At 41.5% G+C, this 126398-nt stretch overlaps 4 protein-coding genes and 1 long non-coding RNA gene across 15 annotated transcripts; 2 read left to right on the top strand and 3 right to left on the bottom strand.

Moving 5' to 3' along the window:
• Positions 1-6420: 6420 nt before the first annotated feature.
• On the bottom strand, positions 6421-13908 carry PDP1 (pyruvate dehydrogenase phosphatase catalytic subunit 1). Of its 4 annotated transcripts, none has more exons than XM_080582863.1 (2): positions 13776-13908; positions 6421-10443 (listed from the first exon to the last, which is right to left on the bottom strand). In XM_080582863.1, exon 2 carries the CDS (start codon positions 10397-10399, stop codon positions 8792-8794), a length of 1608 nt encoding a protein of 535 aa, XP_080438989.1. In that variant the 5' UTR covers positions 10400-10443; positions 13776-13908; the 3' UTR covers positions 6421-8791. The 4 variants fall into 4 exon arrangements, with proteins under 4 accessions (XP_080438989.1, XP_080438990.1, XP_080438988.1 ...); XM_080582864.1 differs by having other exon boundaries at positions 13767-13881; XM_080582862.1 differs by lacking the exon at positions 13776-13908 and adding an exon at positions 13390-13424.
• Positions 13909-20102: 6194 nt separating this feature from the next.
• Positions 20103-36973, top strand: LOC308190998. 7 transcript variants are annotated; one of them, XR_013947625.1, is made up of 8 exons: positions 20103-24501; positions 24613-24984; positions 26563-26704; positions 28060-28349; positions 28706-28864; positions 29113-29341; positions 29729-34876; positions 34974-36973. It is a non-coding gene; the product is annotated as an uncharacterized lncRNA (long non-coding RNA). The 7 variants fall into 7 exon arrangements; XR_013947626.1 differs by having other exon boundaries at positions 29113-29351; XR_013947627.1 differs by having other exon boundaries at positions 29113-34876; positions 34974-35150; positions 36050-36973.
• Positions 36974-37117: 144 nt separating this feature from the next.
• On the bottom strand, positions 37118-69170 carry TMEM67 (transmembrane protein 67). Its single transcript, XM_080582855.1, has 28 exons — positions 67994-69170; positions 65803-65891; positions 64243-64336; positions 62681-62780; positions 62067-62136; positions 61902-61976; positions 60867-60929; positions 59322-59476; positions 59093-59201; positions 56585-56671; positions 55132-55197; positions 54194-54350; positions 53700-53823; positions 52365-52470; positions 51423-51479; positions 51231-51329; positions 50631-50729; positions 50181-50267; positions 49688-49787; positions 49445-49584; positions 46887-47027; positions 46324-46404; positions 45108-45224; positions 43807-43923; positions 43617-43721; positions 43168-43270; positions 40778-40920; positions 37118-40348 (listed from the first exon to the last, which is right to left on the bottom strand). Exons 1-28 carry the CDS (start codon positions 68172-68174, stop codon positions 40268-40270), a joined length of 2946 nt encoding a protein of 981 aa, XP_080438981.1. The 5' UTR covers positions 68175-69170; the 3' UTR covers positions 37118-40267.
• Positions 69171-70759: 1589 nt separating this feature from the next.
• Positions 70760-77058, top strand: RBM12B (RNA binding motif protein 12B). 2 transcript variants are annotated; one of them, XM_080582859.1, is made up of 3 exons: positions 70760-70873; positions 73555-73600; positions 74319-77058. In XM_080582859.1, exon 3 carries the CDS (start codon positions 74347-74349, stop codon positions 76447-76449), a length of 2103 nt encoding a protein of 700 aa, XP_080438985.1. In that variant the 5' UTR covers positions 70760-70873; positions 73555-73600; positions 74319-74346; the 3' UTR covers positions 76450-77058. The 2 variants fall into 2 exon arrangements, with proteins under 2 accessions (XP_080438985.1, XP_080438986.1); XM_080582860.1 differs by having other exon boundaries at positions 70767-73600.
• A 3393-nt stretch (positions 77059-80451) lies between these two features.
• Positions 80452-103982, bottom strand: CIBAR1 (CBY1 interacting BAR domain containing 1). The gene is made up of 8 exons (XM_080582866.1): positions 103475-103982; positions 102307-102541; positions 100573-100641; positions 92937-93038; positions 88183-88287; positions 87198-87311; positions 85820-85939; positions 80452-81562 (listed from the first exon to the last, which is right to left on the bottom strand). Exons 1-8 carry the CDS (start codon positions 103504-103506, stop codon positions 81476-81478), a joined length of 864 nt encoding a protein of 287 aa, XP_080438992.1. The 5' UTR covers positions 103507-103982; the 3' UTR covers positions 80452-81475.
• Between the last annotated feature and the right edge of the window lie 22416 nt (positions 103983-126398).

Here is a 126398-nt window from a genome sequence, read left to right as displayed (position 1 = left end):
ACCTCGGTTTTTGCATTTTAATGACTGTAAAAAAACAGCTATACGCTGACATTTAACGATACTGCAAGCCAAGCATAGCTTTTAACAGTCTACAAGCACAGCCTGAAGGCACAAAAATCTGAAATACACTGCAATCATTCAGATTAGAAGACTTTGGAGGCTGATGGAAAAACAAAATGAAGTGTTAATAACCTTCACCAGGCAGTGACACGAAGAGAAATATGACGGATTATTGACTGTGCACTATCCTTGACAATGCAATAAAGAAGCTAAATGAACTCTCATGTGCCGGCTCCTTTCTGTATGTGCTTTTCTACTTTTCTTCCATCTTTTCTACAGGTGCTCCTCAGCTGTGATTTCTTTTCTCTGTTTAGTCTCTGCTCCTTTTTTTCCTTTCTTCCCTGGAGCTTTCTTTCTTCCTTCTGCACTGAAGGGTCATAGCAATATAAAAACCAAAAAGGTACTGTTCCTTAATTTGCACAGGCCTTGGTTTTAAAGTTTCCTACACTCATAAATTCGTCTCGCTGACTTGTCTGTTTTCAGCTCTGGATACAAAAGAGGTAAAGCAAGCCTCATTAGAAATTAAAACAGCAGCACCTGTGTTTTGTTCAGTTTTCTTTTGGTTGGAAGCAGCAGCTTTTTAGTCTTTGCCTTAGCCATTCAGCTATTTCTGCTCGTACATTCATTCTGCTGCCTTTTTTTTTTTTTTTGGGCAGGACCATGCCACTGCTGTAACTGATAAAATCTCGTCTGACATTGTTGTAGTTTATTGTGGTACCTTTCTGGATATGTTTTTGGATATGTTTTATAACACATTTTCTTTTGTGTGTAGAATTTCAACTTCAAAGACATATTACAGTGTTATTTTCCTCCTTAGGTTTGCCTGATTTACTTTTTTTTTTTAAGGATTCGCTCTCACTATATTTGCGTACTATTGAAAAACCACACATTCTGCTTCTTTTCTGAAGCAGTCTAACTACTTACTGCCATTTCATTCATTGCCTTAGAGACCATGATGTGCTTTTTCTGTCTCTTCATTAGCTAGACAGATCTTTTTTTAATTTTATTTTTTAAACATAACTTAGGCACCGAGTCAGAGCTTTCAAGCACCCTTTGTGTTAGTACACTGGGAGGCTTGATCTCATATCAGAGTTTCACGATTCCCTGGCTTCGGAACTGAGCTTTTAATCTCGCAGCTGTGACGTGCTTCAAAGGCTCCTGCAAGAAGCTGCATCAGGAAATAGGGCGCACAGCACTCAGATTTCTATTCCAACACAGGTTAGCAAGTTCAGAAGACAAAGCTGTCTGAATCATCATTGAATAATTCAGTAATGACATTCCACCTGTTCGAACCCTTGTCGTAGCTCAGGCAATTTTCCTTCGTAAAATATTGTTTGCTAAGGTGGCTTTAAAAATGCAAGTAATATCAGCTTGAATGCTTGCCAGCTACCTACCTGGAGGGGAGGGAGGGAGGTGTTTGCTATTTTGGGGACCTAGCCTTGTATTGTTTTCTTTCCTCCTTGTACTTTATGGTCTGTTGGATTTTCACAATAACTTCTTATCTACTCTTGTCAAAGTACCAGGAGCAGTCAGTAGCCTTCCTCAGAAATGAGCAGCTATGGCTTCTTTTCACCTGGCTGGAAAAGATTCGGATGAAATGGCATGAAGTTACATAAACGTGGTCCAAACACCATGAAAGAAATACTGCCAGCTAGCTCATCAGAAACATAATGTATTTCATACTTAGCTGCCTTTCTGACACTGAGCTAGACAGCTCCTCAGACACTTTCATGTTAGTGTTTGCTGCAGTTTCACCAGCAAGTCTGCCCTCCGCTGCTACATTACACTTCTGTGCAGCTCCCTGCTAGAAGACTCCCTTCTGTACCATTAACTACAAGTGAAGGACAGTTGTTAGGGATTACGACAATGAAACCGTACATTGCTCACTTAAAACTGTTTACCGGGGAAAATAAAGGGAGTTCAGTGTAATAGCATGGAAGGAAAAACCTACAGCTCAAGACTGCCATGTTCTACACCCTACCTGTGTAGGTCAACGTAAGAATATTAAGACAGTGGGCATGACAGGCACTTCCATTTACCTAACGGACCAAAGGGCAAAACTAGAATAGGGCTACTTACAGGTACGTTAGGTACAACGCTGAATTCAAAAACCAAGATGTGTTAGCTGTTGTGCAGGATGGGCAGATGCAGGATCCGCAGACTGACTGTATCCTTGAAGATCCTTGAAGACTCTGGAAAGGAAGGCTGAGACTCACCTCCAGCGAGCACCCAATGGAGCTGCCCACATGTGAACAAGATGACCCGGCTGCTGGCGCAGTCAGTGGAGTTGAATGGGGGTGTTTTGGAGTGGGCTGAACAGCTTCCACATTAAACCCCCATGGCCTGTATTCAGTACAGCTCCACCATCTGCAGTAGGAGCTTAAGACACTCAGCATATTCGTACATACACGTGGGTACCCAGATTTAGGGGTCTTAAACTAAAGCTGGTATGGATATGTCCACAAAACTTGCACAATCCTTAAGTGGCCCAGGTGTTAGCCACCAGTGTGGCAAGGCAACACCAGGGATGGGCAACAGGGAGCACCTGCAGAATTAAGGGTTGTAGGCTTGCAGCAGTTCTGTCAGGCAAAAGTCATCGGGAGCTGACTCATTTCATGAACTCAGAGCTTTTGGAGAGAGCTGGGCTTAACGCGTGGTTGTGTCAGCTCCTGGGGTGTTTTCCTGTTAACGTCACCATTTCCCTGTTTTTCATTGGGTTTTTCCTGTTCTGAAAGCTAGCTGAAAGACACGTGACACCGCACACGGACAGACCTAACTGGATGAACTTTGCAATTACGTGAGGCACCAACAAATGCTACCCTTAAGCACAGATACAGGATATTAAAAATGGACTGTTTGATCATGATGCCACATAAATAGTTTGGCAAGTTGTATTAAACAGAACTTACTGGTTAAGAAATTTATAAAAGAAGTCAAGGACAAATTTCCTGGTCAAAAAGAAAGACCCACCATGACATCAAACAGCCGTTCACAACACCATCTGCAATCTGTAAAGCCAGTTCGCTCTGATTCAGACAGGAACAGATACACACCCAGCTGGTTTTCAATCTTTTTTTCCCCTGCCCAGAGTGAGATGAAAGGATAAAGGCAGAACCATCTCAAAGTAATCAGAAGTCTAGAGCCATCCTCCACATTGCTGCTGAATGGGCCTGATTTATTTTTTTGGAGTCACTTTTTAGTCAACTCCTTTTATTAATTCCCATCCCCAAACCCTAATTTCCTGTTAATTGCCACAGGGAAGTAGTTTGCCATTATCAGTTCAGTGCCTGAACTTCCTTATGGTGCATTTTATGTAATCCTGGAAAGTTTCACAAGGGATTAGGTGAGTCACTTGCAATAAATGCAGTTTTTCCAGAAGACTTGCACGCTGACATTAGCACAGGAGACAGGGTTTTAACACCACGGCCTTGCAGCACAGAGAACAGATGAGCATTTATTCGTCTCAGATTGCTTTTGTATTCACAATGCAGTGCTGCTGCCAGCTCAAGTTCCATTTGTGATCCAATTATGAAGGTCAGAAAGTTATCCCTGCCCATTACCCTGCCATCTATTGTTAAAATAAAATACACACAGGGGCAGAAGCAAGACAGAAGACATAACCAGCAGAATAAGCCACGAGGACAGGTTTATCTATTGTATCACAAATATGACCCTGGATTTATCATCACATTAACGTGGGGGGCAATTTATTACTACTGAAATCTGCCAAGTGACTGAGTTCAGTTCTTCTGATTCTTCCTTCGTTCAAGCAGCACACTGAGCACAACCGATGTGGGCTGTTTCAGCATTCACAGGGATGGCGAGGCAAATCAAAGGATCAGAATCCAAATTAGATTGTCTGTTTAGAGGACACTGTACTTACAAAAGTGTCTATTTCTTCTCCCCTCCACCAGGCACATACTTTACATGATACAGACAACTTGGGAACTAGCTTGAAACTTGGCTTTCATAAGACAGCAATTAAAATCAGTCATCAGTGTTTAATACCAGCTCGCTGGGATAGGAGAAAAAAGTGAACTTGTATGTTTCCTTCACTGCACGGGTATTTGATAACATTTGTGTTTAATTTCTGAACGACTAACAGGGTATGTTATGAGATTCATCTAAAAGAAATAACCCCCTAATCAAGATCTGGTAAATTGAGTTAATACAGCTGAGAAATACTCTGATAATGAGTTTGCATTTAGTTAATAACACTCCTTTTTTGTTTGCAGAAAAATTAAATATGCTGTAGCTGTTGAACAAATAATTTAATCCAGAAGGCATCAGCAAGCCTTTTTCCTACACAAAGAACACCTAAGGGTAGAGAGTTATATCATTGGAAGATGTGAACAACTTTCTGCATTCACTGCTGAGTAAACTGAGTAAAAGGCAAAAAGCTGAAAGTGGAAACATTTGGCAAAGGCAGGCTTTCAAATTAAAATAGAGAAGAAAGGACAAAACAGCTAAACCACCATTTTAAGGCATGAATGCATTCATTCTGAAGCCTGCTTCGTTTAAAGCTTCTTTGTATTACCACAGGAACTGATACACAGCAATGAAGTATCTCATCAGCTTCTATACTTAAGCCTCTGAACATAACAGAAAAAGGCGTCTACCAAAGCACTACTGTCACACTTGAAGCACCTCTCAGGAAGATGCAGATCTCTGGAAACAGTCACTTTGGACTCATTTCAATAAGTTAAACTTAACTTCTTTGTTCCATATAGCAAGATAACTACATCAACCTGCAACGTGCCAGCTGGCAGGCTGCAAGAAAGCTCCTTCTCATCCTACCCACAGGATCTGCTTCATTCTCAGCTTTTCCCAGATTAAAGACAGGACATTTTGACATTTGATATTCCATCTCTGCAGATTGTTTCTATTTACATGTTACTGAACAGCAACGAGGAGCTTCCTACATAGGAAGAAAAACATTAACTACAAGAACTATCCCCCTGGCACGCCCAAATGCCTTGTGCAGGTACTGTCCTTGGACTGCCGTGCAGCAGCACTGCTGACTCTTCAGCAGTCACGCTGACAAAGATCGCTGGTACAAATCAGGTGGCATGGAGTTACTGGAAGTCGTGAAACCAGACACTGTCTGCATCAGGGAGCCTGGGACATTGCAGATGGACGGGACTGAAAACCTGTATTATCCATCTCTGCCAGGTAATCTCATTACAGATATGCCTTCCCCCCAGAGCAGCCTAACCCTTTTGTAGCACACTTGCTGGAAACAGTTACCAGGCATCCTTTTGCTCCAGAACTGTTCAAAGTACAGGAACCAAAGTCTAAGAGTCCAGCTATAAACAGCAAGTCATGATGAGACTATGCTCTTACAGCATGCATCACATTTTAGGAGCACTACGTGCAGAACTCTGCCCTATGGTAAGGAAATGAAAAAAAAGAGTTCTGAACTCATCAAGTTTTGCATACAAAGGGCAAATTGAGAATGGGGAAGCTCTCACAGTAACAGCTGTAACACGTTATATTTGCTTCTGGCAGAATTTTATAACATACCATTTTTTAGACATGAGGGAACAGAGTTAGATCCTTAAAATGAAAGCAGACCACGGGAAGATTTCCCACTCCCCCCTTACCTTGGATTTTTACTGTAAAATGGTTCTGGTCACATATTCATCTAGAACCATTTAAAGATATTGACTTAACGGTGAACTTGAAGGCTTGTGTTGACTGTCAAAATTCAGCCATCCTTCTGGGTTAAGCCATATACTTGCAGCTGTGCAACTTGTATTTGTATAAAAAGCATTTGCTGCATCCTCCTTCCATATAACATACCAATACTCCCTGCAGTGCAACAGGCTTGGTGAACAACCCAACAGAGCACGTCCTCTGCCTGTGGTGTAAGAGCTGCTCCTTTTTAGTTCACCATCAAGTCATTGCCATTTTGACCTGCATGTATTATAGATCATTTGCTGATGAAACGTTGCTCTGTATAGGGTACGGTCCACAACTTACGTTGTTGCCTCGAGTTTCTGTGCACTGCTGAAACCTGCTGTCTGCAGCAACCCCACGTCCCTTCCCGAGGGAATAGCGAGGGGAAAGAGAATGCTCAGGAGGTACCAACAGAGGATTTAAGCTCTAACTTTTAAGCTCGACTGCCAGCAGGCGGCAGCACCAGCACACCTGACATAGGGTACAAGCCCCTGTGGCATTTGGAAGCTTTGAAGCCCAGTTCCCAGCCTGCTTCCATTTATGCTTTGCATTGTTGAGCCATCTGGTCTGTTCATAACTGTGACTGCACAACAGAACACACTCTTGAAATGAAGAGAGCTCCGTGAGCTCCACCCCTGGCAGAGCCACTACTGCATTCTATATCAAGCCAATACACGTGGATTTCTGCATAATTGATCATTTTATTGGAATCTATTAAAAGACATTTGTTCAGATCACCTGTTCAGCAGGCAGTTACGCTGTTTCTGTTCACTGCATACATACTGAGCAAGTCTCCAAGCAATACATAAATACTATTGTCTGACCCCATACATATGCATCTTTACTACAAAAAGCAGCTTTTCCTCAAAAGTTGTGTACATGGGACCAATATCCATTTCTTCTAGCCATGACTTGTACCAAATCCGTATCAAGAATCATAGGTTAAATACATCAATACAAGTAATAGAGCTTTAACAGTAAAAAAAAGTAAGAAAGTTAAATACTGTAACAGCTTAGATACATACTGCATTTGAATGATAGAAGAACATGGAGTCTACTGACCTAGCTAAAGACAGGCACCAAAACACAACATACAGAAGCAATGTCAACAGCCAGTACTTGTCTAAGCATTTTAGAGTTCCCCTTTTCCCTTCAAATAAAGAAGGGCTGTTCACATCTTGGATGCAAACTGAAGATATCATTAACCTTACAGCAAAGTTGATCCTGGTATTTTCGGGCTGGGTAAAGAAAGGCATATTAAAGCTGCAGGCCACTAAGTACACACAGCACTCGTGAGTTTGAGGAGTCAGTGTTTACTATAGCACAGGTTCGTTGTTCAAGCTAAGTGTACCCTATGTAACTGTAGGCTTAGCTGGAAATATTTGCATTCAGTGGAAAGTGCCACATTACTCAACTAACCAAACTAAGCTGGGCTTTTTTTTTTTTAAAGTGTTTGTGTTTTCTTTTTCAATTGGCAATGAAGGCTTAAGGAAGTTATTTTAACTGGAACACCTCTGTGAAATCAAATATGCTGACCTATGATTGATCTAGAGTTTCTCCAGAATTCATGAGTCAAGTTACAAGTGTTCTCTCAGTCACCAAGGACTGGTATTTTAGCCAGCATCTCAATTTTTAAATTAAGGGCAGCTGAAGAGGAATCTGTACAATGTAACATATCTAAAACAGACGCAATGACGACCTTTAAGTTAGTTGTCAGTCCCTACTTTGTACAGTTACAAGCCCAACAACTTGAGGCACATGAGTTTAGTCCAGGACAATACTTTTTAGGTTCAAATTCAACCACTACAAGCCAAACAGACCCGTTTAAGAGACTGCCATGTGGTAACATTCTGGACTGTAAGAACATGCATACACCAGCTGTCCAGAGAACCAGAGCTGCTAATAAAGCTGCGAGAAAAAAGCCACTAAACATACACATGCATGCCAGTTAGTTTCCCCAACTAAAACCCTATGTACAAGCCATACTTCATTTTTTGTAATTTGTAGTTTTTAAATCTGACATTCTTACAAATATGTGTTCAAGTGCAAGACATCCATTATGTGACCACTTGAAACAGCCAAAGTAAAAACAAGTGCAAATTACAAAGCCACAATGAGGTTAGTAATGATTTCCTGATCTTTTCAGGTGAAGGTTTTATCTTACCAGATAAGTAACACCAGACAGGGTGGAGCACATGAAGGACATGACCTTTAGGAAAGCCAACACAGTCTTGACTAGCAACAGACTCTTTTTAAGGAGTCTGAAAGTTCCTTCATCCTGAAGTCCTCCACAAAGTTACTTGATATCTTAACTGCATGTTTTAATGTATTATTGCCCTACAAGTTGTGCAGAAACCCACAAGCCAAGAAGCTATTGATGCACAGACATTTAGAAGTCACTGCGTATAAAGATATGATTAAACCAGAACAGAATCTCAAGTATTGATTATGGCTTAGACCTGCATTGAAAGTCAACACTTAGACAAATATCCTTAAGCAAATGACATTGTCTATATGAGAGTGAGATAACTTTTTTACATTGAAGACCTACTCGGTTAAAGTCATCCTCCTACTTAGAGGAAAAGGTTGTCGATATATTCACAAATAACCACACCTACTCAGCAAGAATTAGCCCTGTAAGAATTCAACGACATTCCTTGTTACTCATCTTTTAAGACAGTGATATTTACAGATGTTAACAGGCTTTGCTTCTTGAACAGCCAGATGTTTGGTAGTTAATTCTTAATCCTCCCTTCCCTCCCTCATGCAACTCTGCCAAATTCAAGACATTGTTCTAGCAGCATTCATGAAATCAATAGTGCAAAGTTATTACAAAAACCTCTTTTCCCCAAACTGTGACTTCCTCTTCAAGTTATGTTAGGTCAATAGCACTCCCCCTCTATCTAGAGCTCCGTGGGAAGGCAGGAACAATCGATTATGTTGAATCTAGCAAGCAACGAGTTTGCTCACTTATTGAGTTTGTCTGTTTTTCCATCTGCTGCTCGTACTGGCCATTGTTACAGCTTTGGTAACCAGGTCACTAGATGAAAATTCACAGTTCCTCATTTTGACATGCACCTATAACATGCGAGTTGAACTGCACCACAATAATCGTAATGTCATCTCTATACATTCGAGCCAGCTCTTCTGGAAGACTAAGCATCTTGGACAGCCGCTCATGATCCACAGTGCCAAACTCGTTATTGCCCACTGCGTGACGGATCAGGTGAGTCGCTGCGTTTTGATCTTCAAATACTGAAGAGATCCTCGCTCTTCTTTCTGTTAAGAGACCGTGCATCTGTCCCAGAGTCACCTTATAACCACCAACAGCTATGGGCTGCTGATGGTGAACCCCAGTGAGGTACTCCCCTACGATTCTAGCCACATCTTGCCTGTGCATAGTCTCCCACAGCCCATCTGTAGCCAAAACCAGGAACTTATCCTGCGGCCTTAATTTGTGATGGATGACCTCTGGCTCAGCTGTGAGGTAAGGGGGAGTGTGATAATTTGGAGGAATAAACTTGGTGTATTCATTGTCGTTCAGCTGATCCGGGCCCGACTCAACCACTCTCTTCTGTAGTTCAATACTCCACTTAAACTTCACATCACCAAAAGCTCTGAAAGGCATCAGCAGGCCCAGGAGACGGTCTTGTTTCACAAGACTCTTCTCTTCAGACTTCGGATGCTCCGTTTTCACCCGTTCCACTTCGCGTTCGTTTTGTGCGTTGTGGTCGTAGGAGAGATTAACTGCAGACCAAGAGCCATCTTCTTCCTGAACCCCGAGCATTGCCCTGCTGTCACCTGTGTTTGCCACATGCAAGTCAACACCATCCACGTGGGCCACACAGGCAGTTGCACCAGAAAACGCTACACGCAGGACTAGGTAGTTGAGAAAAGAATTTGGATCTCCTACTTGAGCTTCCAGAGAAATATCATTATCGAGCCTCTTAAAAGCATTAATTAAAGCTTCTTTCACATCAGTAGTCTCTCCGCTATTGAGATCGATCAGCTCCTGCCAGTAAGTCCTCAGACTATTGAAGTAAAGCTTGGAAGCTTCTTTGCTGAAGTAATCATTGGGATGCTTGTGCCACTGCAAAATAGGCAACAGAGCTCTACCGCTTTCCACAGCATTTTCTATTTCAAGTAAAGTCTCATGAGGTAACAAAGAGACAGCAATGTAGTAGAACAGTCTCTCACTAACAGCTTGAGCACAAGCACAGCCTGCGTGGCCATCAAACACACCCAAAAGCATCCCTCGTGTCTGTAAGCAAGTGGCAGCACTTCTCCGGTCTTCGATTGGAGCATTAGCAGGCAACTGGTTGCTATCAAAGCCAAGGACAGAACTCACATTCTTGCCATCAAACTCTGGGACTTTAAAACTGTATTCATTTGCCTTCAGGATGCTGTTGACCTGTGGAGGAGTGAGGTAAAATCTCTGTGGTGTAGAAGCATAATCCCTCGCATGAATAAAATGATTAAAGTTCTCCTTTGGCCTATAAAGTGCTGCAAATCTCTTCTGAGGCGCATATCTGAAGTGACCGTGAGCGAAATGAGAGGAAAAGCAACACAGATGTTTATGGTGGCAGTAACAAACAGTACTGCATATTCTGCTAATCTCACAGTTACGAATCAATGGGAACAGATGAGTTGGCGCTGGCATGGCATCAGACAGCAATGGCAGCCTGGAGCTTCGGACTGGAATTGCTGAAACACAAGAAAACAACTGTGCTTAGGGGGACAGCTAACAGATTTTTCCCCAGAAGTCTGTGTTAAGACTTTTACAGCCCCTAAACAAAGTTGCTTAAAATATGAAATAAACAGAAGAGGAAGAAGTGCTTGTTTACACAGCACTGGGCTACAACAAAATAAGCTGCATCATACCTAGAAGCTCAGCATAGATGCGGTAGCTCTTACAGCCACTCAAATAGCAGTAAGGAAGTGACAGCGATCCAGACAGACAATGCAGCTCCATGTAAAACTTCAGGCAACAATTAGCACACAGCAATGCAACAGAGCAGCGCCATGCTCCACGAGGCTTCTACGGAGGTTTGGTTTCCTGCTGCTCCTGAGATCCCAACTTGACAGAGCCGGATGTGGCACAGGAAGATGCGGTCTTTGTGAGACCGAATAGATAACACGTAACACTAAAGAAACACTAACATAACACTAAAGAAACAGCATCCAGATGACAGACAACCAGCACTAAGATGAAGATGCTTTGGATGATAAAAAGCAAGCAGCAGACAGCAGACCTATTTTAGGCAAAGAGAAGCCAATAGCAAGTTTTGTTCCTTCTCCCCCCTTTCACATGCAAAACTGCCACACTTGCATAACATCATGGTGTGTGTATATATACACAAAGCAGCCACAGGAGTCTAGGTGATAAATTTCTAGTTTGTCAGATAAAAAATATAAGTGGTAGAAAACGTACATCTGCTACTAACAGCTGATCTACCTCAGCTTTAGGATTATAAATTGCTAAAAAAATCTAGTCAGTTGAAAGACTACATACAACCTGTGTTTTCTTCCATCACTAGAACAGAGCCACGCACACTAACCCAAAGCTAGATCAGTGCTACAGTAAAGTAACTACATTTAGTGCCCAAGAAAAACACTAATACTTTGCCATACATAAGTTTCCCTAATAATTTTTAATTCCTCTAGAGAAAACTTATTGTAACATCACATTCCTTGTCCCCATTTCCATACCCAATCACAACATTAGCACAAGCACTTCTTAAACCTCTTATTCATTATGCTTCATTCTCAGGTAGCATTTTACAGCGTGAAACTAGAAAAAAATCCAGTGGGAAAAGAGCAGAATTGCATTCTTTTATGCAAAGTGTACACAGTTAATGGCAATTCGCTTTTCTCCTTCCATCTTCTATGATTCAGTTTCTTTATGATTAAGTTTCAGCATAACTGCTTCTTCTAAAAAAAAATTAGAGTTCTTATACAAGGCTTCTGCAGCCCTAAGTGTTGTTAGGCACTAGTCTCTCACCTATTCTCTGCTTCCCATCGATCAGAATTCTGTGGCAGTCTATCAGCTGAGAAGTATCTAGAATAAACACATGAACACACCCCATTCTCTGTGTTGGAAGAGAAGGAAGCAAGCAGTGCTCTTCTCTCCAAGCCTGCCTCTTCTCCTTAGGATCGGACCCTGCTGCTTTCAGCATTTTACATATTTTGTGACTGAGAAAAGTAAAATTCACGTTTTACCATTCCACTGGCTTTCTCACATTGTATCTTCATTCCCTGAGGAAGTGCTTGTCAATCTGAACTTGCAGTAACAAAAATTTCTTGTCCACTGACCTCTCCCAGGTCTCCTACTGACAGCTACAATGCCTGAACAGGCCAATTTTCTGTGGTTCAGCTACCAGGGAGAGCTTCGGTCACAGTCCTGTGGACCCCGGCCAGCTGCCCATATACTCAGCAGCAGTGCACTGGCTTGAACTTCCAGGCTTAAGCTAAATTTATGCTAGCCTTTGGCTTCCCAGAAAGTGTCTTTCTCCAGCCCAGACTTCATATGCACACAGTATGACAGAACTGAACTGCAACTCCAAATATAGATTTTGAAGTCTATTAGTGCCTTCTAATTATACAAGAGCTATTTTGGTAACAGTCATGTATATTTCTTCACATGACATTTAAAAGCAACAACTTTGATTACAGAATGGGATCCTCAGCATTCTACAGACATGTCAGGTCTACAGCAGCACCTCGGATCTCACACTGGTCTCCTGCTAGACTCCTGCTGAGGCAAGCTCCCCTGGCTGCTACATACTTGAGCTCAGTGCTGACCCATACACGGTCTACAGCTGTTCCGACAGCTTTGCTGTTGACCCATGATGAAGCAAAATTATAAGTGTACTGCTGGCCCTGCAGTGCCACTAGAAGTTATTTTGCTTCTTTTCTATCCTTGTTTTTTTAGCAAATATTTAGTGAAACCTATGAGGATGCATGAAGAAAATAGCCTCCAATTTTCCACTGCCTGTATCTCTCACAATGAATCCATGCCAGCTTTTACAAATCTGCTTTGTGTGCCTGATTTTAGACCCAGCTGATCAAGTCAGAGAAATTCCAAGTCTTCCAACATCAACTGAAGCCATTCCAAGTCTCTCCCATTTACCCCTGCAACATGGATGCCCAAAACAACAGCACACTGCAGCTAGCCCTGAAGTACTTAAAGACCTCAAGTAGATGAAGATGATTGGACAAAAGCAAAAGATATGAAGTAGAAATTTTACTATCCAACCAAGATTTGTCAAGTGATTGGTATCAAGACAGTGTTTAAAGCCTCTTCAGACCCAGAACTGGGTACAAATACTACTTCCCAGGCCACAACCACAGCAAATAATGAGCCAGATGGTCAGTTTATGGGTTTTGTAGTACTATACTGATAAAACAGAAGCATATTACTCCCTTCCTCTAACAAGGGCTTACTACAACTGTCCTACGAAGGCCACTTCATGCTGCTCTGCCAGGCTCCTCCAAAACACCTCCTTAACCACGCTGTCAGACACTTGACCTGAAGGCTGCTGGAGAGGAGGGGAGAAGGAACGAGGCAGGCTCGGCGCGGCCAGGAGCCTGCTGCCGGCCGGGCTGAGCCCCGGGGACCCCCAAACCCCCCCACCGGTGCGAGATACGTACCGATCCGCCTGGGCCCGGGGCACACACACATTCTCCTGTCACAACAAGAAGCCGCCAACATCCACAAAGCAGAAGCCCGGGGGGGGGGGGGGGGGGGGTGGAGGGAAGGAAGGGGGAGAAAAGAGGGCGAAGAAGCAAAGGCGGAGAGGTTGTTAGAGAAGACGGAGCGCCCCGGGGGGACGCCGGGAGGGAGGCACAGCACACACGCAGCCGCTCCGCGGACACACCGAGCCGCCGCCGCCCGCTCCCCCGGGGCGGGGCAGGGCAGGGCCCAGGTCGCCCCGCCGGCCACCGCTACCCCCCCCCCCAGGTTAACACGGCCGCCCCCCTCGCCTCCCCCCGGCCCTTCCTTCCTTCCCCTCCACGCCGCCGCAGACCTGGCTCACCTGGCTCCTTCCCGGACGGCCGCAGCCGGGAAAGCCGCCGCAGGCACCGCCCCGCGCACACCCACACGCGCCGCCGCCGCCGCCTCACTGCCGAGGCCGCCCCGCCTTGCGCCGCTTTATATAGGCTGCGCGGCCCGCGGCGCGCCCGCCCATTGGCTGCCGCGGAGGGCAAGGGGGAGCACGTGACGCGGAGGCTCGGCGGCCGCTGAGGCGCGCGGGTGGAGGGAGAGGGGGAGGGGACGTTGCGCGCGCGCCGCGCGCAGGGGCGCGAAGGCGGGAAGGCGGCGGCGCCACCCCCACTGCCCCCCCCAGAGGGAGGGGGAGGCTGCGGGGCAGGGGGGGGGCGATGGCTGAGGCGATTCCTGAGGCGGTGATCGTGGGGGCTGCCCCTGCCCCGGCCCCCGGCTCTTCCCGGAGCTTCTTCTTCTTCTCACCATGTGTGGTGGAGGCTCTGTGCCCGGCCTCCTGCTGGCCTGCGGTGCCCCGCCGAGGAGCTGCAGGGAAAGGAGTGGTGGCTTCCTCCTGGGTCAGGAGGCAGAGCCCTGTCATTGCTAACCGTTAATAAAGCTGAAAGCAGGGGTGTTGTTAAAAGCTTCCGCGTGGCGTGCTGATTTTTGAGTCCGAAGCGACTTTAAAAGAGGGAAATGTGCTCTTCTGTCCCTACCTTGAAATGCTCCTGAGGTGCCTTCGCGGCCACAAAGCCTGTTCATGCTGCAGGAGGCCGCCAAAGCCCATGGTGCAACATTGGGGGTTTCTGCTTCACATTTGTGCCCCGGTGTTTCAGTGACACCAGCCCCATTTCTGGGAATATCAGTTTTTTGGCAGCTGCTGCCAGCGAGGAACGGCCTGAGGGCAGCAGCTGTGGGGCAGGAACAGCCCTTGCCCAAAGGAGCAGCGCCCATCGTGCTGACCACGGAAACAGGCAGCAAGAGTGGCGGCCTTCCCACCCTTCCTCCTCCCCCTCTGTTAGATACAATCCTGTCCCCGTTCCACATCTCCAGAGCAACAGTCAGGTTTTTTTGAGATGCTTTGAGCCAGCCTGGATTCTCTGCATACATTTTTCGAAAGCAAGAACAGCATAAATTCAGCAATGTTTAGGTTTCCTTGAGCATCTCTGTTTATAGGTGCGTGTGCCCTCATGCCTCTAATTCTAGGGTGGCCAGGATGCCTGCTCTGCTGTGCTGTGTGGCGTTGGCAGCAGATGTGCAGCTACCTGTGAAGTGTTGCAATAAGCATTCCTTTAACAGCTGTAATGAAACCATAATTTTGACTATATTTTCATTTTTATCCAGCTTTGGTAGGTTGTTTACAGATGTATACAGAAATGAGGAGAGGAAACAGGAAAATCTCTGTGTGTATTGCCCAAAAGACTCAAGATATCTAATTAGGATATAAAAAAGTTCTGCCTGGTGACCCTGTATATGAAAACCAGCTGGGAAGGTATGATGCCATCCTTGAATATACAAGTCTTCCACAGTAGTAGCTGAAAGCACAAAATATTAAAATGACAGTTTATTGGTGTTCTGGGTAACTTTTGTGACATTTATTTATCTAAAAAAGTACACCATCATCCTCTCTTTGAAGCCCATTTTAAAATAAAAAGCAAGTTAATGGTATCTGACAGACACCATTGCACATAAAATACTTCATTAAATGGCATGGGAGATGAATAATTTACATTCTTTTTCAACGGTAGCACATGGATAGAAATAGATTGGCAGGGTGTGCTGTAACAACAACCATTTACATCATTTTCTACTTGCAGCAAGAGTGAGTGTAAAGCGCTCGAGATTAGAAAGTTCCTAAAGACTACGTAAGAAGGCACAATTGAGGCATCCTCTTTCTCCATCAGAAGATAAAAGCCTGTGGGAAGGCAGACCTGTGCCCGGGTCTATTTAAGTGATCGTTGTATGAGCAGATGCACAGAAATGGGTTGGGATGAAGTCACCACTGATCACCTCCTATTCCCAACTGGAAGTACGGGTTTTGTAGGGTGAATTTGTGTTCGACTTCTGAAGAAAATGTCACTGCCTGTAGTTATCTATGGAGAAAAAAAATCCACAAAATAATTAGCATTTAGCAATTTTGGTCTTCAGAACATCTTGTGACCATTAATTCCATTCCCCGTAATATGCTGTGAAACTGCAAGGTTAAGAGTTATGTCACCCTGTTTATCTTATTCATCCCTTTTTCTTCCTGATTTAAGGCCAGAAGAACTTCTTTTAGAGCTGGTTTTGGAGGCCATGGCTCCTCGTCTGATCGTATCCCGTTGATCCCACGTATCTCCTTGACCAAAAGATAGAATTTGTATTTTAACATAGTGAGAAGAGGAGAAAATTCGGCCTTCGCATGTAAATCCTGCAAATGAAAGCTGAAATGCTAAAACTTGGCTGACATTTTGGTCCTCAACTGATACGAGTGAGCTGGCGTGCCAGAAGCTGCGCGTTGCAGTCTGACTGGAAAGTTAGGTTTGCTTTCTCCTCACCTTGGTGCTGCCAAGACCTTTCTGTGCACTTTGAGTCGACCGGCCGCTTTGCTGATTTTAAAGAAAACGTGTGAATAAAAACACGCGGCTGCGCGTTTTGGCATTCGCATCGGGTACTCGTGGAAAAGCAACTGCTCGCAGCTACTTCAGAATACGTGGAGTCTCCCTGTTTCTCTGGATGCGGGGTTTATCGGCGGAGTGGGACGGCACACATCCGTTCCTGTCTGCTGTATCTGCTGCCAGCAGTGGTAATTCTGCGCTGCAGCCGATAGGCAGCCATGCATTATCACTGCAGCTGAACTGCTGCAGTAGTTACCCTCAAGCTTTCTCCGTAAGCTTTCCAGAGAGACTGCATTACAGATCATTGCAATAGGGTTTTGTTTTAAATCCAGTGTTTGTAATAGCCTTCTAGTTTAAACAAGTTTTTGTGCCTCATGTATAAATATTGTATCGGTTCAGTTGTACTGAAAGCCGGTTCAGGACTACAGGGTAATACCTCGATTGATTTTATAGCCCTTGACTGCTTAACGTTTTAACAATGTCTTTGCACACAGTGTTTCCGAAATGCCGTTGCGCTGCTGTGCCTAGTGAAAAGAGCAGTCGCCTATAAAACCTGTCTCAAAATTGTATGCACAGATCAAACACTTCCACCTGGCATGCTGGCCAGGAGCATTAAAAAAAAAATAAAAAATAGAAGAGTCATACAAGTTTGGAAAGCCAAAAGAAAAGGGGAAAACAAGGCAGAGAAACATGGCATGTACTGAATAAATAGGAAGGATAGGACAAGACTAAACTAATCTTGTCACCTTTCCTGAAAGCACCACAGAAGCAATGACAGCAATGTAAGCCTGTTCCAATCATTTATTTTTAGCAGAAATCAGAAGCATTACGTGGCAAAAATAAACGTGTCATTAGAGCTCGAAGCAGACAGCATACCTGCAGACAGCGATGGCCTGTGATCTTCATTCAGACTGCTTCAGAGAAAGGTTTTGGCTGCACATTTATGTATTCTGCTGCCCTCTCAGGGAGCGTTTGCTGCGTATGGTGCATTTGTCCTCCTTCCACGCAGCTGGGTGCGGCAAATGTTTCTGAAGTTTTACGGTACGCCCTACAAAAGGTGACTTTTTAAAAATGTCTCTTAAGTGAACCAGCAGCACTGAGCCACCTAGTACAGGAGGTTCGGCTCGGGTGATTCCTTTCTGCCTGCTGCCTGTTCCAAAATAGGCGAGGGGAGGCCGGTGGGGAATCCCAGAGGCAGCTGCTGTCAGGGCCAATTTTGCCATCGCTGTGGGACCCAAGGATGGTTCCACTTATTTCGTCTCCCTGGAGGCTCTTTGTATCTTAACGCCCCGTTCCTTTCCAAAACGAAGCAGTTGGGATCCAGCGTCCCAGAGCCAGGATAATCTAGGACAGGACCTCTGGAGGTCCCACAGCCCAGCTCCCTGCTCGGAGCACGGCCACCTGCACAGCTCAGTGAGGCTGTCCAGGGCCTCGGCCAGGCCGGTTCTGAACACCTCTGAGGACTGAGACTCTCCAGCCTGCCTGAGCCCCAGTTCCCATGCTTCACCACTTGTTTTGTGAAGATTTTTTTTTCCCCTTAAACAGGCTTTTTCTTGCTCAGCTTGTGTCTGTTGCCTGTTGCCCTTCAGGACTTCCTTGCACCATCCTATCATATTCCTCAGATCTCATCAGCAGATAATTAAATACATTTTCTTGCACTTTATAGGAGCTGTGCTCTATCCTACACACTTCATCTGGGTAGATCTTTCAGGATTTGGTATCCAATTTGAGGAATTGTGGTGGTTTTACCTTGCTAGGCAGCCGAACTCCACCACAACCGCTCTCTGCTGCAGGGGAAGTTAACTCCATCCCAGCCAGACCCAGTACAGGAATAAAGCATTCTGCTAACTTGCTGAAGTAAAGGAGATACTGCACCGAAATGTCAGTGGAAAAGACTTTTTGGCAAGCTTCAGGAAAGACACTTATGACATTATCAGTGCCTGTTCTATGTGGAAACAATTTCAGGCTATCAGGAGGTTGGCTTCAACAATCCTGGCTCTGAAGGGGCTGATCCATTCTCCAGCTGTTGCTCTTGGTGTGCATTTCTTAAATTTGTTACAGGCATTTAAAAAGGTAACTGCATTTGCAGTTGTGGTGGCTGATGTGTAAAAGATTCAGAAGGCTCCAGGGGAAGTAGTGGAGATGCAAGTTGGGAGGGGAGAGGAATCTGCCTGAATTTTTCCAGACGGAAACAGATGAAATATCCTTTACCTAACACTGCTGGGACAATGATATCACGGTTTCATTTTACCATACGTGATACTCCTGAAATTAAAGATTTTTCAGAGATCGGTAACCGAACGTGGTCTTGCTTCTCTGTGTGAGATCGCCGTAGTAAGGAGACGGAAAGCCGGCAGCCAGTCTGTGCAAACAGCTGTCTGGCTGAGATCTCGCCAGGCAAATATGAATGCTAAAGAGCAGCAATTTCCCCAGCAATGAGGAGAAGCAATCAGTTCCAGGGGGTGCTATCTTCCTGGCACGAGGGCGTACTTTGGAGAGGAAAGTAGTGATGGAAATGAAAGGAAACTGGAAATTTAGATTTAGAACCAGGAACGGCCTCTGAGCTAATCTCTTATTGCCCAGGGTGAGATCAGGTCCCGTTTCCACTTGTAACAAGGAGGACTACCGGCCAAAAGTGACCTCCTGTTCACTCCTATTTACTTTCCTGCAGTTTATTCTTGCCTAAGCACTGGAAAAATAAGACCCAGCTCTGTCCTTTGGGGTTCAAAATTTGTATGTGATGCAAAAATATAAGTGTTTGTTATTTTTTCGTTAGAAGAAAGATGAGTTAGGGTACTATTTTCCTGGGTTAATAAATAGAATTACTATCTCAAGTGAACCCACCTACATAAATATTTACTCTTTGCTTTATACTGTATGTTTAGGTTATATTTTTAAACAACAAACCAAAAACGTATTTGTTTTGTCCTCCTACCTTCAGCCTGGCTTGTCTGCCTGTCCTCAGACAGTGGGCTTCGCAAAACAAGGAAAATACTTTCCTGTTGGCCGTTGTAAGGATTAGCTTCGGTCTAGACACAGACAAATAACCGAGAATGTGGTCTAACTAATATAAACGTTTTAAAATATCTGAAATCTTAAGGCCAGATCCAGTGAATTATTTCGTTCTTCCAGGTTGAGTGCCCTAAGCAGAAGGTCACGGGGCCCCGGCCGCTGTCTCTGAGCCAAGACGCGGTGGATTCCTGCGTGTCGGACACCAGTCGTCGGTGCAGGGGTAGGGATTACCCTCACCTCAGCTGACCGGACACTTAGGGTGCTCTCCTGGAAAAGCAGGTGGTGCGGACGCAAGGTGAAAATTAGACCAGTGTTTTCCAGTTACAGGGAATAAGCTTCACACAGTGAGATAGGAACCAGAGGAAGGAACAACAGCATGTCTTAGGAGATAAGTCAAGCTCTGTTATGGTGTTGAGGAACTGGAGGAGCTGACACTGAGGAACTGACACCTCCCTCTGAGAGATCCTGTGGATCTCAACAGTACAAAGCTATGCTCCTGAGCCAGGCTTTTCGCTGTAAGATAAATCTTGACTGTGACCATTTCCACCAGGCCTGCTTTAAGACTGCCTTTCTTGCCCTCGGGAGTTTTTAGGTCATTTAGGAATCCCAGCTCTGGTTTTGCCATAGGTTGGCACCTGGGTGCCTTCCTCGGGCTGGATTCCAGCCCAGTGCTGGATTTAGCTTGCAAGTCCAAATAATCTGCATATTCAGCTGCACGGATCAATGACACCCCGATGGCAGGAGTCAGGGAGGTGGTGCAAAATCAGATTTCCCCACAGGTGGACTCTGCCTTTGAGGACCCTTCAGAAAGATCCAGGAGCGACATAAAGGCATTCAGTAAGCGAAAGTTGACCGCTACCCGGCATGTTTTCAAGAACTCACAGCGTGCGTTTCTTGCAGATGATTTTGGGCCTGCAAGTTAGCAATCCAGGCACCTTACTCTTTCCCCGGGGTCATTTTACTCAATGTGTTTCAGATGTCCTGGAGCACGTCCAGATTGCAAGCTATGTGTTTTAAAGCAGGATTTTGAGAGGAGGGATTATTTCTCTCTCCTACTAGCTCCGATACAAAACGCTGGGGCTAAACACCAGCGACATCAGGGGATTTCTTTAAAACTTCTTTGAGCTGTGGCTGCATCTCTGAAGCCCACAGCTTTGTATGACTGCAGAGGTTTGTTCGATTTGGCTGCATGTTATATAATCAGCCTTTTATTTTCCTTTTGCTTGTGCTCATGCTATGTAGGCTGCCTTCTTAAATTTCAGCACCCCTAAGGCAGCCTGAGTCATGTGTACGAGGCTCTTTTTTGCGCGGTTGTGTAAGTTAGTGAGTTGCAAAGGTCATGGGAATGAGTTATTTAAAAACTGAAACATGCTGGGCTCTATCCAGCTTAGAATAGATGAGCTCAGAAAGGCATTTACGTTTTAAATTACAGCATTGGTTATCAGGCACTGATTGACTTCAAGTCGGTATTTCTATTTCCTTATCAAGCTGCAGTGTCACAGTGCTCCCGTTTCTTTTAAATGCATTGCTGATGTGATCATGCATCCACACGTGAGACAACGAATTAAGTATTTACTCTCAGTCTTCAGAAAACAAACTCATTCACAGACGTTGCCATCATAGGCACCGCCTTAATGCTCATTCATTTTCAGCGCCCACAAGAATTAACCTCCCGTACTGTTGGAAAACAGTCGAAGTGCCCACTCGAGTGCTTCGCTCTGCCCAGTGGACGCCCCGCTTACGGTGACAAATGGTCGCTGTGCTCCTGTGTGATCTGCTTTAGTCACAGCGCTGCTGGTCAGGTAAGAGGAGGAGAACATCAGCGGTGGAGGTCCTTAGGGCAGGTCCTCGTGTTTCTGTTCCCGCTGTGGTCTGGCAGCCTGAAGCCATCTGGCTGCGCCCACGTACAAAGGACGGCTCTCTCTTGCTTCCTCCTTCACGTCCCCTCCCCTGGCTCTCCAAATCACCACCCCTGCAAGAGTGCTAATCCCGTGGCTGGCCATGCTTTAAAGTGGAAGTGCTCTGAAGCACCCAAAGAACATTTTCCAGCTCCGATCATTTCACACAGAGCAGTCCAGGGGGCAGCTCCACAGACTGCTCGGCGGGCAGAATGGGGCGGGTGGCAGCCTCCAGCAGGAGGGAAGAGCATGCAGCAGGGCCAGGGAGCAGCAGCTAATACAGAGTCGTGCCCCGGGAGTGCTGGCTGGTTTGGGTTTTTCTTTTTTTTTTTTCTTTCCATTAGGCTATGCAACTATCCCAATGTCATTTTGGCCATTTGCAAAATCCCACATGTGCAACCGTAATTCCATTTTCACGTAGCAAAATGCAATCAACATGTGATCACATCAACTCTTACTGAAAATAGCAAAAGAAATTTATGGGGTGAGGTAAGATACATTGTGTTGGTTCAGCTTGAGGAAGCAGCTAAATGACTCCTTGATTATTTAAAAAAAACAAAAAAACAAAAACAAAACAGAACAGTACAATCCAGCACCCAAAATATTGCACCTGTATCACAATGTAAGGCAACAGCACACCCCATGAGTCTGTAGAGTCACAAATGTGCATGTAAGGAAAAAAAATAGTAAAAATAAATAAATAAATAATAAATAATAAATAATAAATGAAGGGTAGAAATGCAAAGGGCGCAGTGAAGTGAGTTCAGGGGCATGACACTGAAAACGACAGAAAAAGAGAACACTAGGGCAAAGGGCTTCCTGGAAAAGGCTTCACAGGTAGGCTCTTGCTGTTTGCCCGCGTGTTTTTTGCTTTGTTCAGAAAAAACAGGAACTTTGTACGTGTCTTGTTAAATCAAGGAATTGTATAAAGAGTAGTGCTCGAGTCTGCTGTGGCGTAACCAGTACCAGGGTCGTGACTCGGTGTGACTGCTGGGATCAAACAGGAAAAAAAAACAACAGGTTTTCCTAGATTCAAGCGTTACTATTCTGTATTTGCGTGTATCAGCGGGTAGAATATATGACTGAAAGGTTTCTATCTTTCTTATATATTAATAATGGAGGCATGTCTTTCCCAGAGCCGTAAAGAAAAGCCTTGGGTTAACCTGGCAAGCACTGCGTGAAGCTGCCATCGCCTGGAAACTGGCAGCCAGCTCGCCTTCCTCCGGAGCAGAGCTATAAAACCAAGCAAGAGCTCTGCGAAAAGAAGGCCCGTTCGCTTCCCTGGCGCCGCTGTTACCCTCTTGAACAATCTCGGGTCGAGCAGCCCGAAGACGGCATGTTCTGCGGGCAGCTGGCTCCTGGCAGGCACCCAGCGCAGCTGCGAGCGCGACACCCGGTGCCAAACATGAGTCCGTGATTTCTGCTGCTCTCCGGTTGTCAGCTTTCTGAGGACGCCGTTCGGTCGCTTCCCCGGGGAGGACTAAGGGTGCCCGGCAGTCCTGATGATGCTCGCCTCGCGCACACGTTGCCGTGCGGGAGGTTGGCGCAGGGCACCCTTAGGAAAAGGAGCGCAGCGTGACAGCAGTGACACGGATGCAATGATACTGCTGCCAGACAGCCCTCGGAGACCCCGCAGCCTTTGTCAAACGAGGAGGTGTTTTCTCCCGACTTACTTTTCTCAGCCGTGAAATGAGACAGCAAATGCCCCTCAGGAGAAATGAGGAGTGCGTTGGTTTTCGTTAACTTTTAATTTGAAGCCCACGTAGCAGAATGAAGGCGCTGCAGCAGCCTGGAAGGGGGATCTGAATGCCCTGTTGAATCAGAGAGAATTTCGTCTCTCTCCCTGGAAAGTACCCTTGAAAAAGGTGCTTTGTTCAGAGACACAGCGCTGGCAAAGAGGCTTCTCCGCCTCGAGCAGCGGCGGCAGCTCTAGAGAGTCATTTGGGGCCGCAGCCACATTCCCAGGGCTGTAGGAAAGGTCAGCGCCTTGTGTCCTTCACCTATGCGGGGCTTTGAGTAGCGAATCTGCGCCGCCGGCAGCTCTGAAGCGCTTCCAGCTTGTGATATATTCGGGCCCCATGCGCACGCACGGTGCGCTCCCCGTGCCCAGCCTGTGCTCAGAGGCACGGGACCTGCTGCCCGGCTCCGACACTCGCTGCGGCAGGGCTCGCACCCAGGCATTCCAGCCGTGGTAGGAAAGAGAAGTTTACAAATGCTGCCAGGTCTTCCTCTAAAAAAAAAATAATAAGGCTGGGTTTAAATACCTAAGGATGAGCTACGGGCACAGACCTACCTCCTGGTCTCAAAGCCCTGCGTGCTGGTAGCCAGCAGTGCCAGCCCGTTTTGAGCAGGGATTTTGTACATAAAACAAGGAAAACTCAATTAAGGGAAAAAGGACTACAGCACGACTGAATCCGCGCTGCAGAGTCATTCCTTAAAGCCGCGTTTACAGCACTCACAGTGCCAGACCCTCAGGTTTTCAGGGTCTTGGCGTGCCTGCAACAATCACAGCGGTGCCAGGCACCTTGCTACCTCATCTTTTGCGTCCCTGCTATGGCTCTGCTCTCAAGCTGTGGAGGAGGAGGTTCGGTGATAGGAGTCCTGCCAGAAATCTGCCCGTCCCTGTGACCTAGAAATTCCTTCTTTCTCACTTCCAAGCACCACTAACCAATTTTGTGGGGCTACCTCTGGTTAAGAGACTGTCACTGCACATTGCTGTAGTGGATGTCAAAGCATCTGGGGCATTCTTCCTCTTCTTTTGACCACCGTTAAATGGCAAGTGAAAGCACATTCACTAGCTGCCTCAAACCAGACAGCTACATCAAATATATAAAGAGGAAGGGTTTGGTTTTGGTTTTGGAAACTTGCTAGTTTTCTTCCTTTTGCTTTATCCCGCCAGCTACAGCCACTTTCTGCACCAGTTGCCTGCAGCTGCACAAAGCCTCTCTCCCCGGAGAGCCCACCCTAATGCAAAGACTTCCTGAACAGAGGTTCACATAAATAGTTTCTGATCCCAATTTTCCCCCTCCTCCCTCCTCAGAGAGGGGGCTCCCATCACCTGCTGGATTCGGGATCCTTTCCAAAATGGTTCTTGCTGGGAGCTGCCCCCGCAGCCGAGGAGCAGGGCAGGCTGGGCTGCAGCTGGGTCCCTCACTTCTGCCATGGGCACTCCGCTTTAAAAACACAATTTTGGCACAAATGGGAAGGAAAAAAGCCACGGTATGAAGCAGAACAAAGCGATGGGGCTGCACCGAGTGCCAGGGAGCAGCCGGCGAGAGAAGTGCCCTCCTGGCAGCCCAGAGCATCAGAGAGGCTGGATGCGGGGAGGAAACGTCAGGGTATCGATCCATGACTTCTCTCTTGTTTTGTTTTCTGTTAATAGCACACTGCTCCCGTACCCGAGCTCACGCACGGGGAGCCGCCGGGGACCGTGACACCGCAGCGGCTGAGGCTGCTGACGCCAGCGAAAGTGGGAGGGAAAAACGTGAGCGAGAGGGGAACTTGGCTCAGGGCCACCCCTCGACTTTGTACGATCGAGGAAATCTAAAATCCTCACTGCTGGTGACGGTGCCAGCTTTTAACGCCAGCTGCACCAGCACGGCGTATTCAACTAGGGTCTGTGTTAATATTTAATTTTGGAATTCATCTATTTTTTTTTTCCCTTTGTGCATCATCCTGAAATGTATCTCCCCTAACGTCTGCCTGTGCGGTGAGGACATTTACCTGCAGCCAACGTGAGCAGGGGAATGCAGAGGTAATGTCAAGTGATTTATGCAGACGTAAACTTGGTTGCAAAGTTTAATTTTTGTAAAAGTTCACGTCTTTGCAACATTTGCAAGCCAATGTTGTAGATGATTTATTCCGGCTTGCCAAGTGCACCATCTTTCTATACTCCCAGTTAAATACTGTGAATGAAGGTTGCCGTGGTTACAGCTGGGTTCAGAAATTGGCTTTGTTATATTGTAATTCTCGTTTCTTATCTCGCTCCTCTCGCTCCGATACAATGAAAGACACATTGCCATTTCTGTAATTAACCACGATATGAAAGCTTTTGCTCATTTAGCAATGCTTGAGCAAACGTGTGAGGGAGGACGTTTTTCATTCTCATTTTCACCAGGACCAGTGAACTGCGTGATATTTGCTGCACCCAGCCTGCATAAATTCGGTGCATAAATTCTTATTTCCCGAAAGTTAGTTTGGTATTTTTATTTGTTGCAAAAATATAAACCATAAAGCAAACAAGAACACCCACGACTTCCTTTTATAAAGGATATATTGCGTGTAAAGACCCGCATTGTATTAGCATTTATTTTGACTGGGAAAAAAAAAAAAAGAGCTTAGGGTGACTGAAGATGGTGGCTGCTAAGAAGGAATTGTCAAGGACTTCGCGTCATACCTACTGAGAAGGAAACAGCTCCTCTAGATGAGACGTGGTACGGTATCTTCCGACTGTCAGAACCGTTCGCCTCCAGGAGCTGTTTGCTGTTTGCATCCGAAGTGACACACGAATAATCGGCACTGATTCAGGAGCTTTTTCAGGCTCCTGGGTCATTGCAAAGCAGATTTTGCGAGTCGGGTCACACCGCCCCGCGGGCGAGGGCTTGGCGCGCCTGGGTCTGTGCCCTGGTAATCAAGGTAGTCAAGGAATGAATGCTAGAGAAAAGAGGATGGCACATCAGGACAAGATATATGTGACATCAGAAGGCATCTCGTAACCCCTGCTGTAGGCACCAAGCCTCAGTGCTGGAGAGCTGGAAATCATTTTTTCTCGTTGCGTTGGATATCGCTTGCTTGGCGACTTGCTTCTGCCTGGAGAGGAGCGTGAGGGCTGCTGGGCTGGGGCCATGGGTCTGCCTCTCCTCCTGGCTCTGCTCTATCCCCCAGCCGTGCCTTTTGAGCTTAAAGATGTGTGCTGCCTTGGGATTTGTTAAAGAATCAGCATCTCTTACTTAAAACAGTAGTGAGAATAAATATGCCTTGTTTTCCATTCACTGCAGCCAGGGAACACCAGGTAAGGGGGAAGCAGAACCTTCCTGTGAAGATTTTTGTTGATTTTTTTCCCCAGACGCCAATAAGGCATGGGCTTACCTTACCAAAGGGATCCACTGGCCGTTTGGGACAACCCACCATAACCCAGTGGGGACAGGATTTTGTCTCGAAGCGGCTGAACAAGATATGCAATACAAAACTGGCACAACATTAAGGAAGATCAGCATTTACCGTGCTTTAATTTTACATGAGAGCTCTCAGAGCTTAAACGCATGTCACAGAGTGCACGTAAGGAATACGTATTTCGTACCCACCGTGCCATAAATCTTTCATTTGCTTGCAGCCCGTGAGCTGTGGAGGAGGCACGTGCTTGGCTGAGCACTGCTGCTGACGGGGGGGCTGTGCAAGGATGCTCTGGGCTGCGCCGTGCCGTGAGTCACTGGAGTAGGACGGCACAAGAAGCTCATTTCCCCGCTTACTCAGAGGTAAAATATTTCTGGAATCGAGCCTGGTTTGTGTTAGGAATATTAAGGATGTTTCTTTTTTTTTTTTTTTTTTCTGATAGAGTTCCTTTTTTAAAAAAAAAAAAGAGTGAGAAAGATCATTGGTTCAGTTAGCACTGAATTCTTTCAGAAAGCCTGTAGCCGAGTTTGCCTTTGCAAATCGGTTTTCATGGCTCCGTCTGAAACACGCCTTGGAACAGCACTGGCAGATTCTGTGCCGAACACAGAGTGCTGCATTTCCTCTTTGATCTCTGCTTTGTATTTAATACCACACAGCGAACTGGACTGAGCCCTCACCTGAAACACGGGCCGTAGGAAATCTGTGATTTTTCAAGCCTTGATGGAGTAATTAGAAGATGAAAAGCCATACGATAAAAAAAAATAAAAGAAAAGAATAAATGCATGTTTAGCTCATTTAAAGCTCTTCAAGTTCCACTAAATAATGAGTGGAATTTAAACCATTTTTTAATTAAAACCCAAGTAGTGGAAATAATTTTCCTGTAGTGAAAATCTGATGAGGCTAAGAGTGAGGTAACACTGGAACTAGAGGTCCAGTACCTAAAGGGGCTACAGGAAAGCTGGGGAGGGACTCTTTGTCAGGGGGTGTAGGGATAGGACAAGGGGAATGGCTTTAAACTAAAAGAGGGGAGAGTTAGATCAGATAGGAAGAAATTATTTGCTCAGAGGGTGGTGAGGCCCTGGCACAGGCTGCCCAGAGCAGCTGTGGATGCCCCATCCCTGGAGGTGCTCAAGGCCAGGCTGGATGGGGCTTTGGGCAACCTGGGCTGGTGGGAGGTGTCCCTGCCCATGGCAGGGGGCTGGAACTGGGTGGGCTTTAAGGTCCCTTCCAACCCAACCCATTCTGTGGTTCTATGAAATATGGCAAAAGCAAAAAGAGGTCAAAGAGAAAGAGGTAAAAGACTGCTCAGTTGTGTCTCTGAGTTCAGTAAACCCATGTCCATCAGGGTGGGAAAAAGATGAGACGTTCCACAGATCATAACCCCTGCTGTAGGCACCAAGCCTCACTGGTGACAATAGGAAAACATTTTTCCCTCCAAATCCCTCATGTTTCCTCACGTTCCCTTGTCATTGCCTGTGTCGCTCACTCCTTTTACTTTCTGCAGGCAAAAGAAAGGAGATGTATTTAATATATTTAATGCCTTTCCTCAAACGCAGCCAGAGCTATGGGGCACCTCCTCTGCTCTCAGCGCGGGGGCTGCCACCTTTTGCTTGTCTGAAGCTAAACCAGTGCTCTGGAGGAACGTGTGGGCATCTGATATGGATGTTAATGAGGAATTCAGCTCCGTGCTCATAACTAAGTGCACTCTTAACTGCAGGTAATCAACCAGAAACAGCAGCGGAAGCTCTTCACGGGGAGGTTATAAGCGTGCGTCTTGCCCCTTGGGCGCTGGGAAGTGTTTCTGTCGGAGCTAGGTAACTGCAATCCTGCAGAATGCCTCTGAATGAAAAGGAGCGCTACCAAGCCCCAGTGCTTTCCTTGCCCGGCGGTGGAAGGATGGGTGTGTTTGGTCCTCACAGGCTGCACAGCAGCTGTCCAACTTCAAAATGGGAGTTTGGATAAACACCTAGACGTGTGTGAGACCTGAATGGAAAACCTGGGCTTGAGGTCAGTTATTTCAGGTTTGGTGTTCCTGTAAACCCCCTTTTTTCCCCATTAACTTCCTTTTTTGTTATCCATGCCCTCTTCAATATGCCCAGGCTCCTTTTTCCCTGGGGGTGGGCATGGAAACCCACATGTCCTCGGAGTGAGATGGTGTCCTGTGGGATGCCCGACTCCATCCGGCACTGCAGGGAGCCAAGCCCTGTTTCCTGGTAGGCATTTCCAGCATCCCCAGCTCTGGAAAATGGAGTCTGGAATATTAGGAGTCCCCCAGACACATAGATGTGGCTCCCCTGCAGTTCAAATAATCATCAATGAACGAGACGGTTTCTGAAAAAAAATCTGTTCCTTGCTTTCCTCAGGAGTCCATTAGGAACCGCTCAGCTGGTTCGAAGCACTCTGACTTTGATGAAGTGGCATTTCCTGATGAAAACCTGTTGTTTTGATGGAAAATTTCCCTCCAGCTGCAGGACACACCTCGCTGCCCGGCAGGGCTGCAATCACCGGCGTCAGGAGGACAGGTGAGCGAGGAGCCCCGCTCAGCCCTCACCGGCCGCCAGGTCCAAAAATTCCCCCTGAAACAGGTCAGGACCAGTGAGAAGCAGGATGAGGTGCCGGCAGATCATCCTCCTCCCTCCTTCCCATCTCCCTCAGCTGGCTGCTCTTCTCTGCCTGTTGACACAACGGGGCTAGGCAGGGCTCCTATCTCCCTGAGCAGTTTCCAATTTGTTTATTGACAGTGACAAAAGCACATTTTTACTTCTGTCAGCAGGGACAATGCGGCTGTAAACGAGCAGGCTGCTTCGCCTCATGCGTTATCAGCAGAACTGCCAGCTAAGCACTAATTCCTGAGCCCTTTTGTGGCTGATTCTCAGCAATGATGTATGGAGCAGAGCAGCAAAACAAGTTGCCTATTTCCATTTTGCTGTGCTGGTGGTTAGAAAAAAAAATTGACTTTGACCACTGAAGTGATTACGCTGCAGAAAGAGGGGATGCAGGTGCGTGCAGGTGAGCGTGTGGCCCCAACATACCGCTTCATGGATGTACATTTCTGATCAGGATTGATATAAAATACCTGGGGGGTTGGTAATATCTACCTGTTTTGACATAATTCAGACTTTCTGACTAAATCTGGTAAGATGTAGAGATCAGTAATAAGGAGCTGAGGGCAGGGGGGTTATTTGTGTGTTTCTCCATCTAACAGTAAACATATATAAAACGTATGTATAAGAATACAATATGGCACATTTAACTCAGATTATTGTAAGCCTAGCATTGTAAGAATAACATTAGCTTGAGATTGTTCCAGAGAGATTGTTTTTGATTAGCTTCATCACCATGCTTTCTCCACTGGAAACATCAGCTCTGCTGCTTTGTTCCTTTAGCCTCCTCCCTTGGCACGGAGGGAAGGAAAGCGGTGGGGTGACATTGCCGGCTTCACAAAAGGACATGAGAGTGACACAAGAATAAGACACGCCGGAGACACAGCATGGAGCGGGCTGAACCAAATAAACATAAGCAAATTCGTACCAAGTAAAACAGAGAATATTTAAGGTCACTTACTGGCAGGGGGAGGTTTAAGCAACACATTTTTTTTTAACCCGATCTTTTGCAGCTTTTAATATATTTTTTCATTGTCTGTCCTCTGGCCACACAGATGTCTGTGTTATTGTTTACTTTTACCTTTCTCTCTAGTATCAGGTCCTGTTACAGGCTTCTTGTTTTGAAACCCTTTTAAGGAATTAATGCAGAGATTGTCACAGGCAGAAATGGGAGGCTTGCTCTTTGGCTTCTGCCTCACAATCATCCTTCAGCAGCCAGCAGTGACAGCATCTGGTGTGCAGGGGTTGGATGGGACGGTCAGAGGATGTCACAGCTCTGTTCTCTTTGAAGAAGCTCGTGTTTTTGTTAGCTCACATTGACCAAGATGTTGCAGCTTGTGCTCAGCCTCCGAGAAAATGCTGGATGCGGCCCATGAAACAAGGCAGCCTGCAGCTGACGTGGCCGTGCAGAGCACAAAGCACCGATCTCTTGCGATAAAGCTCCTGACACGAGATAGCACAGCCCTCCACACCATCAACTTCAAACGGCAGCAGGGGACTTGTGCTCAGCCTCAGCACTTAACCCAGCCGGCAGCGCTGGAGTCGCCTCTGGGAAGGCAGAATTTGAGCCAGGGCTGGTCCTGGTGCTGCTGCTCTTTGAGCAAGAGCATGCTGCACAGACTGGCTCGGACGAGCGGTCTGCAAGCACTTGGCAGAGGCTTTCTGCCAGAAAGGAGTATAACATAGCCACCTTTCTCGCCAGTCACCCCCAACTCCCCGTGCTGCGGTCGCACCACGTGAGTTAAGCTGCCACACGGATGCCTTCAGCCCTCAGGCCAGGTATTTTCAGAAAACAGCAGCAAACTTCATCCAGGGGCACTCCTCCTGTGTTCCTGGGCGTTTTCGCCCTCCTCCGCCCAGCAGCAGCAGCAGCTGCTGTACAGGGGGAGTTTTCTGCTGGATTGGCAGAGCCGCTGCACAACATCTTTGATCCAAATGCGCCGTGTCAGTGCCAAAAATGCCTTTTCGGAGGCGGGTCAGGGGGTGCGGCGGTGCTGCTGGGATTGTGCTTGGAGCAGCAGCTGGAGGGGGGGGAGGGCTGCCAGAAACACCCTTCCTCAGCCAGCGCCCATGGTTTGTAGAAATGGGTCCTTTGTCCCGCTTTTTTACACGCTCCTAAAGATGCTGGCTGCCACAAAACCGCCCCTGCCAGCTCCCTGCCGCATTTTGGAAGCGCAGCCCCTCATCCAGGAGCCGGGCCAGCCCCAGCTGGGCTCCAGCACTGGCTCAGCCAGGGGGAAGCGACTTCCAAAATCACTCTGTGAAGCTGCGTCTCATTTAAAATTGCGTGCCCAGGAGCAGACAGAAGAGGAATTGTCAGCTGCGTTTCGCCCTGCTGCTCCAGAGCCCTCCGGTTTCACCTCCGACGGGACAGCTCGGGTCTGAGTGTTGGCACGAGATGGGCTCCATCCTGCCTTTGTGCTGTGCCACGGACCGGGTGCTGCCTGGTTTTCCTGGTGCCCGGGGCAGGAAGGTTTGGAAAGGGCTAACTGAGAGGCCCTGTTTTCTCTCTGAGTTATGAAAGAAGTTTAAACTTTTCTTACAGGTCAGTGGCCAGACAATATTCTGAAGTCAGTTCCACTCCAGGACTGAAGAAACCGAAGAGAAGTGATTTGAAACATTCCTGTTCAAGGCTTGCTTTGAGTGCAGCTTTCATCGTGCCTGTGTAAACCCGAAGGAAAATTACGTTTTATTCACTGCAGAGTTTGTCGGGACCATGCCTGATGTCCACACTCACAAGTTAATCACAAAGTAAATATTTTGGAAGCAAACCGTGTAGGAGCCTGTACTACCAGGCAGCGATGGGAATTGGCCACCAGTGGGGTTTCAGCATGGGCTTGGTGTTGTGGGGTTTTTTGACAGAAGTGCTGACAGGCACCAGCAGCCCCAGCCAAAGCAAACAAGAGGATTTTTCTTTCTCCCCTCTCCCTGAGCTAAAAGCAGTCCTTGGAGACAGAAAGCTGCAGCATCGCAAGACTTTGGACCGAGATGTGAGCTTTGGGACATTTTTATGGTTGCTTACAACCTGCCTGCAAACTCTTAAGCAATGCCTTGGGGCCATGGGGATTATGAGGTCCTGCTGGCTCTTGGGCTGATAGAAACAGGCCAGGGTAGGCCAGTAGGGTCCGTGTATGTTCTTTGATGGGGCAAACATTAATAAATCTCCCAATAAATACCTGTTTCCTTAAGCCTTGCTGCTGCTGTGTGCTTGTCACGAAGATCTGGCCTCCTCGTGTCCCTCCGGCTGGTTTCGTGGCTCACCAGGAGGGCCCATGGCCGCACGTCCTCTCGCTCTTTCCCCCATGACAGGAAGGCTCGGGGATGGCAACACCCAGGTCTGCGTGCACCTTTCTGAGGAAACGCGGTAGTGCTGGATTGGGGAACGCATCTGGTGGCTCCTGGGGCCTGCAGAGCCGCTTCCCCACCCAGCTCCACCTCAGCGGCCTCTCGCGGGCGAGGTGGGCCAGCGGGGAAGGCAGAAGCTGAGAGAGCTAAAAGCCTCGGGAAATAAAAGCCGTTCCCCAGAAGGGATCAACTCCTCTCCGTTCCTGTGTCGAGCTACATTTAAACTCATCTGCTTCTTAATTGCATCTTTAAGAGTCCCAGCCCTCCCCCAGTAATGATTTCTGAGGCCGCAGCACGGCCCTTAATGACAAACCAGGGCAGCGGGAGCGGGGCGTCAGGAGAGCTGAGAGCACCGCGTGGCACACGGCAAGAGAGCCTCGACCGTCTAATGGCCTCTTCTGGCTCAGCGTCTGCCGAGTATGGGCAGTGAATATTACTATTTCCGAGAAATGTCATCGAAGCACCGCTCTGCATTTCCTCGCGGTGTCAGAAACAAGCCACTGGGGAGCAGAGCACGCTCGAAACAGCAAAAGCGGCTCAGGAAATTGCGGTTTCCTCACGGTACCGGGGGTGAGGAAGCAAAACTGCCTTGATGGCAGCCGTCAGCTCGCTGCACCGACGTGGGTAATGGGGCTGCAGCAGCAGCACATCTCCAGCATCTTCAGCCTTCACATGAATTCAGGGCTTTGCCTTCCAAAGAGCGTATCGCTAGGTGCTCTCATATCCACATGCAAGATGCCACGAAGGAGAAGTAACGTGCAGTAGGACCAGCGTTAGGCAGGAAGGGGTTTCAGCTGCATGCAGGAAGTTGAACCATAATCTCTGTAATCACGTCCACATGGAGGAATGTGGAGAGGGAAGGAGAGGGATGCTTCCCTGGCCCTACGTGTTTGGGATGCAGCTGGGGGAACCTGGAGCTTCAGCAGGTTCTGCCCTGGGCGCGGGTATTTCCTGCCACACCTCACCTGTGCAGAGCAATCTCTTCACAGAAATACTTTCTGCGCATCGTTTCGTGTGTCTGACCATGCCGTAGCATTTTCCAGTGTTTGTTAAAATTACTGCATACAAGGCACGGGTGAGCAGCTTTAGGCCTTCCAATGGTGAGGCCCAGATCTTTATATCCACACACCGAAAAAAATTTAAATAAAAATGAAAATGCAGGCAGACTTTGCCTTTCCAAAGAAAATACAGTCTTTTCCTCACCCTGTGAAACAAACTGATTTCTGACTGTATGCTCTTAGGATTAACGAACACCTGAAAACTCTCTCTCCCTGCATCACCTGTCAGAAGCTTACAGTATAATGCAATAAACCCCAAACTTTCAGCAAAGATGTTCTTACATAGAGCCTACAAATGAAGAGGGGAGGGGACGGGGCTGGTGCAGGCAGGGGCCAGCCTGGGCCCTGCACCCCAAAGCCAGATCCTGGCCCCGTCCCCCATTTTGCCCCAGGCCGTGCAGGGCATTACGCAGTGTAATGCCTGCTGTAACACAGCACCACTGCTTTGTTGTTTGTTCTGCAGTAAATGGAGATTGGGATGTGACCGTGATAAGCTAAGAAAACCTCACAATTAACGCAAGGCATCAGATTTAAAGGCACAAAACCACCTGCAGGGGAAACCCTGGTGAGGGGCCTGTAGCATAAGTCCTGTGAAGAGTGGCTGAGGGAGCTGGGGTTGTCTGGAGAAGAGGAGGCTCAGGGGAGACCTCATTGCTCTCTACAACTGCCTGAAAGGAGGTGTGGGGAGCTGGGGTCGGCCTCTTCTCGCAGGTAACTAACGATAGGACTAGAGGGAATGGCTTCAAGTTGCTCCAGGGGAGGTTCAGGCTGGAAATGAGGAGACATTTCTTCTCAGAAAGAGCAGTCAGGCTCTGGGACGGGTTGCCCAGGGAGGTGGTGGAGTCACCGTCCCTGGGGGTGTTCAAGGAAAGGCTGGACGTGGTGCTTGGGGACATGGTTCAGTGGGAGACATTGGTGGCAGGGGGGTGGTTGGACCAGATGATCTCGGAGGTCTTTTCCAACCTGAATGATTCTGTGATTCTATGAAAAGAGCAAAACCCATCCCAATGGTCTCCGGCTGTCCCCAGGACACAGTGACCACAGGGACCACCGAGGAGAGCGGGGGCTGGGGTAAAGCCAGGCTGGGGAACGGGGGGTCCAGCGAGGGGCACCGACAGGAGCGGGGCTGGGCCAGGCCCGGGGCCACAGGGAGCTGTTTGCTGGGGACAGAGCTGGCGCAGTGCTGCTCGGCCCTGGGATCGGGCTAAGCCCAAAGCAAATATCTTAGTTCAGCACTTGCATTCCTGCAACCGGTGGCCGATTTTGTGAATGATTAGAAGGCAATTATTTCCCCATGGCTGTAAAGCAGGGTGAAAAGGTCACAAAGAAGATGGTTTTACAGGTTCTTTGTTTTTCATTTCAGTTCCTTCCATACCACGTGAGCTGGCCACTTTTTCCTTCACTATTTTCTGTGATTAAAAACCAACCAACCAACCAACCTTGTTCTATGGCTTTCTGCCACCCTGATGAAGAGCGCTGTAAAGAGGAATTTCAATATCCATTACAATAGCAGGAACCTATTAAAAGGGTGAGAAAACACCTAGATCTGTCTCCTAATTACTGCACGGTATCGAGGCGTAACCACTTTTGGGCTATGACAAGTATGTTTTTCTCTCTCTGCTTAGCATAAACACAACAGGTTGTGATGAGATTGGCTGGTACGGTCTCTCCTGTCATGGACAACAACAACAAAAAGAAATTCTGATCCTCTAAAGGGAAATTCTCAATGTCGTCAAATGCAGTGCTGCCTCCTGATGTTCGCAGAGTCACCCGTGTTGGAGCGATCCTGCAAGTTCTTACAGGTGAATACACTGCACATTTCCTAATTAATCCCACGGGCTCCCTCACTTCTCCCCAGCTGTCAGGCCTGCGGCTGTCCTTGCAGTGATGGAGGTCACTGGGGAAAACTGAGGGGGCAGCAAGTCTCGAGTAGCGGCAGTATGTTGGTAAAACTGCCCGGATCAGAGAGGAACACAGGTTAGCAGGGCTCTGTACTACCTGGGCTTTACAAAGCTCTGCTGGGGTAACACAGAAGTGTTCTTCTCACAGAGAGGGAAATGCATCTTCTGTGAGGTTTCTGGGGAACATCACTTCATCTGTGACCCGCTGCCTCAAGCAGGTGTCCCCACAGGCACCGGAGTGCAGATGCCAGCCTGCAGGGCCACAGCCACGGCCCCGCTCTCCTTGCTGAAAGCATCATTTTCCATCTGGTTCCCTGCAGAAACAGGGCTTATCAGTTGATTCCCCAAGGAAGCTGCCAACTTTGAGCAAAGTGCCAAGTCCCCAAGCTATGAAGTTCCTGCACAAGCAGCAGCGGCTGGTACAGGAAAGAGCCTGCATTCACTTAAATTATTAATGCCTTTGCTGAGAAAAAGGCAAGCAGAGCTCCTGCCCTATATTCCTTTAGCAACCAGCAGCTGGCCAGTGAGCCCGGTGGTTTTCCCAAGCCAGCTACGACGTGCATCATCTCTTGTCTGCTGCGGTGGTGCAAGGGTCACATGAGGAAGCTGGGGGTGCTGGGGTGGAGGTGGCATGTAGGCAAAGCCGCAGGAAGCCAGGCTGCTTCTTTCTAGTGCTCGAACAACTAGCTTGGAGGTGTCTGGGTTTCATTCTTTCTTCCCTTTAGACGTGGAAGTCAGGACCTCTTGCTTTTAAACTGGTTTCTGATGGCATGTTTGGATTTTCATTCTTCTCACCGTAGAACCTGTGCTGCTGCCCTATGACGTACCTGGGCACGTAATTCACGGCTACACAACCTGATAAAATTCCCCTACAAAGGCCATCTGCCCATCTGGCCAGACTGCATTTTCCTCCTCTGTTCAGAGGGGCACGGATATGCGGTAGCTGCCCCAGGCAGAGTGGTGCTGCCTGACTTGGCGTGCAGGAAGGCAGGGCAGGAGCCACATGTCCACCGACGATGCGCGAAGTACGAGGCTGCGGCAGGCACTGCCTGTGGAGGATGAGGTGCAGGAAAGAGGGAAAGGGGATCGGTGCTTTCAAATGGTGAGAAGGTATGCTGGAAAAGGCCATGAAACTGGCTAGAGAAAAGCAGAGATGTAGGGGAAAGCAGGTGTTGTTGAAGGAGACTGGTTTTGAGGAGTTGGCTGGTCACCTTCTTCTGCCATCCCAGCTTACTCATGATTTTCTCAGGAGTATATTGCAACGTCACCCTCCCCAAGTCATCCACTAGTCACACTTCACAAACAAACAAACAGAAATGCTTTGGTGGCACTGCCACCTCACCCATGCTGCAGCAACCTGACGGACAGGGTGGAATTTTGAGCCTCATGCCAGCTGCACTTCCCCCCTCTTGTAAGATTACCTCAGTGGATGTAAAAGCCACAGACACACCCAGCGCTATCACTGAAATGGATGCTGTAGTAAAATGCAAATCAGTCAAGGCCTCACTAGTAAACGAGACTGTGAATTTCAAACAAATTCTTGAAATTTCTGGATCTGGTCATTATGACTTGTCTGTATATAGGAAGTATAATTAATTATGGAATTGACTATTTTGGCATCTAGCCCATTAGACACTGCAATAAGCAACAAGCTCATTCCGTTAGTTGTGGTTATCCCAAACCATAACCCGCTGCTGCCACACGGCCTGCAATGTCCCTTTCTTACCCTTGTCCCAAGAGAGCTTCGTGGACTGCTGAACGAGTAAACACCTCCTGCCCTGTTCTGAAACCTCTCATGGTTATGGAAGGAAAAGAGTATTGTAGACTTGGGTCAGCTGAGTGAACGACTGCAAAAAAAAAACCCTTCTCCAATCCTTGAAAATTTTATTGCTCAGAGAGACAGATATAAAAGTTTGATATGCTGTGTGATTAAAACATTTATAAAGTTAAAAGACATTCAACACATGAATGACACATTGTAGCTGCTGACTAATTTAAAAAAATGAAAAAAAGAACACTCATTAAATTGGAAATACAATCACAAGAGCTATTTCTTGAACAAATACCAACCAATAGGAGAACATAGCACAGTCAACCCATTTCAAGCATTCACTAGAGAGCAAGAATGAAGAAAATCTTCTATGAATTCCTGGAGCTTTTGACTCCTGTAATTATTTTCTAAATCATGTACAGCAACAACGTTAGCTATATTAACATTTTAGATAAATGGCCTGGAAAACTAAAACACAACAGAATAGTGTGAGCACTGAGGAGAAATAGGGGAGCAAGTGACTCAACTGTTTTGACAAGACAATTTTAGGTTAATTTATCATTTATCTGCAACAGGAGTTGCCTTTACCAGTAGTTCTTTCAAACCACAAGGCCATTAAAAGCTTTCACATGCCCTTCTGAACAGCAGTTAATCAAAGGCATACGTAAAGCAAACTCAAAGCGTAATTTTTGCATGGAAAGATGTACCTGCTTAGCAAAAGCATTGAGAATAAGGTAGAGAGTGAGAGCCCACACGCTGCCAGGTCTCCATTTCTGCTGTTACCAGACTGACTAAATTAATACTACATGGCTGTGTCTACAGATGGCACAATCACATCTACTTTATGCTTGCAGACATTTCCTGGTTTAGCAGGGTCTGATTACCACCTTTTACTTATTCTGACTGAAGTCAGTCACAAACCAGGACACTCTAGAGGAGTTATGTTTGAAGCATGGCTCTACTCCCTGACATAACTAACTTCTGGACTACAAACCCATAATCAGAATCTACACAGAGAAAAAGCTTCCATTATCATTAACGATGATGCTCAGTTCTATTGCTGGAAAGTGAAAGGAAGAAAAGCCCTGTATTAGGGTCATTCATCATGTACTTTCTCAGCTATGGACCACAGCAACTCTCTATTCTCTTAGTCACATCGGTCCTCTTGTACATCAACACTTCAGTAGAGCTGCAAGAGCTGGAAAGTGTAGTTACATGTAGTTAAGCTATGCAAAGATACTGCCCAGAGAAATGCAGGGGAACACAGGAGCCTAACTTTGCCTTGCAAATGTCCTATTGCCTATTTTTCAGATGGCTCCTTAGCTTAGTTTAGAGGTTTGGCACTCAGTAGATCACTGACAGGCAATATGACAGAAACCTCACAACTAGTGAACTCATACATCATGGTCCTCAGTGGAAACAGGGTTTTTGGCTGTTTTAACAGATCCAGAACCTAAAGGACACTTCTAATTACTACACTCCCTATAAAGACATCAACCTTGATTTTATTCAGTGGACATTTTGCTGTTGCAAATTATATATTCACACCTTTTTGTGGAATAGAGTGCACCAAGAAACTGAGAATTGTGCACAGCAGTAGACAAAAATAAAGCATGGTATGGAAATGCTGTGCTAAATTGCATATTAATAAATGGATGTCTTGCTGAAAAATCAACCTTTCACTTATCTACCTTACAGCCTTACTGGCAAATACACATTCTATCAGTCAGTAACAACTACATTGGACAAGAAAGCTACACTATTTTTGCAACACCAAAAGCAAATGCATTAGAACAAGTGACCCTGAGATTTATGTCCATATTCCTGGACGTAAGTTTAAAATTACAATATGATATGGTATCAACATTAACAACACCTTCCTCTTCATGAAACCAAGAAACACCTGAAAAACAATGCTGCTTCAACTCTGATAAGGATGTCTGCATTTAAAATCTGGTAGGTGCAACTAACCATGTCCTGAATCTGTTTTGAATAAGGATGCTAGCCTCGACTTACTCCTTTATGGTGTTTTTGCTGGTGAGAGTCCCTTGTTGAATCATCTAAAGACAAGTGACAGTTACAAAAACAGCAAACAATATTCATGTTTAATCATTTAATGAAAAATATTATTTTTAAAAAGCAGGGAGACTTTTCAAAGATACAAATGGGAGGTAGACACCTCACTTTAAGGTGTTTCAAAGGCCATTCGTAATCTCCCTTAACACTTAATAAATGGCACTTGAATAACTATTAAATTGTCTAAATTTCAAAAATATGATGAAGCTAAAATGATAATGGTTGTTGTGTTAAGTCCAAAGATAACAAAGCCAGAAAATTAGAGAGCCTGAAGTATATGAGCATATATAGGCACCTGTGAAGAACACTTTAAGAAGATATGAATAGTTGCTTGTGTTTCACTTGTGTGGAAACAGCACAGAATTAGTACTATTATTATTTCCCTGAGCAGCTCACATCAAATGAGAGAAGATCAGGATCAAACCCAAAATACCTATAAACATCTCCTCCGTGCAATTATGATTAGCCTGTTTTTCTGCATCGCTGTAGTGATGCCTGTATTTCAGACATAAGGAAACTTTGTCATGTATAGTCTACACCCAAGAAAAGAACAATAAACTCAAAGAAAAGAGACAAAAGCATACACTACTATGACACAATGAAGAAAAGTTAAAATTTCAAGTTGGAATCACTATAAATAAGTGATTTTTTGATAGTCCTCTTGAAATATTAATTCAGCTCAGAACAAATTCTGTGCTGAATAAAACCAAAGTATGTTTACTAAACATTATACCTCAAAATAAATTAACAACAAAAAATGTAAAAAAGAAGAAAAAAAGATTTAAGGTATTTTCAGAAAACTTAAGAGTTGACAGCCAATCCTGCCACATAGAATGCTCAAATTATTGCCTCAAAATTAGTGGTCCATATCTTATCAAAAGCCATTAAATAATCTTTACCTTCTTCTAATAAAAACAACATTAGGTTTACTTCTTTTTTTCATTTATCTTTCCTTTTAAAAGCCTATGGCTTAGTGTTCACAACGTAAAAACATCTGTAAATATACAAAAATAAAACTTAATACCAGACAATATAAAAAATGATAAATTGCAAAACTGTTACATTATGATTTAAAAGTACACCATAATTAACCTGTAGGTCAGAAGAGATGCTTTGATCCTGGACACAACTTCCACGATTAACTCCTCACCAAAGTCTGTAGTCTTCTTAACTAAATGAGAAATCGTTCATCCACCAAGGTTTTGGATGTCAAATTCTTCTGCCCGACTGTATTACGAATAAACCTGAATATCTAACAACATTTTAGAGAAACCGTATTAATGAAGAAGTACTTAAAACAGTATGTTTCAATACCCAACATAAAATAACTACATATTGTATTTAAATAATAGATGAGTGAATTAGGTGCTTAACTGCCTTTAGCAATTTCAAAGTATCTTCCAATATCTTTTCACCTTGAAATATGATAAAATTGTGATTAATTTTAACAGAAATTTGTGTTTTCTACTGAGAGCTACTTGTAGCCTCTTTACTCATGACATGCATGTGAATAAAATTAAGCCTGTTTTCCAAAAAGAAAAAATAATGAGTAACTTTATAAGCTCTCAGTATAATCTTCTGTCACCACATACTGCTTACAGGGTTTAATTATCTAACTATATAAGCTTTCATGCCAACCCACATTTTAAAAATACAATTGTATTCTTAAATTGAAATTTACCTCCTGTTGCAAGTATGTTAGAATAGCTGCTAAAACAAAACTTTGGGAAGCCAGATCCACAATGGAGAAAAACAGGATATCAAAGATGAGGAGTGTTGTCTCATTGCCGTAATAGAGAACATCATCGAAAGAGTGTCCTTCGTCTGCAGAAAAAAAGAAATTTTTGAAAAATGATTATTTCTGTGAAGTACAGGTTTGTGAAGTTCATCAGTCCACACAGATAAAGCTGGTAAGAAAAATGAAACTTACAGCAAAAGGGTATTTTGAAAGCTAGTTATGGCTTTCCACTTAAGAAAAATACTACAAGCCTTTTCGCTTATAAAATGGTTTAATACTGACAAGAACAATAGGAAAAGCTCACATGTGCCACACACAACTTTGTTCACTCCAGAAGTCTCAATCAAATTGTTAAAAAAAGGCTGCCTTGAACAAGAGGCAGACAAAACTTCCTCATCACTGAGATTTTTAACAAGTGCTAACTCTGTGCCCAACTCAACAAAACAATGACACACATGCTTAAAACCTTACTTAAGAGGAGCTTCAGAGCATAGCGTTATCTTTGCTCATTTGCTAAACAGTCTTCCAGAAAATGGGTCTTTTAAGCTTAAATTACCTTTTTCCATTGTCAAAACAGTTTAAACCACTTATTAACTTCTTTGCTTTGTTACCAAGCACCGCTCTCAAAAGAGAAAACACTTAACTACTGAAAATAGGTTCTTTTCCTTCTTTCTGCTTTTTCAGAAGAATGTTTAATGCAAGCTTTATTGGCAACTGCATATTTTCATTACACCCTGTATATATCTGACTTCCATGAAATCCTGACTTGTATCTAAACTTCTGGGAGCTATGGCAGTCTAAACCATCAAACGATATATTCATATCAACACTTGTGATGATGATGTTTGAAACGATGGCAGTCAAAAGACTAAAGCTGAATATTATATGATTGTCCCAGATACTGGTTACCTGGTAATATTCACTGCTAAAGACAGCGCTTCGCCTTAATTGGGAAGGAGAGCCTGATCCTTTGATGAGTTATGTGTAGCTCAGACATCTGGGATGAGAAAAGACATCACACTACAGCCATGGCTTCTATTTAGTCTGAAAGCATGTGCTGCATTCCAGATTATATAGCAAGGTTTGTGATTCAAACAAGGGGTTCAGCTTTTGCAGCCCTGGTGTCCAGGAGAGCAGCAGAAGTTCTGCACAGCTCAATAATCTAATTTGGGGATTGCTATCATATAAGGACAGCAACATATTTAGGATGTGTTTTGGTCATCTGGTAATATCAATGGATTGGATTATGGTTCTGATAAAGTTTAAAGTTTCTGAACAGTGAGGCTGGAGAGCCAAGTACCTGAGGGACTCAAAATGAGGGCTTGCATTGTCACAGATCACTAGTTAATATTTAGGTTTCATGAAGGTAATGGCCATATTTATGATTAGGGGTAGAATAAGGGTCTGAACTAAGGTTTTCAAAGATGAAGCTTGGAAAGACTATGTTTTGATGGATTCTGATCAGCTCAGGGACTGAGGAAACAGACTGGCATCAGGCTCATAACTCTTACTGGTTCACAGCTCATATCGCATTGCAATGTGGATAGTGACGCCTAGGCTGTATGTTAGAGGAGGAGACCACAACTCAGGGTTTCAGAACCTTGAAACCTTGAAGGTTGATACATGGTTAAGAGCTTTCACTAAATCTATTTTTACCACATGTACTTGGAAATACTTATGGCTAGGTTTAACATGGGCTTGGGATTCAGGATGGTGCATTGGAGAACCCAAGTCTCTGATTCCACATAGCCCCAGGGACCAGAATCAGAACTTGTGTCATCCCTGTTCCTGCTGAAATACTCATTTTGGTGTAGGTATCGGCAACACTTAAAAAGCTTCAAAATAAAATATTCAAGAACCCCAATTACTCAGTGCAGTCTGCAAAGATGTGTGGTATATTAACATCAACTATTCCACTAAAGCGTCCTCACTGTGATCAATATCCTCTTTAGAGAAATTGTCTTTCTGTATGTTTAGTTGTTTCATAAGCAACTTATTTCTATACAAAAACATAGCACTGAGCTATTTTAATATTGTGGCTCTTCTTTCCATTTACAAAGTGTATATTGGATCTAGTCACAGTAGCACTTCCTAAACATGTGTACAACTCTACACAGTATTTTCAGTTGTCTAAAAGAATAAAAAATTGCAATTAAGTGACATAATATAAACAGGGTAAGAAGATGAGAACACCTGTTAAATAATTCCCTTATAAACTATCATATTTAATGACACCTCTTGTTGTAAAATCCACTTTAGATTGTAAATCCTGTGAAATAAATCTACATTGAAACCTACATATTATAAGTGCAAATGCCAAGTCACAATTTTACCGTTGTAAAAAATACTTTTCTCTATTGGCTCCATGAACTCCATGCCTAGAATCCGTTCAAGCAGCAACTTATCTTTAACAATATAATCCATTTCCTTATGAACCTACAAGAAAAGGAAAGACAAAAATTGTTTTATGATTACAAAGAAAATGTACTTGTTACAAAGTGGAGTACAGCTACTTAGACCTGTACGAATGAAAAAAGCACTAGTTTATTTCGAGATAAAAACAAACACATAACAAAAAAAGGATTTGTCTTTTTTAAGAGCATGCTGTACAGCTGGACAGTACTCCAATTTTTTACTTGAGTGAACCACTGTTTTGGTTGCCATAAAGCAAGTCCTTAAGCACAAATGCTTGAAGAAAAATTACAGTCTTTCCAATTTACAATTTTTAGTCTCTACTTACTATAAATGTAATTTTCCTTAATATATTAATGTCAATACATACGTGATCAATAAAAGAACTGAGAAATTTGTTCATGGCATTGTAGGCCCTTGTGCTTTGTTCGAAAGTATTTGCAGATGAGTCCAAAAACCTAGCAGGACCACGTCTCTGAAAAATAATATGACCACGATTTCAGTGGAAAAAAAAATACATATTTTAAATAACATTTACAGAATAAAAATGTCTCACTTACTCTTGTTAGGGTTTCATGAATCCTGTCATACTGCAGTCTCATTTTTCTTGAGATGGAAATCTGAAATGTCTGGCCATCTGTGTTTGGTAACAAACCTCTCTGACTACACAGGTTTTCCTACACAATTAAAACAATAATTAATGTCATACATAGACCAAAAAAAGTCAAAGGCTTTTCTTTTCCTCTCTTTCATGTATATAAAGTACTTGATATTTCTAAATATTTGAATCCATTGCATCTTTGGCTCTATTATAGCAAGATTTTCTTAGGACATGAAATCCTGACCCCTGCTGTCACAAAGTCATTCCTCTTTTTACGGATGTTCTTTTCATTACCTTCTAAAACACCTTTTAATGTTCATTCTGAAGCCTTTTGTTTCATGTTTATCATTTATTCTGTAGTTTTCTGCTTTTTCTTGTGCTTTGGATTCCTGACTTTTCCATATCTTTATCAGGTAATTCTTAACAGATCTCAGAAATACGAAGAACATAGAAAATTCAACATCTCCATAGGGGAAAAAAAAAAAACACCTTTTTCCAAAATTATAATAAACTAAACAATTTTAAAAAATAGGAACACATTCAAGTCAAAAATTATATTTAAAAGATTCCTCGACATCTGAATGTTAATATTCACACGGTTAGCTTTTTTTTTTTTTTTTTCAGTTATCAGTAATAATCACATCCTTTGCCTAAAATAATTTCTTCCTACTTGTCCATACAAAAATGCAAGATGTCACGAAATTTAGTGCAAAGTGCTCCCGTTATGCACCAATCACATTAGACATTTGCCTGATCTTGCTAAAAAGATGCAACATACAACGAAAGAGAAAAAATATTCAAATTAAGTTCTGTAAAGGTCAGGTTATGTCATCAGAAGAGGACAGACAGAACAAAATAATTCACTGGAAGAGCAGATGATTCTTTACTAGGAGTTTTTCAGATTTGTCTCTTTATGAAATCTTCTTAGTACACATCTTTTTGCATGCGGCCATGAGCTTATGAAAGGCTTCAAGACTAAAAAGCTCATGTATAAATATATGAAAAAAAAGTTAGAAAAACAGGAATTTTATATCTAAGAATTGTGAAGAAGTGAGAGAGTAGTGGAGAAAAGTGAAGAGCTAGTTATAACAGAACTATTGAGTCAGTTATTTGCCGGCCAACAGCTGGTATCTTTTACGTATAACTTGGTATAATGTAATGCAAGAAGAGTTGATCCATAATGGAAACCTTTTTTTAAATTATAGTTAAAATTTAATTAGAAAAACAGACCAAGTGTAAAATTTTACTGCTTTTACTTACTGCTTCTCTCTTTAGGTTCATATTCATTTCCTCCATATTGGTATCTGCATGTCCATGCACAGAGCGACCATGGATGTAATAACCAAAGCAGCTGTGTGACAAGAGAAACACTGAAATCTAAAAGAGGTGGTAGAAGAGAAGAATACTGTCATTAAATACTATTTTTTCACAGAGATTGGTAATATCAGCCCTTCTAGAACACAAAATAAATAGGTACCAAAACACATATCCCAGAAAAATATTTAGCAACTTGTTTATCTATGTTTAACCAGAGACAGACAACAGCTCCAAACTTAGTTTATCAACAGCAAGGATCAGCATCTAATTCCACAGAACCAAAAAACAAACAAATATATTACCTTTTATTTCGATTCTGTGATACATAATACATATGCATGATTTCAGTTAAGCTCCTAGGAGGTTGTATATAATAGAATTTCATTCAATGTGATATATTGCTTATATATCACGTAAGATACAAAATTAGCTATTTATACAACCCATGCACTACATGGACTTTCCATGGGAAAAAGTGGCTGAAAATTTTTTTCATGGCTGAAAAGGCTGATAAAAGGGGTTAAATCCTGTATTTTTAATAGGTTCTGGCCAAATGAACTAATTCAACCTGTTCTAACTGTACTCTTCTTGCAGTACAAAGCTCCAAGACTCATATTGAAACTAATGGAAGTAGTTCAGCTGTAAATGAAAGTGTTTGAGAAAGGTGGTAACTATTCAGGAGGCATAACCATGAAGTTCAGCATTTGAGGGACAACCAGAAGCTAAGAGCAGAAACCGAACGTACACATATTAAACAAAGCCAATGCAGTCGTGCCTAGAAGACGAGTACTAAAATGCATACCAGTAGAAAGAACGACACTAAATGGTTCCATGCCAGATTTCTGTCGCAATTTGTTACTTTTTAATTCTGTATGAGCATATATAACCAATATAATTTGAAATAGCAACCTAAAAATCATGTCTAGAAGTACATATTGGTACTTAAGATTCCAGAATCTTTTTTCAACTAAGATTTAAATGAAATTTTCTTGTAGATTGCACCAATATAAAGTGAGCTGAAAGAAATATCACCTTTGGCTGTTAGCTAGTGATCTCTGAATAAATTACACGAATAGATATTATTTAATATTCTTTAAACTATCTTATGCTTTATTGTATTCAAAACATCACTGTACAAATAAAACAAAGAAATACTTACATTGCTCACACAACACAAATCAACAAATTGATTTAACTTGTCTTCAACAAATCTTTCATAAAACACAGCAAAAAATATAATCTGAAATAAACCAACCAGATTTTATTTTATTAGTTCATTGGATTTGACTTTATTTTATGAATTGTAAAGCAATTAACTTCAAAGTTTAATACCCATAAATTAAAGACTTCTGTCGTGGCCATCATTGCATAGGGATCTATGAAATGAGATTGACATCCTTCCCCTGTGAAATCAAATTGTAGCAATAACCTGATTTTTATTTCAAACGTGGGAGATGTTCTAAAGTTGCTTAAAACCATACAAAGTAGTTGCATAAATTCTCCCCTTTGGGGGATGAAAATTGTGACTAACAAAGCAATCTCTCATAGCTCAGAAGATTCATTTTTGGTTCTAATGTTGTACTACACTAGAGAAGCTCAGTCTACATAAAGAAAAAAAGTTAAGAATATACTCAACACTACAGTAAGTAGCGTGGATGGCCTAGTGATACATTCTAGTTTCCGAGAAGCAGTCTGAAAAACTGTTACTTCTGTATGTCATACCTGGAGGAAGGCAATGGCTAACCATAGTGCAGCAGACACACCAAATCTTAAAATGCGGCTCCAAGGTGCTATGTAACTATCACTGCTTCTTGTAAGACTGGAGGAAGAATCCATTAAAGCCAGGTTTGAAAATCCCACCACCTGAAGAGATAAGAAGGTCAATACAAGAGCGTGAGGCAATGAATAGCATTAGTTACAACTTAGCTGTTTCTACCATAGCAGGAAATAAAAAGATAAAAAATCAAGAAAAACAGAGCTGGGAATAGCAGCATGTTCATTCTGATACAGCCCAGTTGTGGGATCCAGTATTATTACTGAGAAACATAATTAAAAACAAATTATACATACATAAGTTGATGTATAAATATACAAACATACACAGCTAAATCTCATGACAAGTCACCACTGACTTTTGCTGAAACAGTCCAAAAGATTCTACTGATAAAGACTGTAAAGGGGTCTTATTTCAGCCAAACTTCAGCCTTCTGGTCCTAGATATTCCAGAGTTAATATATTTTTTGTTTTCAGATGTAAGAAATTGATTTTTTTGTTTTTTTTTTGTTTGTTTTTGTTTTTCATTGAACAGAAACACATTTCCCTCTACTGTCCTTATAGCTGAATCTATTTTAAATAAACTATCTAGAAAAAGTTCCCCAATCAAAATGATGAGAGAAAAATTAGGCATTGAAACACTTAAGAGGTGAAAATTTGTGAAAATCATTCAGAACTGAAGCTGCAATAGATATTTGTGGTGGGGTGACCCCACCACATCAGGATGAGGCAGATAATAGGATGAACAAAAGCAAGACAACTTGTGGGTCAAAACAAAGATTTAATAAGCAAAGAAATTGGAAGGAGAAAGGAAAAAAAAACCACACACATACAAAAGAAAAAAAAAAGTGATGCAAAGCCAGTCACTAAGTACCTCCCACAAGTAGACAAATGCCCAGCCAGTCCCCAAGCAATGGCTACGTACCCAAAACACCTACCCTAATCATTTTTGTTTTTATTTTTTTTGCTGAGCATGATGTTATATGGTCCCTTTGGTCAGTTTGGGTCAGCTATTCTGGTTGTCCCCTCTTCCCTACTTGCTGCGGGGGGCACGGTGAGAGACAGAGGAGACCTTGATACTGTGCAAGTGGTCTTCAGGAACAGCTAAAACATTCCTGTGCTATCGCTGTTGCAAAAAATCCAAAACACAGCTCCACATGGGGCGCTATGAGGAAATTTAACTCCATTCCAGCCACACACAGTGCAATGTTCAAAACCTTAGTTTTGCTGCTAGTGCTATCTCCTCTATCCATACAGTCAACACTGCAATGATGACCAGTGCCGGCCAGAGGCTGCTTTGGTGCCAGACATACGGCCTAAGGCAAGGGAGACTCCCTCTACGCTTTCCTACTTCCTCCAACTGATAATTTTCCAGGCTTCTTTTCTACTACTGTACAGCCTGGCACCATGATGAATGAGAGCTGAACTGTCACTTTATCGAAACTGGTAACTGGAGTATTTTTAGCCTACTATTTAGGTTAAAATCTTTCATGACTTCCTCCACTATCAGTGACAAGAAAGGGACTTTTCCAGAGGTAAATTCACAGCAGGAATTACCAAGCAAGATGTAAAAACGAGTCTCTCCCTGCTTGTAATAACAGGAGCCTAAGAAGATTAATGAGGATGCCAGTTAAGTTTTGGGAATACTTGCTCTCTTTTCTCTCATTCTTTCCTTGTATCATGGCACTGAAGTTGGTTCTGGCCTGTATTTACCAAAAATACTGAAGTGTTTAAAGAGAAATTTATATTTTTAACTCTTTAATTTAAAAGAAAATAGAAAATTCAAAACCAGAAATATTAAAAATCATAAATAATAATCAAAAACCATAAATAATAATAAAAATATTAAAGGCATGTAAGAATATGTCAGAGAACTTCACATGAACAACTATATGCTTTAAGAGTGCTTGCCAAATTAAAAGTGCTTACCAAACAGTCCAGAAGAAATAAAAGAAAATTATTTTGAGAAGCTAAAGCACAATTTCTCACATATCCTTGAGTTGTAACTAAGGCATACTGCCTCATGCTATGACATCAGAAACAGAACTGGCACATTTCATTTCCTGCTTTATAAAAGGTCACTATAGCAAATTAGCAGGAAGGAAGCTCCTGTCCAGATAAATATGGAAGCAGAAATAAAGCTGCAGACTGTGGCAGGAGGGAGCAAGTAGGCAAATAAAGAAGTGAGTGTGTACACAAATTTATCAGCCTCTTAAGCCATTTAGGGTAACTCATTAGCTTAAAAAAAAATAAAACCAACAAAGGTCTATAAGGTAATTTAAGTTGTGGGTTTTTTTAATGTTCCTTAATGAACTAGTGCAATGACACATACATACATACACATAAAAAAGGTATCAAAACAGTTATATATCTTTTCAAGCGAACTTGAAGGTCACCCACTATTACCACAAAAACTGCAAGAATTAAAATACAGACCATTATGTCAAACTTTGGACGTGAATCAAAAAAAATAATAAAAATAACAATTATAAGTGTAGTAGTAATACCTCCAGAAAAAAAAGAACTGCAAGCACTTGAAAGAGGGGATTTATCTTCCTCACTGTCTGAATTTCGTTCCATTCATTGGCTATAAAGTATGTTCTCCATATGCTCACTGGTGCAGCAGCACTTTTTACTATACCTTCACCTAAGAATAATAAACACATAATAAAGCTCTGGAATTTAACACTTGAGAGCAATATGAGAATTTAACCAAAGTTGTTTATACAAACAAGCGTAGCTGGAGTTACCTTCAACTGCTTTAAGAACTTTGCCCTTAGGTCTTTCCCAGTCAATAAAAAAAATATCTATAGTAAGTTGCGAAACCAGTAATTGTAAAAATTGCAGAGCCTATGGAAAAAACAGGGATAGAACTCAAAATAGGAACAGCAAAAGCATAAAGGCAAAAATGAAGTAATTGTCATTGCACGTTATTCATTAAACATAACAAGTAATATACTTGACTACACTTGAAATTGCAACTTCATTACTAAGATTTCATAGATAAATATATATACATTTTAATTAAAGGCCTGGAATAATGGTAAATCATGTGACAATGTCTAGAAGTATTAACAAAATATATATAAATTCCTATGGAGAAAATTACTTAATTCTTAATTGTCTAACTGTTCCCATTTATGCGCTAATGAAATGTACTGTTCAAGATCCTTAAGAAGCCTACTGAAAATGTACAGAAGCATATGCTAACATTTCTTTAATGCCTGAAGAAAAAATGCTTACCTTCAGACTGAAAGCACATGCTATGTATGTAACAAAAGCTTTTTCTTGAGAAGGAAGTGGCAAGAGGACAGAGACAAACTGCTGAGCCTGTAATTGAGAAGCTACATTGAAACACTACGGAAAGCATATGTAACAACACAGTACTTGCTTAAAAGTGAATACCTTTTTCAGAAAAAGACCAGTATTTAATGTGCAACTGTTTCAAATTGTAAAATATTTTAACTAACTATTAATGTGACTGCAAGCACAATGAAACCTATGGGAGAGAAAGAGGCGATCACAAAAATTTAAGCACACAAAACAGAATATTGTATATAACTTGCCTCAATAGTCTGACCAGAAAGGCAAAGAAAAAAAAGAGAAAAAGAAAAAACAGAAATGAATTTTTGTGCAAAAATGAATGCAGTATTAATAGGTATTTGTAACAGCAAAATCTGGTAAAACACTTACTTTGAAGAACACAAGCCAATAAATTCCTGTGCCCACTGTGATGATAAAGAAAACGTTGGCAAGGTCTCCAGCATAAAATAGTAAGAACTTCAAAACTGTCTGCAATTATAAAAGCACACTGTACAAATTAGTTAAGTAACATATATACACACTTCTATAAAATATGATGCAGCTCATACTACAGGAGCCCCTAGTACTAAAAAGTAGTCCCTGACAGCATTTTTCTACTGTGGCCGTATATTTATGGTACGTTCAGTATCTGAAACTTTTATGTGCTAGTCTTTGTTCAGAGAAGAATGAGTAAGAATGAATATGAAAACTACAACTCTATTTATAAATACCCTTCCTTGTGAGCTTTTTTTTTTCCTTTTTTTTTTAAAGCAGAGCTATTTCCTGAATGACAGCATCAGAATCCAAAAAAATGCAAAAAGCCTACTTCCTCAAGTGACCCCAACTCCAAGTCACAGTTCTATGCAGCTAGGCTAGAAATTACTTCAATTACCATAAGAAACAGAACAGTTATATCACACGGAATGACAGCAAAGGTCTCCTTTAAATAGAAGAAAACATGACTCTCTTTGGTTTACCAGCTATTTATACCTGCAAGTCAATTACAGAGCTTCCTGTACGCCTCTTCCAGCCCGCAGTCTTGAGAAGGGACCATAACACTGCGAGCCCACCTAACACACCCAATGCGATCTGAAGAGAATGAAAAATTATTTGTAGGTATTTTTATAAAGACAAGATACAAGCAAATCATTGTATCAACAATTAAGGAGCAACGCAACTTACATCAGTCTGAATCTGAGCCTCCGACTGATTCATCTCATAATTGACCGAGAAGGAAACCTGAATATTAAAATACAAAAAGTAAATATTTACAAAAATTCTTAAATGCTACAACCATTATAATTAGTAGTGGTGTTCACATTTTTTAGTTGGTGGGGATTCCTATTTCGGGCTACTATACAGGTGCAACATATGTTTTTTACTGTATACCTCCTCACCTGGTGTGCTACAGTAAGCGCAGTACTAGCACGTGTTCTGCTACATTTAGTGCTGATTTTACCAATGGCAACCCAGGGGATGGACCCAATCCACCTCCAAATTAAGAGCTGCATCTGATTATATAATCTTTTCAACCGTGCATACATTTTTTTCCCTTCTGAAAGGAGACACCACAGGTTTGATACTTTCCTTTTGTCAGTGTTGATTAAAAGTAAGTTTAATGCAATTGCACCACTATACAAAATCGTAAAATGAGCTCTTACATAGCTCAGACACTATTTTTTTCTAATTTGAATGAAATAAAAATTGTCACATGGGGTCAAAATTGTTCTCTCTAGATATTTACCCTAAGACCTAATTGGCTTTGGTCTAAAGGTTTTGTACAAGGAAGAGAAAATCTTTGTCTTGGTTTTACAGCACTGTGGCTTGAGTCTTTGTTGCTGCAAGGCTAAAGTTAACACCTGTATGATAATGACTATTATTTTTATGTATTTTACGTATTTTGATTTAAAAATGAATCAGGACAAATTAATAAGAAAATACTTTGAACTGCTTTGTCTTAAAAGCTTTAAGTTTTAGTGAAAAAAATACAACTTCAAAACTGAGCTGAACTATAAACTGCTTAGTTTTTTTACAGCCCCCAACGTGTTCGCTCAAGTGGAATTCCAACAAAACGAAAAGTATGATTAACAAATCAGATCAATTAAGATCGCACAAAGATCTCACCATCACACTCTGGGTGTCAGGGTTTTGGACAAGCACGTCCGTGTAAGCAATAGTAATTAGAGGTGGGTAGATAGTTCCTCTCTGAGTATGGGATACCAAACGAATGCTGCAGAAATACAAACAATATTATTTAAAAACAGAAAATGGATGAGCTGCTTGGAAGGTATTGACTGAAACTTGTACTAATAGGAAAATACGAAACAAAGAGAACAATCTGATCAATAAAATGTGCGTTTCAAACTCGGAGACATGGCAATTCACATTTTAAAAGCAACTCCAAAGGCACGTACACAAACAGACAAAATGAAAAGCTCGTGAGAATTGTTCATTTGTAAGAAAATGCCTGAATCAATCTTCACCTACTATTCACATTAAAACAGTTGCAACTGAAGTCAATTGCAAAAGGCGACTTATTCCAAAACATTACAGAATGACCTTTTCTATATTTATTTTGAATTTCTGTCACTGTTTTTTTCAGGGGGGATGACAGATGATGACACAGAGGATGACACATCTCTCCTAAGGTATATAAACTAATCCTTATTTTTTGAAATAGTGTAATATGTAACTCATGGCAAACGGGAGTTAGTACACTAAATTAATCTTCAAGATGTTTACCTGTATGGATAAGCACACATTGCTAGACAGCAATCTCTTTAAACTACAACTTCACAATAAATTTTGAAGAATTTTGAAGAATTTTGAAAGAAATTTCAATTTTGTTTAGAAACGTCAATTTTGTTTAGACAGTGATCTCAGAGAAAGATGTTATATAGAGAAGGAAAAAAGATGTTCTAAAACATATTCCACTTCAGATTAACAAGCAGTAATGACCCTAAAAGGTAGTCTCACACTTTCAGCTGAATGACTACAAAACCCTTCTGGATTGTATGACAGCACCTATAGGCAACAGCTATAAAAAATACTGCAAAAAAAGAATATGGAATATGAAGAGCATCCTTGAACAATCAGCAATATACACATTGAAAAACAATTAGCAGAGGAGTTGTTAGATCTTCCCAGATGACAACTGCTAATAAGAGTTTACTGAACGCTTGCAAACTTGCATTATGCATGCATGGTCTGATCCATCTTAACTGAGAAGCAACCACAGCAATCTTAACCCTCACAAGTCAGTGTTAGGTGTTCTTACTTATCAGAACAACCTACGGAAACTCTTGCTATCTCCAATTATACAATGGAAAAAGCAAAATGGGACATACTAGAAACAACATAAAAAAAAAGCCAACTTTCATTTAAGAGACCACAAAATGCCGATTGCACAAGATTGGCTTTATTTTCTATGTACAATATATTTTATATGCATTTACTTACCTTATTGCTATTTTGCTAGCAATTCGAACTACTTTTGGTAGTTTTCCCAAGTCATTCTCTTTTCCACTTAGTGCATCCACCAAAAAAAATCGACGAGTCAAAAGCCAGTTGTTCATATTGCTGCCTTTGAAAAAACATGACAGAGCCATGTAATATTTTAAAAATTAATTCAATACATAAAAGGAATGAAATCTACTAAAAGCAATATGTATTCAGGATGTAAAATTATTTATTTTCAACTTACAGAAATATATAATAAAATTAGATAACCTTTTTGTGCATAGTATTGATTGAGCCAGTGTATTCAACTAAAGCTTGCACATAACACTATCAGAACCTGCCCACAAAATGATAAATTCTTAAAGCAGAAACAAGCTATGGTGAACTGAGTTATCTCAAAAAACTACTGAGTATCTGTAATTAATACAAATTCTTTGTACTTGAAGTTATTCAGATTATTTAAATTCAAAGAAATGTTACTGTGATATTCTTACCTTGATTCACATACATTTCCCGGTACTGAAGATTCAAGTTTAAAACTGGCACAGCCCAAAGATATTGTTGTCCATTGTCACCGTTATATTCAAGGAATAGGTCATAAAAGATGGGATTAGCAAAATCCAGTAAAATCTTGGAAACAGAAATCTTGCACTATGTGAAAAAAAAAAGTTAGAATAAGACCACTTTCTGCCATTTAATAATTTTATCAACTTGTGGGTTCTTCCCCTACAAAATTACTGTGAAATTTGTTCTACGCCCTTTGCAAAAGACAAGGCATTCCAGCTATTTGCAAGTGATTGTGAAGTACTAATGATTTTATACAAACCTCTTAAAAATGACTGCAATTGACCAGAATGACTAATGAGGAAAATGAAGCTCTACTAACATTCCTTCTCTTATTTTTCAACACATTCGGAAAAAATATCCTAGCAGCTTTCACAGACATAAAATTTGAAACAGCATGAACACTTAATTCATGGAGCATTGTGTCTGGTGCTGAGCTCATCAGCACAAGAGAGATATGGAGCTACTTGATCTAGTCCAGTGCAGGGCCACAAAGATGATGAAGGGACAGTTACACCTCGCCTATGAGGAAGGGCTGAAAGAGCTGGGACTGTACAGCCTGGAGAAAAGAAGGCTGAGGGGGGGATCTTATCAATGTCTACAAATACCTGAAGGGAGGGAGCAAAAAGGACTCTCTTCAGTGGTGCCTGGGGAGGCAACAAGAGGGGGTTCTTTCTGAACACCAGGAAGTAATTCTTTACTGTGCTGGTGACTGAGCACCGGCACAAGTTTCCCAGGGAGGCTGTGCAATCTCTGTGCTTCAGCTTATGGCTAAACTCCAGAGGTCCTTCAATATGCGCTGAGTTACTGGTGACACATAAAACAACTTAATTCAAATACTCAGAAAAGCATTTTATCTCTTACTTACACTTTGTTCGTAAGTTGTTCCAAATGTATAAGCTGCATTCAGTTTAGCCTGGGTATCAGGACAAAGCTGAACAAAACACAGTAATGATTAGGGTAATTCAAAGATATCATTTTCTCACATGAAATATTCACGGGTACCCCAAGCAGTTATGTATTCACAGTTCTCATAAAAGATACACTGAGCTTTATTCCATACTATTTTTTTAAGAAGAGAGGGATTAATTTTGAAGAGTAAACCGCATTATTTATAGTAGCAATATAGGTGTTCTTAAAATGCTGTTTTAACTTATTCAGGCTTGCATAGTATTTTCCAATGTCATCACTAGCTTAAGTAACCTGTTTTCTCAGACACCAGTTTCCTCAGAATTTAGGAGGTGAAGCAAAAGAGTTCATTCTGAGACAGTAACAAAAGAAATAGCAGTCACTATCTAAACCCTGAATGCCAACTGTTCTTCTGTAAATACTGGAGCATTTGAAGTGACATACTCCAAGGGTGACATGAACAGCCTAGAAAAGGGGATGGACAATTCCCAATTGTTTTTGCCAGTGTTCATATTGTTGCCTGCCTAGGGAATTGCTGAGAGTGCCTAGACTATCACTGGTCTGCTAAACAAATTCTGCTCTGTAACAGTTCACAGCAACCAGTTTCTGCTAACTGTTAGGCTAATTACTATTGCACTTTCCACTTGCTTCTTCCTTGCATTTTTCGCACCCTATACAGCATGGTACTGCTGAAGTGGAATGTGTTTGTGTGCTACTGAAATCTGAGGGTAGAGTGGCCAAGGGTACTCTGAATCTTCTAACCAGTGCTCCCTATTTCCTTGTGAAGTCTCCCAGAGACTTGTTACAACTTCATGTTATAAAAAAGCCAGGTAGACAGTGGCCAATGTGTATGCTCTATATTTCAAACAAAAAAACAAAAGTCAGCCAAAAGAATACGGGGTGCTAGATTTGTTTTCCCACGTCTCTTGGCAACAATATAACCACTGATTTGCTTTGCATTCCTATAACGTGTGAAAACAGTAGCAGCATCCAACAGGGACATGCACAGAGAATATTCCATAAATATATGTGGACTTACAGCTAATGAATACACATTTCTCATCAAGAAAAAGAAGGCTAATAATAAATATGCACACAGATAACAGTATGATGCTGAACGCAAGAAAGAGACACTTGGTTCTAAATGACTACTGCCGTTTCTCCGAACTTTCTGATATTCCAAATTGATACTGGTCCAATGGATGAGGACAATGTCGCTGAGTTTATGCTCTTCAATTTAGAGAGATCACCTTGAGCATGAATCAAGGGCTATTTTCCCTAATCTAACTCTATGATTATCTTACGAACTGTCACTACTGTAGGAATGAAACACTTGGCTTTTGTTTCAAGGCTTTGGCTAAAGGCATTCAGAATGTTACACTATCAAAAAAGGCAATTAAAATCAAACCTACCTGTAGGATGCCTCCTTCCAAATTTTGCCACTGAAGAAAGTTTCCTGCTGCATCATATGAGGCTGCAATAAATTGCAGTTTTACATCCTAATGACGAAAAAAAAGGACAAAGAAACAACAAAACCAACACATAGTGGGCATACACATTTTAGGTACTGCATTTTCATTGTTTGGTGCTTCCCTGAAACTTTCATCATAATGCTTCATTTTCTCCCCTTTGATTTTTTATTTTTAATATTGCTTTTGGTATTTTACTTTTACTTTTTAACTTAATTTTCCATTCATCTACAGTCTCACTTTTTACTTGGATTTTTTTTGTCCCCAGAATGACAGATTCTAAGAGGATGACTTAGTTTCACTTGAGTCTATATGCACAATTGCAGACAATCAGACATTTGCTCTACTCAAATTCAAAGTCAAAACAAATTATCTACAACCTAAAAGCCACATAACTGTAGTACTGCTGTACTACCACCTGACCTATATTAATTCAACTACTTTAGCATTTGGTGTTGATTACACTGAGCTTTTTTAACTTTACAGAAAATTTTATATTTGAACATACTGCTTGACAGAAATGAACAGTGGCATATACACTAATTATTAAAAGCCACCCTAACACCCAGAAAATTGGTTCTGCTACTGATTAAGAGGAAACAAAAAGAGGAAATAAAGGTCAGCATGGCTTGCCCACTTTTTTTTTTTTTTTTTTTTGAGCATGGAAATGTTGCTACAAAATGGAATAAGAAATCTGGAACAACATCATAATAAAGGATGACAATTTTGACAAACAGGATGCCTATTGTCAGTATATCAGTATGAACTATACATTAAAGTGTTCGCATGTTTAAGAGATGCTTAAAAACTAGACACATAAAGTAAGGTGTTGAAAGAGATAAAGATTCAGAGTTCCAGGTGTGTCATTTTTGGCTCACAAGGGATCCTGCTTTTGTAGCCAAGTGAGTGTAAAAAACACTGCTTTAAACTTAGTGAAACAGAGCAAGAATCCTGCTTCTTGATTTCTGCTAAGAGAGGCCTGTGACGACCTATATTTATCTCAGTGTTGGTACTCAAAGGCAAACCTACCAAAACTAACAAATACCTAGACATTTTGTTTGACAGTGATGAGACAGCTCAGTCCTATCAGTAACAGGTCTTTTTCTATCTGGGAGGGGTGGATTTAGTCCATCACACCAACCTCAAATTTTCATTTCCTGTAGGTATGTAAAAAGTGTTTTATTTTACAGGCCTTTGTTATTAGAATTACTAGGACCGAAAGAATCTATTCAAATTAAGTATGTCTACACTGATAGACATGCCCTAAATTAATCAGGAATCTATGCAGATTTCTGATTAATGTGTGCCTTGGACCTTCAGCATTAAGGTGAATAATATTTTTTTTAATTGTTAAAGCAGAAGCTGCACTGCAACATTGCAACTTATTTTAATTCAAAACACAAACTTTTATGGCTTGTCTGAAAAAATGTTTATTTTTTGAGCCAATAGGAAGAAAAGCTATGTTTTGCAATATAACTGACAAATGGGTTATCATTAGTACTACCCACTTTGTGTGATTAATTTAATTTGAATGAACTATTCCAGTTCAACTAATTTTAAAATGAATCTGTAAAATAAAATGAAAATTTTGGACAGGAGCTATAGACTGAATCCATCTCTGATATAACTCAGCTTGCTGAGATCTGTAACAGCAATATTAAAGTTGTACAAACAGAAATGTGTGTGTAAGCACCAGAAACAAGAGAAGGAAAGTGTTAAATAGTGTGTAGCAAGAATGAAGCATACTGTGTTCCCAGCAGTGAAACTGAGGAATGAGTTGTGATAAAACCACAGATCAGACAACTTGTCAGCAATAACTCTGCATCCTGGCACCAGGAAAATGGCAGAAAAGTTATGGCACATCCTGTTTACCCTTCTTTTTCCAATTAGCTCACCAGGAAAACTGAGAAAGGCTGTAAGGATGTATACATTTTGAACAAGGGAAAGATACACAAAACCTCTTTGCCTCAGATTTATGGAAACTGAAGTAAACAATACCCTGAAGCAAAGGACAATGCCAAAACAACTATTAACTTCTAAGGAGCATAAAAGATCTGCCTGAATATTAGTTCATCACTGACAATCCAGAAGAATCCTATGGACATAACAAAGACTTAATAGCTGGCATCCCTTGTTCCCTGTGTCACACACAATTGGTCCTGGTCAGATCACACAGGCACACACGTCCTTGCCTTATAAGAAGTGGGTATAAAAGTGTGAACACAGGAAATGTGTGTGCAAGTGAGTGTGAATCAGTAAAATCACCCTACTTAAGAGATTTTTTTTTACATAAATACACCTTCCTCTTCCATTAGATCTCTGAGTTTTGTTACACTGGCTGCCTAAAAATGATCTTTGGTGGACCTACATCTGCAACAGATCTGCACATTTTTATGTGATTATGTCCTCTTCCTGATGTCTGCTTCCCCACGTCTAATACCCAACACTTACCCTACTTTTTCCTTTAAAACTGAAGACTGTAGGGAAATGATTTGTCTCAAGCACTTGGGATGCTAAACCTGGTTGATCACCGTAATATAGCCATGGAAGATTGTGTCTCCTGAAAAAAATGACAATGCTGTCTCTAAAGAAACATAATGTTTTAAATCAAAGACGACTTAGAATAATAAATTCCATAAACACTATTACAGAGTGTACATAATGGAAAAGGTTAACTTACCAGTAGGCTATTGAATGAACGACGCCTAGCCTTGCTGTATTGGCATAAATATACTGAAATAAACCGCAGGCATCCGTACTTGAAGAACTCAGTGAGTTCATATTCATCACACACATATTTCCAAGAGCTTGGCATGCAGTTAGATTAGAGTACAACTGTAGTGGAGAAACACAGGAACACAGAAAAGTATTTATGAGCCTCAGTTCATAAAATAAAAAAATAAAAGCCATAAAATTGATGTTATCTTTAACAAGCAATTCCTGAACCCTCATTTTTACTTGAATGAGATTTTGTTTTGCCGACATCTAATATTTTCTTCCAGTTATTCAGGTTCTACATTTTTAAAGGTCTGCAGATGGCAGTATGGAAAGAAACTTTTTCAGAGTTTATTTTCACTACATCAGCTAGATGATATGATGTGACAAAAATGTCAAAATCTGCATTTGAAAAATACAGTTAGAATCAAAATGTTTAAAACCTCTTAGGCCGTATGACAAAGATGACTCCATCAAAGACCTAAGACTGGCAACATATTATAGTCATGTGTATCATAAATATTCTCTTTTCAGTTTTAGTACTTACTCTAGCCTGCTCTTCCTAAACTATGTTGTATTTATACCATTGTTCAGTTTTGGCAAACAAGCAGCTGCCATGTGAAACACATCTGTTTGTAGATGGATTTTGGCACTAGTATTAACTAGCATTATCACCTACTGCCTTTGTGTGGGTCAGATGAGCAGCTGCACAGACATTCACACAGCACCTCAGAAGAGCTCAGCAGGCTGAAGCAGACAAGCAGGATAAACTTAGGTAAGCGATGAGGATATTCTCAGTTCTTGAGAATGAAGGAAATGAGCAGAATGCATCTCGGAGATGTGGGTATGAGATGGGAAGAAAAGGTGGGTCATGAGAAGTCAAAGAGTGATTTTCAGGAGAGGAAAAAGGAAGAGGAAAGAGGATGTGTTATAGGAGAGTTGGTAAAAATGAGACAGAGGCTTATCTGCTTCAAAATTGTGCGTGATTCTGTTGCTGAACCCACACTTCCATGACAGTTACAGGTACCCAGAGCAATATAATGTTAAATAACATTTGCATGCATAAATCAAAGCAAACCTAAAAAGGAAAAAGGATGGTTCTGTGGTTATTCTTCTTCATCACAAAACAGAATTAATAACTGAAAGCCAATTAAGAGATAAAGACCAGCTGCCAAGTACTGGACATGTAAGAAGGTAATTTTTGAGTGATCCCTTATGCAATATACTCAATAGCTCATCTAACTATGACTACTGCAGGATATTTTTTAAACACAAGGTATATATATCTTTGTGTAGATTCCAGCCACAGAGACTTGCATTACCACAGACTACTGCTCAGTACTCTTTCTAAGCATTCTGTCTATATATTACTTTCTTATCTACTGTCATCTCAAAATAAGGTTCTTTAATAATAAGCACAACTAACTTCCACAAATTAAAGTCTCATGTCTTTTATACAAAGTACTGCTTCTGAATAAAAAAGCAAACTGGAAACATTAATGAAACTCACCCAACAGGCAGAGGCTGAGGCCTGCAGGTTTTTCAGAAACCAGGCTGATGTCAATGTTACACCCTGTAAATAAGGAACTGTTTCACTGTCTTTGTTCAGAACAATTAACCCAACACAAAACAGTCTGAAAAACTGTCAACTAAGAGATGCTACTTATGTTTTCTAAGAGATTTCAGTCCTTTGTAAATGTCTAAACCAAACTATCTCATTTCAAAACCGAACCATTACGAAATAATTTGTTTCACTTCATCAAGTTAGACAGAATACATAGAACAAGAATGGAAATACCTAAATTTTTAAAATAGAATCTGTGACAAAGAAGTTTTCTTTACTGCACAAGGGAAGTACTAATGATTGCAAGAGTAAAAAGCTGACTGGGCGGTAAATTTAACTAAGAACAAAAACTGCCATATTCATTATTTCACAACTTGCCTTTTTATAATTCCTCATATTTGTTGAAAACACAGGTTTCATACCCACTGTAAGCAACCGAAAATACATGTTTTCAGTAAGATATTATTTAGAATACTGCATTTTCAAAAAACACAACTAGTATGTGTTGTCAGGAAAACTGAAAATTGCTTTTTTTTTTGGACAGTAGATATAACTAAAAATATCCCCTCAATCTTTTAAAACTCCTTTAAAATATGTTATATGAATGTTAATTTTATATTAAAAAAAAAAAAAGCCCAGAGGCTCTCATGAACTCTTCAGCATTTTTTGTGATACAAGGACGTGTTTTAAATGCATACAGTAAATACAATAGACCACATAATACTTGTTTTGATACCAAATCCATGTGAATTACCTCTGTTTTTCAGTTTCCAAGAGGGCACGAATTTTCTTAAGCCTATTCCATTAGAGCAATGCCTGCCTGGTCTCCATGTCTACACTCTCTGTGTTGATGCTAATTACCTTGCAATCACAATGATTAAATAGCAAACCACCACCTTTGGTTTTCAGCAACAGAATTAAAAGACTTACTGAAAATAATAATGAGATAGCTTGAAAATGTTTCAGAATAAACATACATACTATTTGTCCAAACCGAACAGTTGCTATTGCCTTTGGAGGTAAGCTTTCAGTGGCACTGAAACATAATCCCCCAGTCTGAAAAAGACAGAAGTTAAATTTTTGTATTTTTCAATATAGCTTTTCTTTTTTTCTGAACTTAATTGAAATAAGCGTTCTTCTACTTACTAAGATGTTTGGGCTGCTACAGTCACAAGACTTGCTTACATTGATGAACGTTTGTTCACATCTTACACACCTACGGATCACAAACATGAAGAAAACACTTAAAATGTAGTTAAGTATGAGATTAAGTATTTAGTGAAAACTGATTATACAGTATGTCCTTTAAAGAGGTAAGGCCTGATAACACTGTGCATCTTCGAGAGTTCAAACTGAAATCCAAAACCCATTACCAATCTTTCTTCTGTCAGTGAAGTTGTAAAGACATTAAATAGGTGATTGTCAAAATAAGAATTGTGTTTCTGCTTCCAGTCCAAATCCTGCCTGTAGTCACACTGAAGCAAAACAAACAATTAAAAAACAAAAGAGCAATGCTAATCATATGACTTCACTGAATACAGTACACATTGAATTTGATATGGACTTGAGGATTTCCAACTCACTGCTTTTAAAACTGTCACTAAGCTTTCAAGATGTATACAAAAGAAACAAAAGAGAAAGCTTCTATTATCCAAAAATATTTATATCCCACAGATGTAGACTTTACCTCAAGAATATTCCATTTAAGCAGAATATGACACTCTCAAAATTATCAGCACATAAGGAACAAAAATACTTACCTATTTCCTAACACATCTGAAGCGGAGAATGACGGCTCACTTCCATTACAATGTAGGCACAAAGCTTCATTTAGCAAAACACCATCAACACTTCTTTCCACTAAGTGGAAAAGAAAAGCAACTGTAGCTTAATAACATGATGCACAGTATGCCATGGAGGTCAAAATAGTGTTAAAATTAAACCATCTATGCAGATCTCCGAAATAAATGCAAAGATTTTATTTCCCAAAGATCAAGAGCACAACTTGCAAAAAACCATCCCTATAATGCACATATATATATGCATGTGTTGTTTATAGCTGTGCACATGCAATATTTCATGTCCAGTATTGCTGTTCCTTTGCTATTTATTCAGAACCAAATTTCAAACCAAGGCGTCATTGCAAATATAAAACTCAAAACATCAAGTTTACAAATTACTGGAAAAAATAATAATTATTAATTTTCATCTGAAATGAGTTACGCAAAAGTCACAAATGTGAAATTTCAAAACTGCCTCTTCCAGAATGCAAATCATTTGGCAAGAGATTTTAAGTCTAACTATGGAAAAAAAAAAAAGGGGGGGCATTAAAAAATTTCAGCACTGATGCTTTGCAGGTTAAATTACAGAAGGAGCTTTACTCTCAATATTTTACCAAAATGGTTCAGAACATATATTTTTTCAATTCTCACAAAGCTTGTGGGAGATGATGTGGTATTAACTTTTCTACAGATTCCTAGAAAATTTTTAAATTAGTCACCTGGAAAAGAGTGACTCTCCAGCACACTCAGTTAGATAGATACCTAAACAGGACATCAGCAAATACTTAATCAAAGAATTACAGGCACATGGAAAACCTTTTCCACCCTGTGTCTTTGCAAATGAAGAAAATTGGAGCTCCAAGGAGATAATTTTACATCCTTGATGAAAGTTATTCTTTGCTCTTAGTTTTTTACTATGCAAGATAAGCAAAAATATACTTAATATATACACTAAAATTAACAGCAAAATTCCTTTCTTGTGTTTACTGAAATGAGTCTGCAGCTTTCACAGGGCATCAAGTAAGCATTGCAGATACAGGCAAGTGTGTCTCAGGGAATCAGAGATACAGTCGTGTTTAAGGGAAGCATGAAATCCACAGACCTTAATGCACAGTAGCTTGCTTGGCTTGCTCAGGCTATTCTGTTCCACCTGCTTATGAATGTATAATTCCTGTACTGAGAAGTACTTACACTTTATAACCTTCAAAACTTTCAAATGTGTTTTTCTTAGTCTATATTGATACTGTTTTATGCCCATTTCAACAGTCACTCACCAATGCCAACCAGCTTAAAGGAAATGATGTAGCAGTATTCATTTCTAGAATGTTTGTGTAATATTTATCATTGCAATGAACAGTGGCACAGATTTACCTGCTCTCTTTGAGGAATGAGGTTTAAAATCAACAGCAATGTTGAAATGTTATGGTACAAATGTAACCATGCTTTAAATTTCCTTTCTCATTTAACAGAAGTGCTTGGCTTAATAATCTCTAATACCTAAAATAAGCACCACTATCTCACAACTTGCACGTGTTTCTTACCTAGTATTTCATTAATGAGGCATTTACATTTTCCTTCGGAAGTTAGGCCCTTAGGGCAAGTAATACAATTCCATCCATCTTGAGTAACTCCACTCTAAAATAAAATGTAAAGCTATTATAATTTTTAAAACTATCAAAATCACCAAACATCTGTGAAGAATTCCTGAGCCAGATGTTATTTATTAGAAAATGTGTTCATGTATAACAACATTGACAGAATTCATGAAGCTGTTAAGGAAAAAAAAAAAAAAGCTAAACGATCTAAACAATCTGGCAAAAATGATTCCTATGCAGAGATAGACTAAAAAAGGGTTCTTCGGTTTTTCTGAAACATTAACACCTGCAGTGAAGATAAGAGTTTACTGGAAGTGCTAGGTTTAAAAAAGATAGAGGCTTTATGCTTAAAACAAACAAAAACAAACAAACAAAAAACCAATAATCATAGCAATGCATAAATCATCATATTTACATATAGATATACAGAAACAATGGAAATGGAAGAGTCTGACATCAAGCAGTTTGCATAACTGCGTGCAATTTTGCATGTATCCAAACCAGTCACATGCATGCTTCAGTTATATCATGAAGTAGCTGTTCTACAGATCAAAACCAATGAGGAAAATGGAGATAAATGTTCATCCTCAGGTTATACGGATGTTATTCCCTTCTCTGTTTCCATGGGATCGAACACAAATGCCACCATTACAAGGAAAAGAAACAGTGGAATGACCAAAATACCAGTGGATATTTGTCAAAAGCTTTGTCTGGTGTAACAAGATGATGAAAAGAAGAGGGAAATTACTTGCATTACCCAGTTAGCCACTAAATATGTAACTGGTGCAACTAAGCTGGCCTCTTGAGAGTTTTTCTACAATTATTGGAGAGAAGGAAATATTCCAGAAGGCTCTTTCACAAGTTGATTTTGCTGGAGAAATGTTATTTTTCTATTTACTGTAGAGGAAGAAAGCTAGTTGGTTAAGTCTGGTGTCTCTGGTTCAGTGCTGCAAATATGGCTCAAAAATATAGCTTAATTTGCCAAGACAGATAGAAATAATTGACCAAACTGCAAAGGTACATGGACGTAATTAAAGTAACATAAAAGCAGCAGTTAATTTAAAAGTAAAAAGATGAAGTATCAGGGAGTAGGACGATACAGGTTAAGTATTACAATAATAGAAATTATATAACTAATCAAACAAGATACTTACGAGCTGCATTTCTACTTTGGCATTCCATAAAGGAGTGGGAAAGAGTAACATAACATGAGGCAGAATAGAAGAGCAGTAGAAGGAAATTGAATATTTAAAATACTCTTACTTTGTCTGTGAGGTCAAATTTATTATGAAAAAATGTCTGCAAAATAATAGTAATAAACGGCTCTAAAGAGAAAAAAAAAACTACGGATAAACATGATCTTAAATTAAAAAAATCCCATGCAAAGACTATTTTGGAAAAATTAGTTAAAAAAATAAAAGAAAAGAAAATCAGCTTGCATTTAGATGGCAATTTAAATTTGAAAAAAGCATTATTATTGCAAAGTATTAAAAGTTCAATACTTACCATATTTTCTGGGCATTTCTCACAAACAACAGAGGACCCACCATTATTAGAAACCATCCTGTATCCTGGCTGACATTCACATGAACTACCTGAAAACAAGAACAAAAACAGTTTTAATCTATGTAAAAACTGATTTTTCTCACAGTACAAACAACTGCTATTGTTCTCAAGAGATCCATATATTTTTTTAGATATACAACTAAAAGACCTGAGTAAGATGGGCATGAAAATCAGCTAGCTTTTTAAAAAATGTTCATGTTACCGTTTGTAGGAAGGTTTTCACAAAATGTCACTGGGTTGACTGATACACCAAGGGCAACAAGGGTGAGCCCACAGACCTTGTGTTTTTGTATTTTTTCTTAAGCTCTATCAGTTGGTCTAATAACAGATAGAATCTATGCGTATAAATCTTGCCACAATGCCACTCTGAGGCCATTCTCTTTACACCAGCAGCATTAAAATCTGTATTCATATTTATCCCTTGAATAAGAAGCCAGTTTTAAAAACATGTTTATATGTAATAAATTTTTTCAAAATAAAAATGTAGTTTTAAAGATATTTTAAACTCAACACCTTTAAATTTTGCATGAGGATCAAGCTTTCTGTTGAATGTTTTTCAATGGATAACAGAACATACCTAATATTTGCTATTAAATTAAACCCAACGCTACTTTCTAAGCACCTGTAACTTTTTTTTTTCCTAAGAGTTTTCAGTCTCGCTATCATGGACTGTATGTTTAAAAATATACTACAAAATAAAATTGATGCTAAGTACTAATGAACTATATTTATTATTACTTACGCTCATAGAACTGTGCATGTAAAAATCATGTAGAACTTTTCAAAGTTCTATAACCTTAACGCACCTTAAAGCTTCCTCACCGGACCAGTTTTACAGAAATGGCATTTCTGAAAATGATCAGGGATTGAGTCAGAGGACACCAAACTTGTTCTTAATGACACCAAAAGAAAAGCCCAGCAGGATCAGATCAAGGAAGAGATGTGAGGAGCTGTGATGTTCACTGTGTGAACAATAACTAATTTTTTAGGCATGTTGCTTGAGGGCAGAACCCACAGCCATGAGCTTGTCATGAAGTACATGGCCAGAGAGGCTGAGGGAGCTGGGGTTGTCCAGTCTGGAGAAGAGGCGGCTCAGGGGAGTCCTCATCGCTCTCTACAACTGCCTGAAAGGAGGTGTGGGGAGCTGGGGTCGGCCTCTTCTCACAGATAATGCCATAGGACTAGAGGGAATGGCCTCAAGTTGCTCCAGGGGAGGTTTAGGTTGGAAATTAGGAGACATTTCTTCTCAGAGAGAGCAGTCAGGCTCTCTTTGTCAGGCTCTGGGACGGGTTGTCCAGGGAGGTGGTGGCGTCACCGTCCCTGGGGGTGTTCAAGGAAAGGTTGGACGTGGTGCTTAGGGACACGGTTCAGTGGGTGACATTGGTGGTAGGGGATGGTTGGATCAGATGGCCTTGGAGGTCTTTTCCAACCCTAATGATTCCGTGAATTGTACAGTCCCAAACAGATTTCAGACAAGATTCAAGGAGCAGGCTGAGTGGCATCTACCTGCACTGCTCCAGTCACGTGCTGTGGAAAAGCTCAAATCCTTGACTTCCCCCGGGAATTTACCTTTCCTTGAAGCCTTGGAGTTAAAGGAAGAGACAAGGCTAAAAGAGCATTATGGATTTAGCTACCTACATTACCAGGGCTTTGAAAACTATTAGAGCGTATTTTTTCAGCAAATGAAGTATGGAGTTACTTTTGTAAGATACCACGCCGGTGGTGGGCAGCAGTTACACACGAAGCTATCTGCATCTGACCACTGCCAGTTCTAAAGAGAGATGCTGTCAGGTATTAGTGTCGGATCTATCAGCCTTCCAGTACCTAAAGGGGGCTACAGGAAAGCTGGGGAGGGACTCTGTGTCAGGGGGCGTAGGGACAGGAAAAGGGGCAACGGCTTTAAACTAAAATGGGAGATTTAGGTTGGATATAAGGGGGAAATTCTTTACTATGCGGGCGGTGAGGCCCTGGCACAGGCTGCCCAGAGAAGCTGTGGCTGCCCCATCCCTGGAGGTGCTCAGGGCCAGGCAGGATGGGGCTCTGGGCCGCCTGTGCCGGGGGGCGATGTCCCTGCCCGGACTCCCCACGTCCCGCTGCCGGGGCCGCCGCCGCCGCCCCCCGCCTCGCTCACCGCCGGCGCTCGGTGTCTGGTTGGCCGCGCAGGGCCCGCAGGCCAGGCGAGAGACGTCGAAGTACCGGGCACGGCCGCACTCGGCGGGACGCTGCAGGGGCAGCGAGAAGCCGCGGCCGGGCGGCAGCCCCGCCACCACCACCAGCAGCAGCAGCAGCGGCGGCGGCAGCGGCAGCGCCATGGGCACCGGCGGCCGCGCAGCCTCACGGCGGGGCCGCCCCCGTACGGCGGGCGGGAGGGACCGAGAGCGGGGCTGGGAAATAACTGCGGGAGTTAGCGGTCCTCAGGAGCTGCCAGGGCTGCTCGCGGCACGCTGGGGAGTCTGGTTGTGCCTCGTGGGCGGCCTGCTGGTGGTTGTGTGTTAGTGTTGCTTGGAAGCCTGTTACTGTACTCTGCAGGTCTGCGCTGCTGGGTTGTGCCTTGTGAGCAGGCTGTCCCCCTGCAGCCCACGGGTCCCACACGGAGCAGATCTCCACGCTGCAGCCCGTGGAGGAGCCCCCGCTGGAGCAGGTGGATGTGGCCTGGAGGAGGCTGCGGCCCATGGAGAGCCCCCGCAGGAGCAGGCCCCGGGCCGGAGCTGCAGCCCGTGGAGAGGAGCCCACGCAGGAGCAGGGGGCCTGGGGGGAGCTGCCGCCCGTGGGGGACCCGTGCTGGAGCAGTTTGCTCCTGGGGGATGGACCCCGTGGTACGGAGCCGTGTGGGAGCAGTTCTTGAAGAGCTGCTGCCTGTGGGCAGCCCCCGCAGGCTCAGTTCGGGAAGGACGGCATCCCGTGGGAGGGACCCCACGGGGAGCAGGGGCAGACATTGACCGGAAAGAAGCTGTGGAGATGAAGCATCAGGGACTGACCACAGCCCTCATTCCCCCTTCCCCTGCACTGCTCGGGGGGACGAGGTGGAAGAGGGTAGATGGGGTGAAGGTGGTTTTAGTTTGCTTTTAGTTCTCACTGCCCTAGTCTTGTTAATTGGCAACAAATTACATTGATCTTCCCCATATTGAATCACGTTGCCCCTGGTGGTAAATGGTGAGCAACCTCCCTGTCCTTATCTCAACCCATGAGGTTTTTCAAGGGGAGTGAGAGAGCACCTGTGTGGTGCTTGGCTACCTGCTGGGGTTAAACCACAACAGAAACATGTTATGTTTTGGTCTCTGTTTCTAACACCCCTCCCAGGGATAGCAAACACTTGTCATAGGTATTTCCCGTTGCAATGTTGCATGTGTTTTTTTTTTTAAAACATCTCCAGTGTTTTTAATCAGGACAGACAACTTCTGTATCAAGACATGCCTGGGCAATGGCACCATGAAAGTTAGTTTTAGAAAAAAAAATCGAGAAAAAGTAGTTTCTTCCTGTGCGAAAATTATTACTCAGGTATCTCAATCCTTTTTTTTAATTATTATTTTTGATGTACAACTACTGCATCTAAGCCCTTTAATCCAAAGGGTTAATGATTTCACAGAAGTCCTACAACTACCAGCAAGCTGCTGGGTCCTAAGAAGGCAGCTTCACAACTTGTGGCCAACCACCTGTTTTCTAGGGATTTTCTAACACAGAATGGATACCTGCTTCCCAAAACTCGAACCCAAAGGACAGGAGGACCTCATCATACTAGTTGCTCAACTACATCTCACTGATGTCTCAGTTACACTGTGTATTTTTACTACCAGGAAATTTATTTCTGGAAGAGAACAGGCAATCTGCTTTCAACAGTGCTCTGGGGATGGCTCTGTCAAAAACACTGGCACGAATTCAACTTCTTAAGCTCAAGTTAATCTTAGAAAAGATAGATAAGGACTGCTCGGATGATCGAGAGGGTGAATCTGCCATAAATGCTGATTTTTGTCCATCCAAAGCATTGTTCTTAACACAGTGTAAAGAGCTGATTAATAGCCAAGATTTTTTTTTGTATCTGTGCAGATGGGTGCTAGGTGGTTGCTCCACAAAGCTAGCACACGTCTCACTGCTGAAAATTCATTTTTATACTTACAAGTTATACACAAAATTACCACAATTGGTGGTTATGTGAGAAAAACTTCTTGTCAGCTATTTCTTTCTTGTTTCTCTTTAAAGGCACTGTGACCCTTTAACTCCTTGTGCATGCTCCAAGAGCATTAGGCTTAAAGCAAGGAGGGGGCTATTTCTGACCAGGAGGTGTGGTTTTCGGATGTAAAAGAGGATTGTTCACCTGAAGTTCAGCCAACAAGGCTCTGTATTTCCTCAGCTATTACTTACCCTTTGTTTTTGACAATTATTGATGCATTTGTTTTGCTAGAGCTCCTTTAATTCATAGAATCATTAAAGTTGGAAAAGACCTCCAAGATCATCCGGTCCAACCATCCCCAAACACCAACACCACCCACTGAACCGTGTCCCTAAGCACCACGTCCAACCTCTTCTCGAACACCCCCAGGGACGGTGACTCCACCACCTCCCTGGGCAACCCGTCCCAGTGCCTGACTGCTCTCTCTGAGAAGAAATGTCTCCTAATTTCCAACCTAAACCTCCCCTGGAGCAACTTGAGGCCATTCCCTCTAGTCCTATGGCATTATGTGTGAGAAGAGGCCGACCCCAGCTCCCCACACCTTCCTTTCAGGTACTTGTAGGGAGCAACGAAGACTCCCCTCAGCCCCCCCCCCCTTCCCCAGAAGATAATAGGGACGCGCATGCGCAGTGCCGCAGCGCGGCTCCCCTCAGCGCCGCCCGCTCCCGGCCGCGCGCGCCAAAGCGGCGGAAGGACCCGCGGGGGTCGCGCACGCGCACTCGGCCTCCCCCGCCGCGGGCTGCCGAGGGGGGGGAAGCGGCGGCGGGCGCCATCTTGGCGGAGCCGTGCCGGGAGCTGCGGGCGGCGGGGCTGGGCGCGGAGCCTGTCCTAGCGGCGCGGCCGGTGGGTGATGGCTGGCGTGAGGGGCGGCGAGCGGCTTCCCGGGCAGCCTCCGCTCCCCGAGGGCCGCCGGGCTTCCCTACCGCCGCCTCTCGGCAGCCCGGCCCTCGTGGAGCGGTGCGCGGCGGCTGCCCGGGCCCGCGGCCCTGTCACGGCGCCTCCCTTCCTCCTTCCCTCCCTCCTCTCCTTCCCTCCCCGCTGCTGCCGGCAGCCCCGCTCTGCCCCCCAGACGGAAGGACGGATCGTGCTGGGAACCGCCGGTTGTTCGTTAACCCTCGTGCTTGTTCGCTTTTACGGTCGGGGTGTTTCCGTGGCTGCTCCTCCTGGCTCGCACGTCTGCTGCATGCGAACTGTTGTAATCTCTTTGCGTTGTGCTAAAAATGCTAGTTTAGTGCAGGCTTAGCTTCCATGAAGTGTTTTGTTTGTTTATTTATTTATTTTTGAGGGAGGTGTTTCTTGAGTGAAGCTCTAATGGCATACAGAGTTCACAGGGGCTGTGGAGGTATAGGTGTAGTACTGCTTTCCGGTTAACTAAGGCAAATGCAGAATTTCTTAAAGCATTGATGTGCATACCTCTGCTTTTAAACTTGCCGTGAGGTTGTCAGTTTGTTCATTACGTAAACCTTTGTCCTCTGAAGTCCTTGTTCAGTTCGTGAACATGCATCGTAAAAGTCACTCATTCTGGTCATTCATTTAACAGTTGGATGGCTTAAATACAGTTCCTACCACTTCTTGGTTGTTTAATATATGGCTACTGAAAGCTTGCTATCTGATCTTACGCTTCTGTTTGTGGATTTCTTGAGTGTCACGTTAAGATCTGGAATCAGTGTGTCTGGGTTTAAACACTGGAGGTTGTGTGTTGGTCCATCAAGGAGAACTTGCCGTTTGTCACCGAAGAAATACTGAGGAGATCTGTTCTGAATGCTGTTTAAAAATGAGGATGAGAATGCAGAATTGCGAAATTCAGAACAACTACAGATAAAGTGCATCATCAAGTAGCAGGGCAGCGGATTTCACTTTGCAAGACACGAAGGCCCTATGAGAAAATCCTGCCCTTGAATTCTCTCCTTGCTTTTTTGGCATGGCCATCACATCTGTTGAGAAGATAGATTAAAAAGTGCAGAGGGTCTGGCTGGGATGGAGCTAACTTTCTTCGTAGCAGCCGCTGTGGTGCTGTGTTTTGGATTGGTGGCTGGACAGTGTTGACAACACACCAGTGTTTTGGCTATTGCTGCGCAGCCCTTGCCCAGCGTCAAGGCTCTCTCTTTTCCCCACTCAGCCACTGCAGCCAGCAGGCAGGGAGTAGGCAAGAGGTTGTGAGGGGACGCAGCCGGGGCAGCTGACCCGGACTGACCAAAGAAATGTTCCGTGCCATGTAACGTCATGCTCAGCAACATGAACTGAGGTAGAGGAAGAAGAAGGTTTTTTGTTTGGTTTCTGTGGAGGGGAAGAGCCTTTTTGGTTTCTAAGGTGGCCGTTGTTTGGAGGCAGGCTGGGAATCAGTCCACCTGTGGGAGGTGGTGAGTGATTTCCTTTGTTCTGCTTTTTTTTCTTCAGTTATTAAAGTTTCTTTACCGTGACCCACAAGTCTTCTTGCCTTTCCTATGATTTTCTTCCCCATCCTGCTGGTGAGGATGGGGTAAACAATCAACTGTGTGGGTGCTGGCTGGGGTCAACACTCCCCAAAACCACACGGAGAGCTGATGGTTTTCAGTGCAGGTATTAGGCAGTTGGTTTGGGTTTGTTGTGTTTACAAAGTGCTGACGGAGAAGTGACCTAGAACGTGGTAGTTACAGAATTTGGTCTTTGCTCTTGTTTTGCTAGGCATAAGTGGAGCGACTAGTTACTGTGATCAATAGATAACTTGGCATCAGGATCTAGTGCCTTACGGTTATTGAGCAAGGGTTTTGCACAGGGCATATTCACAAATGCTTGTCATCGGGGCCTTGGACTCTTGTGTTGTTTTAGAGGGATGTAGTTAGTTGTTCTGGGAGCTCGTCTTTGTTCTGAGAGTACTGTGCTCTGTGTTGTGTGACGTTAGACAATAGTGTTGAAAATCTGGATGTGGTCAAGTCAGTGGATTAAGTGATACTTGTTCTTACTTGTGAAAGGCAGTTAACGGTTAGGGAAAGTACTGAACTCTGCTTTGTGAATTGAAGCACTTGCTGAAGTTTCTCCTTGCTGCCTAATTTTGTTCTTTTGATAGTCTTCACTGTGGACATTATGTACAGTGCTGGACTGGTGAGTAGCGTACTCTTGTTGTGAGCTTTGAAAGCAGGTGGATTTTGGAAGAATGGACACTTCATAATCTTGAGATCGACTTGCGCATCTTTCAAGGACTCAAAGAATTGAGGGTTTTCCCCTCAATTCGCTGTCAATCTGTTTGATTTCAACAGTTCGGTATGGCACAATCGATGACCAAATAACCTCATCGTGTTTTCATCATTTGCAGAAGTCAACTTAACTTTTGAATTTCCTTTGCTTCTAAAATGGCAACACAAAGATGCAGTGCATAACGTGTTGGAACGTGGAAGGAGTTCTTCATTTTATCCCAGATTGTGGTTTCGTTACATGCCTGGCTTTAATATTAGCCACTGCTATGGATGAGCTGCAGCAATGTAGCACAGTTTGTAAACCAAAGTACAGATATCAGCCATTAATTGTGTTTCATTTTCTTTCCACAGTTAAGTTGATTTTACAGAATTTATCAGGTCTTCCAAGCAGAAACAGGTAAGCTGCCCAAAGCTTAACACTTCTCACTGAGTATTGTGACGAGATCGTACACAGCCTCTTTTTCTCACAGTCTTGTGGCTGGGAACTAGGATATGCTCTCCTGAGTGCATGTGGCTGCTGCAATTAATACTCTGACTACATGAAAGAGACAACAGTTTTGAACGCTGAGAAAACGTACGGTATTGAACAGAACCGATCACTGGTTAGAGCAACTTGTCAAAGCAGTCAAGTCATCAGTGTTGGTGAATTACTTCATTTCCCAATGTCGCAATTATTCTTTTTCCTTTCTCCTTTTATCATCTAGCATTTTCGGTGTTTATGTTCCCAAATGTCCTGTTCAAAAGCAAACAGGATTGTTTTTTTTGTTCCTTGGGACTGGGCAGAGATCTCCGGCATACGGCAACAATGCCACGAAAGACTTTAGGTGTTCTTCAGGTATCGTGGATGGTGAGGAGTGACTGAGGTGGATTTTGTTGCCCTTAGGATAGGGAATACTGATAGACTTGTGCACGTGTGCAGGTGGAGTAGCTTAATTGTTCTGACTAATCAACTTTCAGCGAATCTTGTTTTAATCCAATTCTTTTGAACGTGTGAGTTTTTTCGTGCCTTCTCTCTTGATTGAGACAAGGGCATTCATTAAAAAGGCTTAAGTGTTAAGATACTGTAATAGCTGAGTACTAAAGACGTGCTATCATGTGTACCTTTTTGTCTGCAGGTGATTTTTGCTGTGGGTTGAGCTCAGCATGGCTGTAGTCATCCGTTTACAGGGGCTTCCTGTTGTTGCGGGTCCTGCAGATATTCGTCGTTTCTTCTTGGGATTGAATATTCCTGATGGAGGTGTGCATATTATTGGAGGAGAAATTGGGGAGGCTTTTATTATATTTGCAACAGACGAAGACGCACGGCGTGCCATGAGCTGTTCAGGAGGGTTTATCAAGGACTCCCGCGTAGAGCTCTTTCTCAGCAGCAAGGCAGAGATGCAGAATACCATAGAAATGAGCCGGAAACGATTTGACCGAGGGGGCCGAGAAACTCTGTCTGGGTCTAGACGAACAGGTGCTAATGGTTCTGGTGCATCGGGTGTCGGAGACATTTCGCATTTAGTCGCGGCTATTACGAAAGGAATAAATAAGTCTGGTTACGGTCCGCCAAACCACCCGGAGGCTGGTTTCCATGCCAATGGCACGAGACACGGTGATGTAGGCATGCCTAAATCAAGCTATCAGTCAAGAAAGGATTCTCATGCGTTTAACCCAGATGATCTGTACTTATTCCTGCGTGGCATACCGTACTCTGCGACAGAAGATGCGGTGCGTGCGTTCCTTTCCGGAATACGCGTGGACGGGGTGATTCTGATAAAGCATCGTAACGGTTTAAACAATGGTGATTGCTTGGTAAAATTCGCTACGCCTGGTGATGCCTTAGAGGGACTTAAACGCCACAGACAGTACATGGGGCAGAGGTTCATAGAAATCAGTCCGACTACGGAGGAACGGTGGATTGAGTATGGCGGGAGGGTAGACGTGCCGAATGAGATGGATCACTTCTTCAAAGAACGTTCTCCAAGAAGTTCGGGCTACATGCACGCAAGGAAACATTCTCATTCGAGATCACCAAGGAGACAAAGAACGCGTTCTCGTTCACCTCCCAGCCAGGAATATTACATACACTTAAGGAATCTTTCAACTAACGTGGAGAAGAGAGATTTGAGAGCTTTTTTCCCTGATCTGGATATATGCAGCAAACAAATCAAGCTTCTAACGGACAAGCATCAGAGGAGGACTAGAGATGCCTTTGTGATGTTAAGGAGTGAGAGAGATTATCAGGCTGCTTTGGAGTGCCATAGAAAGGTTCTTCTCAATCGTCCCGTTTACATTTTTCCAATTTCAAGGAAGTCTATGTTGAAAATAATTGATTCTTACGAGAGGAGAAGATCTCAGGAAAGAGATCTTCCTGGACAGGCCATGACAGAAAAAAGTTACCGGGAAGGTCATTCTGGCCCTAAGGTGTGTGCTTATGTGAGGAATTTTCCATTTGATGTGACAAAAGTCGAAGTGCAAAAGTTCTTTGAGAGATTTGATATCGATGAAGATGACATTTACTTGCTCTATGACGACAAAGGAGCTGGGCTGGGAGAAGCCTTAGTGAAGTTTAAATCTGAAGAACAAGCCATGAAAGCAGAGAACTTAAATCGTCGAAGGTTCTTGGGAACGGAGGTGTTACTGAGACTGATATCTGAAGAGCAGATGCAGAAGTTTGGTGTAACTGTTCCATTCTCGGCCCCAAATGAGATGCAGGGGCATTCGCACGCGTATGACAGAGGTGAGCTTTCCCGTCCGGTTGGTTCACCGCCTGGGCCGCCACAAGGGCCACCCATGCACTCGTTTGGTCCCCCTGGGAACTTCAGGCATCCTTCTGAATTTAGGCACCCCCCTGAGAACTTCATGTGCCCTCCTAAGGATTTTAGAGGCCCGCCACCCCTCATGGATTTTGGTGGTGACAGCGAACACTTTGGCAGAATGGAGTTTGGGAATAATAAAATGGGGAATTTCCCAGAAGGAAGATTTATGCCGGACCCAAATTTCAGTGGTGGTGGTGGTTCTGACCGTGTCGTTCCTATTCGATTGAAAAATTTACCTTTTAAAGCGACTCCTAATGAGATTCTGGATTTCTTCTATGGCTACAGAGTCATACCGGAGTCGGTTTCCGTACAGTATAACGAACAAGGGTTGCCTTCGGGTGATGCCATTGTTGCTATGACAAACTATGAGGAAGCGATGGCTGCTATTAACGAATTGAATGATAGGCCAATTGGTCCCAGGAAAGTTAAGCTGAGCTTGCTGTAAAGGAGGAAAAGATGCTCTAGAATAAAGCATTCTAGATTTGACAGTATTGGCAGTTGTTTTTACGTTTTTAATTACTAGAAGTTGAAGAAGAAACGGTTTCCATCAACGGTTGTAAATAATACCTAGTTGGGGTGTTTAGCTCTGGGTTGAAATATCTGTACTGTTAAGATATGAGAAATGCATTGTGCCTACTTCTTGTGGCAGAGAAGAGCCCTGAAATTTTGGAGGACATTGAATATTTTACAGCAAGGTATAAAAGCATGGATTTCTAATGCTTTGTTTTTTTCTTCTTTTTTTTTTTTTCTGTTTGCTTTAATTCGTGTCCCCTGACTTTGCATCAAATACAACTGTAAGTGCTGGTTGACTGACCACGCAAACGGTTCAAACAGAAAAACTTCAGTGCTATCTGCATTAGTCAGTAACAGTTTTTATTGAGGTTAGCTTAATAAAATTAAAAAAGACTGATTTTTTTTTTTCGTGTAAGCTGTTCAGGTTTTGTTCGGTTTCATGTGTTTGCAGGCATCCCTATTAGAAGAAAAAAGATCTGTTCACATTAGCTGGCTTTGCTGGCTTTGCAACTTTTTTAAATAAAAAAGAAATTGTTATTAAGTGTGTGTCTTATAATTAAAACTTGTCTAGTTACTCACCTCAACTATTATTTTCAGCATACCTGGGTCTTAGTGAGAATGATGCTGGCTGCTTTCTCTGGAAGGATTGAACTGTTCAAAGTTTGTCAACGTAGCAATGAACACACAGCTCACAAAGACTCCAGGATCTCCACGAATTGGGTGGACAGGCTTTCTTGCTCTCTTCACTCAATGTAGTACCTTTGAGGCAGAAAATGAATACTAAAATTACAGCAAGAATTTTGGCTTCAGCCTGAACATTCAGTGGTCTTTAGGTCATCTCCACGTGCTTGTTGTATGAATATCAACTTGCTAATGATGGCTGGATGCATTCCGGGTCAATACATAATCAGTTTTAACTAATGTGTCACTGGCAACCATGCTCACGAGCTGTTTTATTCTTTCTTGTATAACAAAACAAACTGTCAGCGTTCAGAATGCTTTGACAAGTTTGGTACCAGTGTACACAAACTTTAGTAAGAAATAAAAACTATCCCGATTGAGGAGAAACCTCTGCATCTTCAAAATTCAGGCCTAGTAAACTGGTGTGAATACACAGTGGCAATCACAACTGTAGTGAGATAGTACTTGGATTACTAAAGAATTTTAGGGAGTTTTGGTAGTTGCCTCTGAAACGAAGACAGCACACTTGCTACTCGATGATGAAACCTAGTTTTAACCTTTGCTCAGGCAGTACCAAAAAAAGCATAGATTGATAGAGCAGTTGAGGTTGAGAAGGGACCTGGAAGTCTCCCATTCAACCCCACTGTGCAAAGCAGGGCCAATTCGAACACGTTAATCAAGGCCTTGTGCCTTGGGTTTCCAGTATCTCCAAGGACAGAGACCACCACAGCCTCTCCGAGGAGCCTGTTCCAGTGCCTGATCACCCTTGCTGGAGGTCAAACCTTAATCATTCTTTTATGTAAAGTCATCATCATTACAAAATTTCACGTAAGCTCTTTAGAAATTAACAAGACAACCCCCTTCATCTATCATTTTTAAAAAGCTAATACAGCTTCATTTCTTGTGCATATTACTTGTCTTCTCTTTTAAGTGCTGAGAAAAAAGCATTTAAAATTTAAATTTTAAAGCCTGGATACTTTTTTGCTGACTGGTAGGAACTTTAGAAGTGTGCTGTCCTGAATGCTCCTCTGAATTTAAATGGAATAAAAAAAACCCCTGCTGCTTTTACTTCAGAGTTGCTATAAAAGTGATTGAAAAGCCAACAGACTGCAGGGAAAATAATAGCATGCCAAAGGGATCCTCAAAATAAAGTTGCATGTTCTAATCACGCCATTGAAAACTTTATTTCTGTAAACTAACATTTTTACTACTAATTCTTGCCTCTATTACCTGCTGTTGTTTTGTAAAGAATGAAAGCGACTATTTTCTCCTCCAGGTAATGTGTAGCAGCTGGAAGAATTTAAAAACACCAAAATAGGGGTTGTCAAATACTGAATATAATTTGGTAAATTTTTTACCGTGCCTCTAGAGTAGCGTTGCTCCATGCACAGGTGCACATAACATGCATTTTTGTGAGAAACAGGATTTGGGGACTGGAAGGATAAGGTAATTTAGTGGGTCACTTGTTGGTCAGGTGTGAGATTGTTTTGGAAGAACCCTACCCCAATGGCATTGTCTGCTCTCAAGAAATTTTGAGTAACTGCTGACAAGGAACTGTTAATTTGGGGAACGGTAAACTTTTCTTTTACCCCAGTGAATACATGAAAAGGGTCCCAAAGCTTATAATGGCAGAGATCATAATTAAGGCATTTTAAAACGTTGCTTGTTTTCCCTGTAGCTACTTAATCTTAAATTATAGATGAGAGTTTATGACTACTCTAGGTTAATCTATGAAATGTCTAATTGATAGACCAGATTAATTTTTTTGTGAGTTACGTGAAGCTCTGCTTCAAAGCATGTACGGATCTGAAGCACAGGGAAATTAGGGCAGGATGCCAATACATCAGTTAATAAGGTTAATAGGATAGTTGATTCTTAATTTTTACCTGTTTTCCAGTTAATATTTTTAATTGGGACGTGTATATATAGTTTGCATTGAATTCTGATTCTGCTTGAATAGGCTGGTACAAGTGCATGGTGCGGTGATAGTGTTCCCTGCTACAAATAGTTCAGATGTTTAAGCTTTGGAGGCACTCAGTTTTCAGAGTAAAGGACACATCAATGACAGATGTCTGTAATTACATGGCGTGAATTGTTGCTCTTCCTTTTTAAGCACCATCCGTCCAGTAAAAGAACAACAAAGGAAATGCTGCAATTTGTGCTGTTGATCTGGAATCCATCTAGTTGCCTTAGTTACGCTTAATCGGCAGTTGCTTTTGCTACCGTTGTCCAAAAGTTATGATTTAAAGGAGAACAGTCTCTGGATTCAAAAACGAGTAATAGTGATCACATAAGAAGCAGCTTGAGGCATTCAGGAAAGCCGTAACGTATGACAGTCTGAAAAAAAGCTCTTCACAAGAGCTGATACAAGCCCGCATCATCTAGGTGTCGGGACAAAAATGTGCATGAACAAAGGGAGTACTGTCAGTCTTGAAGCACTTAATCCATCAGAATAACCTTTGCTGAAGTATCTTTAGGTAATGTTTCATTCTGTAACTACATTTTGAATTCTTCTGGTTTTAACATACATCAACTCGTGTATTGGCTTTTTTGTCCCTAGTTTCTAGCTCACAAAATTTCTGTCCGACATTCAAACTTAAGACATATATGTAGGATGAAAAGGTTGCCCAACGCTGTTATTTCTCCGCTTCTGTAAGTCTTAAACTTTTTGTGAGGTAGAGAAGCTGCTCAGGAAAAAAAATCCTTTCTGTACCCTAATAACTGATCTTTTAGTTGGGAGTTGACGTGAACACTACTTCATTCCTTATTAAGAATCCCTTTTTCACGACATGGTACAGAAGTAATTGCTATTTGCACATACCTAGAGCATACTGATATAGGCATCGAATTAACCAGCTGTTTAGGAAATGAACTACATCACTTGACAATATGAAAGCGAAAAGTGGTGATGATCAGCGATGATACCAGTATCTATCTAAGTGCCCTACTTGCTGAAATAGAGGGGAATTAGTTACCTAGATACATTCTAGCATTCTGCTAAATTCTGGTCATTACCAATTCTGGTTGTTTGCTATTTCTGGTCATTAGAATTCTGCTCCTTGTCAACAGTAGGTAAATGATGACAGTTTGTAATTCAGCTGTAAAGCTATGTTCTGGGTTTAAACCAGAACCCTCTATACTGACATTTTCACTTCTATTTTCCTCACATTAATTTTTGGCTGTACCTGTTTTCTCACCTGTCAAAGCAATTGTGTTGCATGCTTTACATCAGTGAACACACACAGCATCAATATTAAAAAAAAATATTTCATGGTTTATTTCCTTAACTGAGACTATTTGGTTATAACTTCAAACTGTGTTCCCAGTTACAGGTTTAAATTCTGGCTTTATACATGTGCTTAACACCTTAAAAACCTTTAAAAATGTTCATTTTTTGTAGTAATGAAAATCTTACACATTTAGCAGATACTAAACCTGGAAATTACACTCAAAATGTGTAATTTCTTATGTGTTGGATGGAAATGGTAACTGAATCAACTAAAACACAGGAAACAAACTATATATACAGAATATCAATTCATAATAAATGTCAACTATATAAAATATCACCTAATTCTAGTATGAAGGCACTTTTATTTAAAAGCAATGCAGTATTAAAACAAGATCCTGGGCTAGGCCCTTAATGCTTCATTGTGTATGTGTAAAGGAATCAAAAGTCATCTTAGACAAGTCTCAGGAAAATAATGAGAGAACAATATGCCCCACTCTGCTTTTGGTAATCCAGGGTGTGTAATGAAATGAAATGTAACAGGATTGTTACTTTAGGATGGATAAAACCAGTTAGGACAGGTACCACTAGAGGATTTAACCCAAGAGGTGTGTAGCTAGAGAATGTCGTAATATATTGGCAAAGTAACAAGCAAAACCCCTATGTTCATAACTGCTTGTCAGCTTCGTGCAGTTTTTGAATGTCGCTTGTCATGTAAGTTTAAGCAAATGTGACTACAGTATAGCACCTATGCATATCTAATACAGGATACTATTTACATTTTTCATTTTCTAGCTACTGAAATTGTCCACTTGCAGCAAATTTAATTCCATTTCTTTGAAACTGGTCATTTGTTGTCTGTAGAATACACTCCTATTAGTAGCAATTCTTGCTCCTGTTGGAATTTTAAAAAAATACAACCTCAGGGAAGATTTTAGTATTATAATTAATACATAAAAGCCTTTAGGTAAAGGGAAGTCTTTTCTGTTTTCCAGTCAGTTGAGAAAAAAGACATTCAGAACAGTTTTGTTACGTCTCTTAGTAGCATCTAAAATTCTTCCTCCTCCTCCTCCTCATCTTCATCGTCATCTTCCTCCTCTTCCTCCTCCTCTTTCCTTGGTGTGCTGTTGGAAATCTAAAATGAAAATTCAACAAAAGTAAAACAAGTATGTATTTAATCCTGGAGGGAAAACTTCTCTGTTGGCATTCAAAGTCTTGTAGGTTGTGTGTTTGGTGGTGGTGGTCTTTATCCCTTAATCCTGCGATTTACGGTAAAGTGCAGCATGCCAACAGAAAGGTAACAGAGCACAAACTAGAAAAACAGTAAATAAATCTGGAAAGCAAAAAATCCCTGGTAGTTCTGAAAGCTATTATATGACAGGGAAAGCTATGTAGTAATTGAATTAATGTTGAAAAGCAACAGGGTGTTAGGTTTTTGCTGGGTTGGCTCCCTAGACAGCAGGTTGAAGGTGAGTGTTAAGGCACAATCATATCTAAGACATCAAACCTCTTCAGTTAAATGAAAAGCTCAACACTATGCTGCTCTAAACTGTCCCTGAGAATAAATCAGAGAGACTTTACCAGAAGCCTTGGTTCATATACGAACTTGTTTCCCTGACCATCAGTGCTTGCCCTTCAGAGTGGTAACTTAAGTCCTTTTTTGCTTCATCAAATATTAAAAAATATATTTAAAAAAGCCAGCTTGCAAGCTTTCATCTCATCTGAAAGGCTCTGCCATCAGTACTTTCTTCTAATGAGAGCTCTAATTCCTATTGAAGAGAGATTATTCATAGAAGATGGAAAATTTACAATTTAAAGTAGAATACCTTTTTTCCCCCCTGAAAAAAGGAACATTAAACTCAAGAAAGATAACTATCTAAATCATCTGGAATGCTTTTCAAAAATGATTTGAGGTTCAGCAGTTCTTTGAGGGCATCTGCAACTCTAATGTTTCCTGAGTTTTCTCACATGCAGCTACATATACAAACTTCAGTACTGAAGACAAAACTTGCCCTTTTATTTTCAACCCCCTATTTTAAGAGTTCTTAAGAGCTGGTTACTAAATTCTGACTTGTGAGATCTCTTAATTCATACAGCTATGTACATTACAAAAAAATTTGGTGTGTGCATAAAGCAAACTGTAATTAGTGAACTAATGAAAGCAGAAGAATCCTTAGTGGTGATGATGCTCACAAAATACATGATTTAGCTCTAAGCAAATACTTGGTTGTAAATTTTTGAACTTAACAGAAAATGGAGTTAATCATTAGATGGAACTGGGTTAACTTGAGTGTCAATGCCTAATGCAGCAATTCGTTCTGTGAAAGAAGATAGAGACAATGACACTGATTTGGAATACGAGAGAAAGGAGTACAGCAAATTGAGCCTGGTAAGGTAGCTTCATTTCAACAGACTCATCTTCCAAGTACCTTTTTCTTTTTTCTTCCCCCTCTTTTTTTTTTTCCTCGTCTATTTAAGAACATCTGAAGTTCTTAAGAGCTTAAATCATATTTCTGAATAAAAGGTGCTACTCTTCTGGAATAAGAGGTGCTAATTTGGGGTTTAAGGCTCTTCCTACTCGCTAGTCAAGTATCTCTGACCACTCTGTAATTAAATAAATAGTAAACTAAATACTTTCACTGATGGAGGTAAGCTGGTGGCTAACCTAAGAACCAAAATGGATCAGAGTAAGGAAAATAAAAAATTAGGCAGTTTAAATGCATGTTATTTTTGCCATAAAGCTTGAACATACCAGTACCTGAAAATTTAATTTGGATTATGTAATGCTGAACAAATAATTTGATTTTTAAAAATGTATTGGAATTTGATGATTTGTTGTTTCTTGTCCTAAGCAATTTTATGTGAAAATGAATGCTCTTAAGTTTGCATGTAGGTGATGACTGTTGCTGTTCACAGTGTTCAGCTGCATGCTTCACTGCTCATGCTACAGAAAGCAGGGCAATTTTCTACTCATGCTATTCTCTCTTCATGTCTTACACAGTGTTGGAACACCTTGCTGCGTACAGTTTCAGCCATGGCTAAAATATTTTTCTGCCCTAGAAGAACAGGTGCAAAACAGTTAAATACATGTGCATAAAACCTGTGTGGCTAAATTTGATTTAAAGTACCTAGAAGTAGTCATTATTTTCTGCTATATAGTTTGGTCTAAAATACAGGAAACCAACCTGAATCAACAAAATGAAAACTAAAGATAAACTGCCAACTAAAGGGCAAAATGCAGGGATTTACTAAGGATTGTTATGGAAACTTAAATAGCCTTTTCAGCACTTATGTATAACTAAGTATCTGTAATACTCCTGTTTAAAAAAAAGCCTTAAATCCCTGAAAAGATCTTCTCATCATAATGGGGAGCCATCCTGTAAGTGATGGGACACGCTTCAAATTATCCTGTTGCTTGACCAAGCTAGACCTCAAATGAAGGCAGTAGAATTTTAAAAGGAGGTGGTACTTTCTCCAAAGTGAATCCAGCTCAAGGAGTACTTCAGGTTTCTGACACAGGATAATACAGGAAACTAGTTGCAGAACCAGAAACTCCTTCTAGGATGGCATGTGCTAAATCCTCTGAAAGACAAATACTGTATTATATAATTCATCCTATCTGATATGCAGTGTTTTTTTCCCCTCTACAGGTGGTTTTTTCTCCCCTTCCTGCAGCCTTTACTCTGCAAACTGCTTACCAGTACTATTTATACTGCTTTAAATTGAAAATCCATAACTACTGCTTTATGTAGTCAGTAAAAGATTGTTATGGTGCATGAAATCAAACAGACATGAAAACTTTGTGAATGGAAGACCCCCAGAAAGATAAAACCAGTCACCTGAAGGCTCTGCTGAAAGCAGCATTTTTTGCTAGTGAAATGTTTGGAGGTGGATTTAAGAGACTGCAGCCCCTAGTGTAATTCAAGGTGCTGGTTCTGGTGCAAACATACTATTTGCAGAATCAAAAAGGGCAACGTGTGTGTGTGGGTGCTGAACAAGATGTCTGCATCTTTTTACTGCCCTCTAGTGACTGCATTAAGTAAGGCATCACACCCTTCCGCTCTCTGTGGATACGTTGCATGTAGCACAGTAAAATGACAATATTTTGAAATGTACAGCAGTTTCCCTCTAGGTCTACAAGACCATTTCTCTCAGATATTTCAGTAAAAGGTTAAGAGAACATAAACACCTAAAATATATAGCTAAAAGAGAGGTCTAAGAGAAAAAGGAAACTTTCAAGTTAGTCAAAATGGAGTCCACACCATCTCTGAGTGCACATACATTCAGATTTCTGTTTTTCTGAAGACAGTCACAAAATACAGCTATCTGTGGCACCTCAAAGTAATTACAAATACTTCTATAACACTGATACAATTTTATGGTATTACAGGGAATTCTCAAGGAACGTGGCAACGGATTTCTGACAGCTTTCTCTGGTCTTCAGAAAATGAATGGTTAAATATTTTCTGAAAAAAAAATATATAAACCTGAAATTTGATTGTTTGGTAAAGAGGCAGGGCATCTTAATCAAAGCCAAAATTGGTCTCCATGCCCTGAAATACGGGATTCTTTTATCTTTTCAGATGGCATGACACACTTTCATCAGCAGAGTAACTCAACTGTAATGATCCTTTAAGTGTCGAGAGCAGAGAAGGGGTAATGCAGTGTACAGTGAAGAAACTTTCTACTATTACAATACCAATGCATCCAAAGAAGGAAGATGGGATGCGTACATTTTACATATGGCCATCTCTGTAACTGAAACGCTACCAAGAATCACCTTAGTTACACAACTAAAGCTGCAATAAAAAAATTGATGTCTGTAAGCTTACTGCTGCAAACAACAAAGATTTTTGCAAGGTAGCTAGGTCAAAAGCAGTGACCCTTCCTCCAGCTGTTTCACTATTTTTTTTATCAGCTTCCTTTTCCTCACCTGCTCTGAATTTTCAAAGCATGGAAGGAAAGGTGTGTAGGTCATTGTTTTGCTTTGCTCTAGGAGGTATCGCTAATCTGAGTCACCATGGGGTAGAGAATCCACAGGCTGGGATCTAGATACCGTGACTAAGAATGTGCAAATGTTACTTAAAGAATAGCACTTCTGTTCCCAAGAAGCTCCTACATCTTTACTGTACAAGATGCCACAGTCTAATGAAAGAAATGGTAGTTTCAAAAGTGAAAAACATTGCTCAAAAAGGTGTGTTTTTCTTTTCCCTCAAAAATAATTAGAAGCTGCATTATTTAAAGTTTAATATTATCATATTATCTTTATGCCTTTGGAATTCTAACTTTGTCCTGAATTCACTAAAGAGAGCAGACTCATTTATATTAGCTAAGGTTCTCCTTAAGACATTCTTTTAATACAGTGACCTGGCATTTAGTTTTTCTTTCTTACCTGTACTGTCTTCAATGAAGATTTTAAGGAGCCAGTTCTTTGCAAGGGGGACTTTGAATTTGCACGAACTATGTCTAAGCGAGACTGATAGTCTGGTGGATAAAGTGAACTCCGAAAAACCTGTTCAAATGAAGAAAGCTGTTACTTTGGTGCCATGATACAGCTTGCAAGTTAACCGTCACCAAGACCGAAGCTAACAAAAATGCAGCATTGGACAATTAGCCCTGCTCTAGATAGATGCATCAGTTGTAGTTTGGAGCGATTGCTTTTAGCTGAAATAACATCCTTGCTCAACCTAAGACGTTATCAAAACATTTATGTGGTCAATGTAAACATTCCTCAGATATGTGAGGGGATTTACAAGTGAAAAACTGCAATGGTTTCCCATCAAAATATGGAGCTGAGTTTCAGGCTAACCTCGAGCTACAAACCCCAGCAGCTCCCCTCAGGCTCTCCAGTTCTTGGGAAGATGAACTCTTGGCCCCTTCACAAGCAAATCCTCGCTGCCAGTCACAGCTATGTCAGGAATTTTGTCTGAAACGTTCAAGTGATCTGCAGCTCGAGAACTATTTTGGAAACCCTTAGAACACAGGGGAGAATGTGGTATCCATTATACTGACAAGTTCTTTCCATCAACCAGAAAGAGTAAATCATAGGACTAACAGCCTGATACTAAAAATAATAGAACTATTCATGCAAGACCTCATTAACAACATGAAGGAGGAGAGCAGAATTATGTTAAGTCAGTATTTTTATGGAAAGTGTATCTTGTCAAATCAACAAGAACTCTAAAATGAGATCAGTAACCTGGCTGTGAAAGGTAAAATACTGACTTAAAGGATATTTTTGAAGTGGTGTCACATGCCCTTTTAATTGTGAAGCTAGAGCAGTACAAGATTGCCGTGGCATACAGCGTTAATAAAAAACAGTGACTGAAAGATTAAAAAAAGAAAACAATTCAGAACAGAAAGATAGAGATTTTTAATGGAGTAATTAGTCTTTAGATGATCTTATCAGAGCAGTGTAACATTCTGTCTTACTGTGCATCTTTACAGCAAGATTCACTGCAGAGGTGTTCTTTAAGTACTGCGATTAGCTGAACTTGGAATGGCAATTAATTTAGGAGAATTCTGTGATCTATTGTTGTGAGAAAGATTAGATGAACACTGTGGTTCCTGTCTGCTTCTAAAATCTCGGAGTTTATAAACCTGTAGACCTTTATTTTATTGGATAAATGCAAAAAAGGCCTTAGTTTAAATGAGAAGTTTGTTCTGGGAACCTGAAGAATAATGTTGCATGGGACATGTATACCACCGAAGTATGAAAAGTGTCTTTACGTAGTAAGTAAACTGAAAAGCGAATCTTAAATTACTCTTACCTCTAAATCTTCGTTTTCATCAATATTTTGGATATTTTGGTAGGCAGCAGTATAAATCTCTAAAGCTTTCCCATGGAATAACATTTCAATGGTTATAAATTCAGAAAATATGTTCTAAAAACAAATAAGAACAAAGTTTTCTTAATGCTATAGAGTATATTCTACTTGAAATGCCAGGGACTTTTTCTTTATTGATAAGTATCTTTTTAACTTATGGGGGAGAGATTAACTGTAAACTTTATACATATTTATAATTTACAGATAATTATGTGTTTTTTGTAATAAAATATATATATAAAAGCTCTTATTGATATGTTCAGAACTCACACAATCTTTTTTGTATTAATCTAACGTCAGATACTGGCTGATTTGGTGGGTTTTTTTTCAACCATCTCTCCTATTCCCATTCACCCTTCCTTCCAATTTATTTATTAATAAAAAACTATCTCATTTTTATAATTAAATTTGAGGTCACATAATTTAAATGTTTTTCAATTACTGTAGTTTTTGGGACTTGAGCCACTTCACGTTTGAGATAAAGAGAGAAATGAAAGCTTTGATTATTTGTTGTCACTAAGCATTTGGTGGTTTCTGCACTGCAGTAACCTACACAAATTCTAGCATGTAAAATATATTATTTACTTATCACTCTTTCTGTTAATTTTGCTGATACTAATCCACACATCATTCTACTACTAAATGCAGCTACCAGTGAAGTAGAATACAGCAACTGTCGGAAACTGCAGATACTACACCATCTAATATAAGAAAATTTGGAATTCAAGAACCTGTAAAAATAATGAACTGATTTTCAAATTGCAAAGCTCAGGATGTTTGGATTATGAAATAGTCAATATCACAAGCTTTGTATTTATGTAGGCATAAATTAATACTAACTGTTGCTTAATCTTGCCAAAGAGTAACTATAATAAATGTTATGCAAGATGAAGCGTGATGTTATATACTGGAATGTGAGCAGACCTACTTTTATGTCCTTTATTTTCTGTTTCTCAAAATTATCAATTGTTTCCTCTAACTGCCGGGTTGTTCGAGTTGCGTCCAGTGAAGCTCTCTGCAGTTCACTTTCAGCCTGGTAAAGGAACACAAAGGTGAAATTAGTTCAATATTTGAGACAAAGTCATTTGCTATATAATTGCTCTGAAACCTTTGAATCTGGATTTTCAAAATACTACATTTCTGGATTACTGTGTCTGTAAACGTGTTTATAGCTTAATAAAGATGTCTCCTATGGTGTTGCAGTTTTGATCTGAAACATGAGAAATGACTAGCTCCAGGCAATCAGGAAAGTCTCATTGCCCTACCCTTTTTCTAAATGCTTATCTGCTAATTCTGCAGATCCAGCCCAGACACGATCTGACCACACAGTGACTGGGCTCAGGGAATTAGCCCAGATGGGTAAACCCACAAGGGATTACACTTCACAAAAAGATAATTTTTTAGAGCTAATAATAAAGGAGAAGGCAGGAATGCACAGGGCAGAGTGCTGGAAAAGCAGACAGTGTTACCCTTTATTTTTCAGTGCAGACCAACCTGTTGTGTCTAGAACAGATCTTTTCCAGTGCCACACGCTGAACCTTGTCTAATGTTTTATACATTCTTTAGACAGTAAAGCAGCAGCTGGAACAAATGCTCTTCTACCATAAGTATCTCAACCCGTAGACTAGAGCCAATGTAATTTTTAGATCAAAAAGCGTTTCGTGTAATTTATATTTTTAACATTTTATATAAAATATAATTTATATAATAATTTTATAAAAATATACTCAACAGGGCATTTGAAAAAGATCACACAAGCCAAGTACTAATGCATAAATACAGCTTCTCTTACTGTGCTACTACAAAAAGCATTTAGGATGTGTATTTTAATTAGATATAAGTGAACTTTATAAAATGCACAGTACCATTTAAATAATGATATTTTAAACTATTCTGGAGAAGTAATCTCAAGTCTCAGAACTCTGTAATATTACAAAAAAAATGATATAAAGATCTAAGAGCTTGCACTTAAACTGCAACATTTGGGTCTAAAATTACTTTATTTTCCATAAATTACTGGTCAAACATCATGGACTAGTCAAGAGAGTCTTTACTTACAGTCTTTACTTTCCTGAGAATATCATCAGGAACCTATTCTGTCCAGGGATTTGGAAATGGTATATGGATTAACCACTTGTGTCCTATCATCAAGATGGAGGACTCTTCCCATTTCTCCAACACTGTATCTTGAAAGGAACTTTTTTTTTTTTGAGTGCTACAGCATGGATATAGACATCACAGGCCCAGTTCCCACAATCTAGTTTTACTGTTACGTATGTATCAAAAACACATGCATGTTCTGTCACTTTTTTCTTTAAAATCTGCAAATCTTTTATTACAGATTTATCTACTTGAAACAAGTACCAAAAGTCTGCATACACACAATTCTACCATTGCTTGGCAAATAAAATTGGTAGTGATCATAAAATGGATTGGGTTGGGACCTTAAAAACCTCCTCGTTCCAGCCCCACCCCCCTGCCATGGGCAGGGATGCCACCTGCGAGATCAGGTTGCCCAAAGCCCCATCCAGCCTGGCCCTGAGCACTTCCAGGGAGTGTTCAACGACCGCCAACTTCTCCAGGCAACCTGTTCCAGTGCCTTACCACCCTCAGAGTAAAGAATTTTTTCCTAATATCTAACAGAAATCTCCCCTTTTTTAGTTTAAAACCATTTCCCCCTTGTCCTATCATTACACCTCCTGGTAAAATGTCCCTCCCCAGCTTTCCTGTAGGCCCCCTTGAGGTACTGGAAGGCTGCATGAGGTCTGCTTGGAGCCTGCCAGGCTGAACAACCCCAGTTCCCTCAGCCTGTCTTCACAGGAGAGGTGCTCCAGCCCTCTCAGCATCTTTGTGGCCCTCCTCTGGACCTGCTTTAACAGGTCCCCATCTTTCTTATGCTGGGGGCCTCAGGGCTGAACGCAGCGCTCCAGGTGGGGTCACATCACAGCAGAGAATCGCCTCCCGTGACGTGCTGGCCATGCTTCTTTCGATATAGCCCAGGACAGTATTGCATTGTATGTATTCCATCAGGTCACGTGCTCATCTCCTTTTCTTGATTTTCTCCAAAGCACAGGAGGGAAATAGAGTAAGAGAAGACATTTTGTGTTTTCTCAATTACTACAATCACTCACTCTCAGTAAAGGAAGGCAGCTGCTATGCATAAGCAGCCATTACATATGCAAACACAGTATGTTATTTCTATGATAATCAAATGTATCTTCTTGATCCATCTTAAATAGAGTGGCCAGATACGCGCAGATGATTTGGGAAAGGAATTTTGTTTGTTGTAGAGTGAAATGTTTAAACTTGCAGAACCTGCATAGTTTGCACAGCAGCAGTTTAGTATTTTCTCTTCTGAAGCACTCACCTGTGACTGGAAGTATTAGTAAAGGAAACAAATGGCAAAATTATCAATATTCATAAAAGTAGCTGTTTCTACTTGCAATTGTTATATATTCTGAAGTATTTACCTGAGGTATTTGAAAACTTCTGTATACTTGGAGGATGTTACTATTATGTTGTCTGAAGCCTCCTGTTACAAGTCATACAATTGTTATGGCTTTTGTATAAACAGGGCAGCTGTTTGTCTTGGACTGACATTTTGGCTATTTACTTTTTTTTTTTATTCAAACAACCTAGGTAGACCATTTCAGAAAAAAAAATCTGATTTTAAAAAATCATTTTTATATCAAAATATACACATACACATCTGACAAGGTTTACTTTGCAAAGCTGTACTGCCCCTATGATTTTTAAGACGGACTTGAAATCTGGAAGTGAGAACAGATCCTTTGCTACCTGTGGCCGAAGCTGTTAGCTGCTGGAATATGATCATTGCGCATGAAGAACAGAACCACTGCTGGAGCCTAACACCTGTGCTATCATCAGTGAACGTGGTGAAGCCTCTCAGATCTAAAAGGTGGCCTGCAAACATCCCCAAAAGCTCACAAACCTATTCCAGTCACACTCAGATGAATTAGATGTTCCCTCTTTGGGAACAGGGGCAGGGACTGGATCTAAGCTGGTGCAATATTAGATATTGTGTTAGATGGGAGCTTGGCAGTGTGGCAGAGAAATGGCCCTAGCGCCATAAAATGACGACTAGACAGCAGAGACTCTGCAGGGCATCAGGAGGGAAGACTGAGACAAGACAACACACTCAAAAGGCAACAAGATCTCTTCTCAGTCTACAAATGTTCAACTGCATTCTACCCACCTCCCACCAGCATTTCTTTACCACTGGTCTGCCACATATTGTAGTGTTCCTCTCTATCCCAAGGTGAAGAATGTTTGTAGTGCCGAGTCTTCCCAGCCCATGGAAGCCTCACAAAGTTGCACTCTGATGTCTTCCTGATTCCCAGTATTTTGTGCTGATCACTTTAAATGCAAATACACAGTGTTTGGAATGCATATGCCTCCGGGCATATCCAAAAATAGACGCTACTCAGACTTAAGTTTTCAGGCAAAGTTTTAAGTACAAAACCCACAGATGTTACAAGAAGCTAGGCCATGGAAGGGTGTTTGGAAGTAGCTTAGCAAAGAGACAAGAAGATACAAGCGAGGTGCCAGCAATATGTATGTGAAATCAAATGTGAATTAGTGCAGGAGGAAGGAAAACAGGGAACAGCTTCCCTGCAGGGATAATATTTTACTGCTAAGATTTACTTCCTTAATCCTCCTGGAAGAGGACTCTGCATCACAGCTCAAGTTCCAGCCCTACAGCTGACACGTGTCTTTATCTCCTGAGGAACTCTGATTAGTCATCACTTGATTTAACTGATTTGATTAGTAATAAATAGAAATTCTTTGGCAGAGGGAAAAATAGAATGCAATTCTCCTGGGTGGCGTTTGACCATCACAATCATTTCTCTTTTTCTGCTGTCCCATGCCCCACTCGCTAGAAAGATCATCATTTCCGAAATAAAGTTGATGAAATCCTGCAAAGAATAGCACTGCTTCACTATGCAATCCTGAGTCCAACCCTCGGGTATAAGAAAAAATAAACAGCACATGGTCATGAACTTAAACGCTGTATCATAATATAGAGGCACCAAGGGACTGAACCAGGATTGCCCCAAAGACCTTTATTCTGTCATTCCCTAGAATCTGACTGACTCAGAATTTAAAGCTTCAATGACATTTTAATGGAAATTTTGTAGAGGCTTAATTTTTCCCCCTGTGATACAGAATAATATACTAGGGAGGGTCACTGGTCTCTTCAGAGGAAGAGTAGTCTGGTTGAGTATTCTACTAGCAGAATTACAACTTTTCCCATCACACAAATTCACACCCTGTCTCGGTACAAGGAAGCACAACCAGCAAAAGGGCAAATGTAAATTTAAAAATAAAAATCCACAGAAGTAAAAAAGGGTGTCTGATTCCACTTACTTTCAAAACCTGCCAATATCTTAGGTGTAATCTATGCCTACCTCTCCGGAATAAACATATCAAATACTTCACAGTTTCTTTTCAGTCAAAAAGGGATTGGGTAACAAAGCAGCTATTAAAAGCTATACCTCATTATCACAAAGTTTAAGAAAAGTTACTTGGATTCAAAATCAACACAGTCCTCTAAAATTATTTAAATAGTCCCTCTGAAAAGCAATTTTCTACTGCTTTCTAAATACAATTGCTGTAACATTTTAGAAATATTTCTTAATAGTCACTAGAAGTGCAGGATACAATAATGTGTCGATCTGACGGGTTCCGCTGACGCGTCTTTTCCAGTTGAGATAACTGCTTGGCTTCTCGATTCTTTGCTGTTAAAGTTGCTTTAAGATCATCCTGGAAATAAAATGGTTTAGATATTTTCTTACATTTTCTATTTCAAACATATGAAATGCATTTTTCGTCATACAGGGATTGCCCAGAAAACATGAACAAAACATCTGCTTTAAACAAAACCAGATTTTACTGATCTTACCCTTAAATGATCCCCTAAAAGATAAGGCAGTGGAGACCAAGAGAGTTTAGCGCCTTGCATAACTCTCTGTAGAACACACTACAATTTAAAAAGTGAAGAAAGAATTTTGCAGCTTTTCAGGAAAAGTACAGTAGACAGTCAGAAGCTGAGGCCCCCAAAGGAGTAAGAAGACAGGGCTATTCTAGTTCAGCAATGGAATAAAGTTGGCATCTAGAACTAAAAAGCAACATCTAACAAATCAGTAAGGAAAAAAAAAACAACAGCAGTCAATACAAAGAAGAAATTATGAAGAACAGAAAACTTCTACAAAGAGCTTAAGACACCATAGAAAATCCATGGCTGAAAGGGTTCAACTGCATAGTTACATATGCAGCGAGCAAGGTGTTTAAATACACGTGGAACAAAATACATCCAAGTAATGATGTAGCTGGAGAAGAAACTTTCTGATATAGAAACACACTGCTGATAAATATTTCTGCTCTTCACTTCTGAGGGAGAAACAGGATATATGATGATTTCAGAATGCTTATATACAGCTTTCAAATTCTTGTTCATGCTAGAAAACTTTTGCAACAGTGTGGCACACATAGAAACTACAATTTTCAGTCAGATATGCATCATTCCATTGCCCCGGTAGGAGAGATGTCACTAATTTTGATGACCCTAATTTAAAGGAGCAGTACCTTAAGACAAGCAGACAACCCAAAGGAATCAGTCTAACCAAATCTACCCAAGGCAGCCAGTGGATGGACATTTCAGGCCATCAGTTCCTCTAAGAAGAGCTCTTCCCATTTATCTATAACTCTGGAATGGAGTATCACAGTATCACAGATTTCTACGTTGGAAGAGACCTCAAGATCATCGAGTCCAACCTCCGACCTAACACTAAGTACTCCACTAAACCATATCGCTAAGCTCTACATCTAAACGTCTTTTAAAGACCTCCAGGGATGGTGACTCCACCACCTCCCTGGGCAGCCCGTTCCAATGCTTAATAACCCTTTCGGTAAAGAAGTTCTTCCTAACATCCAACCTAAAACTCCCCTGTCGCAACTTTCGCCCATTCCCCCTCGTCCTGTCACCAGGCACGTAGGAGAACAGACCAACCCCCACCTCTCTACAGCCTCCTTTAAGGTAACTGTAGAGAGTGATGAGGTCGCCCCTGAGCCTCCTCTTCTCCAGGCTGAACAAGCCCAACTCCCTCAGCTGTTCCTCGTAAGCCTTGTTCTCCAGACCCCTCACCAGCTTGGTCGCCCTTCTCTGGACTCGCTCGAGCACGTCCATGTCCTTCCTGTAGCGAGGGGCCCAAAACTGAACACAGTACTCGAGGTGCGGCCTCACCAGAGCCGAATACAGGGGCACAATCACTTCCCTCGACCTGCTGGCCACACTGCTTCTTATGCAGGCCAGGATGCTGTTGGCCTTCTTGGCCACCTGGGCACACTGCTGGCTCATATTCAGCCGACTATCAACCAATACTCCCAGGTCCCTCTCGGCCAGGCAGCTTTCCAGCCACTCATCTCCCAGCCTGTAGCTCTGCTTGGGGTTGTTGCGCCCCAGGTGCAGGACCCGGCACTTGGCCTTGTTGAACTTCATACAGTTGGCCTCAGCCCATCGCTCCAGCCTATCCAGATCCTCCTGCAGAGCCTTCCTGCCCTCGAGCAGATCGACACACGCACTTAGCTTGGTGTCATCTGCAAACTTACTGAGGGTGCACTGGACGCCCTCATCCAGATCATCGATAAAGATATTAAAGAGGACCGGCCCCAGTACCGAGCCCTGGGGGACTCCACTAGTGACCGGCCTCCAACCAGATTTGACTCCATTCACCACAACTCTCTGGGCCCGGCCATCCAGCCAGTTTCTAACCCAGCGAAGCGTACGCCAGTCCAAGCCCCGAGCAGCCAGTTTCTTGAGGAGAATGTTGTGGGGAACTGTGTCAAAAGCCTTACTGAGGTCAAGGTAAACCACATCCACAGCCTTTCCCTCATCCACCAAGCGCGTCACTTGGTCATAGAAGGAGATCAGGTTCGTCAAGCAGGACCTGCCTTTCATAAACCCATGCTGACTGGGCCTGATCGCCTGCTTGCCCTGCAAGTGCCGCGCGATGACCCTCAAGATAATCTGCTCCATGAGCTTTCCTGGCACTGAGGTCAAACTGACAGGCCTATAGTTCCCCGGGTCTGCCCTGCGGCCCTTCTTATAGATGGGCGTCACATTGGCTAGCCGCCAGTCAACTGGGACCTCCCCCGATAGCCAGGACTGCCGATAAATGATGGAAAGCGGCTCGGCCAGCTCCTCCGCCAGTTCTTTCAGTACCCTCGGGTGCATCCCATTCGGCCCCATCGACTTGCGCACATCCAAGCTCCGTAGCAGGTCACCAACCATTTCCTCATGGATAGCGAAGGCCACGTCCTGCTCCCCATCCCCTTCCACCAGCTCAAGGCACTGGGTATCCAGAGAACAACCGGTATTGCCGCTAAAGACTGAGGCAAAGGCGGCATTAAGCACCTCAGCCTTTTCCTCATCCTTAGTAACTAGGTTTCCCCTCGCATCCAGTAAAGGATGGAGATTCTCCTTAGTCCTCCGTTTCGCGTTGATATATTTGTAAAAGGATTTTTTGTTGTCTTTAACGGCAGTAGCCAGGTTGAGCTCCAGATGAGCTTTGGCCTTTCTAATTTTCTCCCTGCACAGCCTCGCTACATCCTTGTAGTCCTCCTCAGTGGCCCGCCCTTTTTTCCAAAGATTATAAACCCTCTTTTTTCTGCTAAGCTCCAGCCGCAACTCTCTGTTGAGCCAGGCCGGTCTTCTTCCACGCCGGCTCGTCTTTGGACACGTGGGGACGGACCGCTCCTGTGCCATCACGATTTCCTTCTTGAGGAGCGCCCAGCCTTCCTGGACTCCTCTGCCCTTCAGAACTGCCTCCCAAGGGACTCGGCCAACCAGCGTCCTGAGCAGCTCAAAGTCAGCCCTCCGGAAGTCCAATACAGCAGTTTTACTGGTCCCCTTCCTGGCCTCGCCAAGAATAGAGAACTCTACCATTTCGTGGTCACTCTGCCCAAGACAGTTTCCGACCACCACATCTCCCACCAGTCCTTCTCTGTTTGTGAAGAGAAGGTCTAGCGGGGCACCACCCCTGGTAGGTTCGCTGACCAGCTGCGTCAGGAAGCTATCTCCCACGCTCTCCAGAAACCTCCTAGACTGCTTTCTCTGTGCCGTGTTGTGTTTCCAGGATATGTCCGGGAAGTTGAAGTCCCCCACGAGGACAAGCGCCGACGATTTTGCAACTTCTGTCAGTTGCCTCATCCGTCTCCTCATCCTGGTTCGGCAGTCTATAACAGACCCCGACCAGGAAGCTAGCCTTGCCGGCCTTCCCGCGGATCCTAACCCACAGGGATTCAACCTTATCATTCCCAGCCTGGAGTTCCACAACATCAACATCAAAAGATTCTCTAATGTAGAGAGCCACGCCACCACCCCCTCTGTGCTGCCTGTCCCTCCTGAAGAGCCGATAGCCAGGCACTGCAGCACTCCAGTCGTGGAACCGGTCCCACCACGTCTCCGTGATGGCAACCAAGTCGTAGCCTGCCTGCTGCACGATGGCTTCCAGCTCCTCCTGTTTGTTACCCATGCTGCGGGTAGTAGACTGAAGTGTCCTAATGCTCTTAAAACTATCACCTCAGGAAGTTGTCTGTGCTCCTTCCTGGGATTCCAGAATTTTATCATGGTTGCAGGTCTCCTTCTCCTGGCCTGGAAAGACCTGCAACCAGGAACGTCTCTCTTCCAAAGTTCTGGGATCCTGTGACCAGATCACAGATGTCAATGACAAACACAAGCCTGCCAAGTTTCAAAGTGCTGTGTGTTTCTTCAACAATGAGTCTGCACTGAGGTCAGCATCACAATAAGCAGTTTCTTCTTAATTTCTGTCCTTCCTGCCTGTTTGTATGTCCTCATGTATAGGACTGTTATTTTGCTTTGACTTTAGGGACACAGAGCTGGTCTGTGACAATAAAACACAACCACAACTTCAGACTATCAAAACTAATTTTGCTTCTCTTCTTGCAAAAAGGAAGTTACAGCACCTTTTGGGTCATCTGAAAGACTGCTGGAGAGGGCTTTCTCCTTTATGAAAGCCATGCAGCTGCGAGAACAGCAATAATAAATATATTTTTAAAGGTCTACATTTCAAATTAAAGGTACAGAAAGAGAACAGGCAAAAAAAAAGTATATTTTTGCCACAGAACACAGCCGTTTTGTATCTAATAGTCACGGCTGAATGCTTGGTGTTATGTAACGAGTGGACCCCATCACCAGCACCAACTGCCTCGGCCCGTTTACACCAGCCACTCCGAATTAACACTTGGCTCAAAGGGCTCTGACCTCGCTCCAAAGCAGACTTGAGAGTGGTAAGGAAACCATTAGTTACCATTATAAAATTCAGTATTTTTTTCCTAGCACATAGTAGCTTTGGAAATGCCTACAGGACTGCACTGTTCCCTTCTCTACTTCTGTTCTTCGCAGCAACAACAGCTACCAAATATGCTTCTCTGTGCTTGCCAGAGACTGACAAAGAGGTGGTGCTACTGTGGTGCAGCTTTATAGATATTTTGGATGTACAAAGGTAGGGCACAGTTATATACATATTTTATCGTGGATGTAGGAAAATTGAAAAGGGTGCAGAAAGAGCCATAGAAATATTCAAAAGCTGGGGAAGATGTCATTATGGTGAAAGAATTAGGAGTTGAGATATTTAGCTAACTGAAAAGAATGAAAAAATGGTTTTATTAGCATCTAAATACCTTCACCCAGAAGAAAATAAGGTATCATAGAGCTCTTTAATCTTAGTGGAACACAAACACCAAAGATTATGAGAAACGCTTCATTTAAAACAAAACACCACAAACGTCAAGGAACCACTAACTAAATACCACAAACAGGCCTATGTTCTCCTCCAGTGTCTTCAGACCAAGACTGGATGTGCTTTTGGAAAACATGCTTTAATTACATCCAAGGAGAAATGGGCTGGAGTGTAATTGCCAGGGAAATAAAGGTTAGATACAGAGAATATTAAATTGCTCATAGTTCCACTGGCTTTAAACTATGCATTTAAGTCACACTGAAGAACTCTGTTCAGCCATCTCATTTCAAACCACACAGAAGTACAGCTACAGCCACCAGGCGATGAGCTGGCAGGTCCTCGCCACTGTACTGTTACCTGCTTTAGTCACTGAGGTTATTAAAGCAAACCAGTCCTTCCTTCTGCAGCTGGATCACCTTGATTTTATGATGTCCTGTTTTATACGGAGAAAAGGAACCAGGAACAGAATTGCCAAAAAGCAGAAAACGAAGATTGACGTGTAGAACAACGAAACAGAAACAAATCCTAAAATCCTATACTGAAGCTGTATTACAGGCCAAGAATACTACACTTGCTTCCACTGAGGCTGCCAAAACCTTCCCCAAAGAGATACTCAACGTAATAAACGCATAAACATGCGATTCAAACAATTTTACTGCTTTAGCAGATAAAGGATAAATGCATTCTGGTTGACCTGGACCTCTTTAAAGCAAATAGCACCTTAGGAAACAGCAACACTTCTTTTTAGATACAGCATGAAAGTAGTTTGTGTATAGCATGGAACAGATCCAACAAGAACATCCCCTTTGTAAAAAGTGCCATAATGATTTGTTGTGCCTGGTTTACTTGAGCAGCGAATGTAAAGCAGTCCTGCAGCTAGCACCCTGTGCTAGTTTTATGTAACAAAACTTCCTTTTTTCACTAAAAATGTCCAACTGTTGGATGATAAAAGACCAGCCAGCTGAGATTTTAACCAAAGTTTATAGTAATGGGCAGGGAAAAAAAAAAAGCGTGGCCTACATCTTTAGGAAAGTCTCTTAGTTCAAAGGTGTGTTGCTGTAATTGTTAACCCCACTTACAGCTCAGGAATGCTCTTGGACTCCTCACCCTAGCTAGGACAAACATCATGTAATACTTTCTAGCATTCCAAATGGCAAAGACAACAGGAAATGCCACTCATTGTTCCAAGGCATGACCTGGCTTCAGTTGGTGCTGTCCTCAGCATTTACAGGCTACCAGTGGCAATGCAGGACACCTGAGGGCAGGATTTCACTGCTTCCAATGCAACAGGCACCCCTGTGGCGTTCTGCAGGTCTCGTTAGCCCTAATCACATGGAACTTGTCTCCCACTGGCAGTACTTACAACGTACAGAATACTCAGGCCCAAGTTCTAGGCCTCTCCAACTGGGTCTCAGAGTGACTATTAAGATATTAAGTTCTACAATCCAGACCCTATAGTCTACAGCTTTCCTACAGACCACAAGCAGTACCGCACAAGTGCAGGAAGTGTCCTTCACAACTGTTTCTCTACCAACCAAGCTGGACAGCTAGGCAGTGAAGCAAACACTGTGCTCACTTCTTCACCATACAAAAAAGAACAAAAACAGGAAAAATACTACTGTTTGAGATGCAATGCCACAGTGTGCTCAGATTAAATATGATGAGCACACTAGGATTTCTGTATGTAAAAAGATCAACTTTTGATGGCATTTTACTTTTCTATTTATAGAGACTATGATAAAGACATACATGTCAATTAGAGATTGTTTACAGGATGAAGGCAACCTCTATGTAATATACCTACTATACAAATATTACAGGGAACTTACTTTCATCCCATAAGCTAGTATCTGCTTATTAAAATTTACTTGTTCAAGGAAAACTAGCTGTCCTTCCCAGAGGAAAGAACTTTACAGCCATTTTGTGGCTACATACACTACTTCCAGAATATAATAAAGAGAATTCACTTATTTTTGTATCTTCAGGTCATCCTGATGACTCCGCAGGATGGCAACAAGATTCACACCACTACCTATTGTCTATTTTTATTATTTACTCAGTTTCAAAAAGAGTTTTCTATGTAACAGACTTCAGTGTAGAATGCAATTCTAAGTTAGAAAAGCTGTTAAGGGCAGCATACAGATGACTAAGGGCCAAAAGCATTACATGTAATCCATCTTTTGGAACTATGAATAAAAATAGTAAGATTTAAAAAAAGAGTGACAATATTTATAAAGAAAACATCTTCCACCTGAATTTGCACTATCCAGGAAGCTTCATTCACACTATCCATATTTTTTTTTCCCAAAGCTTTTGCTTGGGCTCCAATAATCTGAATATCCTTGACCTCACATCAAAGCTTTTTCCTCCAACACATATATAGCTTCAATCCAGATGTATCCTCATATAATTTTTTATTTACACTGGTTAATGCACTATGAAAAATCACAACCACTCCCCCACTGCAAAGTAGAAATTTGAACTGAGTGGCCAGAGCACAACAGTGTACTTGGAGAGAAAACACACGTTCAACCTACCCTTTTAAGTTTCACTATGGTCCCATAACTTTTCAGAGGTTCAACAACTTTGGCTTCAAGCCTGTCAACCTACAAAAGAAAACACAAGGTCACTAAAATCATCTGCATTGTTTGATATGCAGAAACAGGAGATGGTTCATTTACTAGTCACTAGACTTATCAGGAATGTCGTCAGCCAAAATCTATGTTGGCTGTGCAAACATTCCTCCTTTACTCCACTCTACCTACGCACTGTCAAACAATGTAATTTAAACTACCAATGGGATAGAGTGGAATAGCAGAATAGTCTTTAAATGAAGCACACGACGTAGACATACCAAACAATCTGCCCGTCTCGCTTGCTTATGCTTCCACCTGTTGTTTAAGAATCTCACACCTCAGCAGCTGCAGTGCTAGGTACGTAAATGAAGACCAGAAATGGATAATCCTTAGCAACTGATTTTCTCTTTCCTACATTGTTAATACATACGAAAAGTGTTACTGTGACGCACAAAAGAAACAGGACAAAGATTACTGAGCTGGTTTCCATGAGCAAATGAGAACTTGATTTAACGGCTAAAAGCTCTCATTTCCCTTGCTTCCTCTGCCTTTTTTCATTTGAAGTGCAGTGGTGGTTTGAGGACAGGCACGGTAGGAGGATTTAGGCCAACTGCCAGTTTGTAAAAACACACTTAGAAATGTAAAGATGCAAACTCAAGTTGTTGCAAGGGTACCTAACGTTGACTGAAATTACAGAGTCATCATTTAAAGGTGAAAACAGATAATGAGATCATGCTTTATAACTTCGTATATATCCTCAGCCATAATATAAATTTACCCTGTTAATTGATGGATAAATTACTATCATATCAATTAAAGCATAATGGCTTACTTGTGGCTCAGTTGGAGCCAGAAGCATAAAAGCTTATGAAAAAACAACAAAACCTCACACTATCCACATCCTTGGATTTCATATTATTTCCTAAGAATCCATCCCTAAGGACACCGTGAAAGACACATGGTTATTTTCTAAAAATGTTCTCTTTAGTAGATTAGATAGTTCATAGATTAACTTAATTTACAAGTCTAAATTAATCTTTGTTAATATAGAAAGAGTTGGATTGTTTCCTTTTTTGAAAAAAAAGTGAAAACATCAAGAATGTCAAACACTTCAGTCTCTTTTCCTTTTGTATACATAATTTTAACACTTCTTAGCTTCTCGAAGCTATGAATGGTCACGTTGACACACATCCACATCACGTTTGTGCTTCAGGTGTTGAAATGCAACCTTACAGAAATTGACCATGGTCCCTGACAGCACCTGAGACTGGCTCTCAGAGTGCCCTGGGAAGGATTCTCTTCCACACTGCTTCTGATAACAGATTCAGCAAAAGGAAAACGTTGCTACACAACTCAAGTCACGAAAACTAAAACCAAAACACTTTATTAACTGTAACTTGTAATCCAGAACGCGAAACTGATAAAAGGCTTGCCCTGTCTCAAACTGTGAGCATTCATGTGCATACTTTCACTGACTTCAACAGGATTAATTGCAGGCAGTTTTCACTAATGTTATTAGCAGAGTAAACTATGAATTATTTGGCAACCTATCCTGCTCTACCACTGATATATTTAAAAGTGGTTTCTTCCATGCTTCTCTTAAGATTACAGAGTGTATTTTACCCCTTTTAATCACAGATAAGTAACTGAAAAGTTCAGATGGCAAACACAACATGTACAGCTTTAATTTTGTACCTCTGCCTGGCGATAATCCTGAAGTCTGGAAAATTCATCTGCAAAGTTTTTCAGTCCAACTTTTAAGTTTGGTGTCTCTGTGGCTGCATATGCATATATTTCATTTACTAGAAGATCTGCTTTGTCTCGTAGTCTGGCAGTTTTACGTACATATCCAGCAAATATTTGGCACAATTCACCAAAATGTTTTTCCACATTTGAAACGGCATCTTGTATTTGTCTAGTCTGATTGTCCCTAGATACCAAAGAAAATGAAAAATTAGAAGGGGAAAAATGTTTACAATACATACATCATAAAAACTGTATAATTACATTGCGAATAATTTGTAAGTGATTTGGACATCTCATTTTAGTGTAAAGCAAACCTACTTTTAAAAAGATAACGTCCTCACAGCCTAATGTAGCATGTGCTTATGTAAGTAACAGCAACAACAAAGTAGGATTTATACTTAAAGATCCAATAGGGGAAAACGCGAATCACAAAAATCACCTCAGATGTCTTCACATTGTGGTTTGGCAAAAGCTCATTATTACCGTTAGGGTTAATTACTAACATAACAGTGCCAACATCTGCAGGTCTCAAAGAAGACAGGATTAGATAGCTTCCTGCAAGTGTCTGTAATCTACAGAAACAAGTCAGTGGTTGGAGAAATCAGGCAACAGAAGGGAAATCAGTAAAGGTATTACAGAATCTTTGTATCGCAACGCATGAAAATCGGAAGAATGGGAAGAAATGTAATACTTTGAGACTTAACAACAACGCAGTCAAACGAACACCATTCCTCAGGAATTCTTCAGGGAAAAAAAAAAAATCAGAAAAAAGTTCTGCTACAGGCAAAGACCCAGTTATGTTATTTCAGAGCAAGCAGTCTAACAGACCGCTCAGAAGAGGGCTTGTTCTTTCTTACTAAGACAAAAATCTCCGAATTATTCAGTCCTCCAACCTGAACCCCAGCGACCAGGGCTCCGTGAGGCGACTGAGGGCAGCAGAGCAGAAGCCGACCCCCTCTTGCCGTTTGGGGGATCAGGCCGGCCCCACGGACCCCCAGCCCCACGCCCTGGCACCGGGACCCGCCCGCTTAGGCCCAGCCAGGCCTTCTCCTCCTCCTCCTCCTCTTCGCCACAGGACCCCCAGAGCCGCCCCTGCCTCCCCTCAGGCCGCCGTTACCTGGCGTCCAGCCCGCGGCCCAGCATCATCATGGCGGCGGCGGCCCGGCGGGAAGGAGGGCGGGCGGCGGGCGGGCTCGGCGTGCGCTCGGTCTCCTTGGACACCAACCACCGCCCGCCCCGGCCCCGCCTCGCCTCGCCGCCCGCAGCGGGGCCTTGAGGCTTCGAGGCCCTCCGGGGTGTGCTCGGGAGCCTTGGGGTGCCTCTGGGATCAGGCTCCAGCCGGCGGAACGACCCCCGCAGTGCCCCGGGGGTCCTGAGGCCCGAGCCCGCCGGCCCGGCTGGCCCTCAGGGAGGTGCAGGGCTGCGGCTCGGCCTGTGCATGGGCAGAGCACGAAGGGTCGGGGCTTTCTCTTAAAAATAAAATTTAATGAAATAAACTCATTTGTGTGCAGACCATTGTCTCTTTCTCTCCTTCTCTCTCTCTCTTTCTCCTCTTCTCTCTCTCCTTCTCTCTCTCTCCTTTCTCTCCTTCTTTCCTTTGTCTCCTTCTTTCTCCTTCTCTCATTATTTCTCTCCCTCCTTCTTTCCTTTTATCTCTCCTTTCCTTCTTTCTTTTTTTGGACATCTAGGCTTGGCAATCACCAGCAGTAGCAGGGAAACAGCCCACCTGCCTGCAGCCTTGCAGGGAGTGCTGCCTATGGCAGGCAGGCAGGCATGGGGAGACATGGTGTGGGTCACCAAGAACGGTCTAAAAAACCCCACAAAACAGCAACAAAAATCCTCTCTGTAAAGCTGCTGTATTGGGAGTGTGACTCAGAGGGACTGTGTGGGCACTGCTGGAGAAACGAGACAGACAGCAAAGGCCAAACAGGTATTATGCTAGACAAGTGCAGAGAAGGCTCTAAAAGAAGAATGTCAGGAATCATGCTGTATCAAGTGTAAATCCACTCCAAAACAAAGCAATGCATGAGCGTTAAGTATTTACACATGTTCTCATATATGAGAAAATTCTACAGGTTTACCTGAGTCTGTGAATTGAAAGTGATTTCGTTAAAGATTTGGCTACTTCATCAATTTAAAGCTGTTAAAAGTATTTTATTTTATTTTATTTTATTTTATTTTATTTTATTTTATTTTATTTTATTTTATTTTATTTTATTTATTTTATTTTATTTTATTTATTCTAATTTTTATTTTAGGATCAAGTCAGTTAAATTGAAGCTTCAATTCAGCTAAAGCAAGCTACTCATTAAACAATGAGGATGCAAGTAGTGGTTCGAACAACTAAGCTAGAACAAAATGGTGCAGTTTTATCCTGAGGAAAATTTGTGAAATCAGTAATAAAACTCACCGCCAAAGTTTGTAGCCCTTATGGACTAAAACAAGTAATCTTAAAATGTCCTTCAGAGCACTCAGGGGTGAGAGATCAGCTGTTACCTAAAGGCATGACTGTTCTCCTTTTGACTGCAGGCGTGACATGAGAGGCTATAAAATGTATTAGTTAATCATTGCACTATTAATAATCTAATAAATCCATTAAGTGACTAATAATTACATTACTATTATTAATGTGTACAATTCCATGATTTCTCACCCTATGGCAATTTCTGAGTTTCTCACTCTTAAGTCTTATTAATTACACACAATTACAATACTATCACCCCGCTTATTATTGGGGTGCAATTCTATCCGTCATTGTTCTGCTCTCTCATACCAAGTCTTCTAGAAATCATGTGTGCTTCCCTTTCTCTGCCAAATCCCCTCCAAAATAAACGATCAACCCTTAATTACTTTTTCTTTATTGGTCCTGATTTTGCTACATCTGCACACAAATTTGGTGGTTTTGATACTATTACTAGAGCAATCTGAGTTTTTATATGGGATTACTGATATGATTACCTAGGTACTAGTGGCCTTGTAAAGTTTCTTCCCCAAATTCTCCTTCATTTATCTGGTTCATACTGTCTATGTCTTGTTTACCTTGCACACCTTCTACAACTTTTCCTGCCACTTCAGTCCTCATTCCTTTATGTAGCTCCAGTTATATATGACCACTATCCTATATGCATACAATATACCACAGCAAGGCTTATCCTGGTTTGTTTTGTTTTCCCCCCCACAGTTTTTGTACTCACACAGCTTCCTGTTTTTAAGTGCATTATTGCAAATCATTGTCCTTGACATCTTTGGACAATCTCCTGGTTTCCTGCAGACGTCCTGTCTTTTCACGAGCACTTATACTCCAGCTGGATCTCTAGCTCACAAATTCTCACCTAGTTCTGTTGCATTAATGGCTCTGAAAGTTGAAAACGTCTATTCTGCTACCTGAAGCCTATTTAAACATGGTTACCCAGGAAGACTAAAGCAAAGCAAGTACCAGAATACCCCCAAATTCTTATTAAAGACAGAATGGTGTTGTATAAAGTGATATTGACTTTTGCATGATAAACAAAAGTACAAAGTTACTTGCTTCAAATTACTAGCTAATGAGAGGCAGAGCCTGGGACTTAATCAGCAGGTAAAATACTTTGAAAATAAGGAAAACTTACTTGTGATTAAAACCAAAGAAGTGGTTGTTACTGGAACAAGACACAAAAGAGGAATGACAACTAATCTTCAACTATTGCAAATTAAATCTACTTCAATCCTAAAGTATAGGACTTGGCATAGACATATAAAAGCTTAATTTGTATATGCTGATTTTGCACGTGATTTGACTTAATGGTTATTAATATGATGCTACAGATATTCCTGGTATGTATGGCCCAGCAGCTTCAGCTGCACATAAAACATTGAAAAAAAATAATGTCATGAGGGTCTGTTGAAATTTTGAGTCATCAGAGTATGCACAAGAGCACAAGCTGCACAAATCATGGAGTGGAGAAATATTTTTGTACTATGACTTAGAAATAATTACGGAGGATGATGTTGAAAATAACGCCAAATTTCCTGCTTATTACCTCTAAGTAAGTTTCCAGAATAACATACTAAAGATGATGATATCTTATTAATGGCAAATTCTGAAGATAAGAAAGCTCTGGAATATCCAGTTGACAGTGTTTTATAATATTTCTCCTGGGTATGATCAAATAGCAGGGTTTATGATGATGTCTGTTTATCTTGTGATATCTTGTGTCTGTCTTAACTTGTTTAGAAGTGTTCTCACCCAGAAATCTCCCTGGAACTTTCTCCTCTCAAAAGGAGTCCTCATGACTTAAATGAACTTGACTAATAAAACTCCAGCTGTTTGCAGCAATGGTGAAAAATTCTCTGTCATTGCTGGGTAGAAAAAACACACTATACGATAGTCTGTGGAAACTTCAAGCACACAGATTGGGATAGAATTTATTCTGTAGTATTTAAGGAACACCACAGCCATTGATAAAGTAAAGCCATTTTTCTGGGTTGGATTTTCGTCAATGAGTTTATCCTAGGTATATGTGTCAAATACCAGCAGAATATTCGGCCACTTTTATTTGAATTAACTGATGTCTCCTATATTGTTTAGTAATTACAAACTGATCCACACGAGTTCAGAGGTTCATCTGTGCTGAGTATGTTTGTGTGATTAGTTCTTTTCTTCTAGCACATTTTGTTACTTTATAGTACTTTTTTTACAATCTTTTTTTTTTTTTTTTAATGACTTTCCGTTTTCACTTCCACCTATGCCATCCAGCCCTATTATTAGAAGGGCAGTCACTGTAGTCCTTGGATGTCAAACATTAATTTTAGCATATGAGTTTAGCTCATAGCGGATTGGGGATTGTTCTTTGAGATTTAATAATTTCAAGAGCTTTCTTCTGCTGGAACATTTCCTCTTTTCCTGTAATTTCACTGCTTTGGGTCTGCAGTTCCCTTACTTAATCCAGGAACTAGGCCACCTCTTATTCTCTGTTTTTTCTCAAGAACAAGAGGCAGTTTCTGGGAACCATTGTTCCCTAATGCACAACTCTCCAATACCAAGTTCCGGATATCTTAATTAAAAATCAGTTAGAGAAAAAAATGACAACATAATTAAAAAAACAGTAAAACATCATTTCCTCAGGCTAATACCCGTAGGCAGGTATAACCTTCTGTCATCCATTTTGTCAGTACTGGTTAGAGTGTATAAGCCTCTTGACGATTTATGCATTTTCCTGTTGTGTCCTTCGTTCTTTAAAAGAGCTTTGGCCACTGTCAGAGGTAGCAGGCTAGCAGGATCTTTGATCTCATTCATTACAGAGACTCACGCTTTTATGAAGTTATAGGTTTTATAAGCTGAGAGGAGTTCTTTTGTTTCCTTCCTTGCTTACCTTTGGGTAAGTATTTTTGCTTCTGTGCTTTTCTGTATGCAAACTGAGTGCAAAGGTGAAATGCAAAATATGTTTGGAACATGCTGCTATACAAGTTTTGTTGATGTCTCCTGTTTTCTGTGATCTGTAAGAAAGTGAGGTGTTGTCTAAGTCTTACTGACACATTTTAATACCATGTACACGAGTTTCAAGACTTGTTTCTCCTAAATTATCATTTATGTTGAAGGACCGTATTACTGTGGGTTGTTCCTCCAGCCTAGCTTATCCACATTTTTTTCTGATTTATCACTAAGACCTACTGCTTAGATATTGATGAAGACGTTTTGTATTGACACTGTTTTATTATGTCTGATAGTCTGTTTAAAATCATCATCTGTGGCAAGTGATTGTGATGCAGATCACAATCTCAGTTACATGTAGTGAGTATTGGCTCAGGTAAAGGAAGATGTAAAATATCTGTTTTCTGGAGCCATGGTCTAGATTATTCTGAATGTTCTTATTCATTATTATCAGTAGTTATTGTTACTGCTAGTAGCACTGTAGAAATCCTAGATTAGGCAGTCAAATTGCTTTACCAGAGCCTGTTCAAGTTTTCCGAGCAGCGCAGGCACATGTTCGATGTTGAAGATGAAGAGCCTATTCCAATCTACTTGTGTTGCTGGAAAGACAAGGGAGAGGGGAACCTTGGAAGGAGACTAGTATTGCACCTCTCCATGGGGATCTTTATTAAGAAGCAAAAGATTTATTTGAAATTAAGGTTTGGAGGGTGAGGAAAAGAAGCCCTAGAAAGCTAGCACACTGCTCATTCTGCCACATCTTCCCTCGTTCCTTCAGTGGCAGTGGCACCGAAGCAACCCCCCTTGGCTTTGCAGGGCTCTGAGCTATGAAGTTAGGCAGTGAAGTCAGGCTGTTTTGCCATTCCCCTTAGGCTGGTGCCAGAAGCAATTTGAACTGTCTTTTGCCTTCAGATAACTGTGATAATACATTAATTAGGCACTTGTATTATTTACATGGGGCATAACCGTAATTAATAAGTAGTTGTTTTACAAAAAATTTATTATTGAAATGAGTGTGAGGCAACAAATAACTCAGAATTCTTCCTTCTCAATTTCACATTTATTATAAGATGAAACTTGTGGCAAGTCCCCTTGTTGCCTGAGAAACAGGTTGGAGAGTAGAGGGCTCTTTGTTGCCCCGTTCAGCAGGTAAGACATTTCTCCTAGATCCTTTGAAACTGAACTGAGTGAGGTTGGAAGAATTGTGAGATCAGCATAACTCACCTGAATGGACCAGACATCTGTAACACATCCCAGGTGCAATACCTTTGGTGGAGATTTCTTCACATTTTCTCTGCAAGACTCATGCTGGTATGTGTGGCAGGATTCCTGTATGATGTCTGTGCTGCTCTTTAGGAATGTGATTGTACTCAGGGCATGTTTCTAAATCGCTTCTCATATAAGCAACTGCTTCCCAGAGATCCCAACAGCAAGTGGCAGGGGTTGTCTCATGCCCTCACTGTAATTACTCGCACAGTTCTGGTATTAGAGCAGGCTGGCTGCATCTGTACTGTATGTCTGGATGTCTCCTCTGGGCCTCTTGCGGCGCCACTGCGGCTGAAATAATGCAAAGGCATGAAATAGCCCTCCTGAGTGTTTTTATAGCACGGAACCGAGGCTATATATGTCCCGGGATGTGGTTTATGAGATATTCGAGGGACAAAATTTGCTGCAATAAAGTTGAAGGATTGTAAAGAACAAAGGGAGTCAACTGGAGAGTGGAAGAAGCAAACCTGACGCAGTTCCAACCACAATGACTTTTGTGATCATTCTCTGGAGAATATTGTTCCCAGAATTGTGCCCATACTTTGTCGAAGAGAGAACAATTTGGAACTGCCCGGAGTAAGGGAGTGATGAAATAATTCAGCAATCCTTGGTTCCGTCTCACGGCCTTATATCATTTAGCAGTGCAGATATACCCAAATAATCTTTCACACTCAGAAGGGACTCTTCCAGATACACCTGAGGGACTCTCTTGTGGGTTTGCTGTCTACACGGACTGCAGATCTGTTTTTCTGAGTGTCCTTGTGTTGTTCACAGAATATTATAAACATAAGGCTTTGAAAGGAAGTTGACATTGGTTTCATTCAAGTCTCTGCCAGTTTTGTCATTAGTGGTAGGTATTAAATGTTATCCTCAGAAGACTGTTTTCCTTTTTTTTACAGTTGTGCTGTTCTGTTTCCAACAAAGTGCTGCATCAGGAATATTTTCCTGCAGCTGACGTGACAGCCTATAGTGAGATAATGCTGGACGTACTGGTATGTGGTAACAGCCACCGCTTGGTGGCATCCACTCCATGCTTTATTTAGCTGACAGCCCTACAAGCAATAAGCTCAGAAAACTTTCTAAATTCCTGGCTTGGCATTCTTTGTGAGGATTTAAAATAGCCAGCCTTACGTTAGCCTTCATTGGTATGCCTAGGACTTGGCGTATGCACGACCCACCTTCTGCTTGTATTTAGTGTGGGAGTATACACATTTACGGACATTGCAGCTGAATCAAATAATCGAAGTAGTTAACAAAGTCTATCTTTGTATTGTTCTTTGGAAGACAGCTATTTATTCACAGAAAACCTGTGTAAACTCCTGGCCCTTTGCTCCTGCCCTTGTCATGTACCTCAGTTTAAAACAAGCTTTAATTTTAGATAAATTGATTAGAAACAAAAATAACATACATCTGGCTAGGAGGAGAGTGTATTTGAAATGAGCTCTTGAATCTTTGATTTGCACTTTTCAAAGGAAGAATATTCAGGCATATTCTGAAGTGTGCAACATTAACATTACTAGTAAGGTTTAGGAGATAAAATGTAAGCAGCTACAGATTCAATTTATGTAACTTTTGGCATTTAATTGACACATCAAAATCCAAAACATATTTCATTAACCAAAATCTTAACTGTAGAGGTCTCCCTCTCTAAAATTATATATGGCATGAGAATCTCGTTGAGCTTAATTCTCAGAAATATTCTCAGAAAAGTACTTTGTTGTCAAAGTGCTGTGAAAGCAGGCAAGGCAAGATTTTTTAACATGGTTGGTAAATTATGAATCTGTCAGATTTTCGGTAGCATGGTGGAGGTATCATTGAGTGCAGGTTGCCTGGTGATGTTGTCTGATGTAAGGAGAATGAAAAAACTTTTCAGCTGTTTGAGACTTGCTCTACAAGAAGAGAGACACCCACTGTCCGTGGTCAATTTGGGAAACATAATAATGAACATGGTGCAAGATCTAAATAAATGGCAACTGTCAGTTTGTGGAATGGTGCCAGAAGAATTGTCCTATTTTTGGGTATTTCACCCATAAAATCCACTTGTGATGGTAGTGAAATAAGAAATAGTTACTCCACCTAAGAAAACTACACTCGTCATCTAATTGCATTATTCTGTGATAACTGAATGCTAGATGGGATTTGAATCTTATTCTTTGCTTTCACACCTAGGCTCTCCTTTAAATTCTTCTTGGTGCTGAGGTTAAAAGACTTGAGGGTTGTGTTTTTTAATATTAATATTAATATTTAAATTTATATTTAAAAGGAAAATTTCATTAGCCATTCCTAGGTCATTGGAGAGTTGGTGGAAACCAGACACTTCCCATCACTTTTAGAACTTTATTTTAAACAAATAAAAACAAAACAACAACCTCCCAAAACCATAACAATTTCTAAAAACTTGATAATCAAATAGTCATTATTAACAAGTGAGATCCCTACAACTTTGGGAGGCAAGAAAAAATTAATTATTAATACATTACATATAATTAAAACAAGCTGACATTTTGTGACGATTTCAGCATGTCCAAATGAATCTCTTATTCCTCTCTGTGCTCTGTATCAGTGTGGTGAGGGTTATGCTTAGAAAAATACAGTAATGATTCTCCTTTGCTAATTTTCAGTTTTATTAAACAGAGTAAAGAAATAATCTGAGTTAATTTCCTCTGGGAAGTTGACTCTATTTGATAATCCCAGGAACAATACACAGCGATATTCCAGGCTTCCACAAGAATAATCAGACGTTATCAAAATACTCTGATATGAGAGAACACTTCAAAATTCTCAGTACCTCCTAGTTCATCACATTTCTGCATTCCTTCTATTTGAAAGCTGTTATCATAGTACTGAGTGAACTACAAAGCAGAAATACATGATCGTTAAGTTAATCTGTTGCATTTATATAAAGTCATGTATTTTAACATTTATGCAGGGGCAGTAAAATGTTTCAACATGTCTTTGCATTGTTTATATATATATATTTTAAAAGTGTGTCTAGGAACAGGCCTGTATTGGAGAATACTGAAGCATATGCGGTAGTCTGCTTCTAGAGGGCAGCAAAGGACTGTGTTTTAGCCACAGAAGAAAATTCAAAATTCACATAGTTTTACCAGCAAACCAAAGGCACAATCCAGCATCTTGTAGTTAATGGCAAGCTTCCTATTTTCTGTGATGGGAACAGGATCAGGCCCCTGTTGCTTTCCTTGCTGTCTGTCCACCTCACTTTACAAGTGGATAAGTATGGTGTATAAGATGCATTGACTCCTGCTATCAGCCATTACTTTTTTTTTTTTTTTTTTAATACAGAGTAAAATGATCTATGGGTGCAAGCATTATGTTTTTTATTAACTTTCTGTGGCTACAATTCACCTGACATAAAAAAATACGTGACATAATTGTAATATTATTTATCTAAATAATAGCTCACTGTTTTTTAACCTGTTTTATCTTATGGTGTATTTAGAGGAATGTGAATTTTTTTCTTCCTCTGCCCACACATGGTAAATGAGGATAGCATGAGGTGCTCTCCTCTTCTGGAAAAAAAGAACAATGATAAATTCATGTGTTTCTTAATGCAATCAAAAAAAAAAAAAAAGACCAAGTAAAAGTTTTATTTTAAATGTAATTCACTTTTGTTTATGCATCAGCTTTTCTATAGTCCCCCTTACAGTAGCACATGTAAGCATCTACCAGTAATGTTGTAAAAATGGAGATAAATTAGCTAAACATCTCATAACCATTTTATTTTTCTTGGCCAATGATCTGACTCTATAAAGGTTATTCCAACTTTGTAGCCCCCATGCTACATTCAGCTAGACGTCCTCCTCTTCCTCTTCCTCTTCCTCTTCCTCTTCTCTCAGAAAACAAACAAACAAAAAAATCACAATTTCTTCTCAAAATTATACTAGTTGAATTTGTGCTGGAGGAATAGGAACTGATTAGATAGCAGCTTCTTTAGGGAGTGAGTCTTGACTCTTTATCTCTTTTCCCCCTTGCTTAGGAATAATGTCCACATATCCAGGGAACAACCTGGCTGCAGACAGGAGCTGATGAGATTGTGGGGCTTCTCTAATGTTGATTGTATTCCTCGTGGCTACCTATGAAAGTAGAAGGCTGAAAACAACCATCGTTCAGTACGTGCCGATAATGCACAATCTACATTGTTTGCTGGGAACACAGTTTATGTATCTTCTGCCCCGGAACGCATTTTTCCCAAATATCAGATTATCAGAAATAACAGTCAGTGTAACAGCATCAGGCCATGACTGTCATAATTTCAATCCTATGCAGGTCAAGAAACGGGATTGTTCAAATACAGACCGAGGAACTCTCTTTTAGCTGAGAAACATCCCAAAGCATCAGATCTGATGCCTGTGGCTATGGGAAATCCATTATGGATCACACCTGTAGCACCCTTGCCAGTGCTGGCCTGGCTATTGCTGAGCAAATTCACTCCTTTCCAGTGCTGGGGGTCCACGACCGCTGCGAGGAAGGAAGGTACGTGTTGCGTGCCGTGGATGTTTTGGAGCCTGATGAAACCCACGGCTATTTTCTTTGTCTCGGAGATATTCTTTACTTGTTTCACCACTGAATGATTCCACTGGCAACCCTGGTACAAATCAGTTCTCATTTCAATCACATTTTAAAAAATTGCACTGGAATTACTTTTTTCCAGTTGTGCGTTAGAAAACCCTTGTTTTCAGTGCTAGTCCTGGGGAACTGTGTCTGAAAACATTTACACTTCTGATTTAGTTTTCTAATAGAGACAAGTCTAAGGACTGACTTTTCTGATTTTTTTTTTCTTTTCAATGGTTATGAATAAAACATAATGTAAGAAAAAAAAAAAACCTTTTGTTGTCTACTTCTGAAGTGTACAAAGGGAACATAGAATATTCTGTGTGACTTAGTGCCTGAAAAAATCACAGCAAGGCTTCTAGAAAAGTCAAGAGGTGAAATACCTTAGCTAGATATCATATCTTTGAGACGGCTCAAACAGGGAAATACTGTAGAATTTTGCATCCATAAAAAGAGGATTTTTGTTCTTCCTTAAGGGTTATGTTTAGTTTTTGGCAATCTGTGTATCTAAAAATGGTGACGTTTGCAGTGGCATGGTAGTTTCTCAGAATAATTATTCATTTCTCATTTCTGAAATATTTGCACAGATACTGGCCCACAGCATGTTGCAGTTTAGGCTACTAAGTGTATTGCTTCTTGGCTGCTTACGTCTTCAGCATATGGTACTTTATTGTGTTGGCCACAGAAATGTTCTATAGTCTTGCAGTAGCATTGAGTGTGGTTCTGTGGCTTTCAATTTTAATTATGCTTAATAACTGTTGCATATACAGCAAATAACATTTCCCATATTTAAACTCTGGTTCCACTCTGAAAAGTGATGATTTTAAGACGATAGTTACTAATTCAACAAATAAGTTCCTTGCGCTAGTTGAATCACAACTGACTGCTAACCAAAATAGATTTCGCTATCTGTCCTCCTGTTAGCAGGGCAGAAGCAGCAGCCAGTGCCCATGCAAGCATGTCGTGTATTCCAGGGTGAGTGTACTGCCGTGTGACAAAGTGTTAAGGAGCTACATCTAAGGCTATCTGCCTCCGCTGAGGTTTCTATACAGTTATTATTTGTTAAACTATCAGTAAAGTTTTAAATAGATCTTGGTAGACCAACTCAGTCTTTTGTTTCCATTTCAGCAACGCAATCCAAATGGATACTTTAAAATTGTGGGAATTGCAGCCATGTTTTTCTTTCTTCTGATATAGAATGCATTTTCTTTATGATTACACTGAGGTAGGGTTTTTTGCTTTGTTTTGTTTTGCTTTGTTTCATGCAATTTATGGGATTTTGTTTCCAGCCCTTCTAAACAAGCTGTGCTTTCGTTTTGACCTGAGCAGACAAGTAAATAAGCCAGCCTGACAGCCCCAACGCAAAGCAATCAGGAAGCTAAGGGCCGAGATAACCAAGCAAAATTTGAGACCGAGTTCAGAGATGTCAATACCTTCCCAGTTTACAGCTATATCAGGGCAGAGCTATGCTGCGGGCACAAAAGCTGATGAGATGGCTTATTGTGTGCTGCCTGCGGAGCCGAAGCGCAAGGAGAGGAGCAGGGCACGGTGCTGCCTCTGAGAGCTGCCCCAGATGTGGTGTGTCACAGCTGGGGATGCTGACAGATGTGAGCCGGCTGCACAGAGGTCAGCTCTCCTGCCAGGCTCTGAAACAGAGAAACGTTCCTTGGGCAGGAGATCTCTTCATTTTCATATATGGAAATTTTTTTGATCAGTTCCCAGTTTATTGCACAAAACTGAAAACAAGCAGGAAGCTGGTGTTTCTACTTTAATAAAACCAGCCATCTTTACAAGGCAATAAAAAAAAGAAAAAAAAAAAAAAGAGCAAACCTCTTTGGATTGACAAGAAGAAAAAGTGAAATTAGACTTTGTTGCTGCTTTGAATTTGCTAAAATATCCATCCAGTTTCTCACTGAGAGCACATATGGAGGCGATCCTGCCGTAGTATAACATGAGCGGCAATAAACTCATCATAGTTAATGGTGCACAAACTCTCCACTTGTATGTGTTGAACTTTCACGCACACACACAGGCGGAACGCAGAACTATTACAGATAATTTCCAATTCAAGCAGACATTGGAAACTTATTAAAAGTGGACACTTTTACTCAATTACATTGAAAATAACATTGCTTTATACATTCTATGAGCTATCACTTCAAATTGTTCTTGAGATACCATTATCAGATAAAGAATTCATACTGCACTTTCTTTTTCTGCAGGTTCCTTACTTTAACTCATTTTTTATGTGAGTAATGTTTGAGTTGACTCAGTCAAGCAAACCTCTAAAGAACACTGCCAAGTGCTGTAACTGTTGGTTAAACCATGTTTTCAGTGACCAAGTCAGCCAAAAGAAACCAAATCTTTCAACAACAGCCAACATCAAAGCTAGGAAGAAAATCACATACCCTACAAAAATTTAGTGGAAGATTTTCTTTGTGTCTTTAGCTAAGGTTACAATAAAGTTCACACCAAAAATGTAAATTATTGCTTATGTTTGCCCTTTAAAACACTGTATGCTTGGCCTCTGTGCTTTGTTTAACTTAGGTAGGGAACTGCATGGCTGCCAGCTACAGCCCTGTTCAAGCCACAGGGGGGGGTGGAGGTGAGGGAGAGCTTGACAAAGTCGGGAGGATATTGCTCGAGCATTAACCAAACCATGCACGCCAGTACTTTTGTCACCCGCACAGCTCACTGAGTAGTGACAAATGTTGTCAAATGACAAAGTGGTGTCGTTTTCCAAGATTATTTTGAGTAAAATGATACTTAGTACATTAACAATCTATTTTTTTTTCAATTGAGAAAACAAAAACTTTTGAAATAGGCAAGTTTTACACTTGCAACTGAAAACATGGAAATATGAAAATATTTCCCATGATTATTTTTAATTACACCTTTTAAAGAAGAATCATCCACCATATGCATGATTATTTTCAAGACATTAATAATACTCCATTAGTCCTGTCTCCAACTCTAAGAGACATACTCCAGCTTTGAACTTTGATGATATATCCTCATGATAGTGTATCATTTGTAACAGATAACACTGAAGTAAAATGTAAACAGATTTATGGAAAATTGGAAAGATTATTTGTTTTCAACTAATTATTTAGTTCATGTACTACACGATGCAGCAAATTCTTTGATAACTGCATTATTATTCTCGAGGTTGTGTAATTTAAGTTTTCATGTACTCTACTGCATCTGTCAAAGAGTTTAAGAGTTACAAGAGAGATTTAATTTTATCAGCCAAGAAGATGAGGAAATAATGGAGCATATCCCCACAAGGTGGTTAATTCTGTATTCTGCAGTCGAAAGAAACTTAAAATGTTTTGCAGGTTATATAAATTACTGCTAGGCATGGACTGCAAAACTGAAATTTTATATTTTTCTAGAAAAATGAACATAAGGAAAATGCAAAGATGTTTCTAGTGACAGTGTAGTACTTATATTTCTTTCAAAATGTGCTAATGGATACAGTCTTAATATTAAAGCCTTTTTTTTTTTTTTTTTATGTGCTGAAGCTTAAGACATAAGGCATAATTCATTATTTGAATGGTGAATTACAACAAAAAGCTTGTGACAAATTTTGGCCATAGGCATTCTTACATAAAGCACACTTCATAGAGAAAAAATGGAAAGTGGTTGCAAAAAAAATGCTGATATTTTAGTAAATTATAAATATGTTTGCAGCAATGCTAATTCACAAAAGATGGAAGACTGAGAGAACTGGGTTCTGGGAGATTCAGTTGAGTGTATGATTGTTTTTGGGAGCCAGTGAGTCCCTGCTTATCTCTACTGCAGCAGCAGGAGGATACGTTCCTAGTGCAAACATACTTGGACACTTTACAGAAATCTGCTAAAGATTGATTCTATTAAAGCTGAGCTTCAATTAAGTTAATTTTGGTTGTATACATAAGGAGTTCTAAGAACTGATTAGAAAGCCAAAAAAGAATGAAATATATTACAACTGCAAAGTATCATTTAAATAATAAATTGATGCTTGTGTTAATTTAGCCTTATATCTGATAGAAACAGGAATGCATACTTAACAGAAAAAGGCATGATGTGCTAAAATAAATCACATTTTCTAAAATGTTCTTTAAAATAAACCAGTCCTCCTTATTTTTTAAATGATTTTTTTTTGTTTTGTTTTATTTGCACACATGAAGATGTTCATCTGAGGAGAATCTTTATTCTCAGACCAGGACCCGTTGTATCTGAAACATATTAGTGCCAGTGGGAGGTACTATCGTTTTCTTGACCACCTCAGCTCACAAGTTCGTGATTTTCCTTTTTTAAAAACCCAAGAAATTTTATTTGGATAGCATGAAATAAAAATAGAGAGGATATGTCAACAAATAATTAAATGATAGAAAATGACTGCACTGGGTCTATTCTTCAGGTAGAGAAGAACTCCTGTTTTGCTCCTGCTCCAAATCCAATCAGTCATCAAGTTTCTGAGAAGGATAGTCGAAAAGCCTCCCTGAACTTTGTCTGTCAAGGCTGGTAGGCACAAGGCTGAAGCCCCAGATGGCCAGGGAGGTCAGAGGGAGAGCTGCCTGCAGCAGCTTATGGGATCTTCTCTTGGTTTCTTTGAAGTCCCCAACCCTGAGAGTTTTACACTTGGTTTGTGTATACTTGTCTTTTCAGAGGAGAGGCACGGCTGTGAATATTTACCTCCTCAGTTATGGGTTTTCTGGGTTGGCACAAACTGAAGGCAAGACCTAGCAGGCAGCGATGTGGCTTTGCATCAGCTAAGTGCAGTGGGGGAAGGTGTGCTGGGTCTCTAAAGGTGGCTGATGGTTGAAATTATAGCTGAAAGCAGTCAGCTATACTACATCCAGCTCCAGGGAATTCTTTTGAAGGCAACAGGGTGTAGGATAACTTTGAAACTGAAAGTTGAGCTTTTGCTTTTCGTTGAGCTTGTGTCCTGTGGCTGGTGTCAGTCAAAGCTCTGTAGCAGTGGGAAGGTGCAATTAGGGAGACTACACCTGAGCGTGGCTCCCTGAGGGGTCAGTGAGCCCACCAAGAGGCTTGGATCCTGTGATACGCAGACTGTGTAGTAGACTTGAAGGTTTGCAGGAAGCCCCCATGGCTTTTATGAGACTTAGGTACAGCAGTAAGTCTGGTGGCAACCAACGGCAGAACTGGGCCTCTAAGGTGGAAACACGCTGCCTTTATGTGGTTACCGATATGCAATTTGTAGCTTTGGTAATCAGCGGAGAGATATTTTAGCTTCTTTAGAGAAGTCAAAGTGATCATTAGCTTGCTCCGAGCTGACACCAGAAATGAGTCAGAAGGATCTTGATCTGAAAGCGTTCCTGTAGGGCATGCATGTATGTGCGTTCTCAAGCCTTTCTCTTCTCCTGGAAGGGCTTGCCCTAATCCAGTTCATGACACTTTGACTTTCTGCCTGATGTTGGTAACTTCTGAAAAGTTGCCAAGAGGCAGAATTGTCCGATTCCTGGGAATCTCTGTGCATACTCAATAAAAATTTTATGTTTCTCAATCAGAAGGATTTTGGAGAAGTTTCGTAGTACAGTGATCTTCCTTTCCTCCTCAGGCCATGGGGAAGGAGTCATTTTAAGCACTTCACTGATGTATAATCATTATTTGTCATGCTTTTCTTGAAGTGAATGAATAGAGCAATACCAAATAAACAAAAATTTGAAGACATGGCTTTTAAAAGTTGATCAATCTAGTTACATTGCCACTTCATAGACTTTAACTGATATCCTAGGCTAATGTTGGCATCCCAATGTTTCTCTTAGGATTGCTGTATGTTCAAAAAGACACAGGCACAGGGCTTAAAAAACAATGAAGCAATTTTGAGGTGGAAATAATTTTACTACAATAATTTCTAATGAGAAGGAGAGGCATTGAAATAGAAGAGCAAAATGAATCAACAGAAACTCCTGGTTTCTTCCAGAAGCTCCACAGTGTTCAGAAAGTTCTTGTAACATCATCAGGAGCTGTAAGGAACAAAATTTTTACTTGAAGTCCTCCTTGGTTTCCAGAATAAGCACTAAAGCGAGAGGACTGGGATAAAGCAAACATTGTGCTCCTCTCCATACTTGACCTGTGAAAACTTTGAATGAAAAATGAACTTTGCAGGCAGTAAGAAAATAATTAAAGGAAAAGCAGGACTTCACCTTTATTTTTGGCACATTCATCATACATCATTTGGCACATTCACACTCCATAACTGTTAGAATCAGGTCTTTGATTCTTCTTCTCTCAGCAACCTCACATCTTCCTCTGAAGTCACATTCTGCAAGTCACCATCTCATTTCCCACCCAGAAGGAAGAAGTTAAGCCATCTTGCTGCCTAAGAGCTTTTCTTTTTGTGACATCCTGGTTTTCAGTGGCTGTGAGCAGATTTTCTCCCCAGGGTGGGCAGGTGTACCACTCCTAACCTGTTATGAGAGAATACTTTCCAAAACTGATTTTCTGTTTGTGTGTGTATGCGTGCCTCCTCTCTGAACTCCCTCAACAATCATTTGAAAAGCGGTTAAACAAAGTTCTCCAGCTGAGACCTATCAGGTTTGTTGCTGAACAGAATTCTTCTACCACACATCGCTTTTAGAGAGAGGATCAAGTTCAGGGCAGATACAGACAGCAGCAACCTGGCAAATTGACAAAATCCATAGTCCTTAAGCTAAAAATATCCATCTTGTTCTGAATCTTTTGTACCTTCTTGTAATCCTTCGTGGGAGAGTTTTTTTCTATCTACTTGCTGGAATTTTAGATGTCTAATGTTTGCTGGGGCCTCTTTGTGAGACCAGCAATCCCAGCAGAAAACTCTGTGTACTTGTTAAACCTGTCATGACAGAGAAGGGAGTCAACGTGCTAGGTTATCCCCAGCTGAGGAAGGCGGCTGGCAAACTGTTGCTCTTAGGAGCTGTCCAACTTCATCTGCAATATGTTGAAGAGAGAGGACAGTTTTTTAAAGTCACTACACATTAAATCCTCCTATAGCAACCTATCACCCCCTTCCTTGTGCTTAGAAATATTCTTCAGTTTCCACTGTAAATTTATTCTTGGCTGTTTATATTAGTGTTTTCTTTTGATTTGTGCAGCTTTTTCCAAATCTGACATTACCCCTTTTACATCCCTAGAAAGTAATCATATCTCATCTTTATCTTGGTGGGCTAATAATCTAAAGTCTTTGGCTGTTTTTGTTTTCTTTCCCAATTGTTCTTTTAGTCCTTCCCAGCATATTTTCCTGTTTTCATGAAAAAGGGGAACCAACCTAATGCATAGCATTTGAAATCAGAATGTACCACTGGCAGTAGTGCCGATTCAATTCCAGTTTTCTCTAAAATCACCTCCAGGGTTGATGCCTTTGATTAGGATCAACCATATGATCAGTTAAAAAGATCATTTTTTTTCTCCTTCTGGTATTAGTAAACAAAAATACTTGCTATTATTCCAAAAGTACCATAGTTTGCACTTCATACTATACATTCATTCTCATTCCTGCTGTATCAGTCCTGAAGGATGCTCAAGATTATCATGGGCACTTCACAATAAAAGAAAAGAAGATATTCATTGCTGTAATGAACTTGCAAACTTATTCAAAATGTGACACTATTTGATGGTATCAAGACTGAAGCTGAGGTAAATCAATAAGAATACAGGATAGTTGAGAAGGACAAACAAATTATTTTTTGTTTAATGACTAAACTTAAGAAATTTTATTTATTTATTGGATTGATATGCAGCAGCAAAAATAGCTGACAAAATGTTGGAAATGTCAGAAAGGGTATTCAGAATAAAGGAGAGGTTGTTATTTTGTCACTATATAGAACGTCAGAGCATCCACATCTGTGCACTTCTGGTGTCTGCATGCCAAGAAGAGTGGAATTAGAGAAGATACAAAGAAGAGAGCTAAGATAAATAAGAGGATGGAGTAGTTGCTTTGTCAATAGAGACTATAAGGACAAGGCTTTTCAGACAGGAGACAAGAAAGCTGTGAGGGTATGATTAAGTTTTAGAAACTTGTGAAGATATTGGATAAGCTGAATGCAGAACTGCTTTTTAGCAAATTTCCTCAGTACCAATAGAGGCCAATAACAGGCTGGTTTAGGGAACTGCTGGAATCTCTTGCTTCAGAAGTGTGTGGAGATGGTACCAGCATGTTCAAAAAAGATTAGACAAATTTGTGGGCAACAGGTCCATATTAGATCAGGTCTAAGTCAGAGACAAGTTTTGAAGAACTCTGAGGATGGAGGATCCACAAAGTCTCTGGGCAACCTGACTGAGTGTTTGACTACCCTTCTAATGGAGAAGGTTTTCCTAATCTTTGATGGGATTTTTATGTGTTCCAGGTTGTGTCTGTTGCCTCTGATCATATCACAATTCACTTCTGGGAAAGGCTTTATCATCTCTGTACTCTCTGATTAGGTAGCTGAAGACAGCAGTAAGACAACCTCTCAGCCTTCTTTTCTCCAGGTAGAACAAACCTGGGTTTCTTTGCCTCTCCTCATTTGTCTTGTGCTCCAGCCTCTGACTGTCTTGGTGGCTTTGCAGTGGTGTTGCTATAGTATGTCCATGTCTTGTACTGGGGATTCCCTACTGGACACAGTCCTCCAAATGCTTTTTAGTTGGTGCAAAGAGAGAAGTGCCTGGATTTAGGATACTGCTGGTATCCTGTTGAAGAAGGGTAGCAGATCATGCTTTCTTACAAAGATACTCCCTCAGATAATGTATTTATTTTGTTCTTACTATGCATTCTGAAACTAAGCCACAAATTAACTTCATTCTTAAAAAGATGCTGCGTGTATTAAATGGGTATCACTTTCTTATAGCAATTCTTATATTACTTAATGTAAAAAAAAAAAAGAAAGAAGAAAGATATAGATTAAAATATATGGTATAGCCTCACAGTCAAGTTGGTCATTGATAGAAAGTTTAAGATGCTCTCTTGATCTTTCATAATCTAACCTAAATCTTTAAAAATATAGTTCACCATGTTAATGAAGTAGAAAAATCAAATAGTTCTCTCATAAAAAAGTTTATTGCTATGAAAGATGTTAATTGGAAGCCATAGTACTATGAACTGATGTCTTACTTTTCATATTTATCATCTAAGTAAGGCTTTAAATTCTGGAGAGACAATATCATACTTATTCTCAGCACTGAAATATATGTCAGTCTGGTCGCTGATACTGCTGATTCTACAGTTTGGATTTTCAGCTTTAGAGAGCTATCTCCTCAAATATTCAAAGTGACAATCACAAAAATAATCTTCTTCCACGTTCTAGAAATAATGTCATAAACATTGTCAAAATTCATTAATTTTAAAGGGCAACAAGGTCTAATCTCTGCATAAGGGACAGGATGAAAACCACATGCTCCAGCTGGCTGTTCCAGTTATGAAAAAGTTCAGTTATTATCTGCATCCTGTATACAGGTTTTTCTCTTTTTACCTCTCAGGCAGAAATCCACTGTGTAGCCTGAACAATGAAGCTGCTGATGCTTCTGGGATTAAGGCCCTTATAATCACGGCCTAGGCAGCCCACCGAAGTCAGAAGAGATAAAACATTTAATTGTCCCATGAAATCTAACAGCAAGATGTAGTTCTTAAGGTGTATATCTATATTATATATACCTAAATGAATGTAGCAAGTTGCAGGTATTCCTCCTTCCAAAAGCAGCAAAAAATGTCAGATATCTTCTATGTATTGATTTACTCCACTGCTCCTAGACTGAATTGGGTAATAGCTTGCCATTAGCTCGTAGTTCATCATCTGGTGGCATCTAATCAATAGATCGTGTGTTAGTTGCAGTTAGTCTTATTTCTACATCTCAACGTACAGATCAGCACAGAGTTCTGTTTGTTTCTCTTCAGCCTCTTCAAGCCCAATCCAAGAACTCACAGGCATGCGAATGACAAGATTGATCCAAAAAGGTTCCTAGCCTGCTGCATACCCTCTCTCCTCTCTGTGATTTTCCCCTAACCACATTCAGACTTGTTCAATTCAAATTATATCCTCAGTTCAAATTTAATCTTAATCCAAACTCAGTTTTTCTCTTTCTCCAATCCATTCCTTCTTTTCACATTTCAGACATACCACAAGCTCTTTCTGAACCTGACTGACTCATTAAGGAATTTCTGCACCCGCTTCTCTCAGAGGTGACACCTGGGTTCCTCTGCCCATCTTTTTCGTGGAGTCCCTCAAACTCCCACAAACCTCTACTTGAGCTCTGCAGTTCCTTGGCCTCCTTTCATGAAAACGGTAGTCTTTTTTTTTTTTTAATAAGAGAAAGCAGATTTCTTCTGGACAGCTATGTGGCAGTCCTGGCTATCTCACTGAGCTACCTGTACAAGACATAATCCATCCCATATGGTTCGGTAATTTGGTTTATTTTTCTAGTGCTGTGTATAAAGTAACTGGTGCATGTGGTACAGCAGCACCCTGCAGGCACAGTCCCCTGAAGGTTCAGATCACTGGCAGATCTGACTCATGCATTCTGGCTTTCACTCCAGGGAAAACAGGGGACGTCAGGGTGAAGGAGCTACTGTTGTGGGTCTGCTTTTGCCCAAGTCTAAAGTTGTGGAGTGCATATTCCAGCCCAAGGAGGCTGGAAGTGCTCCAAGGTGTCCCAGCTTGGACATAGCCTAAAGGACCAGAACACCCAGGGATTTTGTTGTTTTCTATTTGTTATTTATATGTATTTGGACCCAAGACGGGCAAAACAGAGAGAAGAAAGACACACTACTGCATTTGTTCTACTTGCTTTGTAAGTCACTAATTTTGGTAACGACACATTCAGATGTATTACACAAAGTAAAGAAATAACGTTCCTAGAAATAACTGTATGGACTTTAATTAGTGTTATGAAGCATGATCTGTTTGGAAAAGAATACCAATAAAAATAAAAACAAAAAATATCAGATCTAATTTTGACATTTACAACTCATGAACTTCAGACTTGTGTTTGTCAGGTCGGTATTGATTCATAGGAAAAAATCTTTTGCAGTGGAGCAAGTGAGATAAAAAGTATTAGAAGAAAACACATGAGTCATACAAAAAGATATTTGGACCCACAAATGAGCAGTGTGGGAAAATTAACTGCATACATGTGACACAAGTTTTGACAGCAACAAAAAAAGATGAGAGGGATGCAGTGAAAAGAAGGAACTGAACAGCAATGATTGTGCTTGCTTTGGAATGGGCTGCTGGCTAGTGGGAAAAATAATGGATGCAGCTGGATAAATTACCAAGTTTCAGATGAATTTTGCAGCTGGGATGGTGACATAAACCACTTGTCACCAGGATTCTTTTCCTTGATTTATTGCCTGGTCACCCATCCATCTCCAAACATCACTTTCTCTATACTGTACACTTCTGAAATTGTGCCCCTCAAAACTGGAGAAGTCATTGGAACAATAAAGAAAAATATAGAGTTCTTTCAAGAACTAATAGTTTTGTTATCTTGTGTGAGTCAGCTTGTGTGGGAGTTGAAGAGCTTTGTACCACATTTGTTAACTCTGTGCAGCTAGTGAAGTTTAGTGTTTAAATGAATGCCTGTGAAAGTTGTCTCATCCAACTAAATCAATTTATTTTAAGTCTTTGCAACAAATCTATTCTTACAATCTCTTTGGTATTGGGTTAAATTCCTCAGTGTAAAATGAATTTCTTATCAGATTTTGCACATTATGAAAGCTGTACCCACAATGTTGCCAGGCTTGAGTCTATTAATTGGTGGAATTTAAAGCTGAATACAGATGGTAAGCCTATTAATAAATGATGGGTAGGGAAGTACACACTGATTCTTAGAAAAATATTATATGTGGAGTGTACTGTGTAGTTTAAGATAAGACTGGTTTTCTTCCCCAAGGAGTTTTTATATATACTTGCAAATTAGACTTAATATATGTACGTAAAAGAAAAGGACAGCTCTGCAGAAGGATGAAATTGCTCACTTTTAGTGAAAAATAGAAATAGACTTATTAAAACAGAATATTAAACAAAAGAGAGAGTAAGCATCCTGAGCCATCCATGGCTGAGGTTAAGGAAAAATATTTAAATCAAATAGAGCAGCTCTCTATCTAATGTAACATACTGTAAAGAGAGTCTTGTAACATCCAAATGTGTACTTTCAAAGATTGGCACAGATGCCCATGTGCTTTGCGAGGGTTTGCACACTGTGGCAGAGACAATGAAACATTTTATGAGAATACCTCAAATGCTCATGGAAAGTAAAAAGCCGCTGTATTACAGAGGTGGTGCAGAGAAGATGACTGTCTTGGGTTTACATGGCAAGGGCTTGGTAGCAGGAGGGCTGCAGGAATGGCCTCTGTGAGCAGAGCCCAGCAGCTGCCCCACATCAGATCATGCCAGCTCCAGTCATCTCCAAAAGGAACCTGCTGCTGGCCAGAGCCGAGCCAGGGAGTGATGCTGCTTGGGCCTCTGGGGCAGCAGGATGAAGAAAGGGGGAAAAAATAACCTGCCGTACAACAGCATCTGGGAGAGAGGAGTGAGAAGCAGCCCTGCAGCTCCCCAGGTCAGTGCAGCAGGAGGGCAGGAGGTGCTCCAGGCAGGCAGCAGCAGTTCCCCTGCGGCCTGTGGAGAGGCCCCTGGTGGAGCAGGCTGTCCCCCTGCAGCCCATGGGTCCCACACGGAGCAGATCTCCACGCTGCAGCCCGTGGAGGAGCCCCCGGTGGAGCAGGTGGATGTGGCCTGGAGGAGGCTGCGGCCCATGGAGAACCCCCGCAGGAGCAGGCCCCGGGCCGGAGCTGCAGCCCGTGGAGAGGAGCCCACGCAGGAGCAGGGGGTCTGGGGGG

The sequence above is a fragment of the Anser brachyrhynchus genome (assembly GCF_964034855.1).
Source record: "Anser brachyrhynchus genome assembly, chromosome: 2".
NCBI classification, from domain to species: Eukaryota; Metazoa; Chordata; class Aves; order Anseriformes; family Anatidae; genus Anser; species Anser brachyrhynchus.
Note: the sequence above shows the minus strand (reverse complement) of the source record. Positions and strands in the feature narration are given on the sequence as shown.

Coding starts and splice junctions, on each gene's coding strand:
- RBM12B (XM_080582859.1), top strand. CDS start 74,347: ATGGCTGTAGTCATCCGTTTACAGGGGCTTCCTGTTGTTGCGGGTCCT.
- PDP1 (XM_080582861.1), bottom strand. CDS start 10,711: ATGGAGCTGCATTGTCTGTCTGGATCGCTGTCACTTCCTTACTGCTAT. Junction 10,444..10,620: donor CATCTATGCTGAGCTTCTAG/GTATGATGCAGC, acceptor CTTGTGTTTCAG/CAATTCCAGTCCGAAGCTCC.
- TMEM67 (XM_080582855.1), bottom strand. CDS start 68,174: ATGGCGCTGCCGCTGCCGCCGCCGCTGCTGCTGCTGCTGGTGGTGGTG. Junction 65,892..67,993: donor CCAGACACCGAGCGCCGGCG/GTGAGCGAGGCG, acceptor TCTTGTTTTCAG/GTAGTTCATGTGAATGTCAG. Junction 60,930..61,901: donor CTGTTCGGTTTGGACAAATA/GTATGTATGTTT, acceptor CCTTATTTACAG/GGTGTAACATTGACATCAGC.
- CIBAR1 (XM_080582866.1), bottom strand. CDS start 103,506: ATGATGATGCTGGGCCGCGGGCTGGACGCCAG. Junction 100,642..102,306: donor AGGATTATCGCCAGGCAGAG/GTACAAAATTAA, acceptor TTTCTTTTGTAG/GTTGACAGGCTTGAAGCCAA. Junction 85,940..87,197: donor ATGAAAACGAAGATTTAGAG/GTAAGAGTAATT, acceptor TCATTTGAACAG/GTTTTTCGGAGTTCACTTTA.